This window comes from Hyperoodon ampullatus (assembly GCF_949752795.1).
Source record: "Hyperoodon ampullatus genome assembly, chromosome: 15".
Taxonomy (NCBI): domain Eukaryota; kingdom Metazoa; phylum Chordata; class Mammalia; order Artiodactyla; family Ziphiidae; genus Hyperoodon; species Hyperoodon ampullatus.
Window position 1 is genome coordinate 29,075,532 of NC_136928.1, and position 144,179 is coordinate 29,219,710.

General features: G+C 40.3%; 2 protein-coding genes and 2 pseudogenes across 16 annotated transcripts; 2 read left to right on the top strand and 2 right to left on the bottom strand.

The window, feature by feature from the left end:
• Nucleotides 1–26,680: 26,680 nt before the first annotated feature.
• On the bottom strand, nt 26,681–27,849 carry LOC307064192 (phagosome assembly factor 1-like; annotated as a pseudogene). Its single transcript has one exon. The product of its transcript is annotated as a phagosome assembly factor 1-like (transcript).
• A 2,365-nt stretch (nt 27,850–30,214) lies between these two features.
• Nucleotides 30,215–88,454, top strand: TIA1 (TIA1 cytotoxic granule associated RNA binding protein; the record flags this gene model as incomplete). 12 transcript variants are annotated; one of them, XM_079721058.1, is made up of 13 exons in its annotated part: nt 30,215–30,240; nt 38,086–38,182; nt 41,535–41,633; nt 42,142–42,196; nt 42,367–42,399; nt 43,554–43,641; nt 46,853–46,928; nt 52,739–52,847; nt 53,239–53,334; nt 53,440–53,524; nt 53,982–54,105; nt 55,722–55,867; nt 88,313–88,454. In XM_079721058.1, 13 exons carry the CDS (start codon nt 30,215–30,217, stop codon nt 88,452–88,454), a joined length of 1,176 nt encoding a protein of 391 aa, XP_079577184.1. The 12 variants fall into 12 exon arrangements, with proteins under 12 accessions (XP_079577184.1, XP_079577181.1, XP_079577183.1 ...); XM_079721055.1 differs by lacking the exon at nt 88,313–88,454 and adding an exon at nt 56,787–57,967 and having other exon boundaries at nt 38,086–38,188; XM_079721057.1 differs by lacking the exon at nt 88,313–88,454 and adding an exon at nt 56,787–57,967.
• On the bottom strand, nt 84,863–85,371 carry LOC307064422 (small ubiquitin-related modifier 1-like; annotated as a pseudogene). Its single transcript has one exon. The product of its transcript is annotated as a small ubiquitin-related modifier 1-like (transcript).
• Nucleotides 88,455–89,395: 941 nt separating the features above from the next.
• LOC307064065 (uncharacterized protein C2orf42 homolog) lies at nt 89,396–112,098 on the top strand (the record flags this gene model as incomplete). Of its 2 annotated transcripts, none has more annotated exons than XM_079720510.1 (8): nt 89,396–90,218; nt 90,932–91,042; nt 93,008–93,112; nt 95,684–95,788; nt 98,534–98,641; nt 101,980–102,080; nt 103,426–103,588; nt 111,890–112,098. In XM_079720510.1, 8 exons carry the CDS (start codon nt 89,396–89,398, stop codon nt 112,096–112,098), a joined length of 1,725 nt encoding a protein of 574 aa, XP_079576636.1. The 2 variants fall into 2 exon arrangements, with proteins under 2 accessions (XP_079576636.1, XP_079576637.1); XM_079720511.1 differs by having other exon boundaries at nt 90,962–91,042.
• Between the last annotated feature and the right edge of the window lie 32,081 nt (nt 112,099–144,179).

Genomic DNA, 144,179 nt, shown 5'->3' on the forward strand with positions numbered 1-144,179 from the left:
GATAAGCTTGGAGAAAGGAAGCAGAAAATCCACTACAAAAAAGGACTCATTTATTGGACAAATATTTATTGAGTTCCTTCCAAGTGGCATGCAGTGTTCCAGGAACTTGAGAAAGACCAGTAGAAAATATTGATTTTTTAAAATATTGATTCTAGGGGCTTCCCTGGTGGCACAGTGGTTGAGAGTCTGCCTGCCGATGCAGGGGACACAGGTTCGTGCCCCAGTCCGGGAAGATCCCACATGCTGCGGAGCGGCTAGGCCCGTGAGCCATGGCCGCTGAGCCTGCACGTCCGGAGCCTGTGCTCCGCAATGGGAGAGGCCGCAACAGTGAGAGGCCCGCGTACCGCAAAAAATATATAGATAGATAGATTCTAATGACACAGACATTCTAGTGGAGGGAGACAGATGACAATCAGAGTAAACAAGTAAATGATGTAATGTAGGGTGGGGAAAGAGGAAAGGGGAATGGCTTGCAATTTTAAATAGGATGGTCAGATCAAGCCTCATTGAGCAGGATGGCATTTGAGCAAAATTTGCAGTAAGTGAGAGAGTGGACTAGGTGAATATCTAGGGAAAGAGCTTTCTAGGCAAGGAAAATGCCTGGCATGTTTGTGGAACAGCCAGTAGAGCACAGTAAGAAAGGGGGAAATGGCGGTGTTAATGGAACAAGATGCAAGTCACACAAGAAATAAACACTTCCATGTAAGAACGTAAAAATAGGGACTTTGCTGGTGGTGCAGCAGTTAAGAATCTGCCTGCCAATGCAGGGAACACAGATTCAAGCCCTGGTCCAGGAAGATCCCACATGCCACAGAGCAGCTAAGCCCACGAGCCACAACTACTGAGCCTGTGTGCCACAACTACTGAAGCCCACGTACCTAGAGCCCAAGCTCTGCGACAAGAGAAGCCACCGCAATGAGAAGCCCGCGCACTGCAATGAAAAAAAGAAATAAAGTCTTTTTTAAAAAACAGAAAGAACATAAAAATATGAAGATTGTCTCCTTTTTCTATAACTTACAAAGAAAGACCTAAATTATGTGTTTTTTACTTTTCTTTTTCCAAACTACATTATGCCCACAACACCAAGTACATTAAGCCTAAAAGCCCTTCAATAAATATATGTTGGTTGATTAGAATTTACCATGTCAGTGAACTTCACACACCTGTCCTAAGTGGAAACTTTCATTTCTGCTTTTGAAACATTAGGAAAGATTCTGCTGAAAGGACCCTTGATGAAGAGACGGTAAAAAAGACTTGCAAAGTGGAGGTGGATTGAAGGCTTTCTCATTCTGCACTCTTAACTTTTCAAAAGACTACTGTCACTAAAACTCAAAAAGATTTTTTCTAAGTCATTGGTGGAAAATGTTACCATGTCTATGAAGTGTAATAATAAAGTAATATAAGAAATATTTATTCAAAGAAGTGTTCAAGAAAGCAGTCTCCTTAAGAACCTAAACACTAAGATTCTCTCCTTGACCAAACTCTAACCAGGTTCTTCTGAGACCTCTTCTCAACAGGGCCTCAGCTTTAGCATATAAAGACTAACACAGTTTACAACAGCTCAAAGCCGCATCCTTGGAATGAGCCCAACTTCCCTTAAAGTGCCTATCTGAAAAAACTCAAGGCTGCCAAAAAAATTTAGTGTTAGTTCCAGCTAACAAATGAAGATAGAGTCCCTATCTTCTAGTCTTTGTGGAAGGACTAGAGACGAAATTGATAAGCAGCAATTAACGAAAGCAGAGGGATTTCACTTGCCTAACAGCTGCTTCTCAATTTTTGTAATCTTTCATTTCCCTGACTCTACTGGTCCCCTACTCATCCCCCCACCCTCATTCTCTCATTCTCCTTTTAAAACGTGAGATCTCCTATGTACAAATCAAAGTTGATTTGAACATTTCCTTATTGCAACAGTATGTCATTGATTAAAATTTAAATGTTGACAGATGTCCAGTTTCTATTCACACTGGACTTTTCCCCAGTGAAATACTAAATTACTGATAAAAGTTAAAATTTAACAAGTGTGTGGTTTTTTTCGTCTATGACAACACTGAGATCAATAATTCTGCCATGTCTCCAGGTTTTTTTTCTTCATTGGAACTACCTTAAGAAATTCATTTGCATATGCTGTTACTTCCAAACATCTCATTTCTTTCTTACTCTAAATAGTCTAAATGATATTTATTCTGTCCTAGGCAAGATAGGAAATTTAGAGGCAATATGAGAAAAGATAAACATATCTGGTTACATAAAACATAAACATTTTAAGATGGCAAGAGATAAAATTTTAAAAGTTAAAAAAAATGCATGAGAATGAATATTTGCCACTAAAATGACAGACAAGATGGTGGTTTATATCACAAACATACAAAGAACTCTACAAATGGATAAGAAGAGGTAAACAACTCAATATAAATACAGACTAAGTACATAATTAGTTAAATCACAAAAGAGAAAGCAAGTGCCATTGGTCAAAAAGACAAGATGAAGAAATTCTCAACTCCAGTAGTAGTTTAGATGAACGTAACTGCAAACAAGGAGATACCAGTTTTCATCAATCATATTAGGGGAAACTAATAAGAATAATAACATCTTAATGCAGAAAAAAAGGTGGAGTAGACATAGATCTCAGGTACTGACTTTGTTGGTGGGGGTGTGAAAGACTAAAACCTTTTAAAAACAATTATTTATTAAGATACATAAAAAGATAATATTGGGTTGGCCAAAAAGTTCATTTGGGTTTTTCTGTAAGATGGTATGGAAAAAAATGGAATGAACTTTTTGGCCAACCCAATATTTAATTTATAAATCCCATGTTTGGAAATCTACAGAGATAAAATAATTAGTCATAAGGGTATATGAACCAGGATGCTTACTGCAACATTGTTTGTAGTGGGGGGGAGGGGAACAGGTGTAAAATACTAGCAGACATAAGGGAGAAATTCACTGGAACACAAAAATATTGGGGAATTAAACACCAATATCACATCAATGGACACATCTCCAGACAGAACATCAATATAGAAACACTGTTCTTAAACAACACAGTAAACCAGTTTGACTTAATAGGTATATAAAGAAAATTGCATTCAAAACAGCAGAATATACATTCTTTTCAAGTACACCAGGAACATTCTCCAGGACAGATCACATGGTAGTCCACAAAATAAGTCTCAGAAAAGTTTAAAAGATTGAAATCATGTCAAACATCTTTTCCAACCACAACACTATGAGACTAGAAATCAACTACAAGAAACAAAAAAGTGCAAAAACACAGTACAAACACGTGGAGGTTAACCAATATGCTACTGAACAACCAATGGATCACTGAAGAAATCAAAGAGGAAATCAAGAAATACCTGAAGACAAATAAGAAAACAAAAACGCAATGATCCAAAAGATATGAGACCCAGCAAAAACCGTTGCAAGAGGGAAGTTTATAGCAATAGAAGCCCACCTCAGGAAACAAGAAAATTCTCTAATAAACAACCTAACCTTACACTTAAGGGAACTAGTAAAAGAACAAACAAATCCAAAGTTACTAGAAGGAAAGAATCATAAATAACAGAGCAGAATTAAATAAATAGAAACTAAAAAACAATAGAAACTACTAGTGAAACTAAGAGCTGGTTTGTTGAAAAGATAAAACAAAATTGATAAACCTTGAGCCAGACTCATCAAGAAAAAGAAGAGAGAGGGCCCAAATAAATAAAAACAGAAATGAAAAAGGAGAGGATACAACAAATGCCACACAAATACAAAGCCTCATAAGAGAGTACTATGAACAAGTATATGCCAATTAAATGGACAGCCTAGAAGAAATGGACAAAATCCTAAGAATGTGCAATATCCCAAGGCTGAATCAGGAAGAAATGGAAAATATGAACAAACCAATTACCAGTAATGAAATTAAATCAGTAATCAAAACACTCCCAACAAACAAAAGTACAGGATCAGATAATGTCACAGGTGAATTCTACCAAATGTTTAGGGAAGAGTTAATATCTATCATTCTCAAACTATTCTAAAAAATTGCAGAGGAAGGAACACCTCCAAATTCATTCTATGAGGCCAGCATCACGCTGACACTAAAACCAGGCAAAGATATCGCACACAAAAAGAAAATTACAGGCTAATGTCACTGATGAGCATAGATGCAAAAATCCTCAACAAAATATGAGCAAATTGAATCCAAAAATACTTTAAAAGGATTATACAACAAGATCAAGTGGCATTTATCCCAGGAATGCAAGGATAGTTCAATATCTTATAATCAGGAAATGTGATACACCACAGTAACTAACTGAAAAATAAAAACCATATGATCATCTCAATAGATGCAGAAAAATACTTTCAACATAATTTGACACCCATTTATGATTAAAACTCTCAACAAAGTGGGTATAGATGTTACATACCTCAACATAATAAAGGTCATATATGAGAAACCCACAGCTAACATCATAATCAATAATGAAAAGCTGAAAGCATTTCCTCTAAGACCAGGAGTAAGACAAGGATGCTCACTCTTGCCACTTTCATTCAACTAGTATTGGAAGTCCTAGCAACAGCAATCAAACAAAAATAAGAAATAAAAGGAATCCAAATTGGAAAGGAAGAAGTAACATTGTCACTGTCTGCAGATGACATGATACCATACACAGAAAATCCTGAAGATGCCACCATCTAGAGCTCATCAAGGAATTTTGTCAAGTTGCAGAATACAAAATTAATATACATAAATCTGTTGCATTTCCATATACTAACAATGAACTATCAGAAAAAGAAATTATGAAAACGGTCTTATTTACAGTCACATAAAAAAGAATAAAATGGGGGTTCCCTGGCAGTCCACAGTCCAGTGGTTAGGACTTGGCACTTTCACTGCCATGACCTTAGGTTGAATCCCTGGTCTGGGAACTAAGGTCCTGCAAGCTGCATGGTGTGGCAAAAAAAGAAAAAAAGAATAAAACACCTAGGAATAAACCTACCTATAAAATGCTGATGAAAGAAATTGAAAATGACACAAACAGATGGAAAGATATACCATGTTCATGGATTGGAAGATTTTGTATTGTTAAAACAAACATAGATTGTCCAGGGCAGTATACAGATTCAATGCAATACCTATCAAAATACCAATGGCAGGGGCAGAGTCAAGAAGGTGGAGTGGGAGGACGTGGAGTTCACATCTCCCCACAACTAGGTACCTACCAGATGCTGGTGGGGGACCTCAACACTGAGGGGTGGGAGGAACCCCCGAGTGACCAGGTAGGACGTGGGAGTGAGAGAGGGGGAGGAGAAGTGGAGGCTGGACAGGACAGGCGCCCCTGAGGGGTGGCTGGGAGAGAGGAGGGGCTCCCACACCTGCAGGGACCCTTGGGGGTTCAGAGGATTGGGGGGACGTGACTAGCATTTCCCCTACCCAGTAGGGCCCAGGGAAGCCTGCTGTTGTCCTGGGTTGGGTCCTCTGCCCTCCAGCTGCGTGGGTCCCAGGGGTATGTGAGGGAGTGTGGGAGGAGAAGAAGAGGAGAGGTGGATGGGGAGGGACCCTCCAGAATCAGAGGCTCAGGGGAGATGTGGCTACTTTCCCTTACCCACTTGGGCCCAAGAAGCCTCCTGGGGTCCCGGGCCTGGTCCTCCACTCTCCGAGGCAGGAGGCACTCTGGGGCTCCTCTGGTCTCACTGATCCTAAGCTCCACCCCCACTCCTTGACGGCCTTTTCCGGACACATGGGTCCTGAGCCTAGACCATGCCTCCTAAAGCCTGCCCCTGCCTAAGCCCCTCCCCCCACAGCCACAGCCTTTTCCAGAATTTTTTTCCCTCTTTTTTTGCTATTGTGGTTTCGTTTTACCTTCTTGTTGTTCCATCTATATTTTTATTTTTCCTAACATATCTGTTAGTTTTCTAATCTTATTTTATTTTTTTACTCTTTGTTATTGTTCTCCTTTTTTTTTTTTCCACCCCGTGCAGCTTGCAGGATCTTGGTTCATGGGCCGGGGGTCAGGCCTGAGCTCCTGTGGTGGTAGCCCTGAGTCTGAACCACTGCACTAACAGAGAACCTCAGACCCAGGGAATATTCATCAGAGTGAGGTCTCCCAGAGGTCCTCATCTCGGCATTAAGACCCGGCTCTACCCAACAGCCTGCAAACTCCAGTGCTGGAAGCCTCAAGCCAAACAAGCAGTAAGACAAGAACACAATCCCATCCATCAAAACAAACAAAATGAGACAACAAAGAAATATGTTACAGATGAAGGAGCAAGGTAAAAACCTACAAGACCAAATAATGAAGAGGAAATAGGCAACCTACCTGAAAAAGAATTTAGAGTAATAATAGTAAAGATGATACAGAATCTTGGAAATAGAATGGAGGCATGGATCAAGAAAATGCAAGAAAGTTTTAACAAAGACCTAGAAGAAGTAAAGAACAAACAAACAGAGATGAACAACACAATAACTGAAATGAAAAATATACTAGAAGAAATCAATAACAGAAAAACTGAGGTAGAAGAACAAATAAGTGAGCTGGAAGACAGTACAGTGGAAATAACTGCCGAGGAGCAGAATAAAGAAAAAAAATGAAAGGAATTGAAGACAATCTCAGAGACCTCTGAGACAACATTAACTGCATCAACATTTGAATTATAGGTGGCCCAGAAGAGGAAGAGAAAAAGAAAGGGTCTGAGAAAATATTTGAAGAGATTATAGTCAAAAACTTCCTTAACGTGGGAAAGGAAATAGCCACCCAAGTCCAGGAAGCACAGAGAGTCCCATACAGGATAAACTCTAGGATAAACACAGCAAGACACATATTAATCAAACTAACAAAAATTAAATTCAAAGAAAAAATATTAAAAGCAGCAAGGGAAAAGCAAAAAATAATGTACAAGGGAATCCCCATAAGTTTACCAGCTGATTTTTCAGCAGAAACTCTGCAGGCCAGAAGGGAGTGGCAGGATATACTTAAAGTGATGAAAGAGAAAAACCTACAACCAAGATTACTCTACCCAGCAAAGATCTCATTCAGATTCAATGAAGAAATCAAAAGCTTTACAGACAAGCAAAAGTTGAGAGAATTCAGCACCACCAAACCAGGTTTACAAGAGTGCTAAAAGAACTTCTCTAGGTGGGAAACACAGGAGAAGAAAAAGACACACACAAAAAAACCTAAAATAATTAAGAAAATGGTAATAGGAACATACATATCAATAATAACCCTGAATGTAAATGGATTAAATACCTCAACCAAAAGACACAGACTGGCTGAATGGATACAAAAATAAGACCCGTATGCCAACTCTTTGGTGGGGCTAATGGCAGACTCTGGGAGGGCTCACGCCAAGGAGTACTTCACAGAAGTTCTGCTGCCAGTGTCCTTGTCCCCATGGCAAGCCACAGCCACCCCTGCCTCTTCAGGAGACCCTCCAACACTAGAAGTTTCCTGTTTTTAACTTGAAGAGATAAGGAAGGAATACAAAGTAAGATCATCTTCCCCTTTTGCAAAACGGAGAAAAGAAGAGTGAAAATCCTCAAATACAAGTATTTTACTTTAAATTATGGAAGTGAGTTCATGGATAAATGAGAAAGAGGGAGAAAACAGGAGATCAAGGCAGAGCTGACAGGAAGGGAATTAAGATGAGACATGAATCTCCCTTGTGCCTCTCCATCATTCCTTCCCCTTCTTCCCCCTGTGGCCACCAGAGCAGTGGATGAACAGAGCTGGAAAATGGAGCACAGGGTAAAGCCATGTAGCTGACAGGGTCTTGGTGCTGTGGCCAGGTGTCAGGCCTGTGCCTCTGCGGTGAGAGAGCCGAATTCAGGATATTGGTCCACCATAGACCTCCCAGCTCCACGTAATAACAAACAGCGAAAGCTGTCCCAGAGATCTCTATTTCAACCCAAAACCCAGCTCCACTCAACAACCAGCAAGCTACAGTGCTGGACACCCTATGACAAACAACTTGCAAGACAGGAACACAACCCCACCCATTAGCATACAGGCTGCCTAAAATCATAATAAGGTCACAGACACCCCCAAAACACACCACCGGACGTGGTCCTGCCCACCAGAAAGACAAGATCCAGCCTCATCCACCAGAACACAGGCACCAGTCTCCTCCACCAGAAAACCTACACAACCCATTGAACCAACTTTAGCCACTGAAGGCAGACACCAAAACTCAACGAGAACTACGAACATTGCAGCCTGCGAAAAGGAGACCCCAAACACAGTAAGTTAAGCAAAATGAGAAGACCCAGAAACACACAGCAGATGAAGGAGCAAGGTAAAAACCCACCAGACCAAACAACTGATGAGGAAATAGGCAGTCTACCTGAAAAAGAATTCAGAGTAATGAGAGTAAAGATGATCCAAAATCTTGGAAACGGAAAGGAGAAAGTACAAGAAACGTTTAACAAGGACCTAGAAGAACTAAAGAGCAAACAAACAGTGATGAACAACACAATAAATGAAATTAAAAATTCTCTAGAAGGAATCAGTAGCAGAATAACTGAGGCAGAAGAATGGATGAGTGACCTGGAAGATAAAATAGTGGAAATAACTACCACAGAGCAAAATAAAGAAAAAAGAATGAAAATAATTGAGGACAGTCTCAGAGACTTCTGGGACAATATTAAACGCACCAACATTCGAATTATAGGGGTCCCAAAAGAAGAAGAGAAAAAGAAAGGGACTGAGAAAATATTTGAAGAGATTACAGTTGAAAACTTCCCTAATATGGGAAAGGAAATAGTCAATCAAGTGCAGGAAGTGCAGAGAGTCCCATACAGGATAAATCCAAGGAGAAAAATGCCAAGACACTTATTAATCAAACTATCAAAAATTAAATACAGGGCTTCCCTGGTGGCACAGTGGTTGAGAGTCTGCCTGCCAACGCAGGGGACCCGGGTTCAAGCCCTGGTCTGGGAGGATCCCACATGCCGCAGAGTGGCTGGGTCCAATGAGCCACAACTACTGAGCCTGCGCATCTGGAGCCTGTGCTCCGCAACGGGAGAGGCCGCAATAGTGACAGGCCCGCGCACCGCGATGAAGAGTGGCCTCCGCTCGCCGCAACTAGAGGAAGCCCTCGCACAGAAATGAAGACCCAACACAGCCAAAAATAAAATTTTAAAAAAATTAAATACAAAGAAAAAATATTAAAAGCAGCAAGGGAAAAATAACATACAAGGGAATCCCCATAAGGTTAACAGCTGATCTTTCAGCAGAAACTCTGCAAGCCAGAAGGGAGTGGCAGGACATATTTAAAGTGATGTAAAGGAAAAACCTATAACAAAGATTATTCTACCCAGCAAGGATCTCATTCAGATTCGATGGAGAAATTAAAAACTTTAAAAACAAGCAAAAGCTAAGAGAATTCAACACCACCAAACCAGCTTTACAACAAATGCAAAAGGAACTTCTCGAGGCAGGAAACACATGAGAAGGAAAAGACCTACAATAACAAACCCAAAACAATTACGAAAATGGTAATAGGAATATACATATCAATAACTACCTTAAATGTAAATGGATTAAATGCTCCAACCAAAAGACATAGACTGGCAGAATGGGTACAAAAACAAGACCCATATATATGCTGTCTACAAGAGACCCACTTCAGACCTAGGGACACATACAGACTGAAATTGAGGGGATGGAAAAAGATATTCCATGCAAATGGAAATCAAAAGAAAGCTGGAGTAGCAATTCTCATATCAGACAAAATGGACTTTAAAATAAAGACTATTACAAGAGACAAAGAAGGATACTAGATAATGATCAAGCGATCAATCCAAGAAGAAGATATAACAATTGTAAATATTTATGCACCCAACATAGGAGCACCTCAGTACATAAGGCAAATACTAACAGCCATAAAAGGGGAAATCAAGAGTAACACAATCATAGTAGGGGATTTTAACACCCCACTTTCACCAATGGACAGATCATCCAAAATGAAAATAAATAAGGAAACACAAGCTTTAAATGATACATTAAACAAGATGGACTTGGTTGATATTTATAGGACATTCCATCCAAAAACAACAGAATACACATTTTTATCAAGTGCTCATGGAACATTCTCCAGGATAGATCATATCTTGGGTCACAAATCAAGCCTTGGTAAATTTAAGAAAATTGAAATTGTATCAAGTATCTTTTCCGACCACAATGCTATGAGACTAGACATCAATTACAGGAAAAGATCTGTAAAAAATACAAACACATGGAGGCTAAACAATACACTACTCAATAACGAAGTGATCACTGAAGAAATCAAAGAGAAAATTAAAAAATACCTAGAAACAAATGACAATGGAGACACAACGACCCAAAACCTATGGGACGCAGCAAAAGCAGTTCTAAGAGGGAAGTTTATAGCACTACAATCCCACCTTAAGAAACAGGAAACATCTCGAGTAAACAACCTGACCCTGCGCCTAAAGCAATTAGAGAAAGAAGAACAAAAAACCCCCAAAGTTAGCAGAAGGAAAGAAATCATAAAGATCAGATCAGAAATAAATGAAAAAGAAATGAAGGAAACGATAGCAAAGATCAACCAAACTAAAAGCTGGTTCTTTGAGAAAATAAACAAAATTGACAAACCATTAGCCAGACTCATCAAGAAAAGAAGGGAGAAGACTCAAATCAATAGAATTAGAAATGAAAAAGGAGAAGTAACAACTGACACTGCAGAAATACAAAAGATCATGAGAGATTACTACAAGCAACTCTATGCCAATAAAATGGACAACCTGGAAGAAATGGACAAATTCTTAGAAATGCACAACCTACCAAGACTGAATCAGGAAGAAATAGAAAATATGAATAGACCAATCACAAGCACTGAAATTGAAACTGTGATTAAAAATCTTCCAACAAACAAAAGCCCAGGGCCAGATGGCCTCACAGGCGAATTCTACCAAACATTTAGAGAAGAGCTAACACCCATCCTTCTCAAACTCTTCCAAACAATATCAGAGGAAGGAACACTCCCAAACTCATTCTACGAAGCCACCATCACCTTGATACCCAAACCAGGCAAGGATGTCACAAAGAAAGAAAACTACAGGCCAATATCACTGATGAACATTGATGCAAAAATCCTCAACAAAATACTAGCAAACAGAATCCAACAGCACATTAAAAGGATCATACACCATGATCAAGTGGGGTTTATTCCAGGAATGCAAGGATTCTTCAATATACGCAAATCAATCAATGTGATACACCATATTAACAAGTTGAAGGAGAAAAACCATATGATCATCTCAATAGATGCAGAGAAAGCTTTCGACAAAATTCAACACCCATTTATGATAAAAACCCTGCAGAAAGTAGGCATAGAGGGAACTTTCCTCAACATAATAAAGGCCATATATGACAAACCCACAGCCAACATTGTCCTCAATGGTGAAAAACTGAAACCATTTCCACTAAGATCAGGAACAAGACAAGGCTGCCCACTCTCACCACTCTTATTCAACCTAGTTTTGGAAGTTCTAGCCACAGCAATCAGAGAAGAAAAGGAAATAAAAGGAATCCAAATTGGAAAAGAAGAAGTAAAGCTGTCACTGTTTGCAGATGACATGATACTATACATAGAGAATCCTAAAGATGCTACCAGAAAACTACTAGAGCTAATCAATGAATTTGGTAAAGTAGCAGGATACAAAATTAATGCACAGAAATCTCTGGCATTCCTGTACACTAATGATGAAAAATCTGAAAATGAAATCAAGAAAACACTCCCATTTACCGTTGCAACAAAAAGAATAAAATATCTAGGAATAAACCTACCTAAGGAGACAAAAGACCTGTATGCAGAAAATTATAAGACACTGATGAAAGAAATTAAAGAGGATACAAATAGATGGAGAGATATACCATGCTCCTGGATTGGAAGAATCAATATTGTGAAAATGACTCTACTACCCAAAGCAATCTACAGATTCAATGCAATCCCTATCAAACTACCCATGGCATTTTTCACAGAACTAGAACAAAAAATTTCACAATTTGTATGGAAACACAAAAGTTCCTGAATAGCCAAAGCAATCTTGAGAAAGAAAAACGAAGCTGGAGGAATCAGGCTCCTGGACTTCAGACTATACTACAATGCTTCAATAATCAAGACAGTATGGTACTGGCACAAAAACAGAAAGATAGATCAATGGAACAGCATAGAAGGCCCAGAGATAAACCCACGCATATATGGCCACCTTATTTTTGACAAAGGAGGTAAAAATATACAGTGGAGAAAGGACAGCCTCTTCAATAAGTGGTGCTGGGAAAACCAGACAGCTACATGTAAAAGAGTGAAATTAGAACACTCCCTAACACCATACACAAAAATAAACTCAAAATGGGTTAAAGACCTAAACGTAAGGCCAGACACTATAAAACTCTTAGAGGAAAACATAGGCAGAACACTCTGTGACATAAATCACAGCAAGATCCTTTTTGACCCACCTCCTAGGGAAATGGAAATAAAAACAAAAGTAAACAAATAGGACCTAATGAAACTTAAAAGCTTTTGCACAGCAAAGGAAACCATAAACATGACGAAAAGACCCTCAGAATGGGAGAAAAATATTTGCAAATGAAGCAACTGACAAAGGATTAATCTCCAAAATTTCAAGCAGCTCATGCAGCTCAGTATCAAGAAAACAACAACCCAATCCAAAAATGGGCAAAAGACCTAAATAGACATTTCTCCAAAGAAGATATACAGATTGCCAACAAACACATGAAAGGATGCTCAACATCACTAATCATTAGAGAAATGCAAATCAAAACTTCAACGAGGTATCACCTCACACCTGCCAGAATGGCCATCATCAAAAAATCTACAAACAATAAATGCTGGAGAGGGCGTGGAGAAAAGGGAACCCTCTTGCACTGTTGGTGGGAATGTGAATTGATACAGCTACAATGGAGAACAGTATGGGGGTTCCTTAAAAGACTAAAAATAGAACTACCATACTACCCAGCACTCCCACTTTGGGGCATATACCCAGAGAAAACCATAATTCAAAAAGACTCATGTACTGCAGTGTTCACTGCAGCTCTCTTTACAATAGCCAGGACATGGAAGCAACTTAAGTGTCCATCGACAGATGAATGAATAAAGAAGATGTGGCACATGTATACTACGGAATATTACTCAGCCATAAAAAGAAACGAAATTGAGTTGTTTGTAGAGAGGTGGATGGACCTGGAGTCTGTCATACAGAGCAAAGTAAGTCAGAAAGAGAAAAACAAATACCGTATGCTAACACATATATGTGTAATCTAAAAAAAAAAAAAAGGTTCTGAAGAACCTAGGGTCAGGACAGGAATAAAGATGCAGACGTAGAGAATGGACTTGAGGACATGGGGAGGGGGAAGGGTAAGCTGTGATGAAGTGAGAGAGTGGCATGGACTCATATATACTACCAAATGTAAAATAGCTAGCTAGTGGGAAGCAGCCGCATATCACAGGGAGATCAGTTCGGTGCTTTGTGACCACCTAGAGGGGTGGGATAGGGAGGGTCGGAAGGAGACGCAACAGGGAGGAGATATGGGGGTATATGTATACATATAGCTGATTCACTTTGTTGTACAGCAGAAACTAACACAACACTGTAAAGCAATTATACTCCAATAAAGATGCTAAAGAAAAAAAAGCTGCAATCAGATATCTTCACACTAGTCAGAATGACCATCATCAAATATTCTACAAACAATAAATGCTGAACAGGGTGTGGAGAAAAGGGAACCCTCTTGCACTGTTGGTGGGAATGTAAATTGATACAGCCACTGTGGAGAACAGTATGGAAGTTCCTTAAAAAATTAAAACTAGAACTACCATATGACCCAGCAATCCCACTACTGGGCATATACCCTGAGAAAACCATAATTCAAAAGGACACATGTACCCCAATGTTCGTTGCAGCACTATTTACAATAGCCAGGACATGGAAACAACCTAAATGTCAAACAGCAGATGAATGGATAAAGAAGATGTGGTACATATATACAGTGGAATATTACTCAGCCATAAAAAGGAACAAAATTTGGTCATTTGTAGAGACGTGGATGGACCTAGAGTTTGTCATACATAGCGAAGTAAGCCAGAAAGAGAAAAACAAATATCATATATTAACACATATATGTGGAATCTAGAAAAATGGTACAGATGTACCTATTTGCAGGGCAGGAATAGAGATGTAGACATAGAGAACAGACATGTGGACACAGGAGCAGGAAGGGGAGAGTGGGACAAAATGGGAGATTAGGATTAATGTATATACACTACCATGTAAAATAGATAGCTAGTGGGAACATGCTATAAAGCACAGGAAGCTCAGCTCGGTGTTCTGTGATGACCTAATTGGTGGGATGGGGTTGTGGGAGGGAGGTCCAAGAGGGAGGGTATATAGGTATACATATAGTTGATTCACTTCATTTTACAGCAGAAACTAACACAACATTGTAAATCAATTATACTCTAATAAAAAATAAAAATTAAAAAATTAATATGTCTGAGAAAAAAATACCAAGGGCATTTTTCCCAGAACAAGAGCAAATAATTTTTAAATTTGTATGGAGACACAAAAAACCCTGAATAGACAAAACAATCTTGAGAAAGAACAGAACTTCAGGTATCATACTCCTTGACTTCAGACTATACTACAAAGCCACAGTAATGAAAACAGTATGATAATGGCACAAAAAAATGACAGATAGATCAATGGAACAAAATGGAGAGCCCAGAAATGAACCCACACTTTTATGGGCAATCAATCTATGACAAAGGAGGCAAGAACATACAATGGGGAAAGAACATCTTCAATAAATGGCAATGGGAAATGTGGACAGCTACAAAGACTCAACTCAGCCAATAAATAAATAAATTTATTTAAAAAAAAAAAAAGGGACTTCCCTGGTGGCACAGTGGTTAAGAATCCCCCTGCCAATGCAGGGAACACAGGTTCGAGTCGTGGTCCAGGAGGATCCCACATGCCGCGGAGCAACCAAGCCTGTGCTCCACAACTACTGAGCCTGCACTCTAGAGCCCGAGAGCCACAACTGAGCCTGTGAGCCACAACTACTGAAGGCCGCATGCCTAGAGCCTGTGCTCTGCAACAAGAGAAGCCACCACAATGAGAAGCCCACGCACTGCAACACAGAGTAGCCCCTGCACGCCGCAACTAGAGAAAGCCCACGCACAGCAACAAAGACCCAACACAACCAAAAATAAATAAACTTAAAAAAAATTATTTTGCATGTAGCTCTTTTTTTACAGAGCTACATGCAAAATAATTAAACTGGAGTACTTTCTCACAGCATGCAAAAAAATAAATTCAAAATGGATTAAAGACCTAAATGTAAAACCTGAAATGATAAAACTTCTTGAAGAAAACATATAACTCTTTGACATTGGTCTTAGCAATATTTTTTGGATGTGTTTCCTCAGGCAAGGGAAGCAAAAGCAAAAACAAATAAATGGGACTACATTGAACTACTAAGTTTTCCACAGAGAAAGAAACTATCAACAAAATGAAAAGGTCACCAACTCAACTGGAGAACATATTTGCAAATGTTATACACAATAAGGAGTTAATATCCAAAATATACAAAGAACTCACATAACTCAAAATCAAAAAAACAAACGACCCCATTAAAAAATAGGTAGAGAACCTGAATAGACATTTTTCCAAAGAGGACATATAGATTGTCAGTAGGCACATGAAAAGATGCTCAACTTCACTAATCATCAGGAATGCAAATAAAAATCACAATGAGATATCACTTCACACCTGTCAGAATGGGTATCATCAAAATGACAACAATGGGAAATTCCCCAGTGGTTCAGTGGTTAGGACTCCATATCTCACTGCCAAGGGCCTGGGTTCGATCCCTGGTGGGGGAACTAAGAACCCACAAGTCAAGCGGTATAGCCAAAACAAACAAAAAAAAATTACAGCAAATAACAAGTGTTGGTGAGGATGTAGAGAAAAGGAAACTGCTGTGCACTGATGGTGGGCATATGACCTGGGCAGCCACTGTGGCAAACAATTTGAATATTCAAAAATAATTTTAAAGAATTCCCTGGCTGTCCAGTGGTTAGGACTCTGTGCTTTTATTGCCGAGGACCTGAGTTCGATCCCTGGTAGGGGAACTAATCCCACAAGGTGGGCGGCATCCCCCCCGCAAAAAGAAATTTACAATATAACTACTATACAATCCAGCTGCTTCACTTCTGAGTATTTATCAGAAAAAAACAAAACACTAATTCAAAAAGATATGTGCACCCTCATGTTCATTGCAGCATTATTTACAATAGCCGAGATATGGAAGCATCTTTTTATTAAAAATTTTATTGGAGTATAGTTGATTTACACTGTATTAGTTTCAGGTGTACAGCAAAGTAAATCAGTTATATATATACATATATCTACTCTTTCTTTTATTCTTTTCCCATATAGGCCGTTACAGAGTATTGAATAGAGTTCCCTGTGCTATAAAGCGTGTCCTTATTTGTTACCTATTTTACGTATAGTAGTGTGTATGTGTCAATCTCAATCTTCCAATTTTTCCCTCCCCAACCTTACCCCCTGGTAACTGTAAGTTTGTTTTCTGCATCTGTGACTCTATTTCTGTTCGTAGATAAGTTCGTTTGCACCCTTTTCTTAGATTCCACATATAAGTGATATCATATGATATTCGTCTTTCTCTGACTTACTTCACTCAGTATGACAATCTCTAGGTCCATCCATGTTGCTTCAAATGGCATTATTCCATTCTTTTTTATGGCTGAGTAATATTCCATTGTATATATGTACCATATCTTCTTCATTCATTCCTCTGTTGATGGACGTTTAGCTTGGAAGCATCTTAAGTGCCCATCAATAGATGAATGGATAGAGAAGTATATAAATATACATACATATAGATATATATATTTACTATATATAATGAATATGTAAAATAAATATATATAGAATAAATATATAGAAAGAAATATATTAGGTATATATAAAAGTATATATTAGGGCTTCCCTGGTGGCGCAGTGGTTGAGAGTCCACCTGCCCATGCAAGGGACACGGGTTCGTGCCCCGGTCCAGGAAGATTCCACATGCCGCGCTCAGAGCGGCTAGGCCCGTGAGCCATGGCTGCTGAGCCTGCGCGTCTGGAGCCTGTGCTCCACAACAGGAGAGGCCACAACAGTGAGAGGCCCGCGTACCGCAAAAAAAAAAAAGTATATATTAGATATTCCTTCCTATATATTACGTAGCAAGGAATATATCATACATAATATATATAAAGGAATATTACTGAGCCAGAAAAAAGAATGTAATCATGACATTTGTGATATCATGGATGGACCCAGAGGGTATTATGCTAACTGAAATATATCAGACAGTGAAAGATAAACACTGTAGGATTTCACATATATGTGGAATCTAAAAAACAAAACAAATGAATACACATAACAAAACAGAAACCGAATCATAGTTACAGAGAATGAACAGGTAATTGTCAGAGGAGAGAAGATCATGGAAAGGAGTGAAATAGGTGAGGGAGATTAAAAGGTACAAAAACAAATAAAAAACAGGTGAAACCTGAATGTATGTCAATGAATGCCATTTATCACTTATTCAATTTGCCACTGAAAAAATTGTGGCATATTCTGTGGACTCTTTGCTGCTTTTAAAATAACAATTAATTAGATCCATATTATTTGACCTGGAGAATGTCTATGATGCAAGTTTAAGCAAGAAAAGAAAGTTGTAAGTAATATCCATGGTGTAACCACATTTTTAAAAAAACAAAACCCCAAAGTATTTACATACATGTGCATCTGTATGCATGCAAAGTAAGATGCGGAAGCTTACAAACTAATGGGGGGAGGATAAGGTGATTATTAATCATTTCCTTATTTATCTACATTGTTTCACTTGTGACAGTGAGCATGTGTTACTTTTCTGAAAATAAAATAAGGTCCTTTAAGAAAAAGTAAAAAATAAGAGAAATCTCCCAAGGAAGAACATAGAAAATGGACCAGTGTGGCTTACAGGGGCCCAAAATAAAATGGGGCAGGCAGTCATGACAGACCTGGGGTTCAGTCACATACTCTGTGTTCATAGAAAAACTACGAACAAAAACTTTAGACTTTTATTCTGCTAGGGGTCCTACTTAGAAAAGCCCCAATCAAGAAGCTCCAATGATAGCCAATCATTGATTATGATGGGAGGACTTGTAGTCAGTCTGCAAGGGCCATCCAATCCCCTTACAAGTCTCCCAGCTATGGCTTCTGAGGGTTTCACTTTTAAAAATCCCTCACCCCTTTCCCCCACTGGGAACACAATTTCAGTTTCAGCTGAGGGCTGTGTATCCCCAGTTTGCAAAGCTTGTGAACAATAAAGCTATCTTTTTGCTTCAAGATAACCCTGATTCTTTTCTGGATGTTATTTCTAATTTAAGACAACACAGTTGTAACTTTAATACTTTATTAAAGTTTTTAATAAAGCTTTTAAAATATATATAATATATAATAAAATAATAAAGTTTTAACAAACTTTTCAAAGCTTAAAAAAATACTTCTGCTATAACCATTGGAAGGAATTTTATTTGGAAAAAAAAGGAATGAAGTCTTTTCTTTTAATTTTTGTTGCGTTGGGTCTTCACTGATGCACGCGGGCTTTCTTTAGTTGCATAGAGAGAGGGCTACTCTTCGTTGGGTGAGCGGGCTTCTCATTGCAGTGGCTTCCCTTGTTCCAGAGCACGGGCTCTAGGCGCGCAGGCCTCAGTAGTTGTGGCTCGCGGGCTCTAGAGCACAGGCTCAGTAGTTGTGCCGCATGGGCTCAGTAGTTGTGGCACACGGGCTTAGTTGCTCTGCGGCATGTGGGATCTTCCTGGACCAGGGCTCGAATCCGTGTCCCCTGCCTTGGCAGGGGGATTCTTAACCACTGCGCCACCAGGGAAGCCCAGGAATGGAGTATTGGTACATGCTATAACATAGATGAACCATAAAAGCATAATGCTAAGTGAAATAAGCCTGTCACAAAGGACCGCACATTTTATGCTTCTGTTTATACTGATGAGATAATATTATTTTTAAGGCAGGACAAGAAAATTTTTAAACATAAAATTCTCTCTCTGCCTGTTTGGGCTACTACCCTTCTTGCACTGTACATCTGTATGATACATTAAGCAGATCTCTTTAGCAGATGTAGGAATGCCTGCTCAACCATAAAAACAATTTTTTCCTGGTGCCAGCAAGGTAACTTCTTAGGATATAACATTTATTTTTTAATCTTGTAAGGGGTCACCAATTACCCATTTCTTGCCTTATACAAGGAGATCTGAACTACGTAGACTGTCAATACATCATTTGATATATAACCTTTTGTCTCCAAAATGTATATAACTGTGCTTTAACTTCTAATGGGCAAAACAGTCCTCAGAGCTTTCTGAAAGACTGTCTTCTATTGGATTGAATAAAATTCTTTATTTCCTTTTTAGATTGACTACGAATAATTTTTCATAGACATTTGCATGGCATAGCCAGCAGGATATCAGAGATACCCATCAGAGGACACCTGGAGACTACCTGAACTGGTTGTTGTTCAGTACCAGCTCAGGCCCTTTGAGTTCCACTGGCTTCTCAGTACTTTGCAGGTGTTCCAGTGAGTTCTCCTGATATCCAGATCTTATTGTTTTAGGTGATGGTCCTACAAATTTTATTCAAGCTGATTTTACTTAAGACTTGGAGTCTTAAAGAGCACTGGTACATTTCTTAGGCAGGGACTTAAGGGGATCTGGGTGGGAGGCTCAGGGAAACCCAGATAGGTGGCCAGGTTTTTGTTAAATTTGGCTTAATTGAAAATCAAGTAGATATATGGTCTGAACAAACAGCTACTGAAATGAGAGGCTGAATTACTCCACTCCGAAGAAAAGGGACATTTGTTCCTTCTGGCCACAAGGTGTCCTCAGGCTACTGAGAACTTAGTGGAAATTTCTCAGGATTAATCCTTGTGACATGGAGCAGTCTCACAGGGAATCCCAGTACAACTATTAAGTCATTTCTGCTCTTCCTGAGACACATGATGTAAAAACTGATCATCTAGTGCTCTAGCACCCAAAGCAGTTTTAGACTATCAGAGGGAAGAACAGAGACATGTAAAAGAATCAAACCAATCCAAGGTTAACTCTCTGAGGAGCTAGACTCAGAAGCAGCACATATTTGATCCACCACACTGTTCTCAGAAAGTTGTTGAATTAGGCTACCAAGTTAATAATGGGAAATTGTTCCTCAAAGGCCAAACAGCTCCCTGAGAGACAGGCACCTATGGGAAGCCCAGCTGGGCTTATGTATTACACTTATGGAACTGATACCTTCAAGAGCTTACTTAGTTGGGAACTGTGGAAAGTCACGGCCTGAAAATGACCAAGATGGGGCTCTTTCTGACATTCCCAAATTGGCTTTGCATATGCAGTTATATAATGCCAGCTTGATAAACATCTTTTCAGAATTCGGACCCTAAGGGAAAAAGATCTTCTAGGAGGGACTTGCTTTTCTCTCCCTATGCCTTGAGATGTAAGTGTTCTACCAGGACTCTCAGGAACTCTTAACTTACTCTTATCTAAACCATCTCCAGTTCCTGAGACTGAGAGGAAAAAAGGTGGAAAAGAGGCCTTTTTAAACTCATGCAGATAAACTTAACTTACTCCAATTGTTATTTACAAACTAGTGAGTATATATAATGATTCATGACTAGATTTGAAAATGAAGCTATGAGATCTTTGGTTGTGTCTGTCTATACGTGTGTACGTTATAGATATGATATATCTTTACCTTCGGATGGCTTTACCAAAATTAAATGCCAATTAATGTAAATTAGCTCTATTTAATTGGCTTAAATAAAACTAAGCTGTTATGTAAATACTCAGAAATATAAAAGAAGCTAACCCAAATGAATTTCAGGTTCACATGATCTGGAAAATATTCAATGTTAAATTAATATTTGGTATCAAAATTAGTTTAAATTTTTTGGTTTAACTGATACAGATATGTCTGTGGAATCATCAACATTAAGTACCAGGTTTACTAGTAGTCAAATAAGATCTTACAATCTCTGTTAAAAAATTTGTCAGCAAGAAAAAGAACTTGATTTGATGAAACCAAGTTTCTTTGTCAATTGCATTGTAATTAGATCTTTAACCATACCTTTTAAAGTCTTTTTATCATTTACGGACAGTTATTGTTGTACTCTGATGCTTTTGAAAAAAAATGCTTCATCTTCAAGAATATTCATAGAAAGAACCTTTTGACAAGTACAGGTTTCTAATATCTTTCAAATCATACCACTAATCTGGGTAAGAAATTAAAGAGTTCTAATGGAAAACCAAATGGCTTCATGAACTGTTAACAGATGGTCAAGGTCAACAAGGATTAGCTACATAGGACTGAGTGAACTGATGAATATGGTTATAATTTTTATGACTTTTTGTCTGAAATATTTTTGGTTTTTAATCTTTGTTTTCCAGTTTTAAGGAAATCTTTCCTCTTAAGCTAATAATGACTTATAGCAACTTGGTAAGTTGTACGTTTTTAAGCAGAACTGAAATATTTATCCTTTCTCTCAACTTAATTACTCCAGAATTTGGAAACTCTTAGTGAATATTCTCATTTTTAGGCAATATAGTTATTTGTATAAGTTCAATAAGAATCTGTTCTCCTTATAACAGGACATAATTGGAAACATTGGTTATATTACCATGGCTTTGACTGGAATGTTGTATTACAGAATATGATAGAATCAGATATGACCAAATAACTTTAAAGGACTAAGGTGAATTTTACGGAGCTATGAACTCCCTTGGAAAACAACCTGGTACCCTGCTTTCAGTGTTCTCAGCAGCCTTACCAGGTAAATAAAGAAGTCCACCTGCTGGCTGGTGCAGGAATCTCAAGATATTTTGGGGACCTTGAGAAGAGAGGAATTCACCCAAATCTATAGATACCACAGGCAGAATCTGATAGCAAGCCTTTGATGTGGCTTGCCCACCCTTGACAGGCCTTTTAAAAGTTTAACCTGAGATTCCTTATGAAAACTTCCAGCAAAGCCAATTTAAAGAGCCTATATAATCAATTACACTTATTAAATAATTAAGATAAGTTTATTGAAGCCAGGCTTATTTTGCAAACAAATTAGTCTTAATTTGGCTATATTTGGTGGAAATGAGGATAATTTTAGAGAGAAAAATTACTTGTGGATATTAAATTCTAGCACTTTTCGTGTCTTTGGGGTTTTATGTTTACTACCTAAGACTCACTTCCTGAAGGGCTCCTCATTACTATGTTATATTATTGTAAAGTTTAATTAAATTTTTTTTTTTTTTTTGCGGTATGCGAGCCTCTCACTGTTGTGGCCTCCCCCGTTGCGGAGCACAGGCTCCGGACGCGCAGGCTCAGCGGCCATGGCTCACGGGCCCAGCCGCTCCGCGGCATGTGGGATCCTCCCGGACCGGGGCACAAACCCGTGTCCCCTGCGTCGGCAGGCGGACTCTCAACCACCGCGCCACCAGGGAAGCCCAGTTTAATTAAATTTTTAAAGGACATTCTAAGTTTCTTTCTAAAGCTTATCCCAGTAGTCTGTCTTTGGGCAAAGATCAGGTGCCCCATGACCTGCAACCAGGCAGATTATGCATACTGGGAAAGACATTATTTAAAGGGCCATCTCCAACCTAGATAGAAAGACCCTTACTAGGTACACTTGACTAGCTCATACACAGTAAAACTAAAGGAAATTGACTTTTGGATTCTTATTTTCCACTTTAGAAGGGCCCTGCACTGGGCTGGTCTATAGAGAAGACTTCTGATCTCAACTCACTTTAAAACAGTGCTCAGATAGAAGAGAAACTACACTCACACTAGGACAAGAAGACAATGACATCAGAAGTAGACAGCTATCTTGAGATGCTGGACCTGACTTATATGATTATTTATAGTGTTTTATTGACTTCGTGGACTTTTGCATATATCAGTTTTTTTCTATCATGGGCACAAAGTCTAAGTAGGGTTTAAAATTAATTCAGTTCTTGGCTTTACAGTCAATAATCTACGACAGATTCTTCCGGGTGTACCTTGGTGGATTTCTTCTCTCCAAGGCTCTAACTGGATGGCCCTTAGAAATTTTATTTTAGAAGAAAGATACGCTAGGACTGTGCCAGCTACCACTGATATCATTAAGTGGGACCCTCTTATTCAGCCAATTAATGACATTTGTTCAGAACCTGACTATAAATACTCCTTTTCACTAGATATTAAATATATTACTTAGGGCTTCCCTGATGACACAGTGGCTGGGGGTCCACCTGCCAATGCAGAGGACAGGAGTTCAAGCCCTGGTCCGGGAAGATCCTACATGCCACGGAGCAGCTAAGCCCATGCGCCACAACTACTGAGCCCACATGCCACAGCTACTGAGGCCCGGGCACCTGGAGCCTGTGCTCTGCAGCAGGAGAGGCCACTGCAATGAGCAGCCCGCACACTGCAACAAAGAGTAGCCCCCGCTCGCCGCAACTAGAGAAAGCCCGTGCGCAGCAACGAAGACCCAATGCAGCCAAAACTATAACAAAAATAAAATTAATTAATTAAAAAAGAGATAATGGATATAAATATATATATATATATATATATATATATATATATATATATATATATATAAAACTTAGCTCCTACCAGGATCCAGTGGATTTATCGAACAATTTTATGGCCTTGGCTCTCCCCAGGTTGGTTAGGAAGATGAACAATTGGTTTTACTCATGCGCAAGGTCACCTAGAGGTAGCCTTTGAAACTGTCCCTGCCAATCTGCCTTTAATGTGAACACACTGAGATCAATCAGTCTTCCACTAGTATGATCGTTTGGTCACAATATTTATTCCTTCACTTGGAATAGAAGATGTCATATTCACAGAGGCTTTAACAAAATTCACCCAGCAAGCCTTAAATGATAGTAACCAAGCCATTAGCTTGCTCAGTTCAGAAGTTTCCATGATGAGAAAAGAGGTCCTATAAAATCACATGGCCCTAGATATTTTAACCACTTCCCAAGAGTCTTCTAATATAACCCATATTGTGACACATATGAAAACGCAAATTTCCACTCTAAATGATCTTCTTCCCAGTTTAGGAGAAATACTAGGAAAAAGGTTTGGTTCGGGGGGGGTCCTGCTTTAAATCTTTACTAATGGCATTCTTACTCCTGTTGGTAATTTTGATTACAATTTGTGTAACTTATAAAGTGATGGTTTCTTGCATTTCGTGCTATGTATCACCAACTTCTACTAAAATAATAATATCTAAACTGATTGAAACTATTGATTACATCTATAGTTCTCTATAAAATAATGAACATGTACAATGCAGGTGCAATGTAAAATTGACATAAGTCCTACTGGGCAACTTGGAATTCACTGTCAGTCCTTGACAGACATTACACCACTACAATCCCCCTAAAAGGAAAGAAAGAACCAGGCTTTTAGAACTGGCAATGGAGGGACATGACAGACCCAGGGCAGGTAGGCAACCACAGGTGGCATCAAGGGACCAAATATTTGATCACCTAATGCTTTCTATCAAAACATTAATGATCAAAAGAGGGAATTGATGAAATAAAACTATTTTTAAGGCAGGACAAAAAAACTTTAAACATAAAACTTTCTCTCTGCTCATTTGGGCCAATACTCCTTTTTAGTGTGCATTGTGCTTCTACAATTATACATAAACCAGATCTCCTTAAAAGACACAGGAATGCCTGCTTGATGGTAAAGAGCAATTCTTCCTGGCACCAGAAAGGTAATTCCTTAGGATATAACATGAGGGATGAGACATAACATGAGGGATGAGGCAGCATTGAACATGGGGGTGTTTTATTTCTTTTCCTTCTCAGCTAAAGAGGGTTTTCATTTCCAGCTCAAGTGTATTTCCTTTTCTTTTATTTATTGCTATTATTTTTTGGCTGCAGCACACAGCTTGCAGGATCTTAGTTCCCCGACCAGGGATTGAACACAGTCTGGGCAGTGAAAGTGCCGAGTCCTAACCACTGGACCGCCAGGGAATCCCCACATTCCTTTCTTAATCCTTAATCAAGATGACTCACTACTTGCCTTGTACATGCAGATCTGGACTATGTAAACTGTCAATACATCTTTTGATATATAACTCTTTGTCTTCAAAATGTATATAACTGTGCATTCTCTTTTATTTATTTATTTTTTTAAAGTACAAACATCCCAGCAACAGCACATGGTGAGCTGTTGCTAAGGGCATAGGTCTTTATTGGAGGAGGGGTACAGGAAGGGCATGAGGAAGGTTCTCCCATTCTAAGAGGATGGGAACAGTCCTGGCTACCCCACAGTGGGTTGTGGGAGGGCGGTCTCTGGCCAGGCCACAGTCCACATGGGAAGACACCAATCAGTCACAAAGTCATGGGAATGCCACACAAGCCTGGCTGTGGGCCTAGGCACTACACAGGAGCCCAAGGCAGGTGCCCCGCAAATTCACTGTTAAACTATACAAGATGAGGCTGTACATGAGTTAATTACAAAAGAGCTGTACTTACAAAAATCTGTACACACATTTGAAAAACTCACAAAATTGTCATCTATGTATCACAAGTTGCTAAATGAAAATAATTAAAAATGGAATAAAATTATACATTTCTTTTCTCAATTCTTTTCAAAAGGATTAATATTTTTAAAGCACATATACTACTTTCCTTAGCAAATTCCACAAAGAGACTGAGCAGCCCAGCCCTCCTTGAGCCCCAGAGGACTTGAGCTATGAATGGGCCTGGCCAGCAGACACTGCCCAGAGTCGGGGAAAGGGAGTCAAGCCCACAGTGCAGAGCAGAATGCTGAAACACAAAAAAGGAGGAAGTTGTCTCTGGCTACAGCTCTGACATTAAATAAGAGGCAAACAGGATGGAAACATGCAGCCCTGCCAGCCAGGTTGGGGCAGAGTAGGGGAACAGGCAGCCTTGGAGCCTGGCTCCAAGAGAGGTGGGAACCAGGCCTGGGCACGTACCTTGATGGGAGAAAGTTGTGTTTCAACCAGTTGGGTGTGCCTACTGGGCCTGGCAGGGAGTGCATGCATGAAAGAAACAGGGACGGGCAGGTGGGCCACCTTGACCACAGCCAGCTCATCCAATAACTAAAATGGATATAGTACAAAAGTTGCAACCAAGTACTATGGACATGCTACCTCCTTGCCTTAAGGGTCATGTGGCAATTTTGGGCCAAAGGCAGGACCTTGTCCTTTTCCTGGGTGCCTGGGTCCTCAGCCACAGAAAGAGCCCCAAGTTTTCCCAATGTGTGTGGGTCAGGGGAGACAGAACACTCTCCCCTTACATGTTAGCCAAGAGCTCCTGGGTCCAGGAATCAAGGCTCAGAATTTGTGCTTCTCTTTGCAGTCTGTGTCCCCTGTTGGCACCAGCAGGCTGAGAATGGACAGAGGAATATCTGGGCCTCTCACTCCATGGCAGAGCACACAGCCTGAGCTCCAGCCCAAAATACCACAACAGCCCTTCACACTGACAAGGTGTCCAAGAAAACCCACAGGGTGGCCTGCTGAATAGGAGGCGATGCACAGTTCCATGGGGCAGAGGGGCATGGGTGGTGAGGATCCTAGTGGAGCCCCGTGGCCCTCAGGTGTGCACCAGGCCTGGGAGGGCCATAAATGATCACCGAGGCAATGTGGTTGTTCTGCATGACCTCAAAGATCATCCGCTGAAGACCAAAGCAGAATGTGGAGCCAAATGGGTTGGTGTTGTCTGGGGAGGAAGACCTGTGCAGGGCAACAGGCTTCTCCACAGGATGGCCCAGAAGCTCTTGGATGTTGCCCCCCTTGCTGTAGGTCATGCATGTTTCTGTCTGACCATCTGCGTTTTCTCTCTTTACAGTTAGTGGGCTCTTGAACTCACAGTGGTGATAAATGTTAAAATTATAATGTCCAGGGTAATTGGTGTGTAGGACAAAGTTCTTCACTTTGAGTGTATTCGCGTCAAAGACGATGTCCACTCCAAGACTGAAGTAGTTAAAAAAGTAGTCATTGCACTTGGATGGAACTTGCTTATCAGGAGAAGGAGAATGAATCTTCATTTTGTCTTCTGACTTGTAGAAGACCTTGTGTGGAGAGCTAAGCATGCTAAGAACATCTTGGCAGGAACTGCCAAAAAACACTAAGAATTCAAGTACCCGCATCTTGGCATCTGCTAATACGCTGGGTCCGCAACCTGTGGCAAGTAAGCAAATTCATAAACCTGAGGGTCCAGTTCCATCTCAAAGAACCTCTATACTCTCAGCACACACATTGCCCAGGAAACAGTTCAGAGGCATCATGGGAACCTTGGTATCCTGTAGGCTGTTTCCACTGTAGAAGTGCATTCGTTTCACAATTACTTCATGGGTTGTCTGGAGAGAAGCCAGACCATGGACAAAACTGGGTTCGTACTTGGGAGCCTTGGTCCATGAATCTGGCTGAAAAGAGAAAGACAGTCCTGTGAAGTTGAGGTGGAAGAGCTGCTCAGTGGAGTTGTACACTCCAGGATGGGTTGCATCGAAAGACTGGTCAGTCTGCTCAATGGTGGGAGCTATGGCTTGAAAATTGAAATGCACACGACAATATTTTAACTTTACTTTAGTCAAGTCATACATTTCGATCACCTTAAGTCTCTGATAGTTTGATCCCATCCTGAGCCAGGTTAAAGATGAGGTGATGGCTTAGAAGAGACCAGTGCAAATTCCCATTGCTCGTTTCCCAGAGAACGCTGAGGCACCACCTCCACACCCAGCATTGGTTTGGTTCGCTGATCCGGCGGCCTCCCTGCCGCAGAGCAGACAGACCGGAGCTCACCTGACTGCCAGCAGCCTCGGGAGGCCCTGTGCATTAACTTCTAATGGACAGAAAAGTCCTCAGAGATTTCTGAAAGATTGTCTCCCAGGCTATAATCCTCAGGTTGGCTCAAATAAAATTCTCTATTTCTTTCTTAGGTTGACTACTAATCAAATTTTTCGTGGACAATATAATGTCCAGAATAGACAAATCTATAGAGACAAAAGATTAGTGGGCTGTGGCGGGGGGTGGAATGGGGAATAGGAAGTGACTTCTAATTGGTAAGGGTTTCATTTTTTCGGCGGTGAAAATGTTCTAACATTGATTATAGAGATGGTTGCACATCTCTCTGATTACACTAAAAAAAACACTGAACTGTACATTCTATCTTTATACATTTTTTTCCTTTTTTTTTTTTTTTTTTTTTTTCTTTTTGGCTGCCAGCTTGGGGGATTTCAATTCTGTGACCAGGGGTTGAACCCAGGCTATGGTAATGAAAGCCCAGAATTCTAACCATTAGGCAACCAGGGAACTCCCAAACTGTACATTTTAAATGGAAGAAATGTATGTTATGTGAATTACATCTCAAAAAGTTGCTTAAAAATATTATCCACTATTAACATTTGTCTTATTCATCCCCAAAAGACTAATATTTGATATCTTTGAATAAAATCCCAAGAATGTGCACCAGATTCTAAAGACAATTCTAAAAATGGTTATCCAAAAGTATCGAAGTCTAAAGGAACTAATCCAAAGAAAACACCACATTTTGGGGCATGTACATTTCTCAATGTTTAAAAACTTTTACATAACTTATAAAATGCAATACAAAATACATAATGAGTATACTGAAGTACATTTCAGAGCCCTAATTTTTCTGCTTCCCTGGAAGAGGGCTGAAATTTGTATATATTCTGAGTCAGTTGGTTTTAGAATTCTTGGGACCTATTTGCATTAAATAACTATTTCTTAAATATTTTCCAGTATACATTAAATATACCAAGGAAATTCAAATATAAAGAAAAATTCCGCTAAGATCTAGAAATACATTCCAGGCTCTCAAAAATTTGGTTAATACCAAGAAGACAAATTCTTTTTTTTTAAACATCTTTATTGGAGTATAATTGCTTTACAATGGTGTGTTACTTTCTGCTTTATAATAAAGTGAATCAGCTATACATATATCCCCATATCTCTTCCCTCTTGCTTCTCCCTCCCTCCCACCTTCCCTATCCCATCCCTCTAGGTGGTCACAAAGCACCGAGCTCATCTCCCTGTGCTATTCGGCTGCTTCCCACTAGCTATCGGTTTTACATTTGGTAGTGTATATATGAAGAAGACAAAGTCTTAATGAAACTTTTTGTTTTTTAGCCGCGCTGTGTGGCTTGCGGGTTTTATTTCCCTGATCAGGGATGGAACCCAAGCCCCCTGCAGTGGAAGCGCCGAGTCCCGCCACTGCACCTCCAGGGAAGTCCCTTGAAACTCTTTTAAGTTAAAAAAAAATTTTTTTTAATGAGATTTTTTTCCGTACAGAAAAAGCAGGAACATCCATTCAACTGTATCGGAATGAGAGAAAAGAAATCATTTCTTATATGAAAAGTAACAGATTATATGGACTCTCAATAAACTTTTATTTTTAAATAAATAAACAAGTCTTCCGGGAATAAACGTTTGCTTGTACGTAATCCTCAGGCATTTCAGCAATACAGTGTATCGTAAGCGCCGCTGGTGTAGTGGTATCATGCAAGATTCCCATTCTTGCGACCCGGGTTCGATTCCCGGGCGGCGCATTCAGCTTTTTATCCCTTGCCTTAAATAACTTTTATAATCTTTCTTCTTCTGGAAACACAATTTTTCATTTCCATGAAGATCTATATTTCACTGTAAATTACTGTTGACACATTCGAATCTGGAGTGGAATTCAAAAAAGTTTACTCAGGTCATGAACTAGTTAACCTTTACGCCTGCGCAGTCTGAGACATCCCCGAGCGTCGCTGGAAGAGCGGCTGCGCAACGAGTGACTATAAGGACTGAGGTGCAGCCTGGCGGCCAGGAGGTTGAAAGTGCAAGATTCTCCTGCGCCTGCGCGGCCCGGGTCACTTCGCTGGCTGCTCCAGGGCTCCCGGCTCGCCGCCATCTTGTGTTGGGGCTTCATTGTTCGCTCTGGGCCGGGTGGTTTAGTGTAATTGCCGCCGAAGCAGGGGGCGGAGTAACCTCCGGTCGGCCGAGAAACCTAGCTATTTCACAGACATAGCAGCTCAAAGGATTTGTGAGGTAGTAAAGGGTAGAGAGCTGGACCCGGAGGCGCCGCCGCGACAGCAGCAGCCATGGAGGACGAAATGCCTAAGACTCTGTGAGTCTGGGGCAGCGATGAGGGGGGCGGGATGGTGTTGGTCCCGGAGCAAAGCTTCGGCTCTGCGCCGCTCCCCAGCCTATTGTTCCCCGCGGACGCCGCGATATCATGGTTCCTCTCCCTAGCGCTCGGGGATGCCTAGGGACCGAGACCCGGGCTGTGAGGAGACGAGATGGACGGAGACGGGGCTCAGCCCTCTAAATTAGTCCCTGCACCGTAACTACCCAACAGCGTGGCGTTTGGCTTCGTCCCGGGCCCTCTGTGGTCTTAGGCGTGGAGAAAAGATTTTCATTCAAACCTGTTTTTAGAACTCGGCTAGCCTTTTTGTTCTACGCTCTTCTTCTCTCCCCCCCTCCCCCTCCCCCGCTTCTCGATTAACCTCTTTTGATTTTTACAGCCGTCTCCCTTTCATTTTACTTTGATTTTCTCTAGAAACTCTTCCTTTCATTGACTTCCGTTGATAAGAATTTTTGTCTTGAAAATGCTTACACTGATTTTCAGGGACTTAAACTTTATTCTCGCAGTTGCCAACTGGAAAAAAGCCAAATGTTTTTTCTTGAACTTCTCTGTGGCTTTCCTTCTGTGGCACCCCCTCCCCCGATCAAAAAGCCCCAAATCGGACCCCTTAAGGATCTTGAAACTGCTTTTTAAAAATGGAACTCTCCCCCGGAGGTATATATCAACGGAGGGGAAGTGGATATGATGCATTTTTATCGTCGCTTGCTACTTTTCTGATTGACATGTCGTTGAAGGAGCGGGGAGTTTTTAATGAAGCAACAATTGATAAGTACCTTAACATATTTAGTCACCTCTGAGAATTGTTAGACTTAGTGTTAAGTGATCTTAGTTTGGGATCTTTTCTTTGTCGTGTTGCTCTCCCCGCCCCCTCTCCTTTGTTTTTTTCGAAATATTATCCGCTGAGGTGATCCTGCCTTTGTTGCTTTTCTCGAAAAGAAGAAAAAGCCCGATGAGTTTTTGACGTAGCTTTTTTGTTTTTATTCTTAGAATACTGGCAGTTTGAGAACTCAAGGCAATAAAAATACACTCAGGTTTCTTTTTTGCAACTCTCTGGATATCGCAGTTGTTATGAAGTACAACGTAATCAATTATTTTTTTCGCCAACAAAATAGTTTCCGTTTTGTAATCTATATGAGAAATATAGTTACACTTGTTTTCTTAATGAATAGGTAAACTTTTTTGATAGTTTATCTCATAATCTGTTACATTATATGTCTTTTTAATAGGATGCAGCAATTAACGCATGACTTTGGCCTTTTGCAAGATTGTATCTGTAGATGAATACTCCCTAAAAAATCATTAGCCCCATAGAGTTTATGGAAACCTTTTTTCCCTCTTGCCTCTTCGCTAGACGTATGATAGCCAGCAGCATATTGGATTAAGAACTGCTCATCTTTTATAATGTCTTTAAGATTCTTATTTTGAAATTTTTAATTTCAGAAACTGCCAAAAATAATCTGAGAACTTAACCTTTTTTAGTACGTTGATTTGGGAATATCAAATAATGAAGACAACTTAAGCTTTCCTAGGCCAGTCTACAAAAGCAAGCAGTACTAGCTTGGGGACAGGGGACCAACCATTGCAGGAGAATTAATGAAGTTTTTTTTTTTTAATTTATTATTTATTTATTATTTATTTATTGAATACTTATCGTTTGCCATGTGTTCTCTGTTAAGTGCTTTATGAGCTTGTGTAATCCTCATCAGAATTCTGCAGTAAATGGGTCCATTTTACAGCTGAGGAAAAGCTAAGCTTAGAATTAAAGTAACTCATCCCAAGTCATATACCCTTTTGTTCATCATCCTGCAACTCTACTGTCCTCAACTCTTGACACTTACATTTATGACTAATTTTGCCTTGTATGCTTTACTAGAACACCCCATCCAAGAATCTTTTCCCCAAAGTAGTCCATGCTTTAACATTTCCTATTATCCCCTCCCTCGCTTCTGCCTTTCTCAACCAAAACTCCCATTCTTCCAGTCAGACCAATCTTGATTAAATATGAGTAGGTGCTCATCCCTCATTTTTCCCAGCAGTGTTTTTCTTTTTAATATAAAATGTTTGTTTGAATAACCTTGGGAGTCAGAGGCTTTTAATATGTTCTTAGCAATGTCTGGTCCATGGTAAGTGATCAATAAATTTGTTTTAAAAACTGGTACAGTTTCAAGCAGTGAATCAAGATTTTACTCATTCTTGAGGGTAAGATACCGTCTGATTTCAGTATTGCCTGTGTACCTGAATGGCTCAGAGGAAGTGCCTTCCTTTGCCACAAATGAGTGTTCAGCAGTGCCTTGTTAGAGACTGCCAGTATTCAATTTCTTGTCATCAGTACTCTGGAAATATACAGTTGACCCTTGGACAATGCAAGGATTAGGAGCTCCAGCCCTCAAGCCGTCAAAAATCCATGTATAACTTTTACAGTCAGTCAGACCTCTGCTTCTGTGGATTCAACCAACCGTGGATCATGTAGTACATATTTAGTGAAAAAATTCCATGTGTATAAGTGGACCCACGCAGTTCAAACCCTTGTTGTTCAACGGTCAACCGTATTGTGAGAAGTGGTTTGATTCTGGAAATGTTTTGAAAATAGAGCTATGGGAATTGCCAGTGGTTTAGATGTTGAATGTGAGAGTGAAGTCAGCAATAACTTTAATTTGCAAACGCAATTATCAGCCATCTAGAATGTTAGTTTGTTGTAAAATATAATTTAAAACGAGAACTGTCCTGAGAGCACGGATATCTCTAACATGGATATCTAACACTAACATGGATAGTGTTAGATACTTTTGTTCAGACTGGTTTATGTACAGTTGACCCTCTGTATCCACTGCAGTGGAACCCTCAGATATGGTGGGCCAGTTGTAAGAAACCTGAGCATCCATGGGTTTTGGTAACCATGGGAGGGGGCAGGTCCAGGAACCAATCCCCTGGGAGTACCAAGAGATGGCTGGCTGCATGTGGTCTGATCTCCAAGTGAAGTAGGTGCTAGCTGATAAAATACGAGGGTTTCAGCTATCACGCAACAGAGTGTCCTTTGTGAAGAGCAGACAGTTGTTAAATAATAGTAAGGTTATGGTGCTGGTCTATAGTATTTGTATTATGTACAACAAGCATTTACTGTCATACATAATTTCTTTTTTTAAATTGAATATAGTTGATGTACAATATTATATAAGTTACAGGTGTACAGTATAGTGATTCACAATTCTTAAAGGTTATACTCCATTTATAGTTACTTTATAAAATATTGACTGTATTCCCTGTGATGTATAATATACTCTTGTCATAATTTCATAATTAGTAGGAGACATACACCTTTTCCCCCTGAACTAGAGTGACTCAGGCAAAATGGGTTAATTCCCTAGCAAATTGCAAATGTTCAAAGGTAATTCTGAGAGAGTACAGTTACCTCTTTGACAAATATTTATAGAGCACTTAAATATTCCAGCCAGGGTTCTAGATAGTAGAGATATAGTATGAATGAAACTAAAAATCTCTACTCAACGAAATTTATCATTAGATTAAAACGTATTCATGTTTTTCACTCAGATTTTCAGAGGCCTCATATCAAAGTCTGCATTTTTATACAATGATTGTGGCTCATAACAAACCCAATACAGCATTCTGCCTTGTAAATTTTTCTTTGTAGCTTAAATTTTCTAGAGCTGTACTAATATAAATGAATATTTAAAATGTTTTGGATTCCGATGTTATAACTGTTTGAACTTAGTATCAGCTTTAAAAATATATATTAAATTGACATGAAATCCTATCCCAGAACTGTCAAGTTTTCACTAGCATTGATGACTTTTTCCATTGAATTTTCTCAGGAAGCTTTTTTTTTTTTTTTTTTTAGATTTTTTTATTTTTTATTTTTACTGTACATGGGATCTTTGTTGTAGCATGTAGATTTCTTAGTTGCGGACGCACGTGGGATCTAGTTCCTCGACCAGGGATCGAACCCAGGGCGCCTGCACTGGGAACATGGAGTCTTACCCACTGGACCACCAAGGAAGTCCCTCAGGAAGCTTTTTATTTTGAAAAATTTAAAACCTATGGAAAAGTAGCAAAAATAGTACGTTGTAGACTTAGATAACTTTCATGTGGCTTTACCAATTGCTAATAGTTAGCCAAATTTGCTGAACCATTTGAGAAGACATCATGACACTTAGGAGCTAAATACATCTAAGAATAGGGGCGTTCTCTTGTGTAACGGCAATATAATTTTCATATTAAGGAGACTACATTGAGTCAGCATTGTTAACTAATACACAGTTTATACTCATATTTTATCCAGTTGCCCAAGGAGGATGTTTACTTTCCAGTTCTGCACAAGATTGGTACATGATCTCAGAGGTGATATAATAAATGTCAATATGGGATACTTAAGTCTATGCTGTTAACAAAAAGTTCATGGAACACATAGAAAGGGATATTTTAATGCTCTTGAATAAAAAGCATCTTGAAAAATTAAAACTACATAAATGTAAGAAATTTACATTATTGTTTAATAGTCCAGTTGACATTGTGACAGAGAATCTTGGCTTACAACTGCTCCAGTATCAATTTTTGTATCACTCAGAATTTTCTTAAACGCAAGCTGCAAAACATTCAGGCATAAAAGGAATTTGTTTAAAAAGATATTGGACACTCCCAGAATCTGCAGGAAGGTTATGGAACCTGGCTTAGAAAATGTTCAGGAAAGAGAGACAGCTAACTGTCAGGCCTACAGTCCTAATCAAGCCACAGATCATCCCAGAAAGGATACTACTGCCACACCTACTGAGGACCTGATACTACAGCTTCCACTTTCACTAGGCATGGGGCTGTTTGCCACCAAAGTGGATTCTCTTCAGTCTCTGCTTCTTTCACGCCTGTCTTTGTCTTCTGTGTTCAGGACTGGTATGTGTAATTGAGCTAGCCCAGATCACATGCAAGGGAGACTATATAACCATATTTAGCCTTGTCATCTTCTGAAGAGGAGTCAGGCTTTGCCACAGGGTGAGGATTTCTCTAAAAGCAGGAAGATATTTGGCAGCCTAAAAGAAAAAAAAATCTGTTACACAGGTAACTTAAATCCATGCTGTTAAGAGGAAATCCTTTCACTTCAGAAACAGAATAGTATGTGACAAAGTATGGGACAACTAAAGAAACATTTTTATATAAAAATGGGAATGAACTACAAGTATATATGTTACTTGTAGTTTATTGTAATGGTGTGGAAGGTTGAGAGCAAGTTGTTGTGTAACTTCCTCTGAAGAGACTTTCTCTAAACAGCTGTGTGTAGAGTTAATTGATAAAGCCTCCTGGAACATATAGTATACAGCAGACCACATTAAATAAACAAATATAAAGGCAATACAGACCTTAGTGCTTTTTAAAGTATGTTTTATTATTATTATTAGCTATCTTCAAACTACGTAAATCACTTAGAAAATATTTCTGAGAACAGCTTAAAGTCTTGCAAAGAGTAAATGATAGACTCCGGGTTCCCTAAATACTGTTCAGCTTGTCGCTAGATTATCTACCTTTAGCAAAGCAGATGTTAGAATTAAATTTTCAGAAGAGCCATTTTTTTCATTTAGACATACGCAATCCTTAGGATTTCTTATAGGCACAAGAGTCAGGTAAGAATAGATACAGAAGAGTTGCAGAGATAGTACAGAGTTCTCATTTGACCTTCACCCAGCTTCTCTTAATGTTAACATCTTACTTATATAACCATGATATAGTTATCACAACTAAGAAATTAACATGGGTACAGTACTGTTAACTGCAAGTTTTATTACCATTTCCCCACGCCACTAATGTCCTTTTTCTATTCCAGGATCTAATCCAAGATACCACATTGTGTTCAGTTGTCATGTCTCTATCCTGTAATATGTAAGGAGATATCTTTCATTACTGTGGCACTTTTGAAGGGTACTGTTTCTCCACTGTACAGTGACTACTGTTTTTCTCGACATACTCTGTCAGTTAGAATTGAGTCACTAAGAGTAGCCGACCCTCAAGGAGAGGGAAATTAAGCTTCACTTCAGAGAGGGAGGTGTATCAAAGAATTCTTGTCAGTAGCGATTATTACTAAGGTATTTTAATGGTGATCTCTCTCACTTCTTCTACATTTATTAGTTAGAATTCTGTAAGAAACAGCTATTGCCCCCCGCCGACCCTAATCTAGAATTCAGTCAAGGATTATTCATTGTATTAGGTTGTCAGTGTCTTTTAAGTCCCTCTTAATCAAACACAGTCTTCCCCTCTTTTTACTTTTTTTTAGGACAATAATCTTTTGAAGATAATCAAATAAGTCGCCTTATATAATATCCCACTTCTGGATTTGTGTAATTGTTTTATATGCCCAATATCCTGTAAACTTAGATCTAAATTTAAGCTTAGCTAGATTCAATTAGATCTTTCTGATTTGAATACTTCATAGATGATATTATATAATTCATACTGTACATACAGTGTCTCATTGTTTATCCATAAAATGATTTAAAGTTTGAACACTGGGTCAAAGTGGCCAAAAGCTCTCACTTTTAAGGTGGGTTTTCCCTTTGCAGTTGTTAAGTGATCTAGTGATAACTTAGGCACCCTGCAAATATCCATTTTCTTACCAACCTTTCACCTAATAGTTTTATATCCATTAACGGTTCATGCCTGAGTCAATTTTTCAGTCGGGCTTACACATTGCTAATTTAATGCTCTCTGTCTACATTTATTGACTAGCATTTTTCTATAAGGAATTGTTCATTGTTCCTTAAGATTCAGCACTTCTCCCTTTGCCATTTTAACCTATACCTGTGCCTTCACAGTAAGCATTCAATATTCTGTTGAATGGGTAAATTGAGGGAAGGAATTGAATCCACACTTTCTGGCATGTATAGATGTTTATTTTTCTGGGGAGAGAGTCCATACCTTTCATCACATTCCCTGAAGGATTCTTAGCAGAAGAATGAGAAACTACAGTTGTTGGGAGACAGCATTCTCTGATTTCAGAAGTAATAAACCTCTAACTCTAACATGTCTGGAGGTGATCTCATTTTAAAATCCCATTTTGAAAATTTATTTATAAACCCTTTAAATAAGGATCATCCCCCTTCCCCCAGAAAAAGTAAGAATCATCCCAGTCATGTGGTCTTATAATACATTATTTACACTAATTAAGTTTGTTAGTCACCACTTCATATTATCTGTTAAAAGTCTCTCCTGGACTCTTTCTACTCCCTTTCTACTATCACTGATCAGTGGAAGGTTTCTCATTGAAAGGTTTCCGATTCTTTTGTGAGCATGTACAACACCTGATAAGTGATTTATCCATGATTTTTCAAAAATATGTTTACTGTGTAAGCCGAAGTATACCTAAGTTGGACAGTTTTAGGGAAATCATGTGAATTAAAAATTGAAGAAAATTTAATGTTCTCAGTAATACTGTAGAAGTAGAAATAATTGCAAAGCTTTCCAGGATTGATTGTATAAAATGTTCTACATATTTAGTGATTCATTTGAGAGATTTTGGGCATATCTTCCTAAGGTAAGCCTAGAAACTTAGAAACAAGCAACAGGTTTTATTTGTACAACCTTGAATAAAAACACACACACACTAGCTTCCCCTCTACTAACAGTGTCTCATTAATATATTTGCAAGTAACATATCTTCCATATGTTTTGAAAGAGATTTTGAAGTTTTCACAAACTTTTAAAAAGTTCCCAAATAGTAGATCCCAAAGGTCTACCTATTCCCCATATTCACTCTCCAGTAATCAACTTTAGGAACTGATGCAAAAGAAGCAAATTTAAAATGATGAATTGTTTTTCTTTGTGTTTCAGATATGTCGGTAACCTTTCCCGAGATGTGACAGAAGCTTTAATTCTCCAGCTCTTTAGCCAGATTGGACCTTGTAAAAACTGCAAAATGATTATGGATGTAAGGGTATTTTATTTAGTTAACTTTCTTTTTTTTCTTTTCTTTGAGGTTGTCCATGATACATTATTTAAACCCATTACTTCCAGGAACTCTTAAATTGGTTTATACAGTCTAAATTCATAGGGGTTTTAGTAAATTTGTAATGAATCCGTTTTGGCCACGAAGTTTGTTTTAGTAAGTAAAGAAAGAAGAGAATGGTACTAATCATGTCTAAAGCAGATGACAACTATATGTGGGCTCTTGTTTTAAAGTGTATTGAGGCATCAGAATTGTTTGTTTTATATGTGGTATCAGTTGATTGGCTAAACTAGAAATTCAGTTATTACAATTAAAATGGGAAATTGGATAAAAAAAATAATAGACTTTGATACTGTGAAAGTGTTTTTAACTTAATTTTAAAGGTCATGATTCATGTTTTTCTTGTATTGTGGCAATGCCCATCCATCAGACCTTAGTGTATAGAAAAAACGTAGAATTCACTCATCTAATTGGTATTAATCCTGAGTCATAATGTGTGTTAAAAGGCACCTTGGGGCTTCCCTGGTGGTGCAGTGGTTGGGAATCCGCCTGCCAACTCAGGGGACACGGGTTCGAGCCTTGGTCCGGGAAGATCCCACATGCCGCGGAGCAACTAAGCCCATGCGCCACAACTACTGAGCCTGCGCTCTAGAGCCTGCGTGCCACAACTACTGAAGCCTGCACGCCTAGAGCCTGTGCTCCGCAACAGGAGAAGCCACTGCAATGAGAAGCCTGCGCACAGCAACAAAGAGTAGTCCCCGCTCGCCACAACTAGAGAAAGCCCGTGCACAGCAAAGACCAAAGGCAGCCCAAACTAAATAAATTTATAAAAGGCACCTTAAAATTCTTTTGATGAGAAAAACAGTGCTAAAGAGAAATCCTTTTATCCCTGGTCTCGCCTACCTTTAAACTTTTGGTTTTCTTTTCTCCAGGAAAGAAAATCATATATGTGTCTGTATCTACTACTTTCTCTTCTATTGTATTTCAATTTAACTTTTTTTTACTTGGTATTTTTAAAAATAATTATTTAGCCAGTTGGCTTTGGTTTGTTGTCTCGGATTTTAAAATGTCAAACCTTTCTCCTGGGATTTCCCCAGTGGTCCAGTGGTTAAGACTCTGCCTTCCAATGCCGGTTCGATCCCTGGTCAGGGAATTAAGATCTCATCTGGTGCGGGGTGCAGCCAAAAACTAAAAAAAAAAAAAAAACTTTCTCCTAATGTGGTAGGGTCACCTACAAATAATATAGATGGATTCAACAGATGTTTTTTGTCCTTTACACTCTTCTAAAGTGTTTTCTTATCACATTTAATATCTGTATGCCTTTGGATAAAGAAGAAAAGATTTCTGTACCCTTAGAGAAAGATAAGAGGGAGAGATAGGGGACTATGATGGAGAATTTAAAACCAATCTTTCATCTGGGGCTCCTTCCTTATCTTAGTGATAGCATTTATGGAATGCCTACTGCCTGTTATTTTAATGCTGATGCCTTATCACAAATGCTCAATAGAAACATTACAAAGCAGATGTTATTCCTTTTTTATTATTTTTTAAAATTTTATTTATTTACTTTTGGCTTCTTTGGTTCTTTGTTGCTATGCGCGGCTTTCTCTAGTTGAGGCAAGTGGGGGCTACTCTTCGTTGCGGTGCGCGGGCTTCTCATTGCGGTGGCTTCTCTTGTTGCAGAGCATGGGCTTTAGGCTCACGGGCTTCAGTAGTTGTGGCTCATGGGCTCTAGGGCGCAGGCTCAGTAGTTGTGGCGTACGGGCTTAGTTGCTCCGCGGCATGTGGGATCTTCCCGGACCGGGGCTCGAAGTGTCCCCTGCGTTGGCAGGCAGATTCTTAACCACTGCGCCACCAGGGAAGCCCTTCCTATTTAATATATACAGAAATGGGGCAAAGCAAGGATGTAAACCCAGATTGATCTCTTCTTTCCATAGGCCTGTAGGCTGCTGTTCTCTCTTTGTCTTTCTAGATATTTGCCTGTTAAAGATCACTAGGCAAAATGTTAATGACTGCTGGACCTACAGAAAAGGCTAGCTAGGTTACCTCTGCCACTTTGTATAAATTTTGGATTTTGGTCACTCAGAGGCTTAGATTAACTATTCCTTCTCCTCCTCCTTATCATTATTTTATTATTATTAAAGTCTAAATTCCCATCTATCCACACTGATGCACTGATGTTCATATTTAGGAATTTTATACCCCCTAGAGTATAAAGGCTGATAATGTATATGCTTAGAATTTTTTTTAATCTAAAAAGTAGTTTTTTTTTTTTCTGGGTACAAATTAAGTAAAATGAACATTCTTATTTATTTGTCTTACTCTTAGGTGTAAGCCACTTTTCTAACCACATTCTGATGCCTGTCAACATTGATCTTGGTAATAGAATTCGCATTAAATATAGTATTAGTTTGATTATACAATTTTAAAAACATTTTTATATTCTCTAATGTTTTTAAAATAAAATAATGGATAGTTTCAATGTCATCAATTTTGTGGTTGCCTCCTTGCTCTAAAATTCTTTAAAATCATTGCCAGTGACTTTTTTTAACTGTTAATTGTGCTTGAAACAAAATGGCATATTTCTTTCTTCTGTTATCATTCTAGTCTTTTGAATTAGTTTCTTATTTTAACAGTTCTGCTTAGGAGATTATGGAAAGAATTAAAAAGTCATTTGGTATTTTGTACTGATAGGTGTAAAATATTGGGTGTTTTTTCTGCTTCTTTAATTTATAAGAAAACATCCAGGCTTCACCTGTCATCAGACCTCAACTACTTGGAACACCAGTAGAAAAGAGGAGAGAGGTTTCTTTTTTCTTTTTTGGCCGCACCGCGGCTTGTAGGATCTTAGTTCCCTGACCAGGGATTGAACCTGTGCCCCCTGCAGTGGAAGCGCTGAGTCCTAACCATTGGACTGCCAGGGAATTCCCGAGAATTTTTATTTTTAAAAGATTTCTAAGCAGGCAAAAATTTTGATGTCAGAAAGTCCACATTCTAAAACCTATTCTAAAACTTTACTTACCAGAGAACCTCTTCAGTTTTCAGAGCCTGTTTACTTACATTTTAGTAACAGGTTTAAGAAGGTTAATTAGAACACTTAGTCATTAATAAAAGATTAAATTATATATAGTAGTATAGCATAAGCTGTTGAAGAAGATAGCTTTCTATAAAAATAGTTCATTTTTTAGTGTTTACTGCCTTATCGAAACATTTACTTGCAGAAAAGACCCTTCGTTCTCCATGGCCTGATACTGAGATGTATAAAACTTTGTATAGTTTTAAGGTATTGGGAGTATAAAACTTAAAATTGGCTTTTGTGTTTCTTCTTCAACAGACAGCTGGAAATGATCCATATTGTTTTGTGGAGTTTTATGAGCATCGTCATGCAGCTGCAGCACTAGCTGCTATGAATGGGCGGAAGATAATGGGTAAGGTAAGCTGTCATAATTAAAGAAGGTGACTTGCACTGGAAAATTCTAAGTTGTATACGGTTTTGTTTCCTTTTTAGAAGCATTGTATTCGCTTTACAGAAAATGATCACATTTAATATTAAGAAGCTGGGATAAAGCATTTAGAGGGTATGTTTATGTTAGTATTCTTCATGGTGCCTTGTACGTGGTAAATACTAAGATATTTGTTGAATTATTCAAGCTTTGATGAAAGATCTAGGAACATTGGATACTAATGGGGAAGAATAAAAGAAAAAAATTTATTGGTACTTTAGAAAGGTTAGTTGAATGTTAACAAAGAAGTATGTATGGTTAGGATTTGCTAACATTATTTGTATAAGTGTACATTAAAAAATAAGTATTGAAATTTTGACCAGAAAGTTTGAATACTTCATCTCAAACATATACCTATGTGTTCATAGATGCAAATATTGTAATATCTGATTATTACCTTTATTTTTATGGAGTATAAATGTAGAAACATTTTTTTAGGAAGTCAAAGTGAATTGGGCAACAACCCCCAGCAGTCAAAAGAAAGATACAAGCAGTAAGTATATTTTATACTCTTTGAACTTTTGTGTTTATTGTACATAGTAGTTTTATTGTAAAGCATATAAACATCATACATTTGCAGTAATGTTTTGATCGTTATCCTAAGATATGATTGACTGTGTTTGTGTTAATAAATTTAAGAACAAATCTAATCTTTGTCATCAGGTAGTACCGTTGTCAGCACACAGCGTTCACAAGGTAATTGTATCTTCTTAAACATAAAATGAAATCTCTTGAAAGGGTATTCACTAACCACCTGAAGTTTTTTTGTTTGATATTGGGGGGAGCGGGGAGGGAGGGGTCGTATTTCTATTTGTCTCTCTGGCAATATTTTTCCCCCTTTTTCCCACTGTTGACCAAGTGTGGTTTGTCCACTACTTTGGTGGTATTTTAAGTTCTCTGATCCCCATTGATAGCAGCTGATGCCTTAGAAATACTTTCACCACTGAAGGGCAAGATACCCTGTTTCCTTGAGGTCATGATCTGTGCTTCATACCAGATCTTCTGATTGCTTGAGTTGCTCCTGAAACTGTGTTTCCCAAATGGCAACCCAATGTGTTGCTTAAGGCCTGCCAAATAGGGGTAACTTTTCTTTCCAAATATACTTTGTCAGAATTGATATATTGATATATATGTCCATTTAAAGTGTTGATCCAACTATTTTGTATTTTTAAAGTGTCTCCTTTTTTTTTGAGCATTGTCTTTTTAAGAAAACTTCACGTATGGGAACGTTTTTTCTCTCCAGTGCTTTTTTAATGGCTCTGATATAAAGTGAAGGGATTACTGTTTTCATTCTGTTGCCTTCAGTCTTAGTTCACTTGCACATGGATTCACATAAACTGAATGGTGTAATGTCTGGGCAACCAGAACTGTTGGCTTTTGAGAAAACTGTCAAATACTTTAACATCAAACTGTTGCAATGCAAGGTATTTCTTTGATTGTTCTTCACAAAATATGGTTAAACCAAGTATATCACATAGGTAAACTGAATAAATGTAAATAAGTACTATTAGAATGGTAATGAAGTCATAAATATATATATATATATATATATTGCAAAACTTACTATTATTAGTTTATTTTTTAGGCCAGTATAATAATTGGCTATAAGTAGAAATATAACTGTCAGTTTCCCATTAGATATATCATAGTCCTTAGGAGAATCTTTCCTGTATTGCCACCTTGATTCATTATGTTTAAAACTGATAGGATTTGTCTAGGTATAGGATAGTGTTATACTTTACTATAATCCATAAATTATTTTAAGAATACTTTACTGAATAGATTTTAGCATTTTTTTAAATTCTAAAATTTTATTTTTCTTTTCACTTCCCCTTCCTTCCCCTTATAAGATCATTTCCATGTCTTTGTTGGTGATCTCAGTCCAGAAATTACAACTGAAGATATAAAAGCTGCTTTTGCACCATTTGGAAGAATATCGTAAGTAACAGAAGATAAATTTAAAATGCTTTATATTAGAAACAATCTTACGTAGAAGTAGTTTGAAAATCTATTATGAATTTTGGACATTAATTTCAACACTTGAATGTGATATATTAATATTCATTTGAATAAGTGTATTGTTTAGAGACTATTCAAGCAGTTAACAGCCAAAGATTATTTTCCCATTGATAAATAAATCTTTGGTCTTCAGTTATCTTAGAATTCTTTTTCAATTAGCTTTAGCTTTTAAGAGACAAATGTGCTGTTGTGCATATTGTTTCTTATATGAGTGTCTTGCTAGCTTGGTCATAATCTTTAGTGAACTTGTGCTATGACTGAGGAATTTAGACCCTTTGGCACTTCTATGATACCATGCATTTTCTGTTAATATATTTTAACAAAAAGAAACCTTAACAATTCAAGCCAAAACGCAGTTATTAAATGTTAATTCCCAGGTATCTATCCTTTTGTTGTTGTTGTTGCTATTAACAATAATAATAATGCCTTTTAGTGTTTTGTGAAGCACTGTCTTGCTTGCATTTGTTATTAATTGTATAGTTTAGGCCTTTTATAAAAAGCTCACTCAAGGAGTATTCATCATAAAAGAACTTTATATTTTGGAAAGCATGCCTGTAATAGAGTAAGAATAATAAGTTGATGATTGCACTTTCTTAGAAGTAATCGTTGAATTTAGAAAACAAAATTTTTAGAGTTTCTCGTTGCTTTATTATTGTTATTCCAGCTAGAAGAGTAGGAAAAAGGAAATGTTAGCTTTGGTTTGGTTTGATGAACAGACAAACAGCAGAGATGAGGAGACTGGACAGTAAAAGCTGGTGGTATTGATGTTGAATTTTGGAAGTTTTCGTTTGAAGAGTTTTAGTTCATTGGTAGGAGGATGAAAATGCATAGTGACCAAGGAATGACCATAAGTAAGGGGCCAACTTTAAAGGCAGTCACATGATTAGGGTTTACAAGTAGACTCTTCTGTTAGGTGACATTTTTCTTTGTCTCTTAGAACTGACTTTAGGAAAATTAAGTTCTAATTTCTTGATTGTTCCTTTTAATCTGCTTTAGGGCTTTGATTATGGTTAGCTGGCTTTCTAGCTGGCTTTCAAATATCTAGAGATTGGAAAGGTCTTAACCTTTTTGGCCTCTCAGTTTCTGTAAATCTCTGTATGCAAAATTTTATGCTTGTTTTCATTTTGGTGTGGAGTATCTTTGTAAGTTTTATCCTATTTTCAGATTAGTCACAGGACCATAAAAGATTAAAGAACTCTGATATAGATCTTTGCTGCTTCTTCCTTAGAGAATCCTTTCAGATATAAGTAAGAATTAAATATATTTTGGCTAACATTTCCTGAAACTTACCTTTAAAAAGAAAAGCCTTTTCTAACATTTTAACAGATTAAATGCTATTTTATTAAGTGTTTTGATTTTGATTGCAGTAGCTTTTCTGAAAGCATGGGAATTTTAGTTTGGCATTAGATAAAGATTGTTTAACAATTGGTGAGTTTAAGTTAAATGACATTCAAATTTTAGTAATTTCATTACTTTTTAATCAAGGATCAATAATTTCTTTTTGTTAAATATGTTGGTATCATAATTATAGTCTGTAGATTTTCTTAGAGTCAACTGTGATTACTGATGTATATATCATTTTTTCTTGGTAAGGCCTTACGTCTTATAATTTTCAGTCGAGATAATGTCTAAGCTTTAGGCTACCCAAAGAGTTAGTGTTTCTAAATTTGAAGGAACCATTTTCAGTTGGTAGCATCATTTCCTGATTTTTTTCAATTAAAGGAGATAAGTTGATAAATATATATATTGAAAGGTTCTCATGATAGTCAGGTATTCCCCGTAGAGATCCTACGACAGTGCTTGATTTATAAAAGGTGTGTAGTAAATGTTGGCCTATTAAAATATTTAGTATATAAAATACAGTACTTTCTTTCCCTAATTTATATAGCTTAAACTTTTCCTGTTCCTTGAGTTTAGGGTAGTCTAACAAATTTTGCTATAGAAATGAATCAGCTACAAATTAAATGCATGTGTACCATACAGATAATTTTAATAAGTATTTTTACATATTGAGAAGTGGCTTGCATTAGTTTTCCCCTTTCACCATCACCTCTTTGTCATTTTGACCCTAAACACTTAATAAATCACTCCTAAATTGATCAAAATATGCTTATGTATACTTTAATATAAAATTATATTGCATGGCTTTCTGACTTGGGTTTTTGTTGTAAAAGTGCCTGTTTTGTTCATGTGTCCTGAGAGAACAAGCATTGTGACATACCTGGCTAACTTAAAAGCAGATTGCCTGTGAAGCACAATTTGAGTCCAATTTTTTGAGGTATGGAGTTTTAGCTATCATGGCTGGGTTTTTTACTCAATCTCAAATAATAGGGCTCTGGTTATTTTGCAGAGTATCTCTGAAGAATGGACAGAATTGCCCTGGCTAACTACAAGCTACGGTTCACAGTGGATAAATGTTGGCGTGCTTTTTTACTTTCTGACTTTTTAAAATTTTGCTTTTATATCTTATAGTTTCCAATCAATCTTATATGATTGCTATTTTAGAATTTAGTATAAAATCTTCTCTTATATAGTATAAAACTAAAGTGTGTGTCTAGTATTTTTCTTCAATGATTTAACATTTCTGAAAAGTCAAGTTCTCAAAATTTACCCATAGTCCGGAAGGGGGGTATGAACTGATCTGAGAAAATGAAAAAATTTAATTAATTTAGGGAATATACAACTTTTTCATTCTTTTAGTTTCCAGTTTTCTATTTTAATTTTTTAATGATTAGGTAGTAAGTATATAGTATCAAATAGCAAATTATAAATTGCATGGTTAAAGAAAGCCATTCATTTAGTGTGCCTGTGAACCCTATAAGTTAAGTAAAATTCATGTGAATAGCTGCTTTTACCATGCTTAATATTTAAAAATTTTAAAACTTTTTGAAGTGGGAGGCAGCTTCTGTACAATGTATACATATATATCTAAGAAGTTATTGATTTGCATGTTTATAAAATTAAGCCTCATTTGCTAATACATGATAAATTTTATAGAATAAAAGGTGAATTTGCATTAAAGGTTCATTTTAATGAAGATGAAACATGAAAATGAGTTGTGTATGAAATTCTCACTTGATATCCAGAGGAGCGTTTGCAAACCTAAACTTCCGATTGTTTCTGATTTCAGAGATGCCCGAGTGGTAAAAGACATGGCAACAGGAAAGTCTAAGGGATATGGCTTTGTCTCCTTTTTCAACAAATGGGTGAGCTAAATAAATAAAAAGTGCATGTGTGGTGCTATAAGAGTAAAGGATAAAAATATTCATTTTGTTTCAATTGTTAATCATTTTCCTCATCTGCCATTCGTTCATTTCACTGATAATTAATACCCTTACTAGAGGATATCTTTTTTCTCCTGTTTGGTCATTTAATCAGCATTTATTTAGCACCTGATGCATGCAAACTACTGATAAAATGTTTTCAGAATGTAGAAAGTAGAGTTGTTTAAATCATCAGCCAAAGTTAGATATTGACTATCTCATTTATATATTTAATTCATTATGTCCCTGTTTTACATTCCCATGGTAATTCAAAAGTAGCTAATAAAATGTTCCAATGGGTGGGAACTTTTCTTAAAATTGTATATTAATGTGAAAATGTCTCATCATTTCCTTCATTCAGTAAACATTACTGAACATGAATTTGCATGGACTTGAAATTTCTGGGTTTTGCAGAGAAAAGGAAGGATAGCGCATTTTGTCAAATGAGAGGTGAAAGGGTATAAAGAAGGAAAAGGCTCATATGTAGTGTGATGGCTGGATAAAATCTTTGGTATGTTCTCCATACAATATAATACTGTGCTGTTGTTTACAAAAAAGAAAATGAATGAGGAAGCTCTGTAAGTACCGGTTATGGAAAGACTTCCATGGTAAATTGTCAGGTGAAAAAGCTCTTTTGTGTAAAAAAGAAGGGTGTGTGTGTGTGTGTGTGTGTGTGTGTGTATGTGTGTGTGTGTGTGTGTGTGTGTGTGTGATTTCTTTTCCCCCTTCAGGGATAACAAGAAACTTGTAGGGTTTCCTGTTTGGAGGGTAGGTAATGAGAGTTAGGCAGATGGGCAGCAGGGCAGGAGGCTTCTATCTGTATTGTACTGTTTGAAGTTTGAACCTTATAAATATTTACAGATTCAAATAAATAATTTTTTTAGTGTGATAACTCAAGGTTCCAAACAATTAAATGCAGAGATAATCACATTTCTAAAAATATAGGGATGGATGGTAGGAGAATTTAATGCACTAATCTTGGAATATACACTAAGGTTTCATTAACCTTAGATTTTATTGTATTGCCTCTATGTTACGGCTGTTGTTTGCCAACGATTACTACAAAAATATTGTACTTTCTGTGTAAGAGTACCTTAGAATGAGCCACTGAAATTTTTGATAATATAAAATGTATTTTAGAAAGGATTTTCTTACTTTAGTAAATGGAGTATTTGAAATAGATATCATTTCTTGATGACTTCAGGTCAAATTTATGAGCATCATTCTGAGTCTTTTAAAAATACACCGATAAAAAAAAAAATACACCCGTTCGCAGTTACGCCAAATAGTGTCAAATTGTCTTGTTTTTTTCTAGTTCCTCTGTCTGCTTACTTTGAAACTGTTTGGTTATTCCTCCCTATGAACTCTTACTATCCAGATACTTGGTATAGCAGCCAGCTTGCAACCATTTTGCCCCAAATTTACTTTTCAAATAAAAAAATCTGCCCTAAAAATGTTTACATGGCTTGTAAGTTAAAGCAAAAGAGGGTAGAATGCACTGTAATGGTATGTCCGCTGTTTGCACAGTAACATCATATCTTGCAATCACATTGTTTAAATGTATAGCTATCATCTTCCTCTCATGAAGTGAAAATGTCTTCTAAGAAGTAGGTTAGCCTAAGAGGTCAGGAAAAATCTGTATATTAGAAGAAAAGTTGCACATGGTAAAGCATGTTGAGAGGTGAAGGGGTAAAATCTCCGTCATGTATGTGTCCCATCTACCAAGTATAAGATGAGGTAAGGAAATAAAAACTATGAGAATGTAGCTGGTTCTCAAAGCTTTACTGTTAATCACAGCATAATATTTAGGAAAGGTAGAAAAATACCTCATACAATGGATTGATAGCCACAATTAGTATGAGTTCCTTAAAGGATTGATAAATAGGATATTAGTGTCTTGTGCTACTTGGGGAAATAGGTTGAGGGCTTTGGGTTGACTAAGAGCTCATTTTTTCCATTTGAGATGATGGAATATATACCCTTGCTATATGAAAGTCACTATTTAATGCATATTTAGTATGAAAGTTAGATAGCAAACGATGTCTGTGTGTGGCCTCTGGAGTTAACCATAGATGGATTGTAATCCTGACAATCATCATATGATAGGTGTAACTTTGAGTAAGTGATTTAATGTGATCTTCCCAAATTTATATTTCAGTTTCTGTACATTTGGGATATGTGATTGGCAGGCATTCTCAGTGCCACAGCACTGACTGAAATTACCCCTGGCTCCCTTGCCTCTTCCTGTGTTGTGTGTGCTAGGCAAACTCCAGTACTGGTTGAACATAGCCTCTCTGCCTACTCTGAAGTAATTGAGTATTGCTAGAGAAAAACTGAGTCAGTGTTTTGCTTCTAATTTAATGGTCACACATTAGATGAGTACATGTTACTGTCTTTGCAAACCTGTGTTTCTCTAGTAAATTTGATTTCCTGTTCTTTGATAACTATTTCATGCCTCCTCATTTCTCCTCGTATATTCCTCACTCTTTTCTCCATCAACACCCTGAGCTTCAGCTGAGAAAACAGAAGCTAGCATACAGGAATTCCCTGAGCTTTCAGCCACCAAACCTACATTAAATGCACTCACCTCCTCCCTCTTCCTCCTGTTACAGTGGAGGAAAGGTCCTGTAAAAGACCAAATCACTTAGGATTGGGTTCCCACCACTCCATCCTTTTTAAGGGCTTTGATCACGTGGTTATTCTGTTTTTTTCCCCGACTGAAGCTTTATTGAGATATAATGCACATACCGTAAAATCCACTCATTAAAGGTATATGACTCATTGGATTTTGGACTATTCACAGTTATGCAGCTATCACCACCATTTTAGAATATTTTCATGACCCTGAAAAGAAACTACGTACTCATTAGCAGTCACTGGCTTTTTTCTTCTACACCCTCTCCCCTCAGCCTTGAGCAACTATTAAATCTACCTTCTGTCTCTTTAGATTTCCCTGTTCCAAACATTTTTTATAAATGGAATTGTATAATATGTGCTCTGCTTGTTCTTTTGTCCTGTGTCATCAGTCTTTCCCTCTTCAATGAATCGTTCCCATCAACCAAAAAACATGTCTCTTAATAAACTTAACTCCATATCCCTTCCTTATCTGCATCCCTATTTCTCTTAATAATTCAGAATCCAACTTCTCAAAAGAGTTGTTTGCATATTCTTCCACTTCTTTGTCTCCCACTCACAATACACATACACCCCACAGAAAAAATTTTCCCTCTTCTGTGAGCAAGTAATTGTATTTGTTTTCTAGGGCTGCTGTATCAAAGTAGCTGAATGACTTAAAACAACAAAAATGTATTCTTTCAAAGTTCTGGAGGATAGAAATCCAAAATCAAGTTGTCATCATGGCCATGTTCCATCAGAAGACTGTGGAAGAATCCTTCTTTCCCTCTTCTTAGTTTCTGGTGGTGACTGGCAGTCTTGGTATCCTTGGCTTGTGGCTGCATCACTCCAGTCTCTGCCTTGGTCTTCACACGGCCTTCTTCCCTCTGTATGTGTCCACGTTAGCTTCTCCTCTTCTTACAACGGCCCTTCTTAAAAGGGCCCACCCTAATTTGTATTGACCTCATCTTAACTAATACATCTGCAAAGACCCTATTTCCAAATAAGGTCACATTCACAGTTATGGGGCAGGGTAGATAGGACTTCATATAAATTTAAGAGACACAGTTCAACCCACAACAGTAATTAAACATCGTATGGAGTTTGTTAGTGTGGTAAGCAATATTTGTTTCTTTTTTAAGAATATGCATTTCCTTTTTATGTGTCTCAAGAACAGCTTTTAGTTTGACTGTTCTTTTGTGCTAATTTAAGCTGACATTTGACATATGCAAACCAAAGCTGAACCCCATCTACTTTTCACTGTACTTTTTTTTTTAATAAGTTTATTTATTTTTTTGTATATTTATTTACTTTTGGCTGCGTTGGGTCTTCGTTGCTGTGTGCGGGCTTTCTCCAGTTGCAGTGAGCGGGGGCTACTCTTCGTTGCAGTGCACGGGCTTTTCATTGTGGTGGCTTCTCTTGTTGCAGAGCATGGGCTGTGGGTGCGCGGGCTCAGTAGTTGTGGCTCACGGGCTCTAGGCATGCAGGCTCTAGAGTGCAGCCTCAGTAGTTGTGGTGCACGGGCTTAGTTGCTCCGTGGCATGTGGGATCTTCCCGGACCAGGGCTCGAACCCATGTCCCCTGCATTGGCAGGCAGATTCTTAACCACTGCACCACCAGGGAAGTCCCTTTTAGTCTACTCTTAAGCTGGCGTTTGTTCTTACTCTATACCAGCACTGCCCTTTTCAAGTTCACCTCTTGACTTCTGCTTGCTTGACTCTGACAGTAGATTTTTGACGGTTTCTTCCTTCATCACTGGCTATTCCTTCTTCGTCACCTTAGCTAGTGATCTCTCCTTTACCCAGATTTCAGATTTTGCTGTTTTTCAGGGCTCTATCCCAGCATGCTTTCTTTTCTCTCTGGTCTTTCTTCATGACTCTGAATCTTATATCTCCAGCTCCGTTTACTTCACACTAACAAATGGTCTTCATTTAGATGTCTTACAGATATATCAAACTTAATGTGTCTTAAATCGTCTTTGTTTCTTCCTCAAACTTGTTGCCCTCCTCCCTCCCAGGCTTCTCATTTCCATTAATGCTAGCACTATCCTCCCTACTGCCCAGGCAAAACCTAGGAATTATCTTTGATTCCTCCCCTTTGACTTACTGTGCACATCCCTCCCCACCAATTCTCTTGACTCTTCCTTTAGATTACATCCACTGCTACTGCAATAGTCCTGGTCACTGACTGTTTTTTTAATCTGGATATTGCATTAGTCTCATAAAGTGTCTTTTTCCTTTTACTATCTCCCAAACTGTTCTCCTTCTTAAAACATAAGAACGGCCTTCTTAAAACATAAATCGGATCATGATAATCTTTCCTAAAATAATCAGTTTTTTCCTTTGGCAGTTTTCCTTTTTTGCACACTAGATTCCAGTAAAACTAGTCATCTTTCTCATGCTTCTTTAAGATGCGTACCAAACACTTTCCTGCCTTAACACACCTTGCAGTGCTTTTCCCTCTACCAGGAACACCCTGGTGTTTTGACTTTTCTAGCTCCTCTTCCTCTCTATTTCAGCTTAAATGTCATTTCAGAGACCTTCCCTAATCATGCTGCTCTAAAGTAGATTCCCATGCCTGTATGTCAGCATGGGATATTCTCTCTCTCAACCTTTTGTTTCTGTCATGGCATTTACCACAATCTGTAATTACTTTATTTGTCCCCCGCAAAAGAATGTAAGTTCTATGGCAGCAGAGACCATGTCTACCTCATTGACCAACGTTTCCCTAGCACTTAACCTGCTGTCTAGAACATGATAGCTGTTCAGTATTTACTTGTAAGATGACTGAGAAACCAAACACTGTCATTAAAAGCATGCCGGATTGTATAAAGTGCAATTTTCATCCATAATAGTATGAGTTGTTCCATGAACTTTACAATGGCTGCCTCATAAGGGCTTTTGGGCTCGAGTCTTTCAGGTGATTAACATTCCCAAAGTCTGATATCCAAGTAAAAGAAAGACAGTTTAAAAGCACCATTGTGTTTTAGGAAAGCTGTCATATATTGTGTATTTCACAAAGCATTTCATTCAAAAAACATTTGTGAAAAGCAACTATCCTTGAGTTTTCTCTATTGCTAACAATTGTTTAACGTCAACTAATAGTGGCTTCTTTGTCATTTCTAATGTTGTGTGGAACAGGATGCTGAAAACGCCATTCAACAGATGGGTGGCCAGTGGCTTGGTGGAAGACAAATCAGAACTAACTGGGCAACCCGAAAGCCTCCAGCTCCAAAGAGTACATATGAGTGTAGGTGAATTGGAGAAGAAAAGGAAATGTGGAATTTTGGAGGAAAATACACTAGATTTTAAATGTTAGAGCTGTTCCCGGAGACTTATTGCAGAAATAGATGAGAAGCAAATCAAGACTACTGTTCAAAAATGTACTTAGTTTTCATTTTTGTAATTATAAATAATAAATTATATCTCTAATGTCAAGTCTCCTGTTAAATAGAGAATATTGAGTAATTTTTAGACATTCTTGGGGGAGGTTTAATCCTCAATCAAATGTAATATGTATTAAATAAGCATTTTGATCAAGGTAAATATTACCATTACAGTAGTGTAGTTAATGTTGCTTTACTCTTTCTGAATGAACATTTTATTTAATGAATTAAAAATATTAAATTTTTCCCCCCCAGCGAACACCAAACAGCTATCATATGATGAGGTCGTAAATCAGTCTAGTCCAAGCAACTGTACTGTATATTGTGGAGGTGTCACTTCTGGACTAACAGGTATGGGGGCTTTACCTATGTGGCATCTTGAGATTAATTTTTAAACTAAAAGGCTTGGTATTTGTAGGATTTTAATGTGGGTTGTTTTTGTTTTTTGTCTAACAGAACAACTAATGCGTCAGACTTTTTCGCCATTTGGACAAATAATGGAAATTCGAGTCTTTCCAGATAAAGGATATTCTTTTGTTCGGTACGGGTGGTTTTTAAAAAAATGTTTCCCCCCAGATCATTTTTGAACATTTAACTTAGTGGTTTTCTTTAAAATTTACTTTGGTTATAAAGAAATAGAAGTCTCTCTAGTGTTTATCATATTTGCCACTTTTTAAATAGCTCTCTCCTTCCAACACAAGGCAAATAAAACATTCTATTAAAAGAAGTTTCCCCAGAACTATAAGATCTTTGAGGGGGAAAAAAATGAAAATATGCTATTTTATTGATTCTTTTATATTAACTTCCTGTTACACTTCAGGCTCAGTTTGATTTTTAAAAATAGGTTTTATTCATAAGCACTTTATTCATTTTTAACATCTTTATTGGAGTATAATTTCTTTACAGTGTTGTGTTAGTTTCTGCTGTATAATGAAGTGAATCAGCTATATGTATACTAAACAATTTATATTGGTAATTCTTGATATTATTTTCAATAGGTTCAATTCCCATGAAAGTGCAGCACATGCAATTGTTTCTGTTAATGGAACTACCATTGAAGGCCATGTTGTGAAATGCTACTGGGGCAAAGAAACTCTTGATATGATAAATCCCGTGCAACAGGTAAGAAGGTTCTTGACTTTGTAGAGTAATTGCTGGGCTAATAGGTATTTTTAAATGAAATTGTTGATAATCGTCACTAATGCTTCTAGCTAAAATGATAGCATATAAGGGCTCTTCATGTATTATAGTTCCAGAGTAGTGGTACATAGATGCAGGGGTGACATGATGAATGTGACCACCTCAATTGACTCATGCTCACACAGTGGATTTTAAAATGCTGCAACAAACTTAACAGGGTATTAAATTTTTTCTAATACTTAGTAGATTTATTCACATACTATTTGGAGAACTCACAAGCATGGTTTTTTATTATTATTAATTAATTAATTTACTTATTTATCTATCTATCTATCCATCCATCCATCCATCCATTTTTGGCTGCATTGGGTCCTTGTTGCTGCGCGTGGGCTTTCTCTAGTTGCGGCGAGTGGAGGCTACTCTTTGTTGCATGCACAGGCTTCTCACTGCGGTGGCTTCTCATTGCAGAGCATGGGCTCTAGGTGCGGGGGCTTCAGTAGTTGTGGCACATGGGCTCAGTAGTTGTGGCTCACAGGCTCTAGAGTGCAGGCTCACTAGTTGTGGCACATGGGCTTAGTTGCTCCACGGCATGTGGGATCTTCCTGGACCAGAGCTTGAACCCATGTCCCCAGCATTGGCAGGTGGATTCTTAACCACTGCGCCACCAGGGAAGTCCTCACAAGCATGTTTGATTCAGTTGAAACAAAAGCTATGAATATATTTAGGACCTTGGCATTTTCTTCCAGATTTTGCTGCCTTTGTTTTTCCAGGCAGTTCTAGTGGTTCAAACTTGATCCCACAAACATTTCTATGAGGAAATGGAGCATCAAGATAGGAGTAAGAAAATCCTAAACTATATAACTTTCTTAAGTAAACTGAATATAGGAATAAATAGTCTTTATCTTCCCTAGCTAAAGGAAATAGTCATATGGATAATTTACAAAACACCTAAACATTATCCTGAGTTTAATAACCCTAACCCTAACCTACTGCCTTACAAAGAGTATGCCATTTAGAGCATCATTGTAGAGTTAAAGCAGTATAACCTCACTTTTTTTTTATTAGCCGTGACTTTATAAACTTGTCTTTGTCCTTTAGTCTTTTCTTTTTAATATGTATATAAATTTATTTATTTTATTTATTTATTTTTGGTTGTGTTGAGTCTTTGTTGCTGCGCACGGGGTTTCTCTAGTTGCCGCAAGTGGGGGCTATTCTTTGTTGAGGTGCACGGGCTTCTCATTGCGGTGGCTTCTCGTTGCAGAGCACACGCTCTAGGCACTCAGGCTTCAGTAGTTGCAGCACATGGGCTCAGTAGTTGTGGCTCGCAGGCTCTAGAGCACAGGCTCAGTAGTTGTAGCGCCCGGGGCTTAGTTGCTCTGCATCATGTGGGATCTTCCCAGACCAGGGATCGAGCCTGTGTCCCCTGCATTGGCAGGCGGATTCTCAACCACTGCGCCACCAGGGAAGCCCTGTCCTTTAGTTTTAATTGTAATGATGGCCCTATGTGTTATGGCTATGTATTTGTGGTATATTAGGACTGTATATGCACCTATAACTTTAAATAATATTAAATTATCTGTTACAATTTTACTTAATAGCAGAATCAAATTGGATATCCACAGGCTTATGGCCAGTGGGGCCAGTGGTATGGGAATGCACAGCAAATTGGCCAGTATATGCCTAATGGTTGGCAAGTACCTGCATATGGAATGTATGGCCAGCCATGGAACCAGCAGGGATTTAAGTAAGCATACTTGTTCTTTTCCTTTATTATTAGCCTTTGAAAATGTCAAGAACTTGGGAAGAGATTTTAAGTAATTAGTAGGTAATGTGCCTTCTTTCTAAAGCATAGCCTTTGAAAGACTTAGAGAGGTTTTTACTTTATAGTTTTAAGCGTATATCTTTAAAATTTTCCCTAGAAATGTGTTGTCTTGATTTATAACCAGTGTTATGAGAATTTTGGTAATGCTTGGCAATGAATCAACAAATATTTAAGTAAGGAAATAAGAACTTAATAGTTGCTAGGCTTATTGGATAGTTATTTTGATCCTAGTTGCTTTATTCATTATGCTTTTTTTTGTGCAAGAGGGTTTATTCATACATTGTTATATGAAAGCTTCTTTATACATCCTGAATTACAGTTTTACTTAAATTTCTGAAAAACAAACTGGAAATTAAAACCCTTTGCCATTTTTATTAAAAAGAATCTTGTAATGTTGAAAAAATTTATGAGTTTACATATACTAATAATTATCTTAATTTCTCCTTTGAGTAATATAAATGCAAGTCCGTATCATACCAAATGATCACGTTTCCTTCAGGTAGTGACTTGTTCAACATATGTCAAACCCCAGATGGACAGTTTTCTGAGATTAGAGATGAGATTTTCTGAGTTCAAGGGAATAAATGTTTATAGATAAAGGATATTTTCTTAGCTATAATTAAACTAACAGAATTAAACTGTACAAATTAAAGCTGCAAGGATACTTGTTTTTAAAAGAAAAAACCTTTTGCCTTTGCTTTCTCTGGCATAACTATTATTCTTATATTTGGGCTTAAGAAAAAGGATATTTCCCACATACATGTTATTTATTCTTGGCATTACATTTTATTTTAACCAGTGGATTTCCCCTCCCCTCTGCTTCTTTCACATTCTCCACCAGTCAGACACAGTCTTCTGCACCATGGATGGGACCAAATTATGGAGTGCAGCCGCCTCCAGGACAGAATGGCAGCATGATGCCTAATCAGCCTGCAGGGTATCGAGTTGCAGGGTATGAAACCCAGTGAAAAAGGACTCCAGAATCTAAAGCCAGTGGCTTAAGGCTACAGGGAGTGTAGTAAAGCCGTTGTTTACTTAAAGATTTATCAAATCAGTCAGTGCAAATGTCAGATACAATGTATTTATTTAAAAGATTCATTTTTTAATCATGAAATTACTTACCATCCGCATTGTTTTAAAAAGAAACAATATGCTGGATGTCTGCCAATTTTTGCCTTCATTACCTTTTTTGATAAAGTTTCTCAAATCCTTGTTTCAAATACAAATGCAGGGATTGCTGCCGCTTTTTTAAAATTGAGGCAGAAAATTGCACAATGTTGAACTTTTTTCCACTGAAGTAGTGTGCAGTTCTAGTTTGCATTCCTGATATGACTTAAAACATGTAATATAAAGATGTAAAAAAAAAAGAAAAAAGGAAAACCAAAACTGTGCAGAGTCTAGAAGTTCTTTGTAATCTTCAGCTTATGCACAATTCTATTTTAGGTTTTTTTGAAATAAGCATTGTTTGAGCTGTCCCATCTCCACTGTTTTCCCTTTGGGGTTTTTAAATATAAGTTATTAGTTTACATCATTTTTGTATCTACATTTTTTTCACAAATTTGTCTTGCCTTATTAAAGTTCTATAAAATATACTTAAATGGAAAAAAATGATCTTTAGATTGAAAACTTTTCTCAGATGGATTGATAATTGCATTCATCTTGTGTTTTATATGAGAAGGTGCCTCAAGAATTCCCTGTCGAATTTGTTTAAAAGGGTTTTTATCTTCTGCGATGAACTTTGCTGTGTACCAGGAAATATAAAAACAAAAACTTGTTACTAAAGAAAATCTATGAAATGTGATAAGTTCTTATGAACTCATGTTAATTTCATGTGTCAACTTCTACATTTACATGTATCATTTCATTATGTAAAATGTTTTAGCAATTTAATATTTTGCACAGTTAGCAAACTTTGTATGTCATTTCCTCCTTAAAGGCATCATGCAGAGTTGACAGGAGATTTATAAGGTTTTGTTTGCATGTGAATATCAAATACACACTTTGGTAGTCTTTGAATACAAAGTCATCTGCTCTTGTTTTTCAAGAACTTTGAGACACAAAGTTGTATGTAAAGAAATATATTAATTTGCCATATTCTAGTTATATTTACTCAAAAAGAGTAAATCAACTTGATTTTAATATGTACAAATGATAGCTGTGAAACTGTAGAATATCCTTATGTCAGGCTTGGGGTTTCTTGTGAACTCCAAAATTAGCCTGAATGACCAGCCGGGCAAAGCATTTTTTAAATGTTCAGAGGCCAAAAGATAAACAAACAAAAAACCGTGAAATCCTACCTCCTTAAACAGCCTTCAAAGAGGAGAATCCTCAGTGCAATCATTACTTTGATTCTTTTGGTACCTGTTTTCCTGGAGTTCCCAATTTTATTATTTTGGGGTGGCTCCGAGCATTAAGAGGTTTAATCTTTGATGGCATTGTTCTAGTTTTGAAATTTCTAGTATATTTCAGTTTCTTAGAAGAATTGTGGGAGATTTTGTTTTGTTTTGTTTTCAGCGAAAGTCACAAACTCTCCTCTTCTTTGACTCACAAAGGGGAAGGGTCCCCAGTCTACATATTTGGATGCTTGGTTGTTTTTAAGACCAGAGAGCTCCTGGTGTTGTATTTAGGAACAGAAAAGGCCCATGGAATCCTAAGAGTTTCCTGGCCTGTATCCTCCAGGTAGGAGCAGATGGCTCTAAGCTGGTCTCTAAGCCGATATGTCTGTAAACCAGAGCCCAGGAAAGACAGCTCATAAATGTATAATTCTCTGGAGCTCAGTTCTATGCAGTTGTACTGATGTTTCATCAAGTCACTGTGTATTTTCTAAGTGTTGATACATTAAAAGTTGCTTTATGGAAGATGAGTAAATTTTTTAAACACTTGGAAATTTTATTTCCTTGTTAATTAACCTTCTACAGATCAGGGCATGCAACCAAAAGCAGCTTAAATACTCAAAAAATAAAATAACAGGATGCTGTTTTTAGATTCTTCTGGTTTATGTTCCTATTTTAGGACCCTCACTTTTCTCTTATTCAAAAGTATTTTATGTCCTATACATCTGTGGATTGCAGGGTAAATTATTTGGGCATAAATAATCCAAGCAAAAGTATAGTTTTTCTTTCATCTTGACTATCTCAAGAAATAACACTTTTTATTAGCCAATATTTTCTTATTGCACAATTCTAAAATGTACATTGACTACTTTTTGAGAAGAAAGTAGCATTACTCAAAGGCTTATTACTACTGAACAAATTTGCAATTCAGGAACATTGCTAACTTTGCTTTAAATCTTACTCTCAGTGTTAAATCATTTAAAAAATTTACAGTCTAAAAATCATACTGGTATTAGTATCAGGTAAGGAAATTAAAGTTTTTTAAATGGACTCATTCTCTGCAATACGCATTCAGATCTTACTTTAAAATACATCTGGTACTGTAAAGAACCTAAAGTGGTTCACACTTAATGGGTCATTAATCCAGTATTCTTTGCCCTGACTGTTTGGATATTAAAGTTCCTTTATGTTTTCTATAACCTTTGGGATTTTCTTGCAGTGATTATTGTGTGAGAGATTTTTTTTTCTTTTTGGTCTAGTCATATTGTTGTATTCACTCAGGTATTTGTTAGATTTCTTTTTAATCTTATTTCAGAAACCATGGTTTGCATTGGGTTACTGTTTGATACCACAAAGAATTGCTGTAGATTTAACTCACTATGAAATCAGGATCTCATTTTCCTTGTTAATATTCTCTCCCTGTTGAAAATGAGATTCACATTCTAGTTTTATTCTTCTCCTGTTTTGTTCCTGTGCTTACTCAGCTTCCTTTTGTATGTGCTAGAGTTCTATTACTTTTGAGAAGGCGGTTGATAAGGACTAGTTTGCATACACAAAGAGAGTTAAGTTTACCAAGAGCTACAGGGTGCTCTTGAGGTTACAGTTGAATGGGAAAAATAAAATGTGTTTGTAGGAAATAAAGAACAAACCCTTTCAATGAAAGAGTGATGATTTCTAAAAACAAAATCTTTTTATAGGGGGTTGTTACGTTTCTTCCAGTCACTGCATTTTGACTATTTAGAACTTGAAGGACATACCTCCAAAACAACAAATTTTAACTTAAGAGCCTTGATAAAATGTATGTGAGTGTTTCTGAGTTGAATAGGACTTTACACTATGGTCTCTAAAGTTGAAGGCTGAAGTTATTCTGATAGTAATTCACCTAAAAAAGGGAAAAGTAGATTTCTGACTCAGGGTTAATAAGCTCGGGTGAGAGGCTGTGCAGAAAATAGTTATTAAGCAGTTTTATATACCAGATAAATGAGATCCCTAGCTTCTTATTTGTGTTCAGCTCTAGAAAACCAACAGCCACACTTAAACACACCAGGCAAGATTTGGAGGCTCCTACTGTGGAAAACCTAAGCAACTCTTGAGTGAAAAGACAGATGCTGATATTTGAGGGTCCCCTCCAAAAAGTAACTGGCCAAGAGTCCCCTTACAGTGGAGCATACCAATCAGTAAGCCCTGCCCACATACACAAACCTTCCAAACAGGTTTTTAGTGCTTCACTTCTAAATAAAGACAGCCAAAGATCACCAGAAATTGAGAAAAACCTTGATTGTAAAAGGTAGAGCTAAATAAAAGCAACTCTCAAGAAGCAGAAAACTTCAACAACTATCATATCCTCAAATAAGATACTGTACTCAAGAAATTAGAACAGGATACTAATATGTCACAACAAGAAATTAGAATATGAATAAATTCAGTGAGAATATTAAAAGATGATATGTTCTATAACAAATCAAAAGTGTAGGGAAAAAAATAAATATGGATCAATTCAGGAGGTTTGATATTAAATCAATAGGAGTTCCAGGAAGAAAACAGAAAATAGAGGATTGGGTAGAATTTATTAAATAAAGGAAAATTTCCCTGATGAAATTTTGAGTTTCAAGATTTAAAAAAAGCTAATGTTGAATTTGCACAATAAATATAAAAGACCCATACAATGCCATACCACTATGAAATTTTAGGATGCCAGATCTATAAAGAGAATATTCAAAAATTTACCAGGTAGAAGAAGGATCGAGGAAAATACTCAACGGCAACATTGGAACCTAGGGATCAATGGGGTGCTGTCTTCAAAAGTTTGAATGGGTGACAATAGAATAAAGACATTATTAGACATGCAAGTTCTCAAAAGATTTTCTTCCTGTTCAGTGATTCTCAGTTACTGGATAAACTCCATCAAAATAAGAGTAAATCAAAGAAAAAATATGATGTAGCGTCTAGAAACGGGATCAAACACGAGTGAGATAACGGGAAGTCCCAGGATTGCAGCTGTGAAGCGACCTGGCAGCCAATCCAGACTGATGGTCAGAGGGCTAGACTTAAGGTTATCTGAGACGCCAGCCTGTTATTGTGAGATGTTTTATGGAACTATGGAGCAAGTGAAAAGACTAAATACTGGAAGAAAATCAGGCAAATGGAAAGAGACAATTGTCAGGGAAAGCATTCTATAAGAAAGGAAACATTCCCTGAGCCAAGTACGTGCATCAAGATAACATTTCATGTTTTCCTGAACTATATTCACAAATATTTGTATCAATACTATTCCGCTGCTTTGGTTTTCTTTGGCAATTCCAATTGTGTGTTGGATTTCCTCTGCCTGACATCGGTTTCTATCATTTGTTCTTAATTATTTTTATCTTTTTGTTGCTTTTTTCATTTCTGATCTCTGCTTCTTAATATGCTTCCTGTGGTATCCAGACTCACTTGTGTTCCTTTTAATGTAATCTTCATTTCTGAAAAAAAAATTTTTTTCTCTTTTCTAAATTCCACCAATTTTTGTTTGACTTCAGGGTTGTCTCTTCCCTGAATTCTTGTTTTTCTTAGCTGCATTTACTTCATTAGATTTTTAAAATTCATATTGGAATGTCTATATTATTTTCAACTGCTTTGTGGGAATATTTTTCCTGTGAGTCTTCTCCAGGGAAACTCTAGGTAAGTTTTGCTGTCTTATTTTTAATTACAGTATCTTGGTACAAATGCTGTGCTTATTCCTATTTGTTCATATTTGAAACAATTGGTTTTTCCTAGACCAAGTACCAGCAGGAGGATGAAGGGGAAAAACCTTGTCAAGATTTCTCACCTCCCTCTGTGGCTACAATGAATTGTCTCCTTAAAAGTGTAGCCATGGCTCTTCTCTGGGATGTGATCTTGTTCAGAAGTTCTGTGCCAGCTCTGAGCTCCCTTGGTTCCTTCATCTGCTACATTAAGGGACCTAACTCACGTCTTCAAGGACATCCCCTAACTTGCTTTCTGAAAGACATCACCTCTGGACCCCTTAGGCACTTCACACACCTTCCCTCCCTGCCTCTCCCACACTCATATGCTTGTTCAGTCCTCCCCACAGCAGGCTCCACTCAGGGTTTGGCTCTCTTCTCAGAGTGAATATTTGCGAGTGATTTCTGAGGTCTGCCACTACCAGCCCCCTCCTCACTCCCTGTCCTTCCCCCATGGCACTCAGTTGGCCTCCCATCCAGCACCACACTTCCACTCAATGTGGAATGTATAAGTTTTCTTTGCATCCCTAGTTTCACTTAAGATAACTGGTTGTGGGAGTCAGTTGGTCATATGTTTTCCTTGTCGCTCCCTGTGGTTTCCAGGAGAAGTGGAAAGATCCAGAACCAGGCTGCTAACATTTCAACCAGAATCAGAAGACCAAAGGAATCTTTTAACAGATGTAAATCTGATCATGACACTCCCCTGCTTGAAAGTCTTTGTTTCAAATTGTATTTAGCAGTAATCTAACATCTTTTTTTTTTTTTTTTTGCGGTACGCCGGCCTCTCACTCTTGTGGCCTCTCCCGTTGCGGAGCACAGGCTCCGGACGCGCAGGCCCGGCGGCCATGGCTCACAGGCCCAGCCGCTCCGCGGCATGTGGGATCTTCCCGGACCGGGGCACGAACCCATGTCCCCTGCATCGGCAGGCGGACTCTCAACCAGTGCGCCACCAGGGAAGCCCAGTAATCTAACATCTTTAATGTGGCCTGCAGAGCCTTCTAAAGTGCAATCTGTGCTTACCCAACTTCACAGCAAGCCATTCTCCAGTCTCCCATAAGCCCTTCCACTCCACACTCATCTTACAGTTTCCTGAATAAGTAAACACTTTATATCAGTTAAGGTCCAGTCAGGGAGACAGAAGCCAACACTAAAATTTGAAAAGGGAAATTTTAATGTGAATAGTTGTTAAATAATAAAAAGTGGTTAACTACTAAAAGGGATCCAGAAATTGCAGGTGCAAAAAAAAGCAGCTACTATTTATGGACAGAGTGGACAATGCAGAAACTAAGGGTTTAGGAGAGCACTGAGTTTCTCACCTCTTCAAAGTGGGCTTGATTATCTTAGGAACGTGCCACCCGGTGAACAGGCATGCCAGAGGGCGTGGGCCAGAGCTGGTCCTTAGAAGCTGCCTGCCATTGGCCAGAGGTGGGTGGGCTGGAGATAATCTTTAGAAATGGTCCACCAGGTGGGGGAGCTATAGGGTTGCCAGAATTAGCAAGTGAAAGCACAATCGCAAATATTGCAAGAAACATACTAAAAGTTATTTGTTGTTTAACTGAAATCCAAGTTTAACTGGGTGTCCTGTATTTTATCTGTCAGTCCTCGAGAGTGGAGCAGCCAAAGCTGCCATGGAAGCAGCTGCAGGTAAGTAAAGTGTGGCCTGAGGGTGCAGCTGGGGCAGGTCCAGAGAACCACTGACGTGAACGCCACTGGGTCTTCTTTACACTGATCCATTGGCTTGCACACTGAATAAAAAGAGAGAACCAGAACCCATAAGGAATGTGCCTTCCTGTCATCATCACCTTGCCATGTTCCCCCAGTGCCCTCTATTGACAAAGCCTAACATTGAGCCAACTGACAAAGGAGAAATGTTTCACAAAGCAAGGCCAAGAAGGGTGGACTGGGGACCAAGACTCCCATTGCAGAGCCCTGCCATGTGAATGCCTTTTGTCTGCTCTTTGTCTTCAACTCTCCACTTAAATGTCCCTTCCTCTAAAATGCCTTCCCTTCTTTACCCACAATCTAAATCAGTAGCCTCTCAAGCCATCTTATGTTTACTTTTCCTTTATAGCATTTGTCATCATTTTAAATTATGTATTTGTGCGATTATATTGTTAAAACCTGTGTTGCCCACTAAAAGCTGGTGACTGTTTTCTTCAGGGCTGTATATACCCAGTAGGTAGTAAATCAATCAATTAATTTAATTATCTCAATCTTGTTTTAACCAAATGGATTTCTACCATGTGCTGATAGTACTACCAGCTAGAGTACTGGGTATGAGGTGATAAGAGCTAAAACTAAAGGACCAAACCAGGGGCAATTCTTTATGCCATACCAAGTAATTTGAACTTTTTTTTAATCTTAAAGGTCCTAGGGAGCCATTGATCTAATTTGTTTTTAGTCAAGATGTCTTCCAGGTTCCTGGCATGAGCAATTAGATGGATGGTTGGGGCTAGTTACTAGGGTAGGAAAAGGAAGAAGAGCAGTCTGCGAGGGTGAGTGAGGATAGATGCTAGTTAGAGGGCAGAAGATGAAAGCTAATGAGGTCTGCCTTTCAAAATGTGGCGCTTGGACATGTGTGACATTCAGGTAGAAATAGGCAGTAGGTAATGATATGGAATTTGGAAGGGAGATCCAGGCTGAAATAGAGATGGGAGTCATCAGCATTTAGGTGGTAGTTCAACCCATGGAGTGGCAATCACCCAGAGAGACGCTAGAGTGAGAAGAGGACTGAGGACAGAACTCTTAGGTCTATCAGTATTGAAGGTGGGGCAGAGACAGAGAAGCTTGCGAAGGAGAATGAGGAAGAGCTGCCTGACAGGTGGGAGAAATACTGAGGGTCCATGATGTTGCAGAATTCAAGGAGGAAAACATTCAAGGAGTAGTCAAGAGTCAAATTTGGCAGAGGGGGAAAAAACAAGTGAAAAAAAGTCCACTGGATTTAGCAATGAGGAAGTAATTGGTGACTTTAAAAATGAGCATTTTGGGCTTCCCTGGTGGCGCAGTGGTTGAGAGTCCGCCTGCCGATGCAGGGGACACGGGTTCGTGCCCCGGTCCGGGAAGATCCCACGTGCCGCGGAGCGGCTGGGCCCGTGAGCCATGGCCGCTGAGCCTGCGCGTCCGGAGCCTGTGCTCCGCAATGGGAGAGGCCACAACAGTGAGAGGACCGCGTACCGCAAAAAAAAAAAAAAAAAAAAAAAAAAAAAAAAAAAAAAATAGAGCATTTTCAGTGACGTAGTAGGAGCAAAATGTGGACTGTATTGGGTTAAGGAGTGGGAGGTGGGGATAGTTAACTGGTGCAGCCTCTGCCTTCCCGATTCAGCAGGCTATAGACGGAAGGAGAGAGGAAAGAGGAGATGGGTTTAAGAAAGCAATAATTTTTAAAAATCTCAATACAATAAACTATGAATAAATCACAAAGATAAGTAAATGACCACCAAAAAAACAACCCCACTCTTCACTCATTCGGAAATAGACAACAAAAAACATTCACCTCCGTTTTACATAGAAAATCGGAACAACAGTTAAAGAATGCGTTTGTGTGCAGGTGTGTACTGTTTCTCTAGGATACTCAGAATTGAATGATGGATTAAAGAATGTAAATTGTAAAAACTGTATGATATATATTGTCAAATTATATTGGTACTTTATAATGTACAGCTCTTTATAATGGTACAGTTATAATGGTACAGCTCTTAAAAGCTGTACGATTTTACACTCCAACCAATAATGTCGGAAAGCACTCGTTTGCCCCCCCTACTTTTACCAGTGCTGATTGTTATTAAGCCTTTATTTTTGCCAATCTGATGCATGTAAAATGATCTCTTTTATTTCCCTGATTGTAAGTAAAGTTAGTGATTTGTTCCCATGATAGTTGGTTGTTTGTGTTTCTTTTCTGTGACCTGTCTGTATCCTTTGTCCATTTGACCTCCAAGGACTTTTAGACATTATAATAATTACATGTTGAATATGTAATAACTATATATCATACGTCTTTAGAAGGAAAAGGTGCAGTAAAAATATGAGCGAGGAAGAAGTGACTATTGAATGATTAGGCGGAATTTTTAAAGAAACTAATAGAACCTCTAGAAACTAAAAACAAAAGCTAAAATTAAAAATTCAGTGGACTGACAAAACCAAATTAGATACAGCTGAAGAAATCTGTGAATTGGAACAGTACAACAGTGCAGAGACAAAGAGGTAGAAAATATGAAGAGAGCATGGAGAATAGAATGGGAAACCTAAAATATATTTAAACTGGAGTTCCATAAAGAGAGAAAACAATTTGGGATGGGAAATATTCGAAGCGATAGGGCTGAGAATTTTCCTGAATTATTGAAGGGTAGGAATTCTCAGACAAGATCCACAATGAATCCCAAGAAGGATAAATAAAATGAAGTCCATGCTTACATATATAGTCAAATTGCAGATTATCAAAGACAGATTTTAAAAGCAGCAGAGAGTGGGAGAAAAAAGAAGACTACTACAATGATATGACAATTAGATTGACATCAGATGTTTCAACAGCAAGACGATAGGCCAGAATTCAGAGGGATATCTTCAATGTGCTGAAAGAAACAACCAACCTAAAGCAATCATACAAGAATGAGGATGAAATAGAAAAAGAAAAGCCAAGAGAATTTGCCAACAATAAATCCAATACTAAATGAACTTCGAAAGCATATATTTCAGGGAGAAAAAAATCCCGAAACAAATGTCTGAGCTGCAAAAAGAAATGGTAAGCAAAGAAATTTATACATATGTATTTTAATCTAAAGCAACAATAATAGTGCCTTCTTCTAAGGGAGAACTAAAATAAAATACTGGATAATAATAATATATATGACAGAAGGTGGTTAAAGTGTTCTAAGATCGCTGTATTTTTTTCAGGAGAATAGCAGAAAAATGTATTAGCTTTGGCCTTGAGTTAAAATGTAAAGGATCGTCACTAAGATCGTCACTAAAAATAGAGCATATAACTTCCAAAAAGAGGAGGTAACAAAAGAAATCCAAAAGAAGGCAGAAAAAGAAAAGAAACAGAGAGAAAGCCAGACAAACCAATCTTAGATGGTAGATGGTAGAAAGAATTCCAAATGGATTAACAAGCATAATAAATGTACTAAGCTGATAAAAGAGATTGTCTAATTGGATTTTTAAAATCTAGGTGCACTGCTTAGAAGCAACATCTAAAACAAAAGTATGCAGAAAGATATATACCAGGAAACCCTAAATGAAGCTGATGTAGCCAAATTAATAGCAAAGAAAATATATACACATCTGTTCTCAAGCACACATGGAATACTTAAGAAAATATTGGTTTTAAAAGGTCACAGGAGTTAGAAGGGTAAGGGAAGTTGAAGAATAATTATTGCCAATTGGCAAAAATCAAAGAACTGTGAATATTTGTTCTAATGTGCAAATACCACACAACTTCTTTTTTTTTTGGAAATGCCTTTAAATATCAGAAGCTATTATTCATCTATTAACAAATAAATAAATAAAGCAGAGTTTCTATGAGATCAAAAAATGTAGCTTATCATGTTTTCTGACCATAAAAAAGTTAGGTTAGAAATCAATTATGAAAACGCATGTATAAATAACTTATGAGTCAAAGAAGAAGCCATAGTGAAAATTTTAAATTATTTAAAATTCAAAGAAAATAAAAATACTGTATATCAAAATTCGTGGAATGCAAGTAAAATGGCACTTTGAAAGTAATGTATACCCTTAAATGCTTATATTAGAAAAGAAAGGTTAGAAATTAATGGGCAGGGACTTCCCTGGTGGTCCAGTGGTCAAGAATCCGCCTTCCAGTGCAGGGGATGTGGGCTTGATCCCTGGTTGGGGAACTAAGATCCCACATGCCACGGGGCAACTGAGCCCGCACGCCACAAACTACAGAGCCCGCACACTCTGGAGCCTGTGCGCCACTAGACAGCCTGCGTGCTGCAACTGAGACCCGAAGCAGACAAAAATAAACTTTAAAAAAATAGTCTATATATATTTAAAAAATGAGAGAATTAAGTAAAGTGACTGGGTAAAAAATATTAACATACTGAAAATTAACATACCATAATGAACCATAACTTGAGAATATTGTGCAATTCTGAGAATCCTGTTTATTAGAAGAGGGCTCAGAAAGGACTTCGATGATGGCAATGTTTCTTCAAAGACCTTTCTTTGAAGAAGGAATGGAAGAACCCTAAGTGTCTGGCTTGGAAGAAAGAAACCTCTTTTAGAATGGGGTTGCTTGATAGCTTCCTTTCTGACTGGAACAGATAATGTGTCTCAGCAGAAAACCCACAGATCTCTTAGGACACATTTGGGCAATTCCATTGAAAAATATTTAAACACTCTCTCTTTACAACAGGGTCTCTCAATTGTGGCACTACTGACAATTTGGTCCAGATAATTCTTTGTTGTAAGGGCTGTCCTGTGCATTGCAGGATCTTCCATGGCATCTACTAGATGTGTAGCAGTGCTCCCAGTTGAGAACAACTGCTTTAGATAATCACTTGGTACTAATACAATCATAAACACAACCAGGCATTGAAACCCCACAGTATCATTAGGTGATCATCTAGATGATACAGGTTATACTGATGATCACTTAAAACCTTATAATTGAAGTGGAAAGACAAAATTGGAAATCTTTCCTGGAAAAAAATGTGCCCTTCTCCCCCTACCTCCAGTTTAAGAAACAACATAGCAAACCTTAATCATGAAAGGGACCACTTCCCTTAACAGTTGAGAAGACTACGGTTCTACCAGCTAAAGAATGTCACTCACCTTCTGGCTCAACAAGGATTAAGTCATTAGCCACTGCAGTCACTGACCTTCAACACACCCTGAAAGGAGTTCAGGGTGGAGATCAGAAATGGGGCACTCCATGTTTGGGGAAAACTGGCAGAATAGGACTTCATATAGATATTTTCGGGAGATATTATGAACCCAGTTTCTTGCATCTTCCCATACTTAGAAAAACACTGAAATCATTATCTGTTCCTTGTGACCAGCAGCAATCTTCTACCAAGCTGTGTACTTGATTGCACATACCCCTTCTCCAAAATCACAGATGTACCAACCTCTCCCCATACGTCTTCAGATCACTTCCTCAAAGCTATCTGAGAGGTTGTCTCTCTGACTATAGTCCTAAGAGTTAAGTCCCTGAATAAAACTGAAACTCACAGCTCTCACATTTTTATTTTATTTTAAATATTTTTATTATTTCCGTTGACAGTTCTCAGGCAACCAGCCCACAGTGCCACCACTAATAAGTAGCAGGATGAAGGCTAAAGGTGCAGGAAATCTCATTCCAGAGTTTCCCAACACACAAACACAGGCCTCACCCGTAACACATTTGTACTCAGGAGCACAAATTTATGTATTTGATTAGACATTTATTAGATTTATTCTGTGCGATTCCAAGAACCAAAACTAGGTCATACCAGAACCCAATTCCAACGCCTTATACGGGAAAACGTTCAAGTAATATGTCAGAGTATAATTAAGGGAGAAAAAGATAACTTGATGCAAACACACAAGTGATGGAAACAGCGAATACTTTGGTGGACAAGACCCCCTTGACAAAACACTAAATCGCAGCCGGCACCTGCTAATAATGTAGAAAATCTAAGGCGATTTTTGCATCAATGACCAATGGAATTCTACTCAGAAATAGGACTCACTCAGGCCTGAAACAGTCATGACCAGCCCTAGAGTTGTCTGTGCTTTCCAGGGCCAGCAGGATTGGCCAGAAGCACTCTTTCCACAGCAAAGAACCTTAGTACAGCCGCCAGGTAGGCGCAGATTCCACCACCGGATTCCCCAATTGTCAGCCGCCTCCAGCAGGAGGAAACTACAACTCCCGTCAGACAACGCGAGCAGAGGTGGGCGGGCTCTCGCCGCGCGTGGGCGGCTCTGACCAATAACGACTGTCGTTACAGCGAACAGTTTGGCCGCGTTTGTAAAAGGCCGTGGCAGGCGAAGAGAGAGGAGGTGAGGGCGGTCATCAGCTGGGGGCCTGGGACGGCGGGGTGGGGGGCGCAGGGCAGGTAAGGGGGCTGTGTTGACAGAAGGCGGGGGCGGCAATGGGACAAGGGCGTAGAGCTGGGAATCCCGGCGGATAGCGTTTCCCAAGAGCAGGGTGCCAGGCAGGTGATGCTTCTGCTTGGGCCTACTTAGGACCGGAAGTGAGCGGTCGCGCGGGGAGGATGCCGGGAAGCAGGTCCCCGGGTGGGTGAGTCCGGGGGCTGGCCGCATCCCGGAAGCCAGGTGGGAGGTGCGGGTCCCGCAGGCCGGATGACAGGAGTCTTGTCTGCATGGCCCCGGAGGTCTTTCTCCACTATTCCGAGGCAGTGCGGGGCAATGGAAGCACCCTGGACCTGGAGTTGAGAGTCCTGGCTTCTAGTCCTGCCCCTTCCTCTCACTTGCGGTTTGACGGAATCCAACAGATTCCAAACTCACGTTAGATTAAGTAGAGGCTGGCTGAGGGACATTAATCAAATAACTACTTTCTCTGAGCCAGTTTCTTCATCTCTAAGATAAAATAATACCTACTTCACAGGATCGTGGTGAGCATACATGAGTAAATGCATGGGAAAAGCTTACTTGTACTCAGTAAACGTTAGCAAGTTTATGTTTTATTTATGGTGATCGTTCTCTTCACTTACTGTGCTTCACAAGCCTTAAACAGCATTCACCAAACTGTATATAGCTCTACAGCCGAATAGTACCGGGCTGAAAACCCAGCACTACAGGGAGTGTTTGTGGGGTAGCTCTACCAGCACCAGTCCGTTTACACCATCTGAGGAGGCTGTTTAGTAAACTTGCCAGGGAGAGGAGACGCTTTTTTAGGCAGGATTCAAATACAAGTTCTTTATGAAACTGCACTCCTTCTTGGGTGGGACCCAACCAAAACTCAGACCGGGACTCCAACCCCCCTGCACCTCACATTGGGAATTGAACCCACAATCCCTGACTTAGGAGGGGACTCGAACCCACTGTCTTTTAGTTGAAACTGCTCACCTGGTGTCAGGACTTACTGAAGCTCAGAGAATTCAGCGTGAGGCAAAGTGGCCGGTGAAGAGTGAGTTTATTAGCATAGGAGGCTTGTGAGAGACACGAGCTGGACAGCAGGGGAGCACAGCCCTGAGAACAAAGAGGGCTATATTTTTATAATCAAAGAAAAAATGGGGAGGGGAGAACACCGCCTTCTTCCTCAGTCTTGGGCAGACGTCAAGGCTTACATCATCAGTTCCTCCTTTGACCCTATCTGGTCTAACCCGGACTGCCTTGGCGCTATTTAAATCATATGTACATTAGCAAAAGGGTGGTAAATTATACTAAGATATGGTAATGCATCTCAAGTTTTTGTATAATGTCCCCTCTCACCTAGTTTCTTTCCCCTTTCATCTATATTCCTGTCTTGGCTACTTGCAGAAATGCTACTCTTCAAGGATCATTAACTCTCTTGACTTCATGTAACAAGATTCAGACCCCATATCTACTGTCTTGTGTTGTAACTACCAGGATTTGTGGCTTGAGTGTGTCTGGTGCTTGGATGCACCTGGTCTTCCTTCAAGGTAGTGTAGATTGTTGCTAGGTTACTGGATTCTTTTCTTGAGGGGTCATTAGCTTACAACAACAGTCTCCCAGACTCCCTTAAAATTCCCTTTCTGTCTTTAATCCCGTAGTGGGATTTCTAAACTAACTAATCCTACTCTATCCCTATCATTTACAAATTGTGTTACTTGTTTATATATGCTTTCAATATAGAATCTGTAATAAGTGATACTAGTACAAGTTTAAAATTCAAATCGTATGGAACAGTGAAATGTATATCTCCTTCCCACTTTCTATTTCTCAAGTCCCCAGTCACTTCTTCTGAGGCAACATATTCTGTATGTGTGTATCTCCCCTGTCTTTTTTCTTTTTTAAACCAAGAGTATCACATTATACACGAAGAATTATACCTATTTTTTACTCCACAGTATATCTTGATATTTGTTCCTTATCAATACATATAAATCTGATTCGTTTTAGTGGCTCTATAGTAGCATATTGTATGGTTACACCATGATTTATTTCGTTAGCTCTTAGGCTGCTTCTGTTCTTGTGCAGTTATGGACAGCATTGCATGGAGTACCATTGTACATATTTTGTGTTCATGTGAGACTAGAACTCATGAAATCTTAAAAGTGGAATTGCTAAGTCAAAGTGTGTTTTAAGTTTATTTTATTTACATCTCTTTAAAGACGATATTGCAGTTTACACTCCCACAATAATGTACAGTGCCTGTTTCTCCACATCCTCATGTGATAACATTTATCTTTTATGTCACTTTGCTGAAGTCTTGTTTTAATTTGCCTCTTGCTTATTGTAAGGTTGAACTTTGGACGTTTAAAATCATTTTTCGGGAATTCCCTGGGAGTCCAGTGGTTAGGACTCCGTTCTTCCACTGCTGGGAGCCTGGGTTCGATCCCTGGTTGGGGAAATAAGATCTCACAAGCCACACTGCCAAAAAAATCATTTTTTTTTCTTTTTCATAAGCTGTCTTTTTATGCCCTTTGCTCATTTTTTCTAGTGGGTTTGCTTCTTTTTTCTTATTGATTTGTAAAAATTCTTATTTTAGGAAATTAACCCTTTGTTATTTGTGTTCCAAATATTTTCCCTTTATTTTTAATGACAGATTTATTGAAACATAAATCACATACCATAAAATTCACCCTTTTAAAATGTTACAATTCAGCGATTTTTAGTGTATTGACAGAGTAGTGCAACCTTTCATTACCCCAGAAAGAAACATCACACTCAATGGCAGTCACTCCCAGTCCCCCCTTTCAACACTAGCAACAACTCCTCTTTCTGTCTCTGTGCATTTGCTTATCCTAGATGTTTCATTTAAATGGAATATAAGGCTTTTTATGTCTGGCTTCTTTCACTTAGCTTAATATATCAAGGCTCATTCATCCATGCTGTAGCATGTATCAGAACTTCATTCCCTTTTATGGCCAAATAATATTTCATTGTATGGATATATCATATTTTGTTTACCCATTCATCAGTTGCTGGACATTTGGATTGATTCTACTTTCTGGCTTTTATGAATACTACTACAGTGAACACCAGTACAAATTTTTGTATGTTTCCAATTCCATTGGGCATATATAGATATAAATATAGATATAGATAGATAGATATAGATATAGATATAGATTCTCTTGGGAGTCATAGGGTAACTCTGACATTTTGAAGAACGATCAATTTTCCAAAGTGGCTGCACCATTTTGTAATACCATCAACAATGTATGAAGGTTCCAGTTTTTCTATACCCTTGTTATTGTCTATCTTTTTTTAGTCATCTTAGTGGCTGTGAAGTGGCATCTCACTGACATTTTGATTTGCATTTCCTTAATGACGTGATATTGAACATCTTTTCATGTGTTTATTGGCTATCTGTATATCTTCTTTGGAGATGTATCCATTCAGATCATTGGCCCATTTTAATTTTTTTGAATTTTCTTTATTTTTTTATACAGCAGGTTCTTGTTAGTTATCCATTTTATACATATTAGTGTATACATGTAAATCCCAGTCGCCCAATTCATCACACCACCACCACCACCCCCACCGCTTTCCCCACTTGGTGTCCATACGTTTGTTCTCTTCATCTGTGTCTCTATTTCTGTCCTGCAAACAGGTTCATCTGTACCATTTTTCTAGATTCCACATATATGCGTTAATATATGATATTTGCTTTTCTCTTTCTGACTTACTTCACTCTGTATGACAGTCTCTAGATCTATCCACGTCTCTACAAATGACCCAATTTCATTCCTTTTTATGGGTGAGTAATATTCCATTGTATATATGTACCACATCTTCTTTATCCATTCATCTGTCGTTGGGCATTTAGGTTGCTTCCATGACCTGGCTATTGTAAATAGTGCTGCAGTGAACACTGGGGTGCATGTGTCTTTTTGAATTATGGTTTTCTCTGGGTATATGCCCAGTAGTGGGACTGCTGGGTCATATGGTAATTCTATTTTTAGTCTTTTAAGGAACCTTCATACTGTTCTCCATAGTGGCTGTATCAATTTACATTCCCACCAACAGTGCAAGAGGGTTCCCTTTTCTCCACAACCTCTCCAACATTTGTTGTTTGTAGATTTTCTGATGATGCCCATTCTAACTGGTGTGAGGTAATACCTCATTGTAGTTTTGATTTGCATTTCTCTAATAATTAGTGATGTTGAGCAGCTTTTCATGTGCTTCCTGGCCATCTGTATGTCTTCTTTGGAGAAATATCTATTTAGGTCTTCTGCCCATTTTTTGGTTGGGTTGTTTGTTTTTTTAACATTGAGCTGCATGAGCTGTTTATATATTTTGGAGATCAATCCTTTGTTGATTCACTTGCAAATATTTTCTCCCATTCTGAGGGCTGTCTCTTCATCTTGTTTGTAGTTTCCTTTGCTTTGCAAAAGCTTTTAAGTTTCATTAGGCCCCATTTCTTTATTTTTGTTTTTATTTCCATTACTCTGGAAAATGGATGAAAAAAGATCTTGCTGTAATTTATGTCAAAGAGTGTTCTTCCTATGTTTTCCTCTAAGAGTTTTATAGTGTCCAGTTTTACATTTAGGTCTCTAATCCATTTTGAGTTTACTTTTGTGTATGGTGTTAGGGAGTGTTCTAATTTCATTCTTTAACATGTAGCTGTCCAGTTTTCCCAGCACCACTTACTGAAGAGGCTGTCTTTTCTCCATTGTATATTCTTGCCTCCTTTGTCATAGATTAGTTGACCATATGTGCGTGGGTTTATCTCTGGGCTTTCTACCCTGTTCCATTGACCTATATTTCTTTTTTTTGTGCCAGTACCATATTGTCTTTTTTTTAAATTTTATTCATTTGTTTATTTATTTTTGACTGTGCTGGATCTTCATTGCTGCGCACAGGCTTTCTCAACTTGTGGCGAACGGGACTACTTTTTCTCACTGTGGTGGCTTCTCTTGTTGCGGAGCACGGGCTCTAGAGCACAGGCTCAGTACTTGTGGCGCATGGGCTTAGTTGCTCCAAGGCATCTGGGATCTTCCCGGACCAGGGCTCAAACCCATGTCCCCTGCATTGGCAGGGGGATTCTTAACCACTGTGCCACCAGGGAAGTCCATATTGTCTTGATTACTGTAGCTTTGTAGTATAGTCTAAAGTCAGGGAGTCTGCTTCCTCCAGCTCCATTTTTTTCCCTCAAGACTGCTTTGGCTATTTGGGGTCTTTTGTGTCTCCATACAAATTTTAAGATTTTTTTAAGACACAGACCTACTAGAGAATGGACTTGAGGATACGGGGAGGGGGAAGGGTAAGCTGGGACAAAGTGAGAGAGTGGCATGGACATATATATATTACCAAACGTAAAATAAATAGCTAGTGGGAAGCAGCCACATAGCACAGGCAGATCAGCTCGGTGCTTTGTGACGACCTAGAGGGGTGGGATAGGGAGGGTGGAAGGGAGGGAGATGCAAGAGGGAAGAGACATGGGGACATATGTATATGTATAACTGATTCACTTTGTTATAAAGCAGAAACTAACACACCATTGTAAAGCAGTTATACTCCAATAAAGATGTTAAAAAAAAAGATATTTTGTTCTAGTTCTGTAAAAAAACGCCATTGGTAATTTGATAGGGATTGCATTGAATCTGTAGATTGATTTGGGTAGTATAGTCATTTTCACAATATTGATTCTTCCAATCCAAGAACATGGTATATCTCTCCACCTGTTTATATCATCTTTAATTTCTTTCATCAGTGTCTTATAGTTTTCTGCATACAGGTCTTTTGTCTCCCTAGGTAGGTTTATTCCTAGGTATTTTATTCCTTTTGTTGCAATGGTAAATGAGAGTGTTTCCTTCATTTCTCTCTCAGATTTTTCATCGTTAGTGTATAGGAATGGAAGAGATTTCTGTGCATTAATTTTGTATCCTGCTACTTTACCAAATTCATTGATTAGCTCTAGTAGTTTTCTGGTGGCATCTTTAGGATTCTCTATGTATAGTATCATGTCATCTGCAAACAGTGACAGTTTTACTTCTTCTTTTCCAATTTGTATTCCTTTTATTTCTTTTTCTTCTTTGATTGCTGTGGCTAGGACTTCCAAAACTATGTTGAATAACAGTGGTGAGAATGGACATCCTTGTCTTGTTCCTCATCTTAGAGGAAATGCTTTCAGTTTTTAACCATTGAGAATGATGTTTGCTGTGGGTTTGTCATATATGGCCTTTATTATGTTGAGGTAGTTTCCCTCTATGCCCAGTTTCTGGAGAGCTTTTATCATAAATGGGTGTTGAATTTTGTCAGACGCTTTTTCTGCATCTATTGAGATGATCATATGGTTTTTATTCTTCAATTTGTTAATATGGTGTATCACATTGATTGTTTTGTGTATATTGAAGAATCCTTGAATCCCTGGCATAAATCCCACTTGATCATGGTGTATGATCTTTTTAATGTGTTGTTGGATTCTGTTTGCTAGTATTTTGTTGAGGATTTTTGCGTCTATATTCATCAGTGATATTGGTCTGTAATTTTCTTTTCTTGTAGTATCTTTGCCTGGTTTTGGTATCAGGGTGATGGTGGCCTCATAGAATGAGTCTGGGAGTGTTCCTTCCTCTGCAATTTTTTGGAAGAGTTTGAGAAGGATGGGTGTTAGCCGTTCTCTAAATGTTTGATAAAATTCACCTGTGAAGGCATCTTGTCCTGGACTTTTGTTTGTTTGAAGATTTTTAATCACAATTTCAATTTCATTACTTGTGATTTGTCTGTTCATATTTTCTATTTCTTCCTGGTTCAGTCTTGGAAGATTTTACCTTTCTAAGAATTTGTCCATTTCTTCCAGGTTGTCCATTTTATTGGCATAGAGTTGCTTATAGTAGTCTCTTAGGATGCTTTGTATTTCTGCGGTGTCTGTTGTAACTTCCGTTTTTTCATTTCTAATTTTATTGATTTGAGTCCTCTCCCTCTTTTTTTTTTTTTTTTTTGTGGTACGCAGGCCTCTCACTGTTGTGGCCTCTCCCATTGCGGAGCACAGGCTCCGGATGTGCAGGCTCAGCGGCCATGGCTCACGGGCCCAGCCGCTCCACGGCATGTGGGATCTTCCCGGACCAGGGCAGGAACCCGTGTCCCCTGCATCAGCAGGCGGACTCTCAACCACTGCGCCACCAGGGAAGCCCTCCCTCTTTTTCTTGATGAGTCTGGCTAATGGTTTATCAATTTTGTTTATCTTCTCAAAAAAACAACTTTTAGTTTTATTGATCTTTGCTATTGTTTTCTTTGTTTCTGTTTCATTTATTTCTGCTCTGATCTTTATAATTTCTTTCCTTCCACTAACTTTGGGTTTCATTTGTTCTTCTTTCTCTAGTTCCTTTAGGTGTAAGTTTAGATTGTTTATTTGAGATTTTTCTTGTTTCTTGACGTAGGCTTGTATTGCTATAAACTTCACTCTTAGAACTGCTTTTGCTGCATCCCATAGGTTTTGGATCTTTGTGTTTTCATTGTAATTTGTCTCTAGGTATTTTTTTATTTCCCTTTGATTTCTTCAGTGATCTCTTTGTTATTTAGAATGTACTGTTTAGCCTCCATGTATTTATGTTTTTTATGTTTTTCTCCCTGTAATTGATTTCTAATCTCATAGCGTTGTGGTGAGAAAAGATGCTTGATATGATTTCAATTTTCTTAAATTTACTGACGCTTGATTTGTGGCCCAAGATGTGATCTGTCCTGGAGAATGTTCCGTGCGCACTTGAGAAGAAAGTGTAATCTGCTGTTTTTGGATGGAATGTCCTATAGATACCAATTAAATCTATCTGGTCTGTTGTGTCATTTAAAGCTTCTGTTTCTTTATTAATTTTCTCTTTGGATGATCTGTCCGTTGGTGTAAGTGAGGTGTTAAAGTCCCCCACTATTATTATGTTACTGTCAATTTCCTCTTTTATAGCTGTTAGCTGTTGCCTTATGTATTGAGGTGCTCCTATGTTGGGTGCATATATAGTTATAATTGTTATATCTTCTTCTTGGATTGATCCCTTGATCATTATGTAGTGTCCTTCCTTGTCTCTTGTAACATTATTATTTTTTTTTAAAGAAGATGTTAGGGGTAGGAGTTTATTAATTAACTAATTTATTTTTGCTGTGTTGGGTCTTCGTTTCTGTGCGAGGGCTTTCTCTAGTTGTGGCGAGCGGGGGCCACTCTTCATCGCGGTGCACGGGCCTCTCACTATCGCGGCCTCTCTTGTTGCGGAGCACAGGCTCCAGACGTGCAGGCTCAGTAGTTGTGGTTCACGGGCCTAGTTGCTCCACAGCATGTGGGATCCTCCCAGACCAGGGCTCGAACCCGTGTCCCCTGCATTAGCAGGCAGACTGTCAACCACTGCGCCACCAGGGAAGCCCATCTTGTAACATTCTTTATTTTAAAGTCTATTTTATTTGATATGAGTATTGCTACTCCAGCTTTTTTTTGATTTCCATTTGCATGGAATATCTTTTTCCATCCCCTCACTTTCAGTCTATATGTGTCCCTAGGTCTGAAGTGGGTCTCTTGTAGACAGCATATATATGGGTCTTGATTCTGTATCCATTCAGCGAGCCTGTGTCTTTTGGTTGGAGCATTTAATCCATTCACGTTTAAGGTAATGTTATGTATGATATGTATGTTCCTATTACCATTTTCTTAATTGTTATGGGTTTGTTTTTGTAGGTCCTTTTCTTCTCTTGTGTTTCCCACTTAGAGAAGTTCCTTTAGCATTTGTTGTAGAGCTAGTTTGGTGGTGCTGAATTCTCTTAGCTTCTCCGTAGAATCTGAATGAGATCTTTGCCAGGTAGAGTAATCTTGGTTGTAGGTTCTTCCCTTTCATCACTTTAAATGTATCATGCCACTCCCTTCTGCCTTGTAGAGTTTCTGCTGAGAAATAAGCTGTTAACCATATGGGAGTTCCCTTGTATGTTATTTGTTGTTTTTCCCTTGCTGCTTTCAATAATTTTCTTTGTCTTTAATTATTGTCAATTTGATTACTATGTGTCTCGGCGTGTTTCTCCTTGGATTTATCCTGCCTGGTACTCTCTGCACCTCCTGGACTTGGATGGCTATTTCCTTTCCCATGTTAGGGAAGTTTTTGACTATAATCTCTTCAAATATTTCTCGGGTCCTTTCTCGCTCTCTTCTCCTTCTGGGACCCCTATAATGCAAATGTTGTTGCATTTAGTGTTGTCCCAGAGATCTCTTAGGCTGTCTTCATTTCTTTTCATTCTTTTTTCTTTATTCTGTTCCGTGGCAGTGAATTCCACCATTCTGTCTTCCAGGTCACTTATCCGTTCTTCTGCCTCAGTTATTCTGCTATTGATTCCTTCTAGTGTATTTTTCATTTCAGTTATTGTATTGTTCACCTCTGTTTGTTCTTTAATTCTTCCGGTGTTTGTTCTTTAATTCTTCTAGGTCTTTGTTAAACATTTCTTGCATCTTCTCGATCTTTGCGTCCATTGTTTTTCTGAGGTCCTGGATCATCTTCACTATCATTATTCTGAATTCTTTTTCTGGAAGGTTGCCTATCTCCACTTCAATTAGTTGTTTGTCTGGGGTTTTATCTTGTTCCTTCATCTGGTACATAGCCCTCTGCCTTTTCATCTTGTCTGTCTTTCTGTGAATGTGGGTTTTGTTCCACAGGCTGCAGGATTGTAGTTCTTCTTGCTTCTACTGTCTGCCCTCTGTTGGATGAAGCTATCTAAGAGGCTTATGCAAGTTTCCTGATGGGAGGGACTGGTGGTGGGTAGAGCTGGGTGTTGCTCTGGTGGACAGAGCTCAGTAAAACTTTAATCCGCTTGTCTGCTAATAGGTGGGGCTGGGTTCCCTCCCTGTTGGTTGTTTGGCCTGAGGCGACCCAACACTGGAGCCTACCCGGGCTCTTTGGTGGGGCTAATGGCGGACCCTGGGAGGGCTCACGCCAAGGAGTACTTCCCAGAACTTCTGCTGCCAGTGTCCTTGTCCTCACGGTGAGCCACAGCCACCTCCCACCTCAGCAGGAGACCCTCCAACACTAGCAGGTAGGTCTGGTTCAGTCTCCTATGGGGTCACTGTTCCTTCCCCTGGGTCCTGATGCTCACACTACTTTGTGTGTGCCCTCCAAGAGTGGAGTCTCTGTTTCCCTGCAGTCCTATCAAAGTCCTGGAATCAAATCCCGTTAGCCTTCAAAGTCTGATCCTCTAGGAATTCCTCCTCCCGCTGCCAGACCCCGTGGGTGGGAACCCTGACGTGAGGCTGAGAACCTTCACTCCAGTTGGTGGACTTCTGTGGTTTAAGTGTTCTCTAGTTTGTGATTCACCCACCCAGCAGTTACGGGATTTGATTTTATTGTGATTGCGCCCCTCCTACCGTCTCATTGTGGCTTCTCCTTTGTATTTGGATGTGGGGTATCTTTTTTGGTTAGTTCCAGTGTCTTCCTTTCGATGATTGTTCAGCAGTTAGTTGTGAATCTGGTCCTCTCACAAGGGAGAGTCTCATTGGCCCATTTTTAAATTGGGTTATTTGTCTTTTTATTGTTAACTTATAAGTCACTTATCATATATATGACTTGAAAATATTTTCTCCCATTCTGTAGGTTATCTTTTCAGTTTCTTTTTTTTTTAATTTTATTTATTTTTTGGTTGCATTGGGTCTTCATTACTGCGTGTGGGCTTTCTCTAGTTGTGACGAGCGGGGGCTACTCTTTGTTGCAATGCACAGGCTTCTCATTGCGGAGGCTTCTCTTGTTTCAGAGCATAGGCTCTAGGCACGCAGGCTCCAGTAGTTGCAGCATGCGGGCTCGGTAGTTGCGGCATGTGGGCCCTAGAGTGTGCGGGCTTCAGTAGTTGTGGCCTTTGTGCTCAGTAGTTGCAGCTTATGGGATTAGTTGCTCCACAGCATGTGGGATCTTCCCAGACCAGGGATCAAACCCATGTCCCCTGCATTGGCAGGCAGATTCTTAACCACGGTGCCACCAGGGAAGTCCCTATCTTTTCACTTTCTTGATGTGTCCTTTGAAGCACAAATGTTTTTAATTTTGATGAAGACCAATGTTTCTATTTTTTTTCTTTTGTCACTTATGCTTTTGGTGTTATATCTAAGAAAGCATTGCCTAATCCAAGGTCTCAAGGTTTATTTGTTTATTTATTTATATTTTTAAAATATTTATTTATTTGCTTATTTATTTTGGCTGCGCTGGGTGTCAGGTGCAGCATGCAGGGTCTTCATTGTGGCATGCAGGATCCTTTAGTTGCGGCACTGTTTTTAGTTGTGGCATGTGAACTCCCAGTGTGGCATGCATGCGGGATCTAGTTCCCCAACCAGGGATTGAACCCGGGCCCCCCACATTGGGAGCGTGGAGTCCTCCCCCCTGGATCACCAAGGAAGTCCCAGTCATGAAGATTTATGCCTGTGTTTCTTCCTAAGAGTTTTAGCTCTTACATTGATGTCTATGATCCACTTTGTTAATTTTTATATACAGTGTGAGGCAGGGGTCCAACTTCATTTTTTTTGCAGGTGGCTATTCAGTTGTTCCAGCACCACTTGTCGATAGGACTGTTATTTTCCCATTAAATGATCTTGGCGTCCTTGTTGAACATCAATTGACCGTAAATGTGAAGGTTCACTTTTTTTTTCTTTTTTGAGGGTTCACTTTTGAATTCTCAGTTCTCTTTCACTGATCTGTATATCTGTATGTCTAAGTCACATTGTCCTTTTTTCCTCCAGGTTTTTTGAGATGTAATTGACATATAACATTGTGTAAGTTTAAAGTGTGATACACTTATATTGCAAAATGATTACCACCATAGCATTAGCTAATGCTTCCATCACATCACGTAATTACCATTTCTTGTTTGTGGTAAGAACATTTAAGATCTACTCTTAGCAACTTTCAAGTATATAATGCAGTATTGCTAACTATAATTACTACGCTGTGTATTAAATCCCCAGAACTTATTCATCTTATAACTGGAAGAGTTTGTACCCTTTCACTAACATCTCCCCATTTCTCCAATCCCCTAGTCCCCTGGCAGCTACCATTCTATTCTGCTTCTATGAGTTTGGCTTTTTTAGGTTCTACATATAAGTGATGTAATACAGTATTTGTCCTTCTCTGTCCACATTGTCTTAATTTGCCCTGTAGTAAATTTTGAAATCAGGAAGTGTAAGTCCTTCTACTTTGTTCTTTCTCAAGATTGTTCTGGCTCTTCCAGGTCCCTTGCATTTCCCTATGAATTTTAGAATCATCTTGTCAATTTCTGCAAAAAAAGTTATCTGGGATTTTGATAGGGATACATTACATTGTATCTGTAGATCAATTTGAGGAATAGTGCCTCTTAACAATATCAAGTGTTCTGGTTCATGAACATGAAAAGATGTCTTTCCATTTTTTAGGTCTTTAATTTCTTTCAATTATGGTTTGTAGTTTTCATCATACAAGTCTTGCACTGCTTTTGTTGCTTAGTTTGTTTTCATCTTCGGACTTAGTTTAAGGTACTTTTTTCCATGCAGAAAAATTTCATTTTTATGTAATCAAATATCATGAGTCATAATTTTTAAATGGCCCAAATATTTGAATAGTTATTTCCCCAAAAAGATAGACATATGGCTAAGTAAGCACGTGAAATTTTGCCAACATCATTATTCATTAGGGAAATGCAATAAAAACCAAGTGAGATACCACTTCACACCCACTATAGTCAAATGGCTATAACCAAGGAGACAGTAACACATGTTAGCCAGGAAATGGAGAAAGGAACCCTCATATGTTGCTGATGTAAGTGTATAATGGCACAGTCACTTTGGAAAACAGTTTGGCGGTTTCTTAAAAACTTGTACGTAAACTTACCCTACCACCCAGTAATTCTAATTCTAGGTATCTACCCAAGAGAAATGAAGACATTTGTCTACACAAAGACTTGCATGTTAATATTCTCAACAGTGTTCGTGATAGCCCTGAAGTGGAAGCAATCCAAGTATCTATAAGGTGGTAAATGGATAAACAAAATGATATAACCATACAATGGAATACTGTTCAGCAATATAAAGGAATGCAGTACTGATATATGCTACAATGTGGTCGCACCTTGAAAACACCATGTTGAATGAAAGAAGGCAGACATAAAAGGCCACATATCGTATGCTTCCATCCATATGAAGTGTCCAGAAAAGGTAAATCTATAGCGACAGAAAGTAGATTAGTGGTTGCCTAAGGGTGGGCATGGTGATTGACTCCAGAAGGCAAGAGGGATCTTTCTGGGGTGATGGAAGTGTTCTAAAACTTAATTGTAGTGATGGATACCTAACTCTATACATTTTATAAATATTATTGAATTGTACATTTAAAATGGGTGAATCTTACTGTATGTAAAATATACCTCAATAAATAAGTTTAAAATAAAACCACTGAAATAAATAGGAAAAAATTAATCATTTCTGGATTTAATATTTAATATTTTCTGGATTCTGGGTTTTGTGTCATTTAGGCCATCCTCAATCTGATATCCTTAAAAAATATTTTAAGAAAAAAATTCTCTCCTTTTGTTCTACTGCGTTAGCAGTTCCATCTTTTGTATTTGAATGTTTTATCTGCCTGGAATGTATTTGAGTATAGAAAGTGAGATAGAATGAATAAGATATATTTAATGATGATAATATTTTTAGACGTAGAACTTTTTTCTCCCAATAAAATCTTATTCTGTACCCAATAAATTAAGAAAACTAAAAACAATGTTCAGAATCTTTTCTACTGAAATATTTGCATCTATGTACTGAGGTCCATGTTTAGGATGTTCATTGCAGCATTGTCTAGAACTAAAAACCCACTGGTAGAGCTGGTTCAACTATGGTCTATTCACACTACAGATTACTGTTCAGCAGCTAAAGATGGTGTTAAAGCCATTTGTGCTGACATGGGAAGAAATCTATGGAAAAATGTTAAGAAGGCAAACTTCAGAACAATGAGTATAATATAATTCAATTTTTCTAAAAACAAAAACCCACATCCGTACATATATGTATTTGTTTATTTATAAAGAAAATAATCTGATGGATATGTGGCAGCCTGTTAACTGCATTTACTCTTGAACAGTGAGGATTTGGGGGGGCATGTAGGGATAGTGGTAGTGATAATAGTGGAGCATAAAAGGGTCTTTAGCTTTTTAGTTTGCTTTTGCACTGTTATTCTGTAAGATGACTCTCGTCTTTTAACATTTTTTTCAATTTGCATTTTTGAAAAGATCATAGATTTACATGATTTTTTTGTTGTTTTTTTTAATAAATATTTTGTTTATTTTAATGAAGCTGGTACAGACAATGTCCATTTAAAACCCATATCCCAGGCCAAAAAGTACAAATAAAGTCAAAAAGAGCAGCGTTCTGCTGTATACACTTCTGCATGAATAACTTTAACTGCTAATGAAAATTAGAACTTTTCTGGGATCTTCTGACAAGATTTTTCTTTCACCTTAAAATGCTTTCTCTTCAGTGAAGCCATCTTTGGAGTTAGTCATTATTTTCACCACCTCTGTCACCTTGACTCCAACCTGCTATTCCTCTTCTTTTGGTCCAGACCCTCAGATTTTAAAAGTAGCTTCAAGTTAAGGAAAGGTCATTTTTCCACAGTTCAGTTCTCTGAAAAACTTCCATCTCCCACTGAAAGTCACAGTCCAGGAGTGAAGCGATCACATGCTAGAGCTTCAGGGCCAATTGGAAAGTCATTATGAACACTCGCATTAGTCAATCTTATTTATCACAAGCCTCTAAATGCACAGTCCTGGAAAAGGCAGCCTCTCTGTGCACACATGTAATTTTTAAAAAGGAGAGGGCAATATGAACAGGGCTGAGGTTTGATCACCAAAAATCAGCACAATGAAAACAAACAATAATGAATAATGGGCACTATAATTCAAATTACCAGATGTTCTAAAGAGATGGGGTGCCAGTTTTCAATTCTGTTTTGAACACCACATTACAAAAGAACTACTTTTAAAAATAAAGGATTAAGAGAAAAGAAAAAAAATAAAAATATCTAAATCATTAAACGACCCCCTGTTTGTTCCTGATAAACTTCAATCACATCTTCTTCCTCCATTCCCAGTTCTTTTGGAGTGTGATTATCAGCAATTCAAAGAGAAACCTGAGTGAATTCATGGGAACTCCGTGTCTTTAACAGTATGATTCTTTGAGTTTCTTGAGATGTGTTGTCATTTTCACTTTGAAGTGAATCTCACTGCTATCCTGTCCGATGACTTTGAGTTTAATATATTCTCCTTCCTTCTTATCCCCCAAGTCCTCAGTTGAAGGTTTTGCCTTCTGGTCAGACATGGTGATGGTGGTTTCCCCTGGGGTCTCTGCACAGCAGCGGCCTCGGGTAGGCAGAACCTCGCTCCGGGGTTTACAAATACGTCTCCCTTCCCCACAGCACAACACTGTGGCTCTACATGATTTATTTACAAAATAAACTATAACTGGCAAATAATTCCTCCCTTAATGAGCAAAGTTGTTCTGTTTTTACACTTTAATGATAATATGACATCATCATCATCAGTGTAATTTTGAAATTGAATTATATGGGACTTCCTTCGTGGTCCAGTGGTAAAGAATCTGCCTTACAATGCAGGGGACGTGGCTTCAATCCCTGGTCGGTGAACTAAGATCCCACATGCCACAGGGCAACTAAGCCCACGCGCCACAACTACTGATCTCGCGTGCCTCAACTAGAGAGCCTGCTGTGCTGCAAACTACAGAGCCCGTCCACTCTGGAGCCCGCGCCACAACTTGAAAAGAGAAAACACCATAACGAGAGAGAAGCCCGTGCGCCACAACGAAAAGATCCCACATGCCACAACGAAGATTCCATGTGCCACAACAAAGACCCGACTCGGCCAAAATAAAATAAATAAATATTAAAAATAAAAAAGTTTTTTAAAAATTGATTTATATATAAAACAATCTGAAGCTCAGAAGTTAAAAGACTTGGTCACAGAGATAATTGACTTTCGAACAACATTTTCTCCTAAGAACCCATGTTTGGCTGAATGACAGTACCTATCAAAGAAGTTTATTGACCTAAGAAGGAAATGCTGTGTAAACAGGCTAATGTCTCTAGGTCAGTGGTTTTTAACAGGTGTTTTGCCCCCAGGAGCACATTTAGCAATATCTGGAGACATGTTTGTTTTTTTACAACTTGGGGAAAGTGTGTTGACTGCTACTGGCATCTGGTGGTGGAGACCCGCGATGCTACTAAACATCCTGTGATGCATAGGATAGCCCCCTGCAACAAAGAGTTACCCAGTCCTACACGTCTGTAGTGCCAAGGTGGAGACCCCTGCTGTAAATCATATTTCACAAAGCTTTACTCACTCAGCAGATATTACAGTTGGGGATTAGTTCATAGCCAATGAGAAGGTGGGCATTCTTAGGCCTTATTTTTTTTTGCGGCATGTGGGATCCTCGCGGACCGGGCACGAACCCGTGTCCCCCGCATCGGCAGGCGGACTCTCAACCACTGGGCCACCAGGGAAGCCCTTAGCCTTTTTTTATTTGTACTTTCCAGTTTGTTAATCAGTGGACTATAGAAGATGTGAAGGGAGAGTCTTTTATCAAGACCATTCTTGGGACTCCCCTGGTGGTGCAGTGGTTAAGAATCTGCCTGCCAATGCAGGGGACAAGGGTTTGTGTTTTTTTGTTTGTGTTTTTTTGCGGTACGCGGGCCTCTCACTGTTGTGGCCTCCCCCGTTGCGGAGCACAGGCTCCGGACACGCAGGCTCAGCGGCCATGGCTCATGGGCCCAGCCGCTCCGCAGCACGTGGGATCTTCCCGGACCAGGGCACGAACCTGTGTCCCCTGCATCGGCAGATGGACTCTCAACCACTGCGCCACCAGGGAAGCCTGAGACAAGGGTTTGATCCCTGGTCCAGAAAGATCCACATGCTGGGGAGCAACTAAGACCATGTGCCAAAACTACTGAGCCTGCACTCTGGAGCCCGCGAGCCACGAGCCCACGTGGCACAACTACTGAAGCCCGCGTGCCTAGAGCCCGTGCTCCCCAACAAAAGAAGCCACCACAATAAGAAACCCGCACACCGCAACGGAGAGTAGCCCCCGCTCACCGCAACTAGAGAAAGCCCATGCGCAGCAACGAAGACCCAACGCAGCCATAAATAAATAAACAAACAAACAAACAAATAAATAAACAAACATATATATATATAAAGAATCCGCCTGCCAATGCAAGTTTGAGCCCTGGTCTGGGAAGATCCCAAATGCCGCGGAGCAACTAAGCCCATGCACCACCGCTGCTGAGCCCGGGTGCTGCAACTACTGAAGCCCACACGCCTGGAACCTGTGCTCCGCAACGAGAGAAGCCACCGCAATGCGAAGCCCGCGCACCACAACGATGAGTAGCCCCCACTCTCCGCAACAAGAGAAAGCTCGCATGCAGCAACGAAGACCCAACGCAGCAGGGGAAAAAAAAAAAAAAGACCATTCTTTGGGGTCAGGGAGTAAAAGCAAAGCTAACACCCTACTTCAAAATCACAAGCAGATTTACCTTTCTAAAAAGCATTAAAAATATTAAACTTTAGTTAATAATATGCATGCCGATCTGATGCCTGTAACTTACTTTGAAAGGCATTAAAATATGAAAGGGATTGATAGATGGAGAAAGGGATGGATAGGTGTGTAATAAAGCAAATATAGTAAAATGTTAATTGTAGAATCTAGTGGGTGGGTATATGAAGGTTGACTGTATAATTCAATATTTTTATATGTCTGAAATTTTTCGTAATATTGGGGGAAGTCAAAAACAGATTCGCACTGTTTTTAGCAGACACTGGGTTAGTAGAAACCACATTGCTGATTTTGCTGGGTGGCCTCAGGCAAGTTACTTAACTTTTTGATTTTCATCTGAAGAGCAATTGTTGTTTGGCTCAAATAAGATACTAACATGGTGAGGTTCAAATGAAATAATGAATGTGAAATCACTTTGAAAAGCATAAAGTACTCTAAAAATGCAGTGCATTACTATTAGGAAGGATGAGTGTTCAACCAGTTATATACCATGGCTCTAGGTGTTCTTGGCAACTCCCTGTGTAATGACATTAACACCGTTTTACCTTCTTGCTATTCAAAGTATAAAGCAACTATAACAATTTCTATCAAATATGTCTCAAGTATTTGTGAAAGACTTAGATTCCTTTTCTAGGAGGAAAGAATCATTCTGTCTTTGTATAACTTTAATATTTTTTTCCTGTTTTACTTATAGACTGCCAAGGTCTCCACTTAGGGCAGTGGGGATCTTTGACTGTGGAACATTGGACATGAGCTTTGCCATTGGCTGGTTGAGAAGGAGAAGGCAGAATGTCTGCATTGTTACACCACAGAGCTCAAACTTCAGAAGACTTTGAGTTAAGCAGTGTCCTTTACTATGCACATGATTATGTCTTCGTCTGTCCTATATGATCATCACAAACTAATGAAACACCTTTTAGGTCTTATGAATTCAGGTTACACTTTTTCTGGATGCTCTGGCAACTGATAGAGGTAGGATTGGGCTGGGTTTTGTGGGGAGTGGTGGAAGGGAAAGAACTCATCTTTCCCATTCTCCAGTCTTTGCTCAAGTCAAACATCTGTGCATGTAAAGATTAGGTTAACTAGGGAATTCCCTGGCGGTCCAGTGGTTAGGACTCTGCGCTTTCACCGCTGAGGATCCCCGCAAGACACGTGGCGTGCCCCCCCCCAAAAAAGATATAGGTTAACTAATCTAGGTTGTATAGAACAGGATTGAATCTAGAAAAATGCTTCAGTTATTACATTAGGACTTAAAAAATATAGTGAGAGGGCTTCCCTGGTGGTCCAGTGGTTAAAACTCCATGCTTCCACTGCAGGGGCAGGGCAAGTTCGATCCCTGGTCAGGAAAGTTCCGCATGCCATGAGATGCGGCCAAAAAAAAATTATATACATATATATATATATATATATATATATATATATATATATGTAGAGAGAGAGAGATGTGAAATGTGAAAGGCAAAGTTTCCTCCACTTTTTTTTTTAACATCTTTATTGGAGTATGATTGCTTTACAATGGTGTGTTAGTTTCTGCTTTTATATCAGAGTGTATCAGCTGTACATATACATGTATCCCCATATATCCTCCCACTTTTATTTTGCTTGAGGGTTTAAGTGGATGTTCTCTTTGAGGGTACAATTTAAAAATAGTGAATAGCTTCTTACATTTTACTTTGTATACTAAATTTCATAAGTGATTTTAACTTCGTGTGTGTGTGTGTGTGTGCATGTATACTCATGCTGATGGGCTTATTGCCTTTTCTAGGACCTGTGAAAAATGGAACCAAACTCTCTAAGGACAAAAGTCCCAGCTTTCTTATCTGATTTGGGGAAGGCCACATTGAGGGGAATCAGGAAGTGTCCCCGCTGTGGCACATACAATGGAACCCGGGGACTGAGCTGTAAGAACAAGACATGTGGAACCATATTCCGGTATGGCTCACGGAAGCAGCCTAGTGTTGAAGCTGTCAAAATCATAACAGGCTCTGATCTGCAAGTCTACTCGGTGCGGCAAAGAGACCGGGGCCCCGATTACCGATGCTTTGTGGAGCTAGGTGTTTCAGAGACAACCATCCAGACAGTGGATGGGACCATCATCACTCAGCTGAGCTCTGGACGGTGTTACGTCCCTGCATGCTTGAAAGCTGCCACCCAGGGTGTTGTGGAAAACCAGTGCCAGCACATCAAGCTGGCCGTGAACTGCCAGGCAGAGGCCACCCCTCTGACGCTAAAGAGCTCGGTCCTGAATGCAGTGCAGGCCTCCCCAGAAACCAAGCAAACCATCTGGCAGTTGGCCACGGAACCCACAGGTCCCCTTGTACAGAGGATCACTAAAAACATTTTGGTGGTGAAATGCAAGGCAAGCCAGAAGCATAGTTTGGGGTATTTGCATACATCGTTTGTGCAGAAAATCAGTGCCAAAAGCCTGCCTGAGCGCCGTTTCTTCTGCTCCTGCCAGACTCTGAAATCACAGAAGTCGAATGCCTCCAAGGATGAGGCGGTCCAGAGATGCATTCATTTCTTTGCTTGCATCTGTGCCTTTGCCAGTGATGAGACATTGGCTCAGGAATTCTCAGACTTCCTAAATTTTGATTCCAGCGGTAGGTGGTGTCGTTGGCACAGTTACTCTGTTTTTCTAAAATGGCAATGAAAGTGTCCCACTGATGGCGTTTGGAGATTGTCCTAGCAACCTTCAGAAGCAGTTGCTAGATAAATCAAATGAAAAGCATTCCTTCTTTTAATCCCAGTGAGCATACTTGCATAAAGTTTGGTTGGTTGGTTAGTTGAAATTAATGACCAAGAGACTACTTGTGCATTTTCATTGAAACAATGAATCAAGCAAAGTTAGCTTTGCTTTGATTTTTTTACTCCACAGATGCCTTATGTTAGTAAAAACAAAGAAAAAACAAACAAAATCCCTTTTATTTTGTCTTGCTTGCTTGTTTCTTATCTTTGAAGATGGGTAAAACTAGTACCTTGCTCAAAAGATCTTTAAATGTTTCTACATCATCTTATGTTTTTAACATTTTTATCTTGTAGATGCTTTTTATTTTCATTTCTGAACGATCTTTAGTTGGCAGCAGCTCCCAACTTTTTAGTTTTACATTTCTCTGGAGAGCCGTTTATCGTATTAATGGTCTATGAACAAAAACATATGTTTGGGAGAGTTCTTTAAAGGAACTGATTTTAAAGCAGACGGTCACTCTATAATTTGTTTTGGGGATTTGGATTTCTAGAAATTAATTTTCTCTAGATAGGGACCCATACTTACTCTTGGGTAGTATTAATAATTCAGAAATTTGTTATATTTTAGGTCTAAAGGAGGTTATTGTGCCCCAGCTAGGTTGCCATTCAGAATCAACAGTGTCAGCTTGTGAGTCTACTGCCTCTAAGCCAAAGAAGAGGAAGAAGGAGGATGTATCTGGTGAGAAGATGTTTGGTTGGTTTGTTTGGTGATGTTACCTTTAGAGGTGGTTTTACTGTGTTTTATGTGTTTCACTGAATCTCAGCAAGTATAAGAAATAATGTTGTTGTTGTTTCCTGAAAAAAGCTTTACTCTCCCTTGATGATTCTTTCTCAAGTGAAGCTATGAGTCGGTTCTACTGGCCAAGTATAAGATCTGACCAAACTCCACTTTTAGTTTGCTCATCCCTTAATCAGTCAGACTAGTCTTACACCTTACTCTGCCTTAGGACAGTGTTATGAAATTTTCATCAATAGATATATATTTTTTAAATTTGTGACAATGGTTAATTGTATTTTCCACGATAATTTAGCAATATAGTTTGATATCTGCATCTTCAGCAGGTGGCACCATATATGTATCTTTTTTCTTTTTAAATTCAAATATATCAGTGTCAGTTAAAGACTCATATAAATCAGTATGAAAATGCTGAAGTGTCCTAGTCGGTAAGTGTTAAAAGACCTAGGCTCTAGGGACTTCCCTGGTGGTCCAGTGGCTAAGGCTCTGCGCTCCCAATGCAGGGGCCCTGAGTTCGATCCCTGGTCAGGGAACTAGATCCCACATGCCTCAGCTAAGAATTAGCATGCCACAGCTAAAGATCCCACATGTGGCAACGAAGATCCCACCTGCCACAACTAAGACCCAGCGCAGCCAAATAAAAAAATATTTTAAAAAATAATTAAAAAAAAAAAAAAGACCTAGGCTGTAAACAAAAGGAAAATATTACCGGTCCACACCTGAGAACCAAACTCCAAATGCACTAGTGAAGAGAGAAATGCAAACATTTTATAAATGCAGAATTAAAACAAGATACCTTGGGATACCAAATTAGCAAAGATATTTAAGCGATGAGACCACAGGCAAAGGTAAAATCAGTGTTCTTCAGCATGGCTAGTGTAGTGTACGTTGCTTTAATCATTTGTAGTATCTGTTAAGAACCTTAAAAAATGTTCCTACCCATAGAGGGAGTATTGCTGCAGGTGGGTCAGATGGTCAGGCACAGGCGTTCAGGTGCTGGGAAGTTGGAGAAAGATGGAGAAACAAAGTGACATGGTTATTTCTGTGTTTTTGAGGGGTAATTCTGGCAGCAATATAGAGCAGAGATCATGGTTAACTGTTTGATTATGGGTCTTTCCCAGGAAAATTTGAAATTAAAAAAAAATTCTTTTTACCCTCTAACTCAGTAATCCCACTTCTAAATAATCTTTTTTTAAGGAAATAATCCTTTGTACAGGAAAAGCATTTTGTCCAGAGATGCCTATTGTGTAGTTATTTATAATATTGAAAAATTAGAAACAACTAAGGGCCAGCCACTGGGAATAGTTAAATGACCCATGATAAACCACTTGATAGAATAGCAGGCAGCCATGAAAAATGACCAGAGTTTGGAGAAATGTTAGCTCACTCGGGTAGCCAGATAGAGTACATAATGCTCAGTTCAATTTTAATTTCAGATAAACAGTGAATAATTTTTTGGTATAAGTACTTCCCATGCAATCTTTGGAACATATTTATACTAAAAAATTATTTGTTTGTTTGAAGTTCAAAAAAAATTTTTTTTGCCAGATCTGGCAATCCCGGTATAATTAGAGCTACTTAAAGCACAAAACCAGCAAAATAAACTATTTACAAAAAAGAAAATGGACAGTAGTTCACCAGAAAATTAATAGTGATTGTCTGAAAGGTGGGAACAAAGGGTGAATTTTTTTCTTCCTTTCACTTCTAGTTCCCCCACCAACTTCCTGTAAAGAGTGTGAGACACTTAAAATGTTATATATAAGGGCTAATGCTAATTCTTTCTAGAAACTGAAGCTAACTTAGAAATTAGCAAAGACTTTTTGTATGTTTTAGACTTCAGAAATTATTATTGAATCGATTTATATTCTGCAGACATTTTATTAAACACTATAATGATTTGTGGTTTAGGTGCACAGACGAACAGTTCACTGCTGCCTCAAGATGCAGTGAGCAGTAATCTAAGGAAAAGTGGCCTGAAAAAGCCTGTGGTTGCTTCTTCATTAAAAAGGCAGGGTAAGTTTCTCTTCCCCAGGACAGGCTAAAGAGTTGGAAAATCATCCTGAAGAAGCCCAAAGAGGGGACTTCCCTGGTGGTCCAGTGGTTAAGACTCTGCGCTACCAATGCAAGGGGCGTGGGTTGGATCCCTGGTCAGATCCCACAGGCTGAGCAGGGTGGCAAAAAAAAAAAAAAAAAAAAATGATGCCCAAAGCAATATAATCAAAAGAAATGCTGCATATTGTCCCCCTAGATAAATACTAGCAGGCACTGAGACTAAGATCTGTGCTGTCGGTCCCACTGGTCTCAAATCAGGCTCAAAACCAAATTGTCTTTTTTTTTTTAAGATTTATTTATTATTTACTTATTTATTTTATTTATTTTTGGCTGCATCGTGTCTTAGTTGCGGCACCTGGGATCTTCGTTGAGGTGTGCAGATCTTTCGTGGCGGCACGCGGGCTCTTCGTTGTGGTGTGCAGGCTTCTCTCTAGCTGTGGCGCACATGCTCCAGGGCGCGTGGGCTCTGTAGTTGTGGCATGCAGGTTCCAGAATGCATGGGCTCTGTAGTTTGCGGCACACGGGCTCCCTAGTTGACGCTCGCGAACCCAGTAGTTGTGGCACCTGGGCTTAGTTGCCCCGTGGCTTGGGGTATCTTAGTTCCCCAACCAGGGATCAAACCTGTGTCCACTCCATTGTAAGGTGGTTTCTTTTGGCTGTATTAGGTCTTCGTTGCTGCACACAGGCTTTCCCTAGTTGCGGCTAGCGGGGCTACTCTTCATTTTGGTGTGCAGGCTTCTCACTGCGGTGGCTTCTCTTGTTGCAGAGCACAGGCTCTAGGCGCACGGGCTTCAGTAGTTGGGGCGCACAGCCTTAGTTGCTCCGCGGCATGTGGGATCTTCCCAGACCAGGGCTGGAACCAGTGTCCCCTGCATTGGCAGGCGGATTCTTAACCACTGCGCCACCAGGGAAGTCCCCCCACAAATTGTCTTTAAATAACAAATGCAACAAAAATTACTGACATGTTTTGGCAGCACGTATTTTGTAAGATATTTTCCTTTTGTTGCTGATTACCCATATGCAATTTGGTATAGGGGCTCCAAATTGAAGAAGAAACATATCTTATAATTATACTGATAAATATTTGTTGAGAAAAACAAATATAGTCTGTTCTCTAAAGTTACTGAACTTTGAAAACACCTAAAAGCAGTAACATTTAAGAGACAGAATGACTTAATTTGAATATAACTTATAAATTTATGTATGTCAATTTTCTACTCAGAATACTTAAGCTTGTATGTTTGGGGGTCAACATTTTCTCATATAATATGGCTGGGTGATTAAAATTTAGACATTATCCCTGCCCTCATACTCTGGTTTTGAAGACAAGACCTATACATAAATAGCAAACAATACAAGACCAAATCTTAATTAATTAAGAACTGACACAGTCCAAGAATAAATGTTTTTGGAAGGTCAAGAAGTAAACAAATCAAAAGTATGTGGTAGGGCTTCCCTGGTGGTGCAGTGGTTGAGAGTCCGCCAGCCGATGCAGGGGACATGGGTTCGTGCCCCGGTCCGGGATGATCCCACATGCCGCGGAGCGGCTGGGCCCGTAAGCCATGGCCGCTGAGCCTGTGCGTCCGGAGCCTGTGCTCCGCAACGGGAGAGGCCACAGCAGTGAGAGGCCAGCGTACCACCAAAAAAAAAAAAAAAAAAAAAAAAAAGTATCTGGTAGAAGATTTTAAACAAATTTTTATCACTTTAGTGCAAAGAAAAAAGAAAATAGCTTTTAATCCAAATTGTCACTATATGCATTTATTTATTAGAATTGTAATTTAAATGAATAGTAGTTTTGGCATCATTATCTCTTTATAAAAGGGGATAGGGCTTCCCTGATGACACAGTAGTTAAGAATCTGCCTGCCAATGCAGGGGACACAGGTTCGAGCCCTGGTCTGGGAAGATCCCACATGCCGCGGAGCAACTAAGCTTGTATGCCACAACTACTGAGTCTGCGCTCTGCAGCCTGCGAGCCACAACTACTAAAGCCTGTGTGCCTAGACCCTGTGCTCCGCAACAAGGGAGGCCCCCGCAATGAGAAGCCCACGCACCACAACAAAGATGCAACATAGCCAAAAATAAAATAAATAAATTTATTTAAAAAAAATAATAAAACGGGATATATACTTCAGTCATATGAAAACATTTCAGGAGAAGAAATAGAATAGAATGGTAGGTCATTGGGTACATAGACATATTCATCAGGAATAGGGCCAATTAATGGCTCTAAAACAGCCATTATACAAGGCCATTCTTCAATTTGCAGTTTGATGTTGAAAGGCTGCAAATTTTTTGTGGTTAATAATCTTAAACCCATTAGTCTCTCAGAGCTTTCTATTCCTTTTTTTTTTCTAGTTGGATTCTTGAAAACAATCCTGCAATATTCCATTTCACTTATTGTATCTACTTTCTTTGAATTTCAGCTTGTTCCTCTTTTATGTATAAACTCCTTAGCTTTTTCAAACTTCAATTAACTGTTAAACTCTGTAAGAAAAAAGTTAATGAAGAGTTTTGCTTTGTTTTTCCCTAGGCTGTAGTCAGCTGTTAGATGAGGCACAAGTGACCTTATCCTTCCAAGACTGGCTGGCCAGTGTCACAGAACGCATCCATCAAACCATGCACTATCAGTTTGATGGTAAGTATTGGTCATCCAACTGGGCTATTGCTGAAAGTAGGAGAAATTAAAGTAATTGTGTTATAGTTCTACTCTGTTTTGATAGAAAAAGTAATTGGGCTTTAGTCTGGAGTGCACTCGGCCGCAAGAGAGTAGAAATCTAAATGAAATAAAGGAATAATCACATAATCAAAATGCAGGACCAGCAAAATGAATTTAGAGATGGAAGAGAAAAACCACAGCAAATAATAAGTAAAGGTAGAGAGCCTTGGTCTTGGGGTATGCATGGGTGTGTATTTGGTAAGGGAGATACCAAAGCCTTAGAAGATCATTCTAATCCTCAAACTTAAAGCAAGGGAGGAAATAGTTTAGAAAAAATCTAAACCTGTGAGACTAAGATAGTCATATAAAATTACACGGACATGCTAAGGAAGATTGGAGAACACAAGCTGGATTTGGGTTGATCGTGATAGCCTCATAGAACCTCAGCAGTTTCAGAGGTGGACCATCCAACCAAGCCTTGCCCGTTGCCTTAAAAGCATCCTTGATGGATCGTTTTCCAGGCTTTGTGCAGTGACGAGCAGCTCACTGCTTTTTGAGGCAGCTCATGACATTGTTAGACAGTGACAACTGTGAGGAAGGTCTTCCTCATACTAAGTGGAACTGTTTGCTGATAATACTTCCTGTTGGTTCTAGTTCTGTGCTCTAGTCACATGGAATAAGTCTGTTCCTGTTTTCAAATAACAGTCCCTGCCACTGCACACACCCTTTGCTCTGCCTGACAGGTCTTCTCTTTTCTAAGTGATACATCTCAGGTCTTTAGACACTCCTCGTGGCATATTTACAAACCTCACATCATTTTGATGTTCTTTGCTGAATATGTTGAAGTTTATGAATATCATTTTAAAAATAAAGCACCCCAAACTGAATAGTAGCCCAACATCAGACACTCAGTAGGAGGACAAGAGTTTTGAAGGATTAGATCAGTTGTGGCTTCATGGTGAAGAAAGGGACAAGAATGGAGGTGTTGAAATACATGCTTAGTTTTATTTATATTAATTCAGAATAAATAAAACTGCAGAAGTTACTTTCAGAAAAACAAAATAAGCTAGGGAAGGTTAAAGAGAAAGTCTATGTTTTTCTTTTCTTTTAAAAATTTATTTATATATTGTTTTAAATCATATAATAAATACCTACTAACCCACCTCCCAGAACTTAAAATAGAACATTGACAATAATGTAAACTGTAAACTGAGGTCCTTCTTCATCCCATTCCTTGTAACACCCCCTCTCACCATCTCCATTACCACCACCTTTGTCAAAGTCACCATCAGCTCTCTCCTGGACTGTGATTCTGTGTCTTTTATAAGGGCTTTTCAAGATTAATTTACCTAAACCCTAGCATCCCATCAGCTGAGTTGTGGTAAGTTAGCAGTTTTAGAGTTGTAATGATCTCTGCAGATAGCCCATAATCTAATTTCAAGATGAAAGATTTAAAAAACCTTTCTGTAGTGACTTCTCCAAACTGCCCAGATATTAATATTTTAGTGGCTTGGGACTTCCCTGGTGGTCCAGTGGTAAAGAATCTGCCTTCCAATGCAGGGGGTGCTGGTTCGATCCCTCGTAGGGGAACTAAGAGCCCACATGCCGTGGGGCAACTAAGGCCCGAGCCCCTCAACTAGAGAGCCCACGCGCTCTGGATCCCGGGCGCCACAACTACAGATCCCACGCACTCTGGAACCCATGCGCCACAACTAGAGAGAGAAAACCCACACGCCACAACTAGAGAGAAGCCTGCACACCGCAATGAAGCGCCCACGCGCCGCAACAAAAGATCCCGCGTGCCGCAACTAAGACCCAATGCAGTCAAAAATAAATAAATAAAAATTTAAAAAAAAATTTTTAGTGGCTCAAAAGCAGTGACAGTTTTGTCATTGGCATTCTGCATTCAATTAAGTAGGTAAAATTAATTGATAGAATGTAAAACCTTAATATGGAATTCTAGAAAACCCTTCATTTTCATTTTTCTTGGCTTGATCTTTATTTCAGAAAGGCAGCTGAACTGTCTTTAAGAACTACACTTTCTACAGGCAGGTGGAAGTTACATGTTAAGCCATGTGGTTCTGGATGTTTTCCCTCTGTTGGAGCTTGCTTCTTGGGCAGAGTTTTTAAGGAAAACTCTGAACTCTTTCACCCTCTCCCCTGAACACTCTTTCTGTTGACCTAATGTCTTGCAACTTTTTAAAAGAGGTTTGTTACGTATTTTCAAACAGTTTGCCTGTCTTCACATCAGAGAGAAGACTGATGCTTATTGTATAAAATGTCCTAACTTTGCAGTCTCTGGCACTGGCAGTCCTGACCATCTGAGAAAATGAATGCAAACAGCAGGTGCCTGGGATAGCGAGCAGCCATGAATCAAGTTTACCTTCTCAACTCAGCCTCAATGTTCTCATCTCATTTCATGTCCTCTTTAAAGGGAGAAGTCTGTGCTGTGGCAGTGTTTACAAAATTAGGGATTTGAAAAGTTATCTTTGGTAGATGACAGGAGTGTGCTGTATTTGTTATAATTGCAAGGGATCAAGAGTAGGGCAGGTGACAGTGCTTGACTCATAAAGGTCAATCAAAGCCTTCTTTTGCCTCTGTATAAAGAAATCTCAGTGGTATTTTTAGTTATTACTACCCATCAATTCCATTTCTTCCACCTTCCCCTACACACCAGAAAGCCCACTGAGTTTCCTTAAATGAGCTTCTTCTTATTTCCTATAGGCAAACCAGAGCCACTGGTGTTCCACATTCCTCAGTCCTTTTTTGATGCCCTGCAACAGAGAATATCCATAGGAAGTGCAAAAAAACGGCTTCCCAACTCTACCACAGGTATGGGATTTTTCCTCAGGAATAGCAATAGATGTCTTGACCTTAGAGAATAATGTTTGGAAAAACTGTGTGGAATTTTCATGATTAGGACTTCTAGTTACATGCTCAGAGCATGAAGCCTTAGCCCATCAGCTCTTAGAATAATGATCACACTCTTCAAAGGCCCCATGCTTGTGCTAGTAGGAGCTGATGGAAAGATTCCGAAAGCACAATGTTGGTAAAAGAATCACCGATGAAGCATAATGAAGGTGCCCACCAAGAAGTTGGATATTTTCTAGATATGAGCCAATTTCAACAAACGCATTGCAGGCTCCACTTGTTGTTTGGGCTGGCCTTTTGGAAGCATATTACAGTATGTGTCAAAAACTAGAACTTGTTTTTCATGATTCCCCATTTATGATGAAGGGAGATTTTATTTTTAGAGTGATTCTCAGGCTTGGAACATTTTATAATTACAGTATTTTGATACTTATTTCTTGGCTTTATATAATATCTTTCTACTAGAGATCTCAAGATACTTATCTGGTAGTATAAGGAAATAAGGGAGAGAAAAGGAGAAGGAAAAGATTGCTCAGGGACAAATAGCCCAAGCGTAACTACAGCTAGAAATCAGAGCTATTTCTTCAGTAAATTGTTATTTGATGATGTAATAGGGACTGAAGTGTTTCTGTTTGTTTGTTTTTTGGCCGAGCCACTCAGCACGCGGGATCTTAGTTCTTGACCAGGGATCGAACCTGTGCCCCTGCAGTGGAAGCTCAGAGTCCTAACCACGGAACCTCCAGGGAATTCCCAGTACTGATGTTTAATTCTGTCTTTGAATAGTACAGCTGTGAATCTCTCTGTTTAGGGCCATAAAAACCTCTGTCTTTACACCTTATCTTATCTATCTGACTTTTGAGACAGTATTTTTTTTATCTTTTTTTTTTTTTTTTTTTGACTATGTTGGGTCTTCGTTGCTGCACACGGGCTTTCTCTAGTTGCGGCAAGCAGGGGTTGGTGGCTTCTCTTGTTGCCGAGCATGGGCTCTAGGTGCATGGGCTTCATTAGTTGTGGCACGTGGGCTCAGTAGTTGTGGCTCACAGGGTCTAGAGCACAGGCTCAGTAGTTGTGGCGCACGGGCTTAGTTGCTCCGCAGCATGTGAGATCTTCCCGGACCAGGGCTCCAACCAGTGTCCCCTGCGTTGGCAGGCAGATTTTTAACCACTGTGCCACCAGGGAAGTCCCTTGAGACAGTGTTGATGCTTCCAGTTTAAACTTTAGGCCTGGAATTTCCTAGCAGTCCAGTGGTTAGGACTCCACACTTCCACTGAAGGGGACATGGGTTCGATCCCTGGTCGGGGAACTAAGATCCCGCATGCTGAGTAGTGCAGCCAAAACAAAAACAAAAACAAACCATTTTAGGCCTAATACATTAATTTTAACCCGTTGCTTAGATATTTTGGGGTCCTTCAGTGGAACCCCTTTATAATCTGGGGGGCAGGGCAATAGATTGGCAACCACGTGAGCAGGCTTAAACTCTATGTAGTTATTTTAAGGACTATGATTTGACCTCTGACTTATCTAAAGGTGTAAGAGGCTGTTTTATAACAGAGTCCTCTGTGTGTAGACTTACCAAACAAACAAGTTTCCAAGATGTCAAAAATAAGTAGTATCTCAAAAGAAGCATCAGAGACTTTTTATAGCAGAAATCCTTATCATTTGATTCATCACATTTTTGCCAAAACTCTATTATAGATTTGCTTCTAGAATTCCTTTTTTAGGGAATTCCCTGGCGGTCCAGTGGTTAGGACTTAGCACTTTCACTGCCCGGGCTAGGTTTGATCCCTGATGGGGTAACTAAGTTCCCTCAAGCTGCGCGGCACGGCCAAAAAATATATATATTGGGTGGGCCAAAAAGTTCCTTTGGTTTTTAAATAAAAATAAAAGACACATTTTTCATTTTCACCAAGAACTTTATTGAACAACGTATTCACCCTTTTGTTCCACTACCTTCTGCCATTTTTCAGGCAACTTCATAATCCCACATCTTCCCAAAACTTTTTATCTTTTTGAGCAAAGAACTGTTCTAGGTGTCTTTTACAGTCTTCCAGGGAATTGAAATTTTTTCCATTAAGAGAATTCTCTAAAGACCGAAATAAATGGAAATCTGAAGGTGCAATGTCTGGTGAATACAGTGGATGAATCAGAACTTCCCAGCCAAGCTCTAACAGTTTTTGCCTGGTCATCAAAGAAACATGCAGTCTTGCGTTATTCTGATGGAAGATGAAGCGTTTTCTGTTGACTAATTCCAGACACTTTTCATTGAGTGCTGCTTTCAGTTGGTCTAATTGGGAGCAGTACTTGTTGGAATTAATCGTCTGGTTTTCCGGAAGGAGCTCATAATAGATGACGCCCTTCCAATCCCACCACATACACAACGTCACCTTCTTTGGATGAAGACCGGCCTTTGGTGTCGTTGGTGGTGGTTCATTTCACTTGTCCCACAATCTCTTCCGTTCCACATTATTGTACAGTACCCACTTCTCATCACCCATCACAATTTGTTTTAAAAACAGAACATTTTCATTACGTTTCAGTAGAGAATTGCATGAGGAAATACAGTCAAGAAGGTTTTTTTCACTTAACTTACGTGGAACCCAAACATCAAAGCGATTAACATAACCAAGCTGCTGCAAATGATTTTCAACGCTTAATTTGGATATTTTGAGTATGTCGGCTATCTCCCGCGTGGTATAATGTTGATTGTTCTCAATTAATGTCTCTATTTGATCACTATCAACTTCAACTGGTCTACCCGACCGTGGAGCATCGTCCAGCAAGAAATCTCCAGCACAGAACTCCACAAATCACTTCTGACACATTCAATCAGTCACAGCACCTTCTCCATACACTGCACAAATCTTTTTTTGTGTTTCAGTTGTGTGTTTACCTTTCTTGAAATAATAAAACATAATATGCAGAAAATGTTGCTTTTTTTCTTCCATCTTCAATATTAAAATGGCTACACAGAAATTCACCAATTTTGATAAGTTTTTTTAAATGCAACTGATATGACAGTTGTCACAATACAATCTAACAAGATTGTTTCAAATGAAGTTAAAGACCACTAAGCAATAGTAGAGCCATCTTACGGAAAAGAACGAACAAACCTTTTGGCCAACCCAAAACGTGTGTGTGTGTGTGTGTGTGTGTGTGTATAAAATACCTTTTTTAGAGGACTGAGATTCTATAAGGCAGGAATATCACTTCACTGAACTCTCCAGAAACTGGATAACAAATTCAGTGAAAGAGCATGTTATTTTTTGATAGTCTAATTTTACCCCCTTTTTACTTTGAAGCTTTTGTTCGCAAAGATGCTTTGCCACTGGGAACCTTTTCCAAGTATACCTGGCATATCACGAATATCCTGCAAGTTAAACAAATCTTAGATACCCCAGAGGTAAGAGTTTATTTCTACAATAGTGGGAGGGCAGAGAGGGGAAGAGAGGGAAGCAAGTGCGGGAAGTATGTTTGCACCAGCTCCTTGAGTCATGGACACCAAAGAGAATTCCTTTTTTTCATACTAAGAGATTATTCAGAAATATTCATGGCTTTATTGTTCCAACTCTGATTTTAATAGGTATCCCCTGTAGCTTGAGGATGTATCTTAAATTGGAGTATCCTTTTTTCTTTGCCTTTGGGATCAGAAAACAGGGATGCTCTTTCTTGTAAATTAAATAATGATCCCCTACTAGCCATGGTGAGCCCTAGGTTAACTGGCAAGCAGCTAGAAAGTGTATATATAATCTGAGATGATATACTATTTGTGAAGTCCGTGGGTCCAGCACAATTCAATGTTCCTCTCCAAACTGCAATTTAGTTCTCATTAGAGAAATGATTCTTAATTAGTTTGTGTTCTTTCTCACAGGGGCAATGTTAGACATTTTTAAACAGTTTTTTCAAGCAGATCCTAAAAATGTGAGGATTTTCCCTTCCTATGATAATGGAATAGTGTGGAAAACTCAGCATCATGTGATTTAATACATTAAGATTAGCTGAATTGCAAGGCACTGTTATGTTCAGAAAAATAAATTGTTTGGTAACTATAGAACTTACATGGGAACTTTAGGAAAGGCCTATGTTCGCACCAAAGACACTTGAGGAACTTCTTTAAATGCAGGATGTCGCAGAAACAGCTTCTAGCCTGAAAAGGGTGGGGTTCAGGGAGGCACTGCAGCAGCCCCAGAGCAAAGTCAAGTCGTGGAGCTTCTGTGTTGCACGTTACTTACCTGTATCACCCCATTCAATCTCACAACCATGCACTGGTATTAACAGTATTTTGCAGATGAGAAACAGGCTATGAGAAGCTCAGCCTGCTGTTTAGTGGCAAAGGCAAAATTCAGTTCAAGCTCTGTCTGGCTTAGTCCCAAGGATGGTGGAAGCACAGGATGTGAGGTCAGCTATAGGTGATATTGGTAGGGTTTTGAGGAGAAGATTGCTGCTAGCAGAGCAGTAGGGGAGGGAATAAAAATGATTTTAGAGCAGGTCTGTGCCAGTAGCAGTCATGTAGCCATGAAGGTATTAGGCGTTCAGTTCAGTATGGTTTGGTAAGGGTTCAAATGAAAGTTACAGAGAGAAAAGGAAAGGCAGAACTGTTGAAAAAATTTACTTGAAAATACAAGGGGAAATTTTAGTTAATTTGAGTGTACTTAGAAAAGAATGAATAAAATCTGTTGTCATCCAATGTTAGTCTACTTTGAAAGTTTTTCCTTTCTCACCTTTCTTGGTATTGTCTCCATATGCAGATGCCATTGGAAATCACCCGGAGTTTTATCCAGAACCGGGATGGGACTTATGAGCTGTTTAAATGCCCTAAAGTAGAAGTAGAGAGCATAGCAGAAACCTATGGTCGTATAGAAAAGCAACCAGTGCTGCGACCCTTGGAACTAAAAACGTTTCTCAAAGTTGGTAAGTAAATTGGTGGTTTCAATAGCACACCTTCCTTTGAGGGTCACCTGTGTGTATTACGCTGTCCTCAACTTTGGGGCTTGACCTTGAACAAAGAAGACACATTCACACATTTTATAAAGGCAGTCATGGGATAAGGTGTTTTGTTTCATCTGAGCCAGTACTTTGAAAATAAAATTAGGGCTTCCCTGGTGGCGCAGTGCTTGAGAGTCTGCCTGCCAGTGCGGGGGACGGGGGTTCGTGCCCCGGTCCGGGAAGATCCCACATGCCGCGGATCGGCTGGGCCCGTGAGCCATGGCCGCTGAGCCTGCACGTCCGGAGCCTGTGCTCCGCAACGGGAGAGGCCACAACAGTGAGAGGCCCGCGTACCATTAATAAATAAATAAATAAATAAATAAATAAATAAATAAATAAATAAAATTAGAGGGCTTCCCTGGTGGCGCAGTGGTTAAGAATCTGCCTGCCAATACAAGGGACATGGGTTCAAGTCCTGACCTGGAAGATCCTACATGCCACAGAGCTGCTAAGCCCATGCGCCACAACTACTGAGCCTGAGCTCTAGAACCCACAAGCCACAACTATTGAGGCCATGTGACACAACTACTGAAGCCTGCACACCTAGAGCCCGTGCTCCACAACAAGAGAAGCCACCACAATGTGAAGCCCACGCACCGCAATGAAGAGTAGCCCCAGCTCACCGCAACTAGAGAAAGCCCACGCGCAGCAACGAAGAGTAGCCCCCGCTCGGTGCAACTAGCGGAGGCCCGCACACAGCAACAAAGACCCAACACAGCCAAAAATAAATAAATTTATTTAAAAAAAATAAAACTAGAGAAGTAATACCTGTTCATTATACAGAAATCATAGATTTCATTATAGAGCATAAAGGAGGAGAAAAATAAAAACCACCTGTAATCCCACCCACTGTAGATGACATCATCATTAAGATTTTGGTGTATACTCTTTCAGACTTCTTTTTCTGTGCATGAAAAGGGTTTCTAGGGGCTTCCCTGGTGGCGCAGTGGTTAAGAATCTGCTTGCCAATGCAAGGGACACGGGTTCGAGCCCTGGCCCGGGAAGATCCCACATGCCGCAGAGCAACTGAGCCCGTGCACCACAACTACTGAGCCTGCGCTCTAGAGCCTGTGCACCACAACTGCTGAGCCCACGTGCCACAACTGCTGAAGCCTGTGTGCCTAGAGCCCGTGCTCTGCAACAAGAGAAGCTACTGCAATGAGAAGCCTGTGCACCACAACGAAGAGTGGCCCCCACTCACCGCAACTAGAGAAAGCCCGTGCGCAGCAACAAAGACCCAACGCAGCCAAAAATAAAAACAAACAAATAAATTTTTTTAAAAAAAGAAAAGGAAAAGAGTTTCTAAAACATGGGATCATATCTCAGCAGCTTTTTTCACTTAAAAATATATCACGAACAGCTTTCCATGTCTGTCTTCAACATTATTTTTTTAACTTTTTTTATTATTATAAAACATGTAATATAAAACTTAACATTTTAACCATTTTTAAGCATAAGGTTTTCTGGCATTAAGTAATTTTGCATTGTTGTGCAACCATCACCACCATCCATCTCCAGAACTTTTTCATCTTTCTCAACTGAAGCTACCCATTAAATACTAACTCTGCATTCCTGCCTCCCCCCAGACCTGGTTGCCATTCTACTTTCTGTCTGTATGAATTTGACTACTCAAATTAGAATCATACAGTCTTTGTCCTTTTGTGACTGGCTTATTTCACTTAGCATAATCTCTACAAGGTTCATCCATGTTGTAGCATGTGACAAATTTTCTTTCCTTTCTAAGGCTGAAAATATTTCATTATATGTATCTACTACATTTTGTGTATCCATTCATTTGTTTGGATACTTGGATTGCTTCAACCTTTTGGCTATTGTGAATACAACATTTTTAAACAGCTTCATAAAATTAATTCATTAAGTTATCTCACTCTAGTCAATCCTGAATTTAAGTTGTTTCAAACTTTTTGCTATTATGAACAATGCTTCCTTTTATAATTAACTTCCTTTTAGACAAACCTTTTATAGCCTTAATTATTTCCTAATTTATTTAGGATATTCTTTCGGGTAAATTCTTAAAAGTTAAACTGGAGGGTCAAAGGTTATGTACATTTTTAGGACTTTTGATTGTTTTTGTCACACTGCCCTCCAGAAAGATCGTAATATTTCTACAGTTTACTCCTGCTAGCCATGCATGAAAGAGTTTCTCTTTTTTATTTTTTTATTTTTTACTTTTGGCTGTGTTGGGTCTTCATTGCTGCCCATGTGCTTTCTCCAGTTGTGGTGAGCAGGGGGCTATTCTTCATTGCAGGGGGCTACCCTTCATTGCAGTGCACGGGCTTATCATTGCGGTGGCTTCTCTTGTTGTGGAGCATGGGCTTCAGTAGTTGTGGCATGTGGGCTCAGTAGTTGTGGTGCACGGGCTTAGTTGCTCCATGGCATGTGGGATCTTCCCAGACCAGGGATCGAACCCATGTCCCCTGCATTGGCAGGCGGATTCTTAACCACTGCATCACCAGGGAAGTCCCCAAGAGTTTCTTTTTTTAATCTTTATTGATTTGATCGCCAAAAAATGTTCTATCATTCTTTTAATTTGCATTACCCTCAAATGTTAATGAGAGTAAGTTTTCATATTAGTCATTTGTATTTGATGAATTGCTTTTTCTTTGTCTATTTTTAACTTGGGTATAATAATTCAATAATAATAATGACAACTATAACAAGTAGCACTTAATGAGCACCTACTCTGTGCCAGCTGTTATTTTAAGTTCTTTACCTAGATTAATCCATTTAATGCTCATCAGCCCACTCAGAGGTAGATTCTGTGATCCCCATTTACAGATGAATAAACTGAGGTGAAGATAGGTGCAGTAACCTGCCCAGAGTTACACAGCTAGTAAAGTGGTGGAGCTGGTCCTCAACTCCAGGCAGTTTTGGACTCCAGAGCCTTCACTCCTAGCCATCCAACACTCACCTGTCTTTCCACTGACTAGGCTATAAGCACTGTCAGGGCAGTGAACTGTGTCACCAAGAAATTTAGAATTTATAATTATTTTATCAAATTCTTGTGAAATATATTTTTGGCTGCTCTTGTGAATAAGGTGTTTATCATGTGTCTAACTTGTTACTGCCAATGTATGGAAAGCTCTTGATTTTGATATAATTACTATCAAATTGCCCTCCTTAATGAATTCCTAGTAGTGATGATAGTTGTTTACCTGTTGTTTCTGGGGAATCAATTATATCACTTGAAAAATAATGATAATTTTGTTTCCTATCAAGTGTTTATATCTCATTGTGTTTTTCTTGTTAAATTAGCTACAACTTCAAGAGCAACAATGAATAATAGCAAAGCTAGCAGCTGAGATTTTCATTTTACTATAGTAAAACTATCATTTTTACTATAGTAAAAACTCCTCCAGCATAGCATTTTCCAGCTGTATCTTGAAGAAGAGATAGTGATAAGTATGCTGTGAAAAAAGTGTTCCATGATCTGATAAGTTTGAGAAATGCTACATTCTGTATTTCTTTGATTCTAAGACCCTTGACTGTAAGATGTTCAGTCAATTTTGTAATAACTTTTTTGCTGGGAAAAGAAACTTTGCCACATGAGAACTTCCCTGGTTGTATGATATACTCAGATCGCAGATAATGTTACAACTGGAGTAGGGAGGCAGTAGGGAGTAGTGTCTTAGAATATAATGTATCTCTCTTAGTAACTCATCCTATAAATTTGCATATTACAATGATCCTGAAATTAAAATACCTGTTGAACTTTATTTAACTTAAGTTTTCCCCAGTTTATTTGACCGGTCAACACTTTTCAGGGGAATACCATTAGCATTTCATAGAAGTTTTCTGGGGGCTTCCCTGGTGGCGCAGTGGTTGAGAGTCCGCCTGCCGATGCAGGGGACACGGGTTCGTGCCCCGGTCGGGAGGATCCCACATGCCGCGCAGCGGCTAGGCCCGTGAGCCATGGCCACTGAGCCTGCGCGTCCGGAGCCTGTGCTCCACAGCGGGAAAGGCCACAACAGTGAGAGGCCCGCCTACCGCAAAAAAAAAAAAAAAAAAAAAAAAAAGAAGTTTTCTGGGAAAAGATGCTCTGTGTTTCACTATTAAATAATGAACTATTGGTTATTTCAGATAAATTTTTTTATTATAACAGCATATCATATTATTGGTTTATTAAGTATTTTTATTAGGAACTAGAATTGATTTTTTTTAAATGTAGTTGTTTTTTAAATTATTTTTATTTATTTATGTATTATTTTCTGGCCTCACCACATGGCTTGCGGGAGTTCCCCAACCCAAGATTAAACCTGGGCCACAGCAGTGAAAGCACCGAATCCTAACCACTAGACCACCAGGGAACTCCCTAGAATTTAATTTTTTGAAATAACTTTTTTTTTTTAATTTTTGGCCACACCCCGCAGCACGTGGGAACTTAGTTCCCTGACCAGGGATCAAACCTGTATCCCCTGCATTGGAAGGCGGAGTCTTAACCACTGGACCGCCAGGGAAGTCCCTTGAAATACCTTTTTACCATCTTTTGAGAAACCTCAAAGATGAACTGTTTTGACCCAAATGCAATGAAATTTATTTATTTTATTTAAGTATAATTGATTTACAATGTGAGTTTTATGAATAAATGTCTAATAGTGAAGTAATCTTGCCTTTCTGGAATAAATCCTGTGTGGTCTTTTTTATTTTAATATGTACGTAGAGTCTATTTGCTAATACTTTACTTAAGATTTTTTATTATTGATTCATAAGTATTAACTGCCTACAGTTTCTTTTTTGGAGGCTGTCTTTTTTGGGGTTTTGTAATAGTTATATAGAAAATGATTTTAGAAAGCTTTGGACCAAATTAAATATCTTGGGGGGAAGGGTAAATTGGGATTTTGGGATTGACATATACACACTACTATATATAAAATAGATGACTAATAAGAACCTACTGTATAGCACAGGGAACTCTACTCAATTCTCTGTAATGACCTATATGGGAAAAGAACCTAAAAAAGAGTGGATATGTGGATATGTATAACTGATTCACTTTGCTGTACAGCAGAAGCTAACACAACATTGTAAGTCAACTATACTCCAATAAAAATTAATTTTAAAACATAGCTTAGGGCTTCCCTGGTGGCGCAGTGGTTGAGAGTCCGCCTGCCGATGCAGAGGACACGGGTTCGTGCCCCAGTCCGGGAAGATCCCACATGCCGCGGAGCGGCTGCGCCCGTGAGCCATGGCCGCTGGGCCTGTGCGTCCGGAGCCTGTGCTCCGCAACAGGAGAGGCCACAACAGTGAGAGGCCCGCGTACCGAAAAAAAAAAAAAAAGCTTAGGAAATACCTGTTCCTTGAATGTTTGAAAGAATTTATTCTCTTGGACCTAACCTTTACTTGCAGGCAGTTCTCCAAAAACTTGTTTAATTTCTTATGATTTATATTTGTACTCACGGTCTCTACCTCTTCTTTAGTCAATTTTAATTGTTTTTTCCCAAAAAATTCTTCTATTTTCATCCAAAATTTAAATTGTGTACATTTTTATAATTTTTCTTATAGAGGATAATCACATAACTTTTAAAACCTAGGTCTATAGTGATATACTCCAAGAATTTTTTGTCCTTTTCAAAGAACTGGCTCTTGTATTTATCTGAATGTCTGTTTTGAACTATTTTATGCTTTTGTCTGTAAAAATTTCTCCTAACTCTTTAAAAAATTTTTCTAACATTTTCTTGGAATTTTTAAATTTTTATACCTTTTGGAATTATCAGTTAATTTTTAAAATTCATGTTTGATAATAAGAACATTTAAGGTTCTTCTTATTATTATTAATATCTAAATAGTCTCTAATCATAGTTTAGTTTCTCTGTGTCCCCAACACTTTGTATTTAAAATTTCCAGTTGGTTGAGTTGGTTTGATTTTTATATTCTTAGGTATCAATTTTTACTTCTATTATTTTGAGGTCAGAAGATGTGCCTTTTCAATTTCTATTTATTTTAGGGATTTAAAAATATTTTCTCACTAACCTAATGTATGATATTAATTTGTGCTAGCAAAGATGTTATTATTTATCCAATGTAAAGTCTTGTATAGCTTTAAGACTTATACAACTTAGATAGCAGAGTTGTGATAGAACTTCCTACTACAGTTATGTTTCTCTAAATGTCTTCTGATATTGCAAAAAGCCTTTGAGTATTGTAATGCAATGTTTTTGGTACATCAGAGTTATTGACAGATGTCAATGTAAATATATTGTCTTAGTCCATTTGGGCTGCTATAACAGAATACCATAAACTGGGTGGCTTACAAACAACAGAAATTTATTTCTCACAGTTCTGCGGGGTGGGAAATCCAAGATCAAGGCACCAACAGATTCGATGTCTGGTGAGGGCCTGCTTCCCGGCTCAAAGACGGCCATCAGCAGTCTTCACTTTGTGTCCTCACATTACAGAAAGGGCAAGGATGCCTCTGGGGTCTAAAATAAGGGCACTCAATCTCATTCATCTGCCCTCATGACCTAATCACCTCCCAAAGGCCCCACCTCCAAGTACTATCACATCAGGGATTAGGTTTTCAACTTATGAATCTTGGAAGGATACAAAATTTGGGAGAAATTTTGGGAGAATGTAGATTCAGTCTATAGCAATATTTTATCAATGTAAAAATAACATTTGCCCTAAATTCATCTTTGTTTAATATTACAGCAGTGGCACCAGCTTTGTTTTGTTTTACATTTTTCTGATGTTTGCCATCCTTTTAACTTTTTTGTGACACTTTGTTCTTATTGAATCTCTTATCAATATTATATTGTTGGTTTTGATTTTTCTCCAATTTCAATAGTTTATCCCCTTTATTATAATTGATATAGTTGGTCTTCTGTCTCCTTGTTTTGTTCTTCTGTTTTTTGCTAAATGGACTATGTTTTCTATGCTTAATTGTCTCCATAGTTTTGAAGGTGATACCATATGCTTATTTTTAATTCTGCTAGTATTTTACATTTTTTCAAAAGCATTCTTTAACCTGAGTTTTTCACGTTTAAATCTTTGATCTTCTGGACTTTATCTTGATGTAAGTTATGAGGTAAGATTCTGCCTTTTATTTTCTTCCAGATAATTATGTAGTTGATGCACACCATTTGTTATAAGAAACACTTGTATTTCTTTTACTAATTGAAAATGCCATTTTTACCTTATCTTAAATTCCTGTTCTTTTTGTATCCATTTTGGATCTTTCTGTTTTGTTTTGTTAATCTGTCTAGACATATGCCAGTACCACACTCTTTTGTTATTATGGATTTGTAATATGTTTTAGAACCATGTAGATTTTAATTGTTTCTTTCTAGTTTCCTTGAAACCTTGACCTTTTCTTGATAGTCTCCCTTTTAACCTCACCCAGCTGTCTTTTCCTCTTAGTCTGGGCTCTCCTTATGATTCTTTTGGCCCTATTTTCATAAAAGCTGGGTCTTATTTTATTTGAGGATGCCAGACAGTTCCCTGAAACTTTGTTTTGGATAGATACAGCAGTAATCACTTTTCCCTTCCCTTGATTCTTCTTGTTGGGCCCCCCCTTTTTTTTCCTCATATAGTTTTTGGGTTTTGTTTTTTTTGCGGTACGCGGGCCTCTCACCGTTGTGGCCTCTCCCGTTGCGGGGCACAGGCTCCGGATGCGCAGGCTCAGCGGCCACGGCTCACGGGCCCAGCCGCTCCGCGGCATGTGGGATCTTCCCGGACCCGGGCACGAACCCGTGTCCCCTGCATCGGCAGGCGGACTCTCAACCACTGCACCACCAGGGAAGCCCAGTTTTTTTTTTTTAAAAAACTTCTTTTTCATTTCCTTTTAAAATTTGTGAACAGGGTAAGATCTGTCCAGACTCAATTTTTTTTTAATTAATTTATTTATTTTTGGCTGCATTGGGTCTTTGTTGCTGCGCGCGGGCTTTCTCTAGTTGCAGCGAGCGGGGGCTACTCTTCATTGCAGTGCGCGGGCTTCTCATTGTGGTGGCTTCTCTTGGGGCGGAACACGGGCTCTAGGCACATGGGCTTCAGTAGTTGTGGCACGTGGGCTTAAGCAGTTGTGGCACACGGGCTTAGTTGCTCCGCGGCATGTGGGACCTTCCCAGACCAGGGCTCGAACCCATGTCCCCTGCATTGGCAGGCAGATTCTTAACCATTGTGCCACCAGGGAAGTCCTGTCCAGATTCAAATTTATTTGGGAGTTGTACTAATCAATCTTTTTTCTTTTCTTTTCTTTTTTTTCTTCAGGCAACACTTCCCCAGATCAAAAGGAGCCAACACCTTTCATCATTGAGTGGATCCCAGATATTCTTCCCCAATCCAAGATTGGCGAGCTGCGGATCAAGTTTGAGTATGGTCACCACCGCAATGGGCATGTGGCAGAGTACCAAGAACAGCGGCCCCCCCTGGACCAGCCCTTGGAACTGGCCCCTCTGACCACCATCACTTTCCCTTGAGGCAAAACAAGAGTCTTTCGCTGCTAAATTTGCACATCCCCACCCTTTGACAACTTTAAATACTAGTTAGGCACTTAGATGGCTCTGTTCCTTAGTGAACTACTCTTAGCTAATATGCGGTTTCTCAACATATTCAAGTGGATTCTGTTGAAGAAAAACTCTTCTTGTACATAGCCCTTTTGGTGCTGCTGTGTATAGTCTTCATTATAAATTGGGTGGTATTCCTGGCTAGTTTTTAAAGGAACAAAAAGAAAACCAGCCCACATACCTTCTCGAAGGACTCACCTTTAGAGTTTGTTTCAACCTTTTCCTAATTCTCTAAGAAGTTAGCAGCACTCGCCTTACACCAACAGTGTTGGGAAGTTAATAATACCCTGGTTAGGGCAGAATGTTGACGATCATCCTGGCAGAATTCCAGTCGTGCCCTTTCATTCTCTTCTCAAAGCACAGTGTCACTCGTTTTTCCCAATTATATCTCATGTTGGCCTAATTATAAAATTATAAACCTTTCGGGAGATTTAGGTGATAGTCAAACAGGAAAAAGAGATCCAGGTGTCGAGGCAGTATTTGACATTTCAAACTAATGCTTGTAATTGCTTGTTTACTTGATTTTTCTTTCCTTCTTTACTCTCCGAAAAGTTTAACAGGTGGTAAAATTCAATTCCTATTTTTTAATTCATTGATCACAGAACGGAGATACTGAAAGACACAGAATGAAAGCCTGCCTTTAAGGAGAAAAGAAGGGAATGAACATTTCCTGTTTGCCTACTACACCCCAGGCATTTTCATTTAGATTCTCATTTGATCATTTTTCTCATTTAGTCCTCATCATTCTTTGAGTTTAGCCATCACCCCTTCTTTTATAAATTTAAACAGTCTCTTTGAGATTAAGTATCTTGCTGGAAACAGCATTAAAAATGTTTCATTTTATTCCAAAGTGCATGTTCTTTCCACTCTGTCATGTTGCTTTATAATATAAATTCCTTATAATTCACTGTCCTTGGGAAGACAAGAAAAGTCCTTAGGTTAGGCTTTTTTTTTTGTTTTGTTTTTTTTTTTTTTTTTTTGCGGTACGCGGGCCTCTCACTGTTGTGGCCTCTCCCATTGCGGAGCACAAGCTCCGGATGCGCAGGCTCAGCGGCCATGGCTCACGGGCCCAGCCGCTCCGTGGCATGTGGGATCTTCCCGGACTGGGGCACGAACCCGTGTCCCCTGCATCGGCAGGCGGACTCTCAACCACTGCGCCACCAGGGAAGCCCAGGCTTTTTGTTTTGATTGCACATAACAAAAACCCAACTCTAACCAGCTCAGGCAAAATGCGAATGAATGACTGGTTCATGGACATTAAAATAGGGCTGGACAACCATCCTGGGGTGGAGCTGGGGTGTGGCTAGGCCTCAGAATCCCTGCAGCCAGGGTCCATCTGACCCATCTCCACCTCTCCTGAGGCTTCACTCTCTCTCAGCACAGAGCATCTCCTTCTGGTAGGAATTCTGCCTCCTCATGCACCTGAAAGTATGGCTTTCGCTTCCACACTAGAGCAGGACTGACCGCTCTACTCTCCCTGATCCAAAGTCCAAAATCCCCAAAAGAAAGGCTCTGCTGGGCCTAACTGGGGTGGGGGTGGGGGAGTCTGTGATCATTTTTGGTAAAATGGGGAGCTGTGCCCCTACAAGAGGGGGATGGGTAGGCAAATTAAGGGTTGTCTATCTACGATTGAGGAGCTAGCTTGTGTGGAGAGCTCCCAAGTGCTTCTGACAATGGGGAAAATCCTTGAGGAGAGTCCAGAGGTCCATGGAGAATTAGACCTTGTGCTGGGCTTTAACAGAGAGGAAGGTGGGGATTCCCTGGCGGGCCAGTGGTTAGGACTCCACGCTTCCATTGCAGGGGGCATGGGTTTGATCCCTGGTCGGGGAACTAAGATCCCACAAACCGTGCCACGCGGACAAAATAAAATAAAATAAAATAAAGGAGAGGAAGGGCTTGGATAGGTATAGAGAAGAGGAGAAATTAAAACTAGGTGCGGGGGCTTCCTTGGTGGCGCAGTGGTTGAGAGTCCGCCTGCCGATGCAGGGGACACGGGTTCGTGCCCCAGTCCGGGAAGATCCCACGTGCCGCAGAGCGGCTGGGCCCGCTGAGCCTGCGCATCCGGAGCCTGTGCTCCACAACGGGAGAGGCCACAACAGTGAGGGGCCCGCGTACAGCAAAAAAAAAAAAAAAAAAAAAAAAAAAAGAGTATTAGAAGGTCTGTGTTTATTTGGGACTTCCCTGGTGGTCCAGTGGGTAAGACTCTGTGCTCCCAATGCAGGGGGCACGGGTTCAATCCCTGGTAAGGGAACTAGATCCCACATGCATGCCACAACTAGGAGTCCACATGCCGCAGCCAAAAATAAGTAATAAATAAATATTAAAAAAAAAAAAACACTAGGTGCGGCAGAGTGTCTGCCTTAAAAGCAAAAACACCCGAGGAAACACAGTGGTTGGCCTATTCTGAGAAGTCTTTCAACCTGAGTACTTTGAGGACATCAGTCACAGCTTTTTGATCAAGCCAAACCTGTGAGTGACAGGCAAATCCTGGCTGGGTCTAGCAGTACTTGACTCCAACCACAGGGGCCAGAAGAACCACAGGAGCCGTAAAACACATGGCTGGGGCAAATAATTCACCAAAAGAGGCCCCCACTCAAGCGCTAAGGTCTTCCACCCAGGACCACCCCAGCCCACCAACACAGTTCATCAAAATCTGAAATGGGGTTCAGAGTTACATTGACCTTTTCTACATTGATACCCTCTCTACCAGGTCAAGCATGGTCCTAGAAGTACCAGTAGGGTCGCTACACCCACTCCCAGCATCCAGACACCTTTGGGACACCATCAGTATTGACCTCATTTCAGACTTGCCCCATGCCAGAAGAGTAGGGTGGTCCTAGCTACTCCCATCAGGCCAGCGCTCTTCAAACCCTGCACCCACCCATACATACTCCCATCTGTGCCGTCCACTGCACACCTCCATTAGTCGTTGGAATGTCCCAGCTCTGAGGGCTGCCCACCTGCTGCCTTCCCATGCTACAGCCACTATTTGTGTTCTGGAGTGAGCAGCGCAAGACCCTCCAGGTCCACACAGCCTCCTGTCTACTGCACAGAGAGACGGACCATCCTCAGACTGAGTGTATTGATGGGTCTGAGATGGATGGCATCTTAACTCCTCCTCCAGGCAACATGGGGGGGCCCCTAACATGATGGGCATCATGAGAACAGCTTGCTATTCCTACACCCAGAACACTTTGGTTCACACCTGCCTCTGCCAGAACTGCTATCATCTCAACAGCTTGCTACTATTTAGAGGAGTGATAGGCCACTCAGAGACCTCCAGAAAATCTGACTCCAAGAAGCACGCACCTAAGTGAAGTTCTGTAGGCCTGCCACCTGGCTCTCTCAAGGTACCAGATGTCATCAGCTCTGTGACTTTCTGGGCCTAGCAATTTCCGGTCACATATGTCCACCCCATCTTTCACTGATTCCTGTCATGTCTTATCTGCCAAGCACTTCCCTTCCCTCCAGCCCACATGTGCATACACATGCACCCACACCAGCCCCCAGGACTGGCCACTTACAGAGTGCAACCTGTATATGTCATCCAAGAAGCACTCTGCTGTCACTGCCTGGTGTCCCATGTCAGAAACAGGCCAAAATTTGCCCTCCACTAGAATTCAGAGAAATCCCACTCTATGTGCTGAAGGTGAGGGAATGGGCAGGGGCTGCCCTCCTCCAGCCCTTCGAGTGAATGGACCCTCTCAGGCATAAATCACAGACAACACAGGAAAGTCAGTCACAGAGAACAGCCCTTGTGTCTATTTTTTTGGTGAATTTTCCCAAGATGGACCTGCTTCCCCCCTCAACATACTGTTTTTTTTTTTTTAATCTCCCTGATTCTGATTTCCTAGTTTTCTTCCTTCACATCTTGTGATATTTGCTGATACTCCTTATTTGATCCTCTTTTTAGACCTCCTTACAGGGAGTTCCCTGGTGGCCTAGTGGTTAGGATTCCAGTCTTTCACTGCCGTGCCTTGGGTTCAATCCCTGGTCGGGGAACTGAGATCCCACAGGGCACGTGGCACAGCCAAAACAGAAAACCAAAACCTCCTCCCTGTCCCTGCCCTCCCACCATCCAGCGCCACAAGCTCCCTTCACATCTTTCTACCATCCTACCTGTATCACCAAGGGAGCAGGGTGACATGTTAACAACAGTTCTTTAGTGTGCATAGGAATCACCCAGGGATCTAGTTTAAAAGCATATTCTCATTCAGAAGCTCCAGGGCAGGGTCCAAGACTCCGCATTTGTAACATCAAGCTGAATGAAGAAAGTTGATGGACTGAAGAAACGCTGCTGGACTGCAAGCCTCACTTTGAGTTGCAGGACCTAATACCTGAGCAGGTGCTGACCCCCACCTTTCATTGGCAGTGCTGGAGGTCGGTGACACTCCGCAACTAGTGGCCCTTGCATATAGCCAGGTGTTTCAAGGCAGCATATTAGTCTGGGCTGCTTTATGGCACGCTCCTGCAAACCTGATCCAACTGATGGAGGCAGTAGCCATGTTCCTAGGAACTAGTTCCCACCCGACAGTTACAGAAGTACAAAGCCGGTCTGCTACCATGTATGTTCCCTGCCGTTTTTCGCCCTTCTCCTCAGACCACCATCTTAAGGTTCAGATTTTAACCCCTGGGTTCAAACTCCCACTCTGCTACCCGCTTATTAACCGTGCAACCTTGGGCAAATTATTTAACTCTCTGAGCCCCAGTTTCCTCGTCTGGATGATGTGCAGAGTAAATAAGATAGTCTATTAGATGCTTATTAAATACTATTACCCTTTCGTCTCGCCTATTCTGCACTTCTCTCTTCTACCATGTTTTCTTACTTATTTATTTACTTTTGGCTGCGTTGGGTCTCCGTTGCTGTGCGCAGGTTTTTTCTCGTTGTGGTGAGCAGGTGCTACTCTCTGTAGCCGTGCGCGGGCTTCTCACTGCAGTGGCTTCTCTTGTTGCGGAGCACAGGCTCTAGGTAAGGCAGGCTCAGTAGTTGTGGCTCGCAGGCTCTAGAGCGCAGGCTCAGTAGCTGTGGCGCATGGGCTTAGTTGCTCCGCGGCATGTGGGATCTTCCCGGATCAGGGCTCGAACCCGTGTCCCCTGCATTGGCAGGCGGATTCTTAACCACTGCCCCACCAGGAAAGTCTCTACCGTGTTTTTCTAACTTAGCTTTGCTGCTTTTTGTCCCTCCTTAAGAGCTTTTGTGCTTACACTGCCATACAGCAAGATTAAAGTAAAAGAAAGCCTGGAAGTAAATATGAAAAGGGGTACTGCTATTCCTTATCTTCATATCTTTTCCTTTATTCCCCCCCCCCCAAATTTTCTATAGCAATATAACTTCTGTTTATAAGTTTGAGAAAAGGCAAAGTTTTAACCTTAAAAGAAGGGGCATGATAATCAAGCTTCCACACTGTACTAAAAAAAAAAGAGGAAGAGAAAGGCTCCGGGAGCTGAGGGCGGGGGCTGGTCACGCGGCGGCCGTCCCCTCGGCTCCGCGAGCTGATGTCAGTCACGTTCTCCTCTCGCCCGCTCCGCCGCTTTCGGCGGCTTTGGTGCTTTTCTTCCACCAGGCGGCGCCGCAGGACGGTCTGTTGCGGACGTCTCTTGCGCAGCCGCATTAAACCCCAGGACACGTCACCACCTTCGCGTCTTTTCTGGAGAGCGCGGGAAGGCGAGAGCTGGGGGACGGTGACGTCACCGGGGTTCCCCGCGTGGCTCGCGGGGGCGGGGCCGGGGACGTGGCGCGCGCCGGGCGGGGGCGGGGGGTGGCGCCGAGCGCTGGCCCCGCCGGGACTGACCGGGCCGCACCCGTCGACGATGCTCAGGCGCTGCCTCGTGACCCACTGTGGGGCTGGGGTGGGCCAGGGCGGCGGGCCGGGCTGCGGGAAAGGTGCTGACGAGGCGAGCTGGGAGGGGAGGGGTGCCGGCGGCCCGGCGCGAGGCCTTCCAGAGGTCGTTAGCCGGCCGGGCCCCCAGGCGTGCCCCAGGTGCCTTCAGATCCGCTCTGAGGCCGGGCACCGACTTCTTGGCACCGTCGCGCGGGCGGGGCCGATCCTGGACTCCTGCCCACGGGTCCGCCGGGGCGGCGGGGCACGTGGGGCCGGGCCGCACCCTGAGCTGCAGACCACGCGGCTCTGCGGGGAAGGAGCAGCTGCGCCCGGGGACCCGGGCCCCTCCCGTTTTCCCGGTATTGGCCGAGCCTCGCCCTGGCTGTCCTGCCAGGTGGGGAACGAGAGGGAGTGTGGGCTCTAGCCAGCCTGTTTGCCCTGAGCGAGTCGTTCATATCTCTGTCGGTTTTCTCCTTTGCAAAATATCCACTCCACAGACTCACTAGTCTGTGTCTAGCACGTGGTAGTCGGTCAGTCAAAATATAAAAATTGCTTTTCCACTTTTTCTCACTGGATCCTTAGAGCCACTTTGCAGGGGCATTAATCCCAGGGTAGTCCTTAAAACAAAAGGCTTTGTGTGGTTCCCTGTACTGATTTTTAATGGACAGAAGCTTCCCTTTTCCTAGTATGAGCTCCACAGCCTGCCCAGTGGGTTTGGAGGAAAAGGCAGAGGGTTCATCCATGATCTGATGAGTTGAACCTGGGGTCTGGTCAGAATTTAGGGAAGGGTGGTTAGGGGGATTTTCTCTGGGCCCAAGCATCTGTGATACTGCTGAAGTGAGAAGCCGCAGGATTTCCTGCTGGGAGCCCTGTCTAGGGCATACTCTGCCTGTGGCACCCTTCAGTTGTCTTTCTCCTCTAGCTGCCCCTTCCTGGAATTTTTCATCTCATGTTACACTGCTATGGTCAAGACATCTTTCCTGGAATGGCCCGAGCCCTGGGGACAAGCTAGCCTCCAGTAGTTTATAGGAAGTTGGTCTGAGTAAACAGAATGCAAGACTGTCTCCTGGAAAGAAGAAAACTAATGTGTCCTGGAGTGCTTATTTAGCATGCATCGGAGACTGTATTTGCCTTTTCACACAAGTTATCTCATTAGATTCCCACAGCTGGTTGTGTGAGCTAGGTGGAATTATCCCTTTATATAGAGGAGGAAACTGTGGTTCAGCAGGGTAAATGGCATGCATCACATTTTACAGCAAGAATATGGTAGACGGGGGCTTCCCTGGTGGCGCAGTGGTTGAGAGTCTGCCTGCCGATGCAGGGGATGCGAGTTCGTGCCCCGGTCCGGGAGGATCCCACATGCCGCAGAGCGGCTGGGCCCATGAGCCATGGCTGCTGAGTGCGATTCTGGAGCCTGTGCTCCGCAGCGGGGGAGGCCACAACAGTGAGAGGCCCGCGTACTGCAAAAAAAAAAAAAAAAAAAAAAAAAAAGAATATGGTAGACGAAGTGCTCTCAGAGGCCGTACTAAAGTTCCACTGCAGGACTCTGGCAGGAAAGCGGCAGTACCTAGTCAGCCCTTTTCTGGGGTATGAGACGCTCAGGACCATCTAGAAGGTATGAGTGAAGGCATATTACACTAAAGGCTTCCCCTCCATATCCCCTCTTGGCCACCCCTGCCATTTGTATCAAGGCAAAAGCAGGTTAAGCGATGGATCACTTAAGGGTACCTTGAGACTCTAGAAGCCCCAAAAGTCAGAGAAAGATCAACCCCACCCACACACTTTGCCTTGGTCATGGATGGGTTAATGGAAGGACTCTTGTGTATCAGACTTGGGCCTTTTTTTAGCACCATCTGGCAGGAGCCACCTCTCCTGCACCTGCTCTATCTACAAGCCATTGCTCATTTGCCAGTCAACGGTGCAAAGGGCAGAAATGTGGTGCCTGTGTAGGTTAGATTCACTGTTACCTCTGGGGGGATGTCTGTGTTCTCTGTATTATGTCCTGAGAATGGCAGCCCATACTCACTGCTAAGTTGTATGTGGAACTGCAAGAGACAAAATAAAGGCAACAAACGCGGAAGTCCCCTCTCCATTTTCTTTTCTTTTCTTTCGTTTTGTAAATTCTTGAACTTGGCTAGAGCAAAAGATAGAGAAATTCCCAAGATAAGGTAAACTAATAAGGGCCCAGGTATTTTGGAGTCATTCCTCAAAACCCAGGGCTTTGTAGGTAAATACTCCTTGGTTTTGAGCAAGGCAGATAGCTTTTGTGTTTTAGATCAAGAGAGCAGATGAGGGTTCCCTGGTGGCGCAGTGGTTGAGAGTCTGCCTGCCAATGCAGCGGACACGGGTTCGAGCCCTGGTCTGGGAAGATCCCACATGCTGCGGAGCACCTGGGCCCGTGAGCCACAATTACTGAGCCTGCGTGGCTGGAGCCTGTGCTCCGCAACAAGAGAGGCCGCGACAGTGAGAGGCCCGCGCACCGCGATGAAGAGTGGTCCCTGCTTGTCACAACTAGAGAAAGCCCTCACAGAGAAACGAAGACCCAACACAGCCATAAATTAATTAATTAATTAATTTTAAAAAAAAAAGCAAATGAGCCTCGTTAGTTGAACCGGGCCACTTTAAATGGAGGGTGAGGTTTTTTTCTTCCTCTTTGCTGCCAAAGCAGTCCTTTCTATACTGTCATAGGAACTTACTGAAATCTACAAGGCATGGGCCCTCAGGCACTTATTTTGAGAAATGTCTTCTATGTTGTCAAATGTAGCTTGTATACCTAAGTGACAGGAAATAAGTTTGCTTTCAGACCAGTAAAACCTACATGTAATGGATGATTAGCTCTCCATGAAAGTAAACCTAGAATGTGTCTGTAAATTTGTTGCCCAAATGTTTGAGGACACTCTGAACGCTAATCAGATGTCTGGGAGCAATCTCGGGAAGGAAGGGCTGGAAAGTGGTTGTCATTTAGGTTAAGATATAAAGCAGTTTGGAGAACTGAGCAGAAGGGACTTGGCCATCCTCTGAAGTAAAGAAGTGGGCCTGGTACTGCCTGAAGAAGGGCAGGTCTTGACTAAGGGGACTTGAGCGCTGTGATTGCCTTGGTCAGACCGCTCCTGTAGCAGGGAAGGGGGGCCCTGCCGTAAAGGAGAGGGGTGACTTTAGGTCGGTCACTTTTGTTCTGAGTCCCTGTTTACCAAGCACTCTTTAGCCCATGAGGAAAAGATCAGCTAGTCAGGCTAATTCAAGCATTCTAGTCCATAGAATGTCCACTGTTCCTTGGGATGCATCAGCACACTGGCATTTGGTGTATATGCCCTGCGACCTCTGTGTGAACTTGGTTAATAGATGTTTGAGAGGTGGGTCCCTTCACGTGGGCCAGCCTGAAAGTGTAAGGCCCAGATCTGGGTCCTTGTTCAATGCAGCAAGATAAGCACTGCTAAGTGGGGATCTGTGGGAAAGAGGATGGAAGGAAGGGGAGCAGGGGCAGGAAGCCAGCTTTGCCAAGGAAATACTCCCCGTGTCTTAGTGTTGACCTTCCTGTTGCAGTCACAGTCAGGAAAATTATATTATCAGCGTAAGGCAGAAGGTGCTAACTTCTAGATGAGTGAGGCAGGCATTGAGTGCTGTGGTTTCAGAGGTAGGGGACGTTACTGTAGGAGGTTAAAGGTGGTGCCACAGAAGAGTTTGGTAGGACTTGATAGATGGATACGATTTCAATAGGTGGAGATGTTGGAGGTGGAGAAGAAATACCCACTGCCGTTTCAGTGAAGTTCCCCTCTAGAGCTGATGTAAAATACATGGTCATCTGATCTCTTAGCTGTTAGCCAAAGAAAAAACACTGTTGTGGCAGAAGAGGGAGTGGTAGGCTCCAGAGAAAAGGAAGGAAAATCAACTGTTCATTCAACAGTTTGTTCGTTTAACATTTATCGAGTTTCTACTATGTGCCAGGCACTGAGCTGTGTCCTAGGGATACAGAAATGAACAAAACAGACAAAAGCCCTACCTTCAACAAGTTTACATTCTAGTGAGGAGAAAGAAAGACTATGAAAGGAAGGAAGGAAAGAAGAGAGGGAAGGAGGGAGGGAAAGAAGGAGGGTTAGATGAAGGGCTGTACAGTATGTCAGATGTGCTGTGGAGAAAATTAAAGCAAGGGGTGGGGAGGTTGGAGGATGTGCTGAGGTGTTTTTCTTCTAAATTTTTAATGAATTATGTGCAAGCTAATATAAAAGTAAAAGTACACATAGTCTTTGATCATGTTCTGTGAGTTGGGGGAGCTGACCAACTTGTGACCGAGGAAATAAAATTTGTCTGTGAATATGACTCACTGCCTGGGGAAAAATAAGCCATGATTTATGAATGGAACACTTCTTCTGAAAGCCAGAAAAACCAGGTGCAATGATAGAGGAAAACAGAATTGTACCCTAAACCCCTAAATATAAACATCATGGTTCTAAGAAAATAGGTGTTGACCTCGTGAGATGTGATAGAGCTAAGCGGGGAAGAGGAAGGAGCTAAAGAAGCACCTTCTACGCTCTTTTTCCTGCTCAGGGCGTGGGGGAGGGGAGGGGAGGAAGTCAGGTCTTGAGACAGGGTGGCTGTGGAATCTGCAGAGACCACATGTGTTTCCTCAGGAGGTTCCCTGTTCACAGATGGGGCTGTGAGGCTGGAGATACGATGTTGAGGAGGGATCTCAGCCTGCCCACCTTGTGTGTCACAGCACTGTTTTCTGACCAAGGCTTTCAGAGCTATAAAGTTTATCATACTCCTTCTTGGTGCCAGATGTGAAATTGGGACGAAAATATTGGCATTCTGAAAGTGTTTTGATGGCTTATGAGCATGATAAGACAGAATAGTCAAGGAAGTAGAAGCTTGTGGTTGAGGAGGGAGAGATCCAAGGTGGATAGTGTGACTACACGTGTTAACAGATAGTACCCACTGGAACAAGACTGAGGGGTGTACAACAGGGCCTCAAAAGTCTGCACTGACCTGCAAGTGTCAAAGCCAGTAGTCATCTCTGTTCTCTTTGAAGCTGGGGAAGTGGGTGTGGCCCGTAACTGAACTTGGCTCAGCTTACATTCCTGACTTCACCTCTCCCCTCCTCTTCCCCCCTCTGTTAATGATAAGGTTGGGAGAAAGTTAAAGGACTTCCTCTATTGGTGGGGGGGAATGGGGGTGACACTTGTGTTCTTGGCTATCTCTGTTCCTCTCTAGCTCTGGCCTTGGGCAAGTCTCTCTTCTCCTTGGAGTTCTGGCTTCCTCTTCTGTGCAAGAAGGACTTGAATTGATCCCTGTTGTTCCCTTTGACATTCTGTAAAGAGATGGGGGCCTCTTCATTTAGAACGCAACCTGTTCGTGTGGACAGAGGTTGGTCACTTAAAGATAAGAGATTAGGTGTCCTTTTCTGAACAGTGTTTTCCCTTTTTGCTTCCTCTGCACAGAAGAGGCAATGAGTATAAGCACAAGAGAAGTTCTGTGGGGACCTGAGAAGTGGCATCTCACCCAGACACAGTACTGGGCAGTGGAGACCACCAGCTTTATAGTCTCAGTCTCTGGTTTTGAAGAATCTTCAGGTTGACCAATAATTTCTACATGTGGTCTGGCAGTGCCCATGAGACATGATAAATATATCCATACTCTTTGATCTAAAAATGGCAGCCCCCTCTCTCCTATATGATGTGCCCATCCCGTGTCCACCCACTTCTTTCCACTCCCACTGGTACTGCCTTAGTTCAGCCCATTTTCATCTCTTACCTCAGTCACTGCAGGTGCCTCCATGGTCTTCCTGCCTCCACTCTAAGCCTCTTCAAGTCTTCCCCGGATATGCCTGTCTCCTATGCAGACCTGGTCCTGTTACTCCCCTGCTTAAAACCCATCAGTGGCCCCTCATTGTCTGCAGATATTTATTGGCAACTAATATGTATCTACCAGTGTCTCTGAGCCCCATGGGGGACAAAACACACATGAGACCCAGCCCCCGCCTAAGCATGACAACAAGAGCCTTGGTCACCCGGTTCTAATTTCCTCATCCACCCTCATCTCTTCCACTCCACCCTCTATTCTCCATCCACACAGCCATGTCTACTGTCTCTCTTCTACCTTTGCACATGTTGGTCTCACTGCCTGAACATTCTTTCCTTCCCCTGCTTCCTGTGGCTGGCTCGTATTTACTCTTCAGGTTTTCAGCTCAAGCATCAGAGTCTCTGATCACTCGTCCCTAACTCTCTTTGTGCCACCACGTTTGGAACAAGGCAGGCACACTCGGTGCAGACATCCACATACTGCCTCACTGTTAAGTGTTGGTGTTCTTGGCTTTCCACCATTTGACCGTCAACTTCTCAAAGACAGGGATCTGGGTCTTATGCACCTTTGCATTCCCAGTACCTAGCATAGTGCTTGCAACCTCAGAGGTGTGCTGTAAGTGTTTGTTGAATGAGTAAAGGAAGAAATCAATGAATGTGTGAGTGCCCTGTGTAATCCGGAGCTTGCCAGGACAGACCTGGAGAACAGGGCCCTGGCCTACGCTCTCCTTTTAGTGGATCCTCTTTTATCTTGCAGTTCTCCCAGGGAGATGGCTTATAGTGTTCAATATATAGCCTTCTACGGTTATGCTGAACTGAACTGTTCAGTGCGGATAGCAAAGTCCATGGGGCAATGGGGAATTTACAGGTGATCTTCAGAATCACAAGCAAAATGGGGCCTACCACCTTATGCTGTAATGCTTGTACCCTGAGTTTGTCAAATCTTTTTTTTTTTTTAAACAATTTCTTTTCTTTTTACTTTTTTGGCTGCATCGGGTCTTAGTTGCAGCACGCAGGATCTTCGTTGAGGCGTGTGGGATCTTTTGTTGTGGCTCACAGGCTTCTCTCTAGTTGTGGCACGTGGGCTTCAGGGGGTGTGGGCTCAGTAGTTGTGGCGCTTGGGCTTGGTTGCCCCGCGGCACATGGGATCTTAGTTCCCCGACCAGGGATCGAACCCACATCCCCTGCATTGGAAGGCGGATTCATTACCACTGGACCACCAGGGAAGTCCCCGAGTTTGTCAAATCTTATTGTAAATTTGGTCCAAGGCTGTTTAAGTCAGGGCCCTGGGAATTCCCTGGTGGTTCAGTAGTTGGGACTCTGTGCTTCCACTGCAGGGAGCGCAGGTTCGATCCCTGGTCGGGGAACTAAGATCCCAGAAGGCTTGAGGCACAGCCAAAAATAAAAAACCGACAGGGCCCTGCTGCTCAGGATCCGTACATGGAACCTTCCCCAAGCCACATTCCTTGAATCAATTCATACCCCCCATGTTCCCATGTTCTTCTTTACCTGGAAGAAAATCTACCTGTTATTAATGGAAATGGGTGATTTTCATACCTGCTTTTGAGCTGTCTTTTGCAAGCTGACAGATTTCTGAGATTCTCAAGGACACAATCAGGCAGTTTCCCATCTGTCAATTAGCTTATATTTTTCAGTGACAAACTGTGTTTCAAGCCAGGATGTCCTGACAGGAAACCTGAGAAACACAACACTCCTTCCTGCCAGTGTGTTTTGTATGTATCTGTGGAAGCCACAGTGGTGCAGTAGCTTCTGGCTGCTGCTTTCAGTCTGTGGTGTTCCTTATTCTCAATCTGGTTGGGGTTTTCCTCTGAGAATAAGCCAGTACAGAATGAATCTCATGGTATCATTCGTGGTGATGCTGTACACTGTGTAATAGGGAGCGGGCCTGCAGTCCCCGTGGGGCCTTCTGCCCTGTGTTCCCAGCAAATTTAGCAGCACTCGCTCGATGGCAGTGTTCTGGCCCAGCACCCTCAGGGGAGGTATATGGTATGGTTCTAGACACCTGAATCCCTGCCAAGCTCAGTGTCACTGAGAATGACTTGCTTTTAGACTCACATTTGATTTGAGCAGAACCTTTCATTGAACGCATCTGACATATGTCTCAAATTTCCTGCATATGAGCCAAGGAATTATAGCTAATGAAAGCTGAACGCTCTGACACTGTTACAACTAATTAACACCCTAAAAAGTTAGAGAATCTTGTGTGGAGTACATTACCTAGAGTTTGAACTCTGACTCTGATCTTTGTCACGTAAAAGCTATTTCCCCAAAATCTTAAAAAAGGGAGAGGCTGGAGAAAGCCATTCTTGTACATCATATTTCTGACACACAGCTAACCATGAAAATGTCCACAACTTAGTGATATACTTGTTACCTTGCAAATGGATTTAAAGAACAAAACGAACGAGTCCAGACACATTAATGAACTGAAGGTGCCCTAACAGGGTTATTAGAGATTGAGGGTTGGAGCCGAGTGTCCTGTTTGTTTTTGTCCCCAGCCCAGGGCCTCAGACAGCCATGGATACATATTAGGTGTCGATTGACAGTCACTGAATTACTAAATGGAAATTTACTGGGGCCCTCTGCTCTGCTAAACTCCACACACAAATAGACCTGCCCCGTGGGATTCTTAGCAAGAGCAGATATTTTATGAGAGCTGTCACTCCAAGTTGATTAGATAGACAAAGTGAAACCAAGGGATTGTGTTCTTAAAACCAAATACATTTACTCTGCTAAATTTTACAACTGGGATGTTCTACTTTGGATGAAGTTGGACAAAATGACCTCTAACTTGAGGTTTGTAGGTTTAGGAAAATATAGTTGGTTTTTTTTTGTTTTTGTTTTTTTTTTTAAGACACTGAAATGAACCCAGCAGGCGAACTGGCAGGAAGTCAGACTGCAGTCCTTGCCTGAGAGGATGACACAGGCCAAAGGAGAGAAGGAAAACAACAAGGCAGCCAGAGCTAGTAAGTCCTTTTACAAAGTTTTGCAGAGCTTTCCAGGTTTTTCTAGAAAAAGGAAGAAAAGAAAGAGTAAAGGGCAGGAAGAGGATTGGTTAACAGCTGGCTACAGAAATGCTGATGAGTGGATTTGTGTATTGGTTTTGTTTTTCTAAGTCAGGGATAAGGAAAGAGGTTGTGCTTGGCTTGGCGCTGCTTGCTGGCCAGGCAGTCTTCCTGGTCTGTGTGCTGACGCTGTTGTTCCAGCCACCGGAGGAGTCCAGAGGCCTGCTGTCCTGCCTGTCTCATTGAAAAGCGGATGCAGACTGCCTTCCAAAGATGTCTAAGGCATGTGGAAAAGCAGAAAGGACAGGAGTTTTTTAAAATATTATTCTGCTTTTAAAATGTTTATACGTATTTACTTTTTTGGATTGGTAATTCATATACATGGCTCAAAACTAAAATAGTATAAAAAGGTATATGGTGAAAAGTCTCTCTCCTGTTCCTGTGACCCATTTGTCCATTTCCCCCATCCCAAATAGATAACTCTGTTACTAGGTTTTTGTTTATCCCTCTAATGATGTTTTTATGCATATACAATCTAAAACAGGCATGTACTCTTCTTTACTCCATTCTAACATAAATGGTGCCATGCTATGCATACCTCCTGCACCTTGTTGGGTTTTCCCCTGACTTAACACTTATGTCTTGGAAACACTTCCTTATAAGTGTATAGAGAGCATTCTCATTTTTATTTTTACGGCTGCAGAGTTTTACATTGTATGAATGTACTGTAATTTAACTGGTTCACCTGATGGACAGTTAGGTTATTTCCAGTCTTTTGGTATTACAAATGATGGCATGGACCTTAAAAACAGACATGCCGGGCCTCCCGGGTGGCACAGTGGTTAAGAATCAGCCTGCTAATTCAGGGGACACGGGTTTGAGCCCTAATCCGGGAAGATCCCACATGCTGCGGAGCAACTAAGCCCGTGCGCCACAACTACTGAGCCTGCGCTCTAGAGCCCACGAGCCACAACTACTGAAGCCTGTGCTCCGCTACAAGAGAAGCCACCACAATAAGAAGCTGTGCACCACAACGAAGAGTAGCCCCTGCTCTCCGCAACTAGAGAAAGCCCGTGAGCAGCAACGAAGACCCAACGCAGGCAAAAATTAATTAATTAATTTTTAAAAAGCAAAAAAAAACCCAGAAAACAAATGTGCCTTCAAATCCTAGTCTGATGCTTGATTTTAGGCCTTCAATGCCTCATCCATAAAATGGGGATTATTTTATTACCTGTCCCATAACATTATTGTGAAAGATTAAATAATATACAAAGAACTTGAGAAATAGTAGGTGCTCAGTGAAAAACTATACCTTGCAACTGGGCATATTAGAATTTAATCTTGAAAAAGAAGATACTTTGATTGTTCCTAATTAAATAATCACATAAATTTAAATACTTTTTTTTCAGAACCAATGCACGTTTATTGTTTAAAAAAAATCCAGGGCTTCCCTGGTGGCGCAGTGGTTGAGAGTCCGCCTGCCGATGTGGGGGACGCGGGTTCGTGCCCCGGTCTGGGAGGATTCCACGTGCCGCAGGGCGGCTGGGCCCGTGAGCCGTGGCCGCTGGGGCTGCGCGTCCGGAGCCTGTGCTCCGCAACGGGAGGGGCCGCGGCGGTGAGAGGCCCGCGTACTGCAAAAAAAAAAAAAAAAAAAAAAAATCCAGATGAGTAAAAAGAAGAAAATATAGATAGTCTATAATTGTACCATTGAAAAAAATTACTGCTAACTTTTGATCTGTCTTTCAAGTTATTTCTCTAACCAAATGTGCATATAATATAAAATTCTGAATGGAATGGTGCTGTACATGCTTTTTTGTTGCAATCATCTCTCCGTGTCATAAAATATTTTTCTCATTGTTTTAAATGACTGCCTAGTATGTCATCCTTTGGATTTACAATAATTTATTAAAAATTCTCTCTGGGTAGATATTTTTACACATAAATATTTAGTCTTTCTGGAATTAATGGTGATACATGATATGAGGTAAGTAATCTAAATTATTATTATATTTTTTTACAGATGGGTAATTAGCAAATTGCCCAACATCACATCCTTTACTGAACAAGCCACACTTACCCCACCAGTTTGAAATGCTATCTTAATCGTATTCTGAATCCTTATGTATGTATAGATGGATTTGACTTTAGACTTTATTCTATTCTGAGGATTGGCTTCTCTATTCTCATGTAGTAATCACAATTTCATTAATGTACACTTAAATATCTACTGGTATAAGTCCTTCTTCATTACAGTTCTTTTTTTCAAGAATGTATTGGCCATGTTAATTTTCTTATTCTCTCAGAATGTTAGAATAATTTTTCCAGATTCTAGAAAAATGGAATTGGATGAAAAATTGAATTATATTTAATTATACATCCATTTGAGGATGTATTTGTTTCCTGTGGCTGCTATAACAAATTACCACAGACTTTATGGCTTAACAACGACGATGAGAAATTAATTCTCATCGTTCTGGAGGCCAGAAGTCTGAAATCGGTGTCACTGAGTAGAACTGAAGGTGTCAACAATGCCACACTCCATCTGGAGGCTCTAGGGGAGAATCCATTCATTGCCTCTTGTTTCTGGTGGCTACTGGCCTTCCTTGACTTTGAAGATACTTTGATTGCTCCTAATTAAATAGAGTAGTCACATAAATTTAAATACTTTTTTTTAGAACCAATGCATGTTTATTGTTTAAAAAAAAATCTAGGTAAGTAAAAAGAAGAAAATATAGATAGCCCATACTCATCCCACTACAAAAAATTACTGCTAACTTTTTTTTTTTTTTTTGCGGTACGCGGGCCTCTCACTGTTGTGGCCTCTCCCGTTGCAGAGCACAGGCTCCGGACACACAGGCTCAGGGGCCATGGCTCAGGGGCCCAGCCACTCTGCGGCATGTGGGATCTTCCCGGACCGGGGCGCGAACCCGTGTCCCCTGCATCGGCAGGCGGACTCTCAACCACTGCGCCACCAGGGAAGTCCTACTGCTAACTTTTGATCTGTCTTTCAAGTTATTTCTCTAACCAGATGTGCATATAACATAAAATTCTGCATCACCTTGATCTCCATGGTCACATCATCCCCTCCTCAGTGTGTGTCAAATCTCCCTCTGCCTCTATGTCATAAGGGCACCTGCGATGGCATTTGGGGCTCACTTGGATAATCCAGGACAGTCCCCTCATCTCAAAATCCTTAATTTAATCACATCTGCAAGGACTGTTTTTCCAAATAAGGTAACATTTATAAGTTCCAGAGATTAAGACGTGTATATCCTTTGAGGGCACCATTCCTCAGTTTACCACAGAAAAAAATTGACATCTTTGTAATTGGGTTATTGTGATTTATAATAAAAAAATATATTGTCTTCATCCCATTTCTAAAATGCTTGGAATTTTTTTCTAAATGATAAGAGCAAAAAAGTGTCTTGTTATTCATAACAATCCCCTTTGAACCACACTGGAGTTTGTGTGTATTTCGTTTTTTTTTTTTTTTAAGATTTTTTTTTATGTGGACCATTTTTAAAGTCTTTATTGAATTTGTTTCTGTTTTATGTTTTGGTTTGTTTTTTTTTTTTTTTTTTTTTTTTTTTTTGGCTGTGAGACATGCGGGATCTTAGCTTCCCAACCAGGGATCGAACCCACACCCCCTGCATTGGAAGGAGAAGTCTTAACCATTGGACTACTAGGGAAGTCCCCTGGAATTTATGTTAATGAGGTGACTTTTGGAAAGCATCTAAGGATGAGGGCTGGTTGCCAGGGGAACCAACCACGTTATTAGAAGGTTAGAACTTTCAGTCCCACCCACCAGGAAGGGGAGAGGGGCTGGAGGTTGAGTCAATCACCAATGGCCAGTGATTTAATCAGTCATACCTATGTAATGAAACCTCCATAAAAAGTCCAAAAGGATGAGATTTAGAGAGCTTCCAATTTGCTTAATCAGAATGTATCTATTTACCAGGAGGGTGGCATATGCCAAACTCCACGGGCATAGAAGTTTCTGTGTTCTGGACCCTTCCAAACCTTGCCCCATGCATCTCTTTATCTGACTGTTCATTCCTATCCTTTAATATCCTTTGTAATAAACTAGTAATCTAGTAAGTAAATTGTTTTCCTGCATTCTGTGACCCACTGTAGCAAACTAATTGAACTCAAGGAGGGGGTCATGAGAGCCTCCCAATTTATAGCTGGTCACTCAGAAGCACAGGTAGCAACCTGGACTTGCAATTGGTGTCTGAAGTGGGAGCAGTCTTGTGGGACTGAGCCCTTAACCTGTGGGATCTGACACCACCTCCAGGAAGATAGTGTCAGAATTGAGTTAAATTGTAGTCAGTGTCCACTAAGAATTAGAGAAGTATTTGGTGGTATTGGAAACACACACATTGGAATAATATTTAGTTTTTCCATGCAAATCAGAATGTTTTTCTAGTTATTCTTTTAAGTCTTTAGGTAATGTTTGATAGTTTTCTTCACATAGGCTCTGCATATTTCTGAGGGTTTTTTTTTTTACCATTATATTTTCTAACTATATTATTGGCATATAGAAAATCTATCACTTTTGTGTATGTTTATTTTGTAGATATTTTGTAATTGGGATATACATAATCAAGAATTTGCCTATTGGGCCTCCCTGGTGGTGCAGTGGTTGAGAGTCCGCCTGCCGATGCAGGGGACATGGGTTCGTGCCCCGGTCCGGGAAGATCCCACATGCCGCGGAGCGGCTGGGCCCATGGGCCGTGGCTGCTGGGCCTGCGCATCCAGAGCCTGTGATCCGCAACAGGAGAGGCCACAACAGTGAGAGGCCCGCGTACCGCAAATAAATAAATAAATAAATAAAATTAATTTTTTAAAAATTTGCCTATTAATGCTAGTGGTTTTTCAGAAATTTTTCTAATATTTTCAGGTAAAGTAGCATATCATCTGCAAATATTGACACTTTTGTCTTCTTTCAAATATCTTATTTCTTTTGTCTTACTGCAGTGGCTAGAATTTCTAGAACAATGTTTTAAAATAGTGAACATTCTTTCCTTGCTCTAGCCTCTAAAGGAATAACTCTAGAATTACTCCATTGAGTATAATCAAACTATTGGTTTGCAAACTTTTTCAAGACAATTCTGTGATCCTTTAGTCATAAAAAAAAGAGGTCTTCTGTCAATGCCTTTGCTTCTAGATTTGAAATTAATTAGACCAGTGCTAAACAAACAAACAAAACCCAACTAATTCACTCTTCCCTGCTTTGTTACTGAATTGTAACAAATTGTTACTTTTAGAGCTTAGACTAAAGCAAGAAGTGCCTACTCTGTAACCTATACTTTAGAGGGCCCCATATATCACAAACACATAAAATAATAAATTATTTAAAGAACTCACAGGAATCTTTGTCACTCAGGATCCTGTATTCAGTTCCAGTCCAGTCCCTCTCATAACCCTAAACACCTACTCTTATGACTAACTGTATTCAGGCCTTTGGAAACACTCTTCTCCATCTGTTAACCTGTGTCCTCAACACAAAAGGGAACTGCATCCAGATGCTATGAAGGTTGTGGGTTGTGTGCCTCTCTGTTGGAAGATTGCTTTGGGGTTCAGGGAAGATATGAGGAACAGACCACTTTATTACGAGAAAAAAGAAATTAATTGTTGGATCCTTCTCAGATAGCAGGAGTATGTTTCCTATTGAAGCTGTAACAAATTACCACAAATTTAATGGCTTAAAACAACACAAGTTTATTATCCTACAGTTCTGGAGATCAGAAGTCCTAAAACTGAGGTGTCAGCAGGTCTCGGTTCCTTCTGGAAGCTCTAGAGGAAAATCTGGCTCCTTGCCTTTTCTAGCTTCTAAAGGCCAATTGTATTTCTTGGCTTATGGCCCCATCCTCCATATTCAAAGCCAGTGATGTAGAATCTTCCAATCTCTTTCTCTCTCTGATCTTCCTGCCTTCTCCTCATAAGGACCCTTGTGATTACATTGGGCCCACGAAGATAATCCCCCCACTCAGGATCCTTAGCCACACTTGTAAAGTTTCTCTGGCCATAAAAGGCAACATATTCACAAGTTCTGGGGATTAGGATAAGGCCTTCTCTACCATCAACGTACCATAGCAGAGATACAACAAATTCTTGCAAAAATAAAGTATGGTTTCCCAGTAGTGCAGATTATCAATTTTCTTTCTTTGTGTTCTAGTTCATGGTTACAGACATAGTCATGACTTACCAAATATTCACGGCATTGCATGTGACACCTTAGGAAATGAACTTTTGCAATATTAAAAGACTCATATTACTCTTAAATTTACATAAATGTATTTGTAACATGCATAATTCTTTGTAAAATCAATATATATATTTATTCCTAGAATTATAAATAGTTCTGGTCTTATAGAAATAAGTCATTATGTTTAAACTTTAAAAAAATTAAATAAAATTTTGAATTCATTTAAATAATTTTGACTTAAATGTTTGATATCATTAATTATAATTCATATTTTTCCTTTTAATTTTAATATTTTTCAATATCTTAGAAGAAATATTTGTGAAAACATGAAAAATAATTTTTTAGTATTTTATATTAGTTTAAAATTTTATGAATTATTCAAATTTTATACACTTCAAATACATTTTAATTTTTAATCCTTAGGTCAGCACTATGCAATAGAAATACAACACAAGCTAAGAACATAACTTTAAATTTTCTGTAGCACATCTTAAAAAGTAAAAGATATAGGTGAAATTAATTTTAATAATATATTTTATTTAACCCAATGTATCCAAAATATTATCATTTCAATATGTAAACAATACAAAAATTATCAATGAGATATTTTGCGTTTCTTTTTTTTTTGTAATGAGTCTTCAAAATCCTTGTGTGTATTTTACACTTATAACACATCTTTAGAGGTTTTGCCAAAATGAGTACAAGAAAAATAATTTTATGGAACGTATGATAATTTAAGAATTAAGTTTCTGTTTATTACTTTATATTACCAGTCTATCAGAGTATACTCCAATATATGTGAAAGTAATTAAATTCAGTCGACTTTGGTGAGACTTTCAATTGTATAAAACCATAGTTTCATTCATATTTTGCAATTTTGTTGTCATGAAGGTATGTGGCATATGGTATATGGGTCTCCATTTACATGCTTGTCCCAAGCCTCATACATGCTAGGAGTGGGCCTGATGACTTTGTCTCCACCGTGTGACCAGGTGCAATCGGAGGGGAGAATCTTTAGGCAACTTAGTAGAAGCCCTCTATGATAATGCTTACCACTGTGCTTTCTTATTCCTGAATATCTTCCCATGTTCCCTTAACCTCTTCCCTTTCAATGAAATAAATATTGATATTATTGACTAAATAAATTTATGTAGGTTATTTTTGCTATCTATAAAGCCTTTCACATATATATCTACTTGATGTATAGTAAACCCCATGAGGTAGGAAATAGCAGATAAGGAAACAGGCTGAGAAAGATTAGGTGACGTGACCTAAGTTTAACAGTTTGTAACCAGGCCTTCTCATTCTAAGTTCTTGCTCTTTCTACTTCATTTTTTTGTTACTCGATATAAGGCTCTGTGCTAGGCCCTGGAAGATGCAGCCATGGGAAATCAACTCTTCTTGCCTCAAGATTATGCTTCATTAGGAGAGGTAAGACAACAAGATGAGTGGCTCTCAGGTACACATTGAGGGCTGTGATTCTTTAGAGAAGAAAAAAAATTCAACTATTTGGGAGAAAAGAAGGTCTTCATGGAATAGGAGAGATCTGAGTTGGGCTTTGATTTGGACTGGGAGAAATAGGAGTTAGGAAAGCATGTTAAGTGGAACAAACAGTATGAGCAAAAAAAGAGAAAATAGTGGTTCATTTTGGCTGAAGCTCAGGGCCTGTGTTGAAGAAAAGTAGAATATGTGGGAAAGGACAGGGCTGTTTTGATGAGGCCTTGGATGTCAGGTTTGGGATTCTGCATTTTATTCTGGTGATAGTGGTGAACCCCTGAAGACCTTGCAGATAAGAAAAAGGCATGCTGGGAGCTCTGCATTAAAAAGAGGAAAAGCCAGAAGCATGGAAACCAGATAGAAGGCTTTTTAGCAGTCCAGGAGAGACTCAGCCAGGGTGGAGGTGGGAATGAAAACAGAGACATCTGTGGGACACAGCCTGGCTGTAGAATCTATAGAAACTGACCACTGATTGGCTATGGAAAGGCAGGGCCATGGGTAATGAGTCAAACAAACCATACTTTTTATCCTGGGAAAGACTGTTTATGCTCACATAAGCATTCAAGTCAGGAGGATAAGGTGGTCAGGAGGCATGAGGCAGGATGGGGTGGGAGTGATGGAAAGTTAGAGAATTGTTTTCTTGGACCATATTAATTGAGTTACTGTGGGACATCCAGGAGAACTGGTCAGTTGTTGGAAAATCAATTATGTAAGCCAGGAGAGAGTTTTAAACTGGGGGTAGGATTTCAGAGACTTTTGCACTGGGGTGGCATTGGACTTATGGGAGTGAAGGAAGGCATGCAGGAGGAAAGAAGAGGACCAAAGGAAAAAACCTCAGGAGATGTCATCTTTAAGCTCCGAGAGGAAGAAGAGGAGGAAGTGGGGAGGTGGAAAAGTAGCCAGGGAGGGGCTTCCCTGGTGGCGCAGTTGTTGAGAGTCTGCCTGCTGATGCAGGGGACACGGGTTTGTGCCCCGGTCTGGGAGGATCCCACATGCAGCGGAGCAACTGGGCCCGTGAGCCATGGCCGCTGAGCCTGCGTGTCTGGAGCCTGTGCTCCGCAACGGGAGAGGCCACAGCAGTGAGAGGCCCGCATACCGCAAAAAAAAAAAAAAAAAGTAGTCAGGGAAAGGGGAGATCCTTTGTGAGTGATGCACCTGAAGACAGACACCAGGAGTCTTACCTTTTGTCCCCATATCCATTACTATGCCTGGCATACAACAGGCCCGATTGAGTGAATAAACAAATGAATGAACCAGAATAGAGATAATATATCCTCACCCCCTGAAAAAGCAGAAAAAGCCTTTTCAGAAGAAGATGGTTCATAATATAAATGCTGCCGAGAGGAAAAGAGTGATGTTGACTAATAAGGAGCCCTCAGCTTTCTCACTCTTTTTCTCAAAGCTCAAGGGGTCACAGGAACATGGTCCAGGTGGGGCAGAGGGTGACCATAACGACCAGACAGGAGGGAGCTTTTCCAGGGAAGAGTTGAACCCTAAGGGCACTGCAGGGGTCGGGGGAGATGTCAGAAAGGACACCAAATGAGGCCAGCTTGGTGCTTTCCCTCCCCCGCCTCCTGCCTTCCTCTTTGGTTCATGTAGTTGCCAGTGCTTGGGTGTTAGGCCCATCCCTCCAAGTCAGGAAAGAATCATCTCTCATCCTTTGGCTGACTAAAGTGAGGGACCTGCATTGGTTTCTTTTAATGCTGGACTTCCAGGGAGTGGGGGAGGCAGGGAACATACATGTGTAGAAACTGGCTTTACATGAAGTGGGACACGTTGGTCCCTGAACTGTAACTGAAGGCATCCTCAGCCCTGGCTTCCTACATAACTGTCTTTTACTGACTGTACAGAAGGCTTTTCCCTCCAAAGTAGGGCCTGGTAGTGCCTGAAGAGAGGCATCTTGTGATGCAATAAAACAGGATTTTAGCTAACCGTCCTCTCTCCTATTTGAGCCCCTGAACAGTCTAGGAACTTCCTAGAACTGTGTGAAGGGATACAGAATGGGGCCACCACCGTCAGACTGGCTGGCCATCCACAGAGATTCCCCGTGGTGTCAACTCACCTCAGAGCTTAGTCTGACTGGCCCTCAGCCTGCCTGACTCAAGACCTGATTTATTAACACACGAAGAGTGGATCAGCTCTCTGGGGGCTGACTCATTAACCCAACTCTCAGACACTGATGGTTGCACAGGGATAATATTTTGACCTCCTAACCAACATATTTTTTTCTCTGTTTCCTGTTACCCTGTAACCCTCCCTCCCTTTGAGATGACTGCACCATGAGGCATCTTTCACCTCAATGTACGGCTGTAGAGCAGAATGCAGAGAGCGGAAGACCGACTTAGATCAGTCTGAGTTAGTTTCTTCCCCTACCAGATCAAGTAGATCAAGTTTTCCCAGACTGAGTTAGTTTCTTCCCCTACCAGATCAAGAAGATCAAGTTTTCCCAGACTGAGAATGCAGGGCCCCAGGCACCTGTGAGGGTCTGCACTTGCCCCCTGAGTATTCCCATGCCTGAGAGTGCAACAAAAAAATAGCAAATAAAAAACACCGTAACAGGTTGAGAGAGAGACTGCAGAAGAAAGGGAAAAGCATTTTTTCCTTCTTTTATGAAAAAGGGGTCCCACATTTTCATTTCACACTGGGCCCCGCAAATATGTAGCTGAACCTGCTGGCAGATAAAGCATTCCTGAAGGAGTTAACCGAAGCCTAAGAATATTCTGGGGGTTTTGTGGCTTAAGTAAGAATGTCAGTCAGCCCTGCCCAAATTTGGAACAATGTTGGGGCTATTTCAAGCCACGTGAAATGTCAACAACAGCGGTAAAGGACTATTAGCAAAACAAATATGAAGTGACTGCACATGTGATAAAGAAACATAAATCAGGCTTGCTAGAAGGTGTTTGTGGCTGTTCAGTTTCACCTGGAAGAGGGAAAAGGTGGGTAGAAAAGGGTGTCTGGCTAGCGCCCCCTTGAAGCCAGAACTCAGCTTGTTTACCCTGGCAATCTAGGATCAGATCTGAGGATGGAAACTTCAGAAAATCTTGATTTGAATAGAGAGTTGATCTCCTCACACCGTCTTCAATATTAGGTGCCACCAAATTCTGGTTGTTGCAAATTTGTTACTGAACAATGGTATTATGTGTTTATTTTCATCCAGTCCCTAGGATAGTTGAACTTAACTTCAAATGTGTCTTCCTTTAAAAAAAAACAACAAAAAAACTTCAGATGTTTGTGTCCTTTTTTGAACTCCCCAGTCATATTCTTCATTTTATTTGCAAGCACTTCCTACATATCGAAAATAACATATTGCTTATGATATATGTTGCAAATAAGTTTTCCCAGTTTGTCCATTTCTTTTAACTTTGTCCCTCTGGACTGTCTCCAAAGCACACCATCTGATGGGAATGAATGAGGTCACACTCACAGTAATACCAAAATCTCATTAATTCAAATTAATAATCACCTAATTTACCACTAATAATAATCAACATTTACTGAGCACATACTAAGTGCTTCATGTGCCATTAATCCTCACAATTACCCTATAGGGTGGGTACTGTTGTTAGTTCCATTTTATAGATGAAGAAACAGCTAAGAGAGAACAAGTAATTTGTGATTACACAGCCTTAGTAAGGGATGGAATATAGGTCTTGATATCTGTCTGACACCCATCCCAGGTTCCAGCCGTACACTGTCCAGTACAGTAGCCATATGTGGCTACTGAGCACTTGAAATGTGGCCAGCCTAATTTTGAAGCTCAAGTATGAAAGAATGGGAGAGATCTCATGATTAATTTTTAAATTGGTTATATACTGAAATAATAATTTTTAATACATTGGGCTAAGTAAAATGTTTTACTGCTTAAAATTTTTTTTGATGTGGCTACTAGAAAATTTTATTTTATTTTATATTTATTTTCTTTGGCCATGCCACATGGCTTGCAGGATCTTGGTTCCCTGACCAGGGATCGAACCCGTGCCCTTGGCAGCGAAAGCGCAGAGTCCTAACCACTGGACTGCCAGGGAATTCCCTATTTTATTTTATTTTATTGTTTTCCTCTTTTTTTATTTTTAGAAAAATTTAAATATGAATCACTTTATATGTTTATTGACAGGACAGTTCTAACCATTTTCCTCCACTGCCATCCTTCACTTGGGTGAAGAGTCTTTGTGGTCCCTTGAGTCTTTTCCAGTCACATCACATTGTTGGGTTTTTTTTTTTCGATGGTGTAAACAACAAACTTTTATTTCTCACAGTTTTGGAGACTGAGAAATCCAAGATCAAGGTGCTAGCAGATTTACCGTCTAGTGACAACCCTCTTCCTGGCTTGCAGATGGTGAACCATCTTCTTGATATGTCCTCAGGTGAAGGAAAGGGAGGCTGTTGTTGGCTTTTAAAAAATTTGTTGTTAACGTAAAACCTCCAGGGTTTTTAGGTTTTTTTTTTTATATCTGCCTTCCCTTTATTTATTTATTTTTAAAACATGAATTAAAATCATCCTAGGACCTCACTTTCTTGAATATTCTTAGTTTCCTCTACTCTTTCTTATATATGATTTCTCCTATGACCAGGTTTTTCATCCTTGTTATCCACATCTGGATATTCTCCAGTGTATGGCTTTGTCCCCCTCAAACCCCCAAAGAGGGAACACGGGCAATTGCAGATACCCCACAAAGGTGATGGATGCCCTAAATTCACAGAGACTAATTAGAATGGTGGTTGCCAGGGGTTGGAGGACTTACTGTTTAATGGGTACATAGTTTCAGTTTGGGATAATGGAAGGGTATTGGAGATGGACAGTGGCGACGGTTGCGCATCCATGTGAATGTACTTAGTGTCACTGAACCGTACACTTAAATTTGGTTAAAATGGTAAATTTCAGGTTATGTACATTTTACCGCAAAAAATAAAATAAAATAAAAAATAAAAGGAATGAGGGGCTTCCCTGGTGGCGCAGTGGTTAAGAACCCGCCTGCCAATGCAGGGGATATGGGTTCGAGTCCTGGTCTGGGAAGATCCACATGCCACGGAGCAACTAAGTCCGCGTGCCACAACTACTGAGCCTGCGCGCCGCAACTACTTAAGACTGTGCGCCTAGAGTGCGTGCTCCACGAGAGAAGCCACCGCAATGAAAATCCCGCGCACCACGTGGAAGAGTAGCCCCTGCTCGCTGCAACTAGAGAAAGCCCTGGCACAGCAACGAAGACCCAACACAGCCAAAAATAAATAAATTAAATTAAATTTTAAAAATAAAAGGAATGAAATCATCATATACGTTACGACATGAGTGAATCTTGAAAACATTATGCTAAGCAAAATAAACCTGACGCAAAAGGCGAAATATTGTGCGATTCCTTACAGGAGATAACCTAGAACGGGCAAATTTGTAGAGATGGAGAGAGTAGATAAGAGGTTACCGGGAGCTGAAGGGCGGAAGGGAGAGGAGATTTTAAAAAAGGGGGGGGGGGGGGGTGTTGCGGAGCAAAGGCCGCTCGGAGGGAAGCGGGGCGGCGGGCGGCGGCAGGAAGAGGGGGACAGAGGGCCGGCGGGGGTGCATGCGGGGGCCCGGGGCTCCGCGCCCGGCGCAGGCATCTTTGAGCAGGAGGCGGCAGCTGCCCGGCGGCGGCGGGGCGCGGGGCGGCCCAGGCAGGGGAGCGCCGCCCGCGGGGAAACGCTAAACCGGGCACAGGGCCCGGCCGACGGACGGCGGGGCGAGGCCCGGCAGGGTCCCGGACCCCGCCCGCGCACCCTCCCCTGCCCTTCCCCGGGCGCTGGCGGCGCGGCACGCCCTCCCCTCTTCACGTCCTCCTTAACAAAGAGCAGGGAGGAAGCCGGCACAGACGCCCACGAATTGGAAACGACGCTGCCGGGCGCTTCCACTGCTCTGGTGCTCCTCTGACTGCGCCCCGACCCTTGGCCTCAGGGTCTTTATCGCCGATCTCGGGTCCTCGGTAGTTTCTGCTTTTGTTTTGCACTTGCTTCTTTACTGTGTAAGTTGGAAGGATTTTCCGCCTCTCCTTTCCTCATCTTCCACTATCCCAATTTTAACCTATATACTTACGTGATTTTCCCCATGACCACGTAAAATCAGGCACACGCACGCGCGCGCGCGCACACACACACACACACACACACACACACAATACTTCCTTTTGTTTTCCAAAATGGCTTCATATAATCTACACTACTCTGCGTCTTGCTTTTCTAGTACATCATGGAAACCCCAAATCCCAGTTGGGATTCACTCTAATAATGGCTGAATAGTAATCCACGGCATGAAAACACCTCGGTTTACTTAATAATTCTGTTGTTTATGCTCTTCCCTTTGTTTCCTGTGTTTTACCACCATAAACGGTGCTGTCTTGAATATCCAGCCCCCAGAGCCGGAACAATTCCCGTTTTCACCAGTGAGGTCGGAGAGGTCCTTCTCCCCAGGCCCTTGAGCGCTTTGCCGGCCCGCCGGGTGTGTCAGTGTCACTTCATCACGCCTGCTTTCTGAGATGGAATCCGCCGGCAACGTTCCCTCCATTTCCCTCCCTTCCACCCTGCTCCTCCTGAAGGTCTTTTCTCCTCCCTGGCGAGACTGACTTCCTCCTGAGCCTCGGAGCTCTCTCCCCCGACTCCACTCCCGGGCCCTTTTTCACCTCCCCCCTCCCCCTCCCATTTTCAATTTCATCTTCCAAAGGTGCTCAAGTCTCCCTTTCCTAAGGAAAAAAGAAGCTGTTACTCCTTTGTGTTACTGTCCTACTTCTTTCCTTCCATTTTCTACACAACTTGAAAACCTTTTTCTAATTATTTTGCTGTTAGTTATTACATGTCCATGGCTCATTGTCCAACGGTATAATCTAAAAGAGACAGACAACAGACCCCTGTCTGCTGACCACCCATTTTTCTCCCAAGGCCCCGAGTGATACCACTTCCTTGCGTATTTTTCCAGAAGAATTCTAGCAACATATATATCTTTCACAAACAGTAGCCGAGGTGCAGACTGCCCGACAATGCTGCAGGATTTCTAGGCAGTCTACCTAGTCTCTCTGGCCCCTCACCTGACTTCTCACCCTCTCCGCTTCTGGTCTCCTCACACCACCGAAGCTGCCTTCTCTGAGGGGCTGGAAACTCAGGTCTAGTCCCTTCCTCTGGATTGCCTCCCTTATCAGATTAGGTGCTGGGTCCTGGCAGCCTGACCTTTGCAATATTTATTTCTCTGATCCCTCCTCTTTGTTCTTCTAACTCCTCCTTCTTCGGGCCTCATCTGTCACCCTGCCAGGCCACTGCAGTAGCCTCCTGGCCCTGGCCGTCTCCTCCCAAGCTCTGGTGCTGATCCCTCATCCTGCTGCGGGTCGTTGATCCATCGCAAAGACTATGCCAAGGAAATGGCCCCTTAGTTTCTGGAGATGGATAAACGTCTCTTGCATGGAAGGAACACTGGCCTGGGTGACCAGAGACCAGGGTAGAAGCGAGACCCTGCCCTTTCCTTGCCTGTTACTGCCTTCAGCAAATTCCTCCCCATCTCTGACTTCCCCACCAGATGAGCTCCAAGGCCTTTCTGGCTCTAGCCTCTGTGAGGCTACAATTACCATTCCATTCCTTCCATCCCCACCCCATCTTCCACTCCCTGTACTGGTCCTTTCCCCAATCAGCCACACTTTCCTTTCCCTTTCACTGCGCCCCTAGAAAGCCCCCTTCTTATTCTAAATATCCAGATCCTAATCATCCTTGAAGACCTGACTTTTAGTCGTTTTTCTCTAAAAGCCTCTACAATGTCCCCCAGTGAGAGGAACCGCTTTGTCCTTGCAAGGCCGCAGTTGGTAGCACTTTATCTGTATCTCATCAATGGCACTGACCACTCTGCTTTGTACAGTTGTTCCATACCTGTCCTTCTTCTACTGCTGTCTACCTCTCCCCCACGACCCCCAGCATAATACTTTGTATATCATAGAGGATATGGTTTTAGGAGTCCCAAGACCTGGACCCAAGTCTCAGCTCTGACACTCAATAATTGTTGTCTTCAACAGGTCACATAGCCTTTCCGAGCATCAATTTCTCCAAATGTAAAGTGGGAACAACAACCTGTTTCACAGTGTTGGTGCGTCAATTAGATGACGTGTGAAAAAGTGACTTGTGAACCGTAAAGCTATATACAGATCTAAATAATAATAGTAAAGATAATATTACTCAGATGCTGGCAAGAGTGATTGCCTTTCCAAAGCAGAAAAAAAAAAAAAAAAAAGTGGGGAAATCTTTGGAAAATGAAAGAGCTTTTCCTATTGGTTGCAGTCTCAAAATTTGGGGACGGCGTTCTAATTCTTCCTTTTAGATCAAATATATGGTATTAAATATAGTAGTAAAAGCTAGAAATAATCTAAATTTTATTTCTTTTTATTTCTTTCTTTTTCATTTATTTTTTATTTCCCCCCCAGAATAATCTAAATTTTAAACAATGGGGGAATAACTAAAGGATGGTTAGGTAGTGGGAATAATACGTAGTCATCAAAATTATATTTCTGAAGAATGTTTAATGACATGGGAAACTAGTCATAATTTGACATGAAAGTTTAAAAAGCAGGATACTAAAGAGTGCATGTGGAGAAGAGGTGTAAGAGGGTAAGAGACTTTCCCCACCTCTTTTCTTAGCTTTTTACTAGGCCTCCAAATTGGGCGTCTGGTGCCGGAGAACTTGAGATGCATTCCAGGGCCAGAGTCTTACACAAATAGCTCGCTCCCTGCCTCCCCAGAGTTAGGGATTCAGGACAGATGAACCAGGAGCCAAGTGCCTCAGGGGAGGCCGCAGCCTGTCCCAGATCCAGGGCCGGCCTTCAGCCTGCCTGTGTCCCCCTGCTGATATTCCAGGTCATCTCTCCACCATTTCTTCCAGTTGGATTGTGGCCTCCAGACAAATAGAACCCCTCAGGGCCTGCTTTCACAGCTTCCAGACTGGGTTTACAAGACCACTCCCTCTAGCCAAAATGCAGACTCCCGCACACAAACACTAGAGAACTAAGCTCCAAGAGGAAGGGCCACAGGCCACAGGAATGGGCAAAAATTAGCCATCACAAGGGGTTGGGGAAGCTCAAGGGACTCCAGAGGGAAGGTAGCATTTATGTTGGTCGTAGAAGGGTGGTAGGAATTTGGCAAATGGAGATATCATTAAAATAAAGCCCTATGGTTGTTATTTTACCCACATTTTATATCCCAGAGTGGGGGAAGAGAGATGTTTTGTTTAAAATATCTTTCCCCCTTATTACAACTTTTATTGTAGAAAATAAAGATTAAAAAAGAACAAAAGTCTCCTATTACCTATACCAACTTAGAGCAGCGGTTTTCAACCCTGGTTAGAATCTCCTGGGGAACTTTCAAGAAATATCATGAATTATCTGCATGCAGACGATCTGATTCACTTGAGATGATGGGGGGTCCTAATGTAGACACACACACAAACACACATAAGCCCACATGTCTCACCCCATCCATTAGCAAATCCTGCCAGTCTACCTTCAAAATATACCTAGGATATGAATACTTCTTACCACCTCCTCTGCCATCACCCTGGTCCAAGCCACTGCCTTCTGCCTGGGTTATTGCTGTAGCCTCCTAACTAGTCTTCAACTTCTATCTTTAGCCCTCACACCTGACCCCTAAGTCTATT